At 47.5% G+C, this 144,179-nt stretch overlaps 3 protein-coding genes and 1 long non-coding RNA gene across 4 annotated transcripts; 1 reads left to right on the forward strand and 3 right to left on the reverse strand.

Annotated features, from left to right (window-relative positions):
* Positions 1-20,507: 20,507 nt before the first annotated feature.
* On the reverse strand, positions 20,508-27,493 carry LOC139256075 (interferon-induced protein with tetratricopeptide repeats 5-like). Its single transcript, XM_070874120.1, has 4 exons — positions 27,313-27,493; positions 26,300-26,352; positions 25,399-25,454; positions 20,508-22,381 (listed from the first exon to the last, which is right to left on the reverse strand). Exons 1-4 carry the CDS (start codon positions 27,491-27,493, stop codon positions 20,932-20,934), a joined length of 1,740 nt encoding a protein of 579 aa, XP_070730221.1. The 3' UTR covers positions 20,508-20,931.
* Positions 27,494-40,125: 12,632 nt separating this feature from the next.
* Positions 40,126-45,315, reverse strand: LOC139259581 (interferon-induced protein with tetratricopeptide repeats 5-like). The gene is made up of 2 exons (XM_070875074.1): positions 45,160-45,315; positions 40,126-42,864 (listed from the first exon to the last, which is right to left on the reverse strand). The coding sequence occupies exons 1-2, from the start codon at positions 45,162-45,164 to the stop codon at positions 41,412-41,414; spliced, it is 1,458 nt and encodes a 485-aa protein (XP_070731175.1). The 5' UTR covers positions 45,165-45,315; the 3' UTR covers positions 40,126-41,411.
* On the forward strand, positions 42,305-115,473 carry LOC139259582 (uncharacterized). The gene is made up of 4 exons (XR_011592603.1): positions 42,305-42,524; positions 56,367-56,537; positions 111,812-111,968; positions 115,058-115,473. It is a non-coding gene; the product is annotated as an uncharacterized lncRNA (long non-coding RNA).
* On the reverse strand, positions 65,372-69,256 carry LOC139260431 (interferon-induced protein with tetratricopeptide repeats 5-like). Its single transcript, XM_070876994.1, has 2 exons — positions 69,252-69,256; positions 65,372-66,887 (listed from the first exon to the last, which is right to left on the reverse strand). Exons 1-2 carry the CDS (start codon positions 69,254-69,256, stop codon positions 65,372-65,374), a joined length of 1,521 nt encoding a protein of 506 aa, XP_070733095.1.
* Positions 115,474-144,179: the final 28,706 nt, after the last annotated feature.

The raw sequence follows: 144,179 nt of genomic DNA on the forward strand, positions 1-144,179 counted from the left end.
ATCCTCTTTAAGATCTCTGATTGTTCAATTACTGTCTTGTCTACCAATTCTTGATTCCAATCCACCTGGGCCAGATCCCTTTACAACTCACTGAAGTTATCCTTCCTACAATTAAGTATTTTTACGCTGATTGTACCTTGCCCTTTTCCATAAATGTTCCACAAATCCTGAGCTAAAGAGTCGGGCCGTGAGCGCTCTGAGAGACACCTGGGGAGAAAAAAAACCCACACACAATCCAGAAAAATATTCCCAAAACAATGCCTATGCCACCACAACATAAATCTCAAAGAGACAACCCAATAACACTTATAAGATCATAAGAACATAAGAATTTGGAACAGGAGTAGGCCATCTAGCCCCTCGAGCCTGCTCCGCCATTCAACAAGCCCATGGCTGATCTGGCCGTGGACTCAGCTCCACTTACCCGCCCGCTCCTCATAACCCTTAATTCCCTTATTGGTTAAAAATCTATCCATCTGTGATTTGAATACATTCAATGAGCTAGCCTCAACTGCTTCCCTGGGCAGAGAATGCCACAGATTCACAACCCTCTGGGAGAAGAAATTCCTTCTCAACTCGGTTTTACATTGGCTCCCCCGTATTTTGAGGCTGTGCCCCCTAGTTCTAGTCTCCCCAACCAGTGGAAACAACCTCTCTGCCTCTATCTTGTCTATCCCTTTCATTATTTTAAATGTTTCTATAAGATCACCCCTCATCCTTCTGAACTCCAACGAGTAAAGACCCAGTCTACTCAATCTATCATCATAAGGTAACCCCCTCATCTCCGGAATCAGCCTAGTGAATCGTAACCCCCTCATCTCTGGAATCTTAGGACTCAGCCTAGTGAACCTTATTGAATGTATTCAAATCACAGATAGATAGATTTTTAACCAATAAGGGAATTAAGGGTTATGGGGAGCATGCGGGTAAGTGGAGCTGAGTCTATGGCCAGATCAGCCATGATCTTGTTAAATGGCAGAGCAGGCTCGAGGGGCTAGATGGCCTACTCCTGTTCCTAATGCTTATGTTCTTATGTATACTTTATAAAAGACTTTTATGTTCCCTTTTATGTTGGCCGCTAATCCAATCTTATACTCTCTTCCCCTCTTACTCCCTTATTTAGATCTCCTCTGAACTTTCTATATCCAGTTTGGTTTTCTACTGTATTACGGACCTTACAATTATCATAAACCTCCATTTTCTGTCTCATTTTAATTTCCATGGGCTGGATTTTCGGCTTTGCTCATTTCGGGGCGGTAACGTTAGCGCCCGGGAACAGTTTGCGCCTTAGTCAGCAATATTGGGCTGTTGGGCTCTGAGTGTGGGGCACAGCGCTAAGAGAGGCGCTAGCAGCTAGCATTGGAAAAATCCGAGCTAAAGAGCGGGGCCAGGAGCACACTGAGAAATGCCCGGGGAGAAAAAAAACCTAAAAAAAACATTCCCAAAACATTTGCCTTTGCCACCACAACATAAATCGCAAAATAACCCAATGACACTTGCCTTGGGATGATATTACTAACCTCTCTGCGGTCGGTATAGTTGGACTGCCCAATTTCCCAGGCGTTCACTGCGGGGCGTATGGGTCGGGTGGGAGTCAGAACTCACATTAGTGTCCCAACCAGGGGCGTTGCACACTGGCGCAGCTCTTCAGGGTGATGCTGCTCTGCACCGCCACAAAACTGGACCCGAAAACCCCTGCGGGGATCCCCAAATGTTGCCCCGTTGAAACTTGTTCCACTTTCCCCCTTTTATTCCCCAGACAAAGTTCCAGCACTGCTTCCTTCCTGTTGGGCTGGAAACACGCTGATCAAGAAAGTTCTCTTACGCACATTTCAGGAATTCTTTCTCCGCTTTCCCCGCTAATTGGTGGCCTATGCCATACAGTATGCAGCATTCTCCTATTTTTCTTTCGGAAAGAAAGAATGTGGATTTATACAACATTTTATCACCTCTTTCCACATCACAAAGTGTGTTTCACGATTACATTGAAGTGCAGTTGAATTATGTAGAAAATAATCAGTTAATCTGTTTTGATGGAATAAAAACCGAAAATGCTCGAAATGCACACCGTTAGTCAGCGTCTATAAAAAGAAAGGACAAGTTGTGAGGTTTCAGGTGTGTACTCACCATCAGACTGAGTGAAGGGTACACTCCAAACGCCCGAACCTTTCTTTTCTTTTTGCAAGTGCTGATTACCTGCTGTATAATTCCAGCATTTCCTTTTTTTGCTTTCAGATTTGCAACCTTTTGTTTTGATGGTGTTGTCGGAGGGTGGAATTTCGATGTTCTCTTGCTTGGTCAATTGGCCCTCAAAACATTAATCTGCCTTTACTCTCCACAGATGTTGGCAGACTTGCTGTGAATTTTCTGTTTTAATTTGATATTTTGCTTTGTTTATATAACCATATAATCCTGTGGATACACCTTTGCAAGCCACACCTAAGACCACCACCCAGTGTCATACCTACTGGTTAACTAATAACTGTTTGAAAGTAAACTTTGTTACTACGAGAGGATCCTGTATCACCAAGTTGCTCCCTTGTAACCGATACCCCTTTCATCAGGAATTACTTTGGGGAAATATGATTAAAGAGTAGGCAAGCAGAGAACCACTCTCTCGGAGAAGTGTTTGGCTGGCTGATAAATAAGGATGGGAATGGTGACGCACTGTTTTAGTCTTCCATAATATTGGTGTCAAAGACGCACTCTTCATACACCATTCCCACCCTACTGTCCATCGGGACACTCTTCATATTCGGGATTAACAGTGCTGTGCGAAAGCTGATCACTTTGAATATGAGGATACGTTTTGCGGGACCCCCCCACCCCGACAGTGGGGTCTCACGCAGCCAGTGTGGATCTCAGAATCACAGGCAACACGCCCGTGACTCTGCAACCCGCGCTAGCTGAGTGCAAAGCCCCTGCTGGCAGCACGGGGTGTGGTAAAATGTACCTTGTGGTGCGAGTCACATGTCAGTAGCAGGGCCACATTAATGTCAAGAGAAAATGTCTTAAACATGGGAGTGCACCATGCAGCTTGTTGCAGTGCAAACAGCCAGTCTGCAGGTAAACTGTGGTCTGTGGGAGGAGAGTCTTTGAAGAAAACAGAAGTGACACTTCCTGTCACAAGATGCATCTTTACTGTTGCTTTAATTACTGTTTGATACTGTATTCCAAAGAATTATTTCCTGTAAAATGTCTTATGTTTCAGAACTGGTGTAACACCACTGAATTAAAACGATTTTATTTTGTTCCAATCATGCATGTAATACAATATTATGCATATGAGAATTTTGCAGTTTCTAAGTTGCCAAATCTTGTGACACAAACTTACAAAACAGTAAGGTTTAACTTCCTCGGTATGTAAAGTTGAAGAAGAATTCTTTGCACTGTTATGAGCCAAATAAAGTTTTCAGTACAAGAAACTTTCTTTAAGTTGTGCAGAGAGGAACATATTCTGCCTGGTGGGCACTATCAATGCTGCTCTCAGTCTAACTAGCCTACATTGGTCTCCATTGGAAGAAAAGCTTGAAATTCTGATCTAAAATAGTTGCTTGCAGAAGTCGGAGGAGACCTATTTTTAAGATCCAGATGTGCAGTGTTCGATAACATGACCTTACTGGACCTTTCTTTACATTTCCTCGGATATGGTGATGCCGCTGGATGCTTGTATGTGGAATGCCACAAGCAAACCGGCATGTCGTGCCGTACATTAATGGACCAATGTGCTGTGACTGGGTTGTGCCTCCTCACCCTGTTATCAAGTTCAGGCACTGTATGACGTTTTAAACTTAGAATGCCTCAAAAGATATTTGTGTAATGTTCGTGCCCATAATGATTTAACTCGTATAGTTCTGTTTATAGATGAACAGAAGTCATGACGTGTCCCTTTTTTATTTTGAAATTAGAAGCGCTTGGCTCCAATTTCCTGATGCGCGCCGCAGGCAACCAAGGCTCGGCGCTTGATGGTGCAAACTCAACAAATGATCCCCAATGGCCCTGAAAATTCGCTGGGATTCTACCGGTCTTCCGCCGTAACTCTAGCGAGTGACCGGCAGAACTTACCGCAACACCGCTGGGGCCTAGTTGTTTCAGCTCGGACAGGGCGGGGAGAAAGTCAAGCACATCAAGAAAATATGTAATTCATGACTTACACCCCAAAATGATACCAACCCTTTGAGCATAACCATAGTATTGCTGCATAAATACTCAAAAATGCAGCTTGACCATAGTTTTATGCACAAAGTACAGTGCAAAGGTCAGCGTCTCCATGACTGTAGCTCAACGAAGATATCTTAAAGCTCTTTTGAAGAAATATTTCCAATAAACTATAGGCTACTCAATGGACAATTTCCCCCCCACCAAAACTGGCCCATTTACAGATACTAATTTCTGGCTTGCATGCCAGAACCCCATAATGGTGGTCATTTCTCCAGTAATGTGTATCTGAATCTGTACATTTTTAAACTCTACAATACTGCATATTCAGAATGAAATTACTGTATACATTGAGTTGCCATGTTTTTAAAGGATTGAAAGTTGAAAAACAATATGAGGAATGTTGAATACGTGTTAAAGGATGTTCACTGCTGTTTTGGGAACCCGACAGTGGGCTTCCCTTCTATATCTTGCTTGTATGGATCTGATCTTTTGGTGGCAGGGATGTTGGTGGTGATCCAGCATGAATCTACAATGCAAGGGTAACTTTTCCAGTCTTTATCGCCGATGGTATCAGAGTGGTGGCTGGGGAGAAAGGGGGGGGGGTGAAAAACTAGACTGGGATTGATCTCACCAGGTCTGCAGTCAAAAACTGGCAAGCAATTCATTCAATGGCATGGATATTAACATGCACTCTGCTGTACTTGTCACCGTGAATGTGCATGTTTTGGGAGCTCCTCTTTAAGCAGCTGGGTGCTGGATATTGGTGGGAGCTTCTTGGCAATGAGGTGGGCCTTTCTCCCTGTGCTCTACTACGGTTCGATGAGGTAGTGCCTGCTTCCTGTCATATCTTTTTGATTTAGTGTTTTGAGGGAGGCTGGGCTAAGGGGCTGGTGATTTGGTGTCACCTGTCGAGACAACAGCTTCATTCCTGTGCACTGCAGCCATGGTCCTGCTGCTGGGAACATTCTTAGCATGAACAGTGATCTGCAGGAGTGCAACTATCTGGGCAACAGAGTGAAGCACTGCATAATAATTTTTTGTTCTAATAGAATTCCCAGTATGTTGCAATCGAACAAAGCAGTCTTTTGGAGATTGGAACCCAAGGCTCCTATAGCAACAATGGAAGAATTCATGAGCGATATTGCGACTGGCCTGGAGCTCTGCTGTAAATAGTCCTGAAGTTGTCACATTCTGCCGGCTGGACTGCAGACGTGTTGAATGATCATATATGACTGAAGTGGGAAGTGGACTTGCTCCACAGTTAGCATCATATCCCCTAGAGTGCTTGGCTCATCATCTATTAACTGGAGAAAATGTTAGTGTTCAGGTAGGTAACACATTTATTTTCAATGCAGGCCTCACAAGACCCTCTGCAGCTTGTTACGTGTCCAGCAGGCTCTTGTTCCTTCTCTACCATGCTCCTGTTTGTGATGAACCCAGTGTACCCACCTCAAACTGACTACCTAAATCTTCCAGGCTGGGTACACTTGGGCTGGCATTTGCTATGGATGGAGTGAATGCTGTGAGGTGGTGGGATTATGAGCCCCTCTGCTGAGGCCTGCAGTTTCTTCGGGGGCAACTATAGAAAGATGTGTTCGAATAATGGTTGAATAGCAGCCCCTCAAACAGCTTGCATAGCTACAATATGCCATGGGGGTTTGCTGCAGTGCATGCATGTGAGTGAGGGGAGGAAGAACACAATAGGACGGTTCTATCCCTTGGCTTTGGGGAAGACCTCCAACATTACCATAGTCCACTCCCTGTATGTTCTCAGCCTCCAGCATGGCCTATTCATACAGTCTCACGGGTCAAAAATGAAGGAACCTCTTCTGATTCTGGTCTGCTCCTTTTATGCACTGCTTTGACTTGCAAGAACAGAAGTAACGCTGTGACGTTGGAAATTTGAGGAGCACATAGATACCAATTGATCACTCATTGAGTAGACCAAAATGCATTATCCCGACTCGTGGTGCGGTAAGCTTTGCTTCATGGGTTTGCCGTTCCAGTTTGAAGTGGCAGCAATGAAATGTGCTCCACAACAATGCAGGCGTTTTGGGAAACTTTGAGAAAAGTGTTTTGTGAAGGCTTAGCATGCAGCCTCAGTCAGGTTATAACCGTGTGAGAGAAGACTGTGCTTGACACGCCCCTGTGATGAAACACAGTGCTAGCTTGCCTTACCTTGGTGAACTTCCTGATCGGCTCCATACCTCTGGATGTTTGAGGCTGCAATGCCTCTGATAGTCACTTCCTTCTAAACAGTCTATATATTTCTTTGAGGACGGTGCTTTGGGATGCAAGTTCCCAATAGGCGGCCCTGTTTAGAAGGGGCAAGTTCAATGATGAATAGCTAATGTGGACCTCAGGGATTCCTTCCAGATCACACTAGTTCAGTTTCAGCAAGTGTCGTGCAGTGAGGTCACATTGCCCTACTGCCCAAGGCTGGGATATTTGCCCGGCAGTTTTTGTGGAATGAAGTTAATCTTTAGAGTTCTAAATAGTTTAAATTGGTCTTTTTTGGTGTGTGGATATGCAGTGGTGCTGTGAATGATGTCATGATATTCCAAATAATGATCAAGTTACAAGACATGTGACATGAGATCGTGTTACATCATTGACATCACACACAGTATTTGCATCACGTGACATCATTCATATCACACGTGATATTTGACTTTAGTGCAACATCATGCACATCATGTGACATTGGCATTTCACATGACATCATTGACATCACACGTGACATAATTCACATTACACGTATACCAATGCTGCTGTGAGGAATTGGCCAACACTTCAGTGGCAACAGTGTGACTTAATATTACTGAAGCAGTTTTTAATGCTAAGTTATACAGTACTTACACAAAGGGTACACACTACAAATTTCTTTTAACATTTATGAAATAATTTTAACCTAAAATGATCTATTAAGTATATACATTTCTAAAGTTGCTTTTAAGAATTATTAAGAAAAGTTGTAATGTAATGGATTTATTGGTTTTGAAGTCTTGTTTGTACCTTTTTTGTTTGTACATCTGAAGCTTTATGAAGGAATAAATTCTCTCTCAAATGATTGATTGACATCCATCCTAAATGTGCTTTTTATTAGCTGAAACCTGTCCTATTGGGTAAAAATTAGTTAGCGCCTCAATTGGGGAGTTAAATTTTGAAAATTTGAAAAAATAGCGGCAGGCGCCAATCATTCTCTCCTCTAACGATATTTAGTCTCAGCGCTCTCCAAGAGGGAAGTGGACTGCTGCATCAAACGCTAACTACTTCTCTTAGGGTGTAAAGTTCGAGAGCAGGGCAGTAGCGGCAGTGCGTTAAACAATTTCGAGCACATTGGTAACGGCATGAGAAGCTGCTTCTGTCGCTTGAAGGGCCTGTGATGCTGCACAAACAGGTTGTCGGCAGTTCTGTTTTGCAAGGCGGCCTGCGTGACTGCCATTACAGCCCCAAACACCTAATAGAGGTCTTTAAAATTATGAAAGGTTTTGATAGAGTGGATACAGAGAGAATGTTTCACATGTGGTGAAGAGCATAACCAGAGGCCATCGATATAAGACAATCACCAAGAAATCCAATAGGGAATTCAGAAGAAACTTCCTTACCCAGAGAGTGGTGAAAATGTGGAACTCGCTACCACAGGGAGTGGTTGAAGCGAATAGTATAGATGCATTTAAGCAGAAGCTGGACAAGATTCCCTTTAATTACCACTCCCCAAGTGGCCAGCTGAGTGCACAACGCCTCCTCTTGCTGGCATTGTTAGCGCGAACCGATATAGCAGGGAGAACATAAGAAATTGGATCAGGAGTAGGCCATTTGGCCCCTCGAGCCTGCTCCGGCATTTAATAAGATCATATCTGATCTTGGATCTGAGAGTCAATTTTATGTTCGGAGCAATAACGGGGCACTGTGCACTTTATGACATCACGACCTGCGGTGCACTAGAGGCCCAGGCTCTATGAATTAGCACCAGCGCTCAACCGCCGCTGACATTTACAGGCATCGCTGCATTTGCCGCACTCAGTCACCAACCACTTAGTGGCCCGTCAGCGACCCTCAGCCGGGAACACGAGACGCAAAACTACCAAATTGCTGCCCCCTTGTCTTACTTTTGCAACTTAGGTGAAAATCGTTTTCCAGACTTGTACATCACTCAACTTCGGCTGGGAAAGATATTTGGAGGACTACATTTCCCATTATTGACTATGAATAGGTGGAAATTCAGCCCCTGTATAATGTCGGTGAGGGAGAGGGTAAAAATCGGAAAGATACAATCTGCTAATTCGCTCTTGTGCATACTCTTGAGGCCACAGCAACACGAGCAGAGTTTTGGGGGGTGGATTTCCGGGATTTGTGTGGCTCTTTCACCAAAGTTAGGGAAATTCATCTCCTGTGTCATTAATGGATAGAAAACCTGAGGCCTCTGAATGAGGCAAACGTGGCCAAACTGTCTGCTCTGGGAATGCTGAAGATGAAAACTTGCCCCACAGATCACCTTTAGCCTCTATTTTAGTTGCCGGAAATGCATTGACCAGAAAAACAGTAGGGAAAAGTAGAAGATAACAACAACACAATCACCCGAACCACCTTCCCAAAAAATCTGTGTTTCACATTTATTCTTACAGTCCTTCTAGTTTTTAACATTTTAAACTGAACTTTTATATTTGTTTCCACATTTGTTTGAAAATCCAGCCCATTTGTTTTTCCATGAGGGGTTGTAAGAAAACAATGGAAGTCCCTTTGGAGTCAAATTAATTTGTTTTGTCTTCTAACACTCCTGTGATGTGCCTTGGAATATTTTACTACATTAAAGGCGCTATATAAATAAAATTTGTTGTCGAAACAATGGTTCAAAGCTGACTCCAAATTGGTAACATGTCATGATTTTATTCCAGCATAAGTGAGATTAATATGCTCAATATTTGAGCAGAAGTTTACAAAGTACAAATGAGAATTATAATATCCATTATGGTCATTTGGGTGGTAGGCGTGGCCCATTCCTTGTTCCTTCGACTCGCATATGCATCGGTGCTCTTCCTAACCCTTCTACACTGACAATAACCCAAACCCACAAGGATATACTCCAAGAACCAGAACTACAGAAAGATCCATTCAATCATGTATCTTCCTTATTCCTCATTCTACAGGATCATGGGCCCGGTAAGTTCTGTCGCCGTGCGAAGGCCCTGGGCCAACTTACCTGAAACCTTAGCACAAGCTTTTCCTGTTCTTTGTTTCTGTTTCCATGGTGGTGACACAACCCAGGACCTTTATTTTGTCCCTCCCACTCCACTCCCTCCATGAACTTTGACACTTATGCCGGCCTGCGTTTACCTGCACATTTTGGGTCCAAGAAATCATTTGTCTTCACTAATTTGTGATCAACAGAACATTACCCCTTCTCTCACACAGCCTGTCTCCACTCTGCCATTTTAAACTTAATTATAAAGCAAAACTATCCAGGCCAAAATAAGGCGGCTGACTTATCATCGTTTTGAACCCTTGCTTGCTAGAGAACAGGTGGCATCCGCAATGGTGAGGAACATAGAAACATAGAAACATGGAAAATAGGTGCAGGAGTAGGCCATTCGGCCCTTCGAGCCTGCACCACCATTCAATGGGTTCATGGCTGAACATGCAACTTCAGTACCCCATTCCTGCTTTCTCGCCATACCCCTTGATCCCCCGAGTAGTAAGGACTACATCTAATTCCTTTTTGAATATATTTAGTGAATTGGCCTCAACAACTTTCTGTGGTAGAGAATTCCACAGGTTCACCACTCTCTGGGTGAAGAAGTTTCTCCTCATCTTGGTCCTAAATGGCTTACCCCTTATAACATCATTCACCGACAATCTGTGACTGCATTGGCACTACCCTGCTGACCACGCTAAGCACACAACCAGAATATCCCATCAGTTGACCGTTTGGATCTTCAACAGCATTCTTTGCCTCTTTGCAACTCAATTGATGGTGGATTGTAAAGATAAAAGCAAAGTCTCAGACATCAACAACAGGTAAGAGTAATAGAGAAAGCGAGGGATATTTCCAGTTACTTGGATGTACAATATGGCGGATCAGAATGAGTTGCAGGCAATGCTCGACCCCACTGTATGACTGTGTAACTCCTTCCTCCAGTGGTGATGTTGCCACAAGGGGATCACACTGCCCCGTCAACCATACATAACCAACCGACTGAAGAAGTCAACAATTGTATCATAAGAACATAAGAAATAGAAGCAGGAGTAGGCCATTTGGCCCATCCATTTAATAATATCATGGCTGATCTGATCTTGGGCTCAGCTCCACTTCCCTGCCCACTCCCTTATCGCTCAAAACTCAGTCTATCTCCACATTAATTATATTCAGTGACCCAGCCTCCACAGCTCTCTGGGGCAGAGAATTCCACAGATTTACCATCCTTTAAGAGAAGAAATTCCTCCTCATCTCAGTTCTAAATGGGTGACCCCTTATTCTGAAACTATGCCACCCCCCGCCCACTAGTTTTAGTTTCCCCGATGAGTGGAAATATCCTCTCTGCATCCAATTTGTCGAGCTCCCTCATTATCTTATGTTTCGATAAGATCACCTCTCATTCTTCTGAACTCCAATGTGTATAGTCCCAACCTACTCAACCTATCTTCATAGGTCAACCCCCTCATCTCCAGAATCAACCTAGTGAACCTTCTCTGAACAGCCTCCAATGCAAGTATATCCTTCCTTAAATACAGATACCAAAACTGTACGCAGTACTCCAGGTGTGGCCTCACCAGTACCCTGTACAGTTGTAGCAGGACTTCTCTGCTTTTATACTCCGTCCCCCTTGCAATAAAGGCCAACATTCCATTTGCCTTCCTGATTTCTTGCTGTACCTTCATATTAACTTTTTATGTTTCGTGCACAAGGACGCCCGGGTCCCTCTGTACTGCAGTATTTTGTAATTTCTCTTCATTTAAATAATATTTTGCTTTTTTATTTTGCCTGCTGAAGTGAATAACCTCACACTTTTCCACATTATACTCAATCTGCCAAATGTTTGCTCACTCATTTGGCCTGTCTGTATGGCTGCGAGCACCATCGGGAGCAGGCCGGGGAGCGGAAGGAGCAGTGTGGCGGCCTAGCCCAGCAGGCTCAGCAGCCTCCGGCCTGCGAGCACCATCGGGAGCAGGCCGGGGAGCGGAAGGAGCAGTGTGGCGGCCTAGCCCAGCAGGCTCAGCAGCCTCCGGCCTGCGAGCACCATCGGAGCAGGCCGGGGAGTGAAAGGAGCAGGAGAGCAACGGCAGTGAAAAGGGACATCACCAAGATCCAGGTCGATGATTGGAGCGTGGGCAGATACAGCAGGAACGGCGAGATCAGGGCGAAGGAGAGGCGAGAGATTGTAGAGGGACGTGATCGGGAGAGACATGAGTTTGGGACCCAGAAGAGGCGAGGGCCCAGGGGCAGCACGGGCCAGCTCACACTGCGATATGTGGGCGCACTAGATCTGTGCAGCAGAGCTGGTCTCCAGTCGTCTTGGTTACTCCTTGCCACTGGAGCAAGGCCTAGCTCTGTCAAGCCCGTGTGGTGGCTGGTGTGCAGCGGTCACCACACGTTAAAAAAATCCACACGCAGGCATCTTCCACCCTTCAAAATTTAGTTCGGGACCTGGAATTTTAGGTCCTTCATTGAAACACCGGTGAATTTTTTGACATGGAAGCAAGTCATCCTCGATTCGAGGGACTTCCTATGGTGATGACTATATCTCTGCAGAATTTTTGTGTTCTCCTCACAACTTGCTTTCCCACTCATCTTTGTATCATCAACAAACTTGACTACATTGCACTCGGTCCCTTCATCCAAGTCATTAATATAGATTGTAAATAGTTGCGGCCCCAGCACCAATACATGTGGCACCCCAGTAATTACCATTTGCCAACCGGAAAATGACTTATTTATCCCAACCCTCTGTTTTCTGTTATTTAGCCAATCTGTTATCCATGCTAATATATTACCCCAACCCCATGAGCTCTAATCTTGTGCAATCACCTTTTTTGTGGCACCTTATGGAATGTCTTTTGGAAATCCAAAGATACCACATCCACTGGTTCCCCCTTATCCATCCTGCTCATTACATCCTCAAAGAACTCCAGCAAATTTGTCAAACATGATTTACCTTTCATAAAACCATGCTGACTCTGCTTGATTGAATCATGCTTTTCCAAATGTCCTGCTAATGCTTCCTTAATAATGGACTCCAGCATTTTCCCAACGACAGATGTTAGGCTAACTAATCTATAGTTTCCTGCTGTCTGTCTCCCTCCTTTTTAAAATAGGGGCGTTACATTTGCAGTTTTCCAATCTGCTGGGACCTACATAAGAACATAAGAAAAGGAGCAGGAGTTGGCCATTTGGCCCCTCGAGCCTGCTCCGCCATTTAATAAGAACATGGCTAATCTGATCATGGACTCAGCTCCACTTCTCTGCCCGTTCCCCATAATCCTTTATTCCCTTATTACTCAAAAATCAGTCTATCTCCGCCTTAAATATATTCAACAACCCAGCCACCACAGCTCTCTGGGGCAGAGAATTCCACAGATTTACAATCTTCTGAGAGAAGAAATTCCTCCTCATCTCAGTTTTAAAAGGGCAGCCCCTTATTCTGAGTGTAAGCCCCCTCGTTTTAGTTTCCCCTATGAGTGGTGTTAGTGTTAGTGTTTATCAGAAGAATCACTCAACACTCAGAGTCGGTTCCAATGCCAGTGCGGCCTTTATTGACACCAGCGTGCTCTGCTGTCCGTCGGTGTTGTCCAGGGTACGTGCATGTCGCAGGGCTATCCATATTACGAGTTGCGCCGTTCGTATTCCCATTCTGGTAAGTATTATCTGTAATTTTAAACAGACGGCCTGGTCATCACCAGGAGTTAAGTTTTTTTTGTTCTACGAATGTCCCTGTCACCCTGCAAAATCAGAAGCAGAGGTTACAATCGAACCATTTCGAGCTGAATCTGTAGGGCGTACGCCCGTGTCTTTACCCACTTAAATATTACCCAAACTCCTATTATCACCAAGGCCAAAGCTATTCCTCCGAACACCCCTTCCAAAAGGGTGTCCAACCACTCCTGGTATTTTACAGAATACCATTCCGTCTCGTCTAGGCGTATCACCCTTGGTTCAGCCATTATCCTTCTGAGTTATACCTTTTTAATTGCGACCAGTGCTTCCACCGGCCTTTTCCTCTCATGTCGACACATGCACACGTGTCGCTAGTCAAAATGATGTCATACGGTCCGGTCCACCTTGGGGCAAACCCCGTCCTGTCGGGGGTGACTTGTACCAACACTTTGTCGCCTACCTGTGGGAGGGGTGCGTCGGCCTTTCCTTTGTTTTGGATCTCCAAGTCCCGTATGGTCTGTTGCTCCAGCACCTCTTTCCTTAGTTCCTTTAGCTGTGAATCTAATTGTTTTACATATTGTTTAATCCGATCTCGTAAAGGCCCCATGTCCTCTCCCCCCGTTATGATGCCTTCGGGGAGTCTCATGGCCCTCCCCGTCATCAATTCAAAGGGGGTCAGGCCTGTGGTCCGGTTAGGGGTAGCCCTAAGTCTCATTAATATGCAGGGTAAAACATCCACCCATCCCTTCCCGGTCTCAGTTATGGCTTTGGCAATTGCTGTCTTGAGGGTACGGTTCATTCGCTCGACCATTGCCGAGCTCTGGGGGTGGTACGGGATGTGGAACCCTTGTCGGATTCCAAGCAGACCACATGCCCGCTTCATGACCTGTCCCGTAAAGTGTGTCCCCTGTTCTGAGTCAGTTTGAAGGGGCACTCCCCACCGTGGGATCATGTCGAATGCGAGAATCTGCGCTACCGTGTGTGCTCCGCAATCCCGGGTGGGAAAAACCTCAACCCACCTGGTAAACTGATCGATAATGACCAGGCAGTATTTCTTTCCCCGACTGGTGGGTAGGGGCCCTGTGAAATCAATCTGTAGATTCTCCCACGGGCCCCTGGGATGTGTCTGATGTGCCATTTTAACCTTTATGGGTCTGCCTGGATTATGCTGTGCACATACTATGCAGCGCTGGCAATGTTTGGCTACGTCTCGCCCTACCCCGGCCCACCACCAGTCTTTGAGCAGACGGCTCAGCATTCCATCTCGCCCAGTGTGGTCTGGCTCGTGGTGTAGCCGGAGTAGTTCGGTCTGGATTGAGGACGGGGTGACTACTTGTAATCCCTTTCTCCATACCCCGTCCTCCCCAATGCTAGCCCCCTTGCTCTCCCATAGCGACCGTTCCTCCGAGCTACTTTCTTCCTGTACCTTACGGATATTCAGCTCTCCTGGTCCTATCACGGCCACTTTAATTATCTGGGGCTCATCTTCTTCCGCTGCGCTCCTAGCTGCTTGATCTGCCAGCATGTTTCCCCGTTGTTCCCTGGTCTCTACCCTTTGATGCGCCTTGATCTTTATTACTGCTGCCGTCGCAGGTCTTTTAACGGCTTTTACCGATTCCCGAACTATATTCTCGTGTTTAATGTGTCCCCCTGAAGTGATGTATCCACGTCTGCTCCAGGCTATCACGTATTCGTGTACTACCCCGAATGCGTACCGGCTGTCAGTATAAACATTTACACGCTTCCCCTTTGCCCATTTGAGGGCTTCGGTCAACGCTACCAGCTCCGCCACTTGGACGGACACTGTGCCTTCCAGTGCCCCTCACAGGAGGGTGGCACCATCCTGGTCTACCACGCCCCACCCGGTGCGGAATTGCCTGTCAATAGATCGTCGGGACCCATCAATGTAAAGGGTTAAATTGGGGTCGCTCAGAGGTTCATCGGCTATTCCCCCTTCCGTTCCTTGGTCTATCTCAGTTTTGCAGCTATGGGGTTCACCTTCGGTCACTATTCCCTCTGCGGGATTAAAACCTATATCCCTGATTACTTGTATGGACTGGTCTTTGGGTAATAGTACTGCCTCCCAGGTAGCTCGTCGCGTATCTGACACTGTTTTTAACCTCCCGGTGTTTAGCAATTCCACTATGTCGGTGGCCGCGCAGACCTCCGCTGTACTGGGTCAGCTGCTGTATAATGTCCAGCAGCTGCTGATTTCCGAGGGTACTAACGTCCGGGGCTCTTTCATTGGGGTTTTGTCCCGTTTTAGGTCCCCGTTGCGGTCCCTTCCCTTCCTTGCCACCTCCCTTTGCCTAATCGGTCACAGTTCCTACACTTGTTGCGTCCGTCGCGTTTTGGGGCTCTACACTCGGCGCGGCGATGTCCCGTTTTGTTGCAGTTGGAGCATGTCTCAGCCGCCTTTTTGTCGGTGGCCGCGCAGACCTCCGCTGTACTGGCGGCTATCTTGGACCTTTGTTGATTGTCTACTATGAAGTATAATGTGGATAAATGTGAGGTTATCCACTTTGGTGGTAAAAACAGAGAGACAGACTATTATCTGAATGGTGACAGATTAGGAAAAGGGAAGGTGCAACGAGACCTGGGTGTCATGGTACATCAGTCATTGAAGGTTGGCATGCAGGTACAGCAGGCGGTTAAGAAAGCAAATGGCATGTTGGCCTTCATAGCGAGGGGATTTGAGTACAGGGGCAGGGAGGTGTTGCTACAGTTGTACAGGGCCTTGGTGAGGCCACACCTGGAGTATTGTGTACAGTTTTGGTCTCCTAACTTGAGGAAGGACATACTTGCTGTTGAGGGAGTGCAGCGAAGATTCACCAGACTGATTCCCGGGATGGTGGGACTGACCTATCAAGAAAGACTGAATCAACTGGGCTTGTATTCACTGGAGTTCAGAAGAGTGAGAGGGGACCTCATAGAAACGTTTAAAATTCTGACGGGTTTGGACAGGTTGGATGCAGGAAGAATGTTCCCAATGTTGGGGAAGTCCAGAACCAGGGGTCACAGTCTAAGGATAAGGGGTAAGCCATTTAGGACCGAGATAAGGAGAAACTTCTTCACCCAGAGAGTGGTGAACCTGTGGAATTCTCTACCACAGGAAGTAGTTGAGGCCAATTCACTAAATATATTCAAAAGGGAGTTAGATGAAGTCCTTACTACTCGGGGGATCAAGGGGTATGGCGAGAAAGCAGGAAGTGGGTACTGAAGTTTCATGTTCAGCCATGAACTCGTTGAATGGCGGTGCAGGCTAGAAGGGCTGAATGGCCTACTCCTGCACCTATTTTCTATGTTTCTATGTTTCTATGTTTCTACCGAGGTCGCCCAACTTTCCAGATCATCAAAATTATTATGTACCACTAAGCCTGTTTTTAGGATGGCTTGGTGGGCGGAGCTGAGTCCGTCCTTATACAACTGTATGAAGGCCGGGTTCTGCCAGTCTGCGTCCGGTACTCCGCGATGTGCCAAGAACGCCTCAAATTCCCTAACCCCGTACTCTGGTGCCCGTTCGTACTTCTTCTGCACTACTCCCACCAGAGAGTTCCAGTTTACGGGAACCTGGCCTAGAACGAGTGTCACATTCGTCTCCTGCTGTTACCTAGTAGCAGACAGGTCGGTACACCAGGTATCGCTTCGGTAATCATTAGGTAGTCTGTCCCAGTAGTTTTCTGGCATTTTAATCCTAACTATACCAGCGATATCTTGATTGTGGAGCTGGTGGCAACTTGTCATTTCCTTGAGCTTCTGCCAGAAGGTTGCATTGTTATGGCAGGGTATGAGGGGTGGCAGTTTGTCTAACAACTGCATCGTGTCCCCGGGGGACAGCGATGTGTATGTTATTCGTGTTTGTGCGGGTATGGTGGGACTGCCATTGCGTCTTGCTCCTGCTGGGATCTCGGGTATGCGTTCCACCTTTAGCGGCGCGATCGGGGCCGGGTTTATTGTGGCATATGGGGGTGGCAAGACGTCCCCTTTAACCGAGTCGCAACTATCCGTTTCATTCCCAATCTTCCTCACTAGGTGGTGCACTTGGGCTATTTATGGTCAGGACCGGCAAAACTGTCTGTCCGTTTGCAACAGTTACTTGCTTTCTTTTTGTTTGCACATGCTGGTTAACTTTCTCTGTTAACTTTACATGGGCTCGCAGTATCAAAACTACTGCCCTTCCCTCTTTGTCTTTCTTTTCCTTCTCCCACCATTCCCTTTGCTTCGCTGGCAGGTCCTGAGGATCCCATCTTGCTCTAATCATTTTTTTCGATGAGCTTCTTTTGTTTTTCCGCCAGGTGGCGGGTAAGGGACCTTCTGGTCCCCACTCGAGGTTACTTGTTTTCATGGCCATCCCTGGGTAGGACTAGTACCGTTAGGAATCTACTCTCAGAGGTCCGCTTTCTTCCGAGCGCAACTTGTAGTAGACCGTCTCCTGGCTACTGTCAGGTCACAAGTTTTGCTGTTACACAAACTTATACAATTCTTAAAACGAGTTTAAGCAATTCCCGCAGTACTCTACGTATCCTTATCGACTACCTACCACCGCTCTGCCCGTTGGTCCGACCCTGTTCACAGGTTTGGATTCCGTTAGCCGCTGTACACCGCTTGGTTCGACCCCGGGGTATATTTCAAATTACACTGCTGGGTCCGGAAGATGCCTTTCAGTATCACGATCCCACGGTCCAAGTGTGTTCCCGGCACCTACTTAATTCCTGGCCGTCACGTGGGACTAAAGTCCTCTTAATTCAGACTCAGGCTAGGTGTTTGAGATATTGGACCGTCTCCTCGTGTCGATCAATCAGCATCCACCTTCCACACCCTTTATTTTGTTTAAGATATACTCACCCGGTTTCTCCAAGAGCGTTCAGCAACCCTGAAATCCTGCTCATGATGCCACTGTTAGTGTTAGTGTTTATCAGAAGAATCACTCAACACTCAGAGTCAGTTCCAATGCCAGTGCGGTCTTTATTGACACCAACGGGGAGAGAAGCCTGGATCCAGTCCTGTGACTTCCTCCCCGCTGGCATCAATAAAGGCCGCACTGGCATTGGAACCGACTCTGAGTGTTGAGTGATTCTTCGGATAAACACTAACACTAACAAGTGGAAATATCCTCTCTGCATCCAACTTGTCGAACTCTCTCATTATCATATGTTTCGATAAGATCACCTCTCATTCTTCTGAACTCCAATAAGTATAGTCCCAACCTACTCAACCTATCTTCATAAGTCAACCCCTTCATCTCCGGAATCAACCTCGTGAAACTTCTCTCAACAGCCTCCAATGCATCTATTCAATTCCTTAAATACGGAGACCAAAACTGCACGCAATACCCTTTACAGTTGTAGCAGGACTTCTCTGCTTTTATAATTTATCCCCCTTGCAATAAAGGCCAACATTCCATTTGCCTTCCTGATTATTTGCTGTACCTGCATACTAACTTTTTGTGTTTCATGCACAAGGAACCCCAGGTCCCTCTGCACTGAAGCACTTTGCAATTTTTCTACATTTAAATTATAATTTGCTTTTATATTTTGTCTGCCAAAGTGGATAACCTCACATTTTCTGACATTATATTCCATCTGCCAAATGTTTGCCCACTCACTTAACCTGTCTATATACCTTTGCAGATTTTTTGTGTCCTCTCAATTTGCTTTCCCACCCATCTTTGCATCAGCAAACTTGGCTACATTACATTCGGTCCCTTCATCCAAGTCATTAATATAGATAGGTCCCAGCACCGATCCCTGCGGCACCCCACTCATTGTTGTATGCCAACCGGAAAATGACCTCTCCAGAATGCAGGAAATGTTGGTACATTACAACCAATGCATCCACTATCTCTGCAGCTACTTCTTTTAAGACCCGAGGATGCAAGCCATCAGGTCCAGGGGACTTGTCCACCTTTAGTCCCATTATTTTACCGAGTACTCTTTCTTTAGTGATAGTGATTGTATTAAGTTCCTCCCCGCCATAGCCCCTTGATTTTGAGAGTCAGGCATTTTGGGCCTAAATAAAACATAGCCAAGGTTGTACCTTGCTCAGTTAAACAGTACTCAGTTTGAACCTTTATTGCATACATAACAACAACACAAACTAAGTCTTTGCCACAGATTAATTTTATTGGTTATTTTAATGTTCAATCTCTGATATTACAATTACAATTGAAATCTCGGGAAAATCAGTGTTTGCAGCCGTTGTGTTTTGATATTTTATTCCCATTTTAACCTATTTCTAGATCCTTTAGCTTTCCTCCCTCGACTGCGTTTCTTTTCAGAGATGGTGACAGTCTCTGGAAAAGGGACTTTCCCGGGTATTGTCCAAGCTGCTCTGTGTTGGCCAACGAGGGACACAGAAGGTTTGATGAAGAGCAGGTGCAGCTGACCAGTTACAGGGCAGGGAGACTCCCAGTGACAGAGGCTGAGATCTGAATGAACGCTCTGGATGGGAGCCCAATCATCTGTCAGCAAAGCTTCAGAGCAACAGAATCAAGCTGATGATTTATTTGAAGGGCCTGCAGTGGTCGTTGGTCCTCTCTCAACTGGTACACATGGAAAGCCTTTCACCCGATGGTGGACTTTATTGTGAAGAGGCAGCAAGTGAAAGATAGGTCGACAGAGTGGTTTTATTGCACCCTCTCTGGGCTGGATTGGAGATTTTTTTACACCATCATTACCATAAAAAGATTATAAATCACATGCTCAGAGTGCACTGAAGCTTATGCACCTCCAGCTATAATGCTTTGCCTGCATTGCATTTAAAACACCCGAAACAGATGATGATCATAATAAATCACATTTTTCGTATATATTTGGACATCAGTGTCCCTCTATCTCGCCAGTTTTCTAGATTATTTAAGAACTTCATTGGGGGCGATTTTAAACCTGCCCACTTGGCAGAGATTGGACTAAGCCACTCGTCCAAAGTGGGCGGGGTCATCATTGACAATAACGGACTGGGGTCTGCTGACATCACACACGGACCTGGGTCTGGTGACATCACACACGGACCGGGGTCTGGTGACACCACACACGGACCGGGGTCTGGTGACATCACATACGGACCGGGGTGTGGTGACATCACACACGGGGTGTGGTGACATCATCGGGCCCTGACTGCGCTGTTAACTCTGGCCTGGGCAGGGGAAGCCGGTGCAGCTTTTCCAACAGGCCGAAGCAGCTCTGAGGAGAATCAGGATGTCAAGGTGTAAGTGTTTGACTTTCCTTTGTGCAGGAATGCCCCGCCAGGCCCCAAAATGAAAGTTTAGGGCTCCCCTGCCCCGGACTCCCCACATCCCCCATTCCATCCCCGAGACCCTCCCAGAACCACCTTCACCGCACCTGCCTGCACGCCCTGTGGCCGGGAAGTGGAATGGCCGCACGATAATGAAGTTCAGGTTTTAAAATACCCCAGGCCCGATATCTGCAGCAACAGGTGAGTTTCCCATTCCCCTCGCCACTCACCCACCCAAAACCCATCTGGAGTTAAAATCGGGCCCATGTAATGTGTATTATTGTCTAAAAAACTGTTCCTATAATTCATAAAAAACAACTATTGTGGCTCTGTCCCATTGGCTCAATTAACTCTAATTCCCCCCAAACCCACGTTATTTTGTATCGTTTCACACATAGCAAAAGGTCGAAGGATACAGGAACAAATCCTATTGGTTAGTTCACCAGTGGTGTCAATATTCTTGAATGAAGCACAGGAATTTTGAATAACTACAGAAAGATCATTGTTTGAAAATTAGACACACGAGTAAAATAATAATTCAAAAGAAAGTACCAGCAGAATATAATAAGTGAAGCGAGTACCCTACCAAGCCTGCTCATAAATCAGCGAGTATTAATGCATCTTTCAAAAATATGTTTAGTTTTAGCTGGGAACGAGAGAGTTGTCTAGATAGAAAGGCGTAATTCAGCGAGAGCACTTAGATATTCTTCATTGTGACAATCAAACTCCAGGGCCTTTTCAAAGCATTCAATAGCTTTACAATTCTTCCCATCCAGCTGGTGCAGTAACACAAGAACACCAAGGGCTTTGCTGTCTCTTGAATTTATGCAAAGTTGTGTTTCTGCTATCTTCTCCAAGTTTTCGTGACACCTTCTCCGTTCTATTGAGTCATATTTGACTTTCACTCCTTCCAGAAAATGGGTGACGGCATTTGATTCAGATCTTTTCTGGTGCAGTTCAAATAATCCGACCGCTAAACATATTTGCTGCTTATTTTCTTGGCGAATATTTTCTAATTTCAGTAGATTGCTGTAGATCGCCTCTGCTTCGAAAAATTCTTCATTTAATGAACAGATTTCTGCAAAATCCAGTTGTGGCTTAATAGATGTTAATGGGCGGGGCTCAAATGCCTTTTCAAAATGGTACTTGCATTTATTGATTAAGTCAGCTTTCTGTTGAAAAGCAGCATTGCGAGGGTCTTTGCTGCCTGGATATTTGATCAGTTGAAATAGTTTTTTTCTGTAACACAGACCTATTTGGTGGTGTATGAAGGTAGAGTTTGGGCTAATTTCGAATGCTTTCTTCAATAGCTCCACAGCTTTTTCCACATCTCCTTCTCTTCTGTAAAATTTTGCTGCATAACGAGTTACATATGGAAGATCAGGGGACTTCTGCAATGCTTGTTCAACTAATTTCAGTGCTTCCGCCTTTTGTTTGAATTGTAGTTTTAGAGCCAACAGCACCATGGCTACAGAGTCATCTGGATCAAGTTCCAGCACACGTCGCAACTGCTTCACTGATTGGCTGCGGTCACCACTCTCTGGGGTACGAGAAAACCCTTCCAGACGGAACAGAGCAGTCGCATAGCCAACGTTCCATTCAGTGTCATCAGGATCTTCCTCCAGAGCCTTCTCAAAACATTCCTTTGCCTCTTCATAGTATTGAGCAGCAGAAGTCAACAGTGACCAACCCTTCTCCCCGTATACTTCAGGTATCAGTGCTGTATACTGAGAGCCATCAGTAAATTGTTTACAGATCATCTCCAGCTTGTCGAGGTAGGACTGGGCCTCTGTCAGTTGGCCCATGTGATAATATACCCAGGCATAGTTTCCATAGGTGATGATGCTTCTTCTTTCAAATTCATGTTCATGGTTCTCCCTCAGAATCTTTTCAGCTTCCTTTAAGTTTTGAATTGCCTCTTCACAGTTGCCTTGCAGACAGTTTACAAAAGCGAGGTGGTTGTAAGACCTGGTCTGATATTTCACACCCGCCTGTATTGAATCTTGTAATCTATACTTCATGTCGTCCAAGTCAATGTTTTCTTTCTGTGGGCCCCATGTGAAGTGACATTGAAGCTGATCGAGCTTCACTTTCAACAAATCCTTCTGTGTGTTGCTGCAAGAGAACAAAATTCATCAAAACCCATCTCAGACTGGCTGTGTCACCCCCTCCCCTCTCTCCGGTTTCTTTAACTAAAGCCTTCTCCCGACTCCTGGACCCACTGACCATGAAATCTCTGGTCACACAAAGGTGACCTCTGCAAAAACCACTGCAAAAGGAAAAGGGATGACTGCAAATCTCAGCTGTACTTACACTGGTCTCCTTCATGCCCGCTGATGTACCAGCTCCTGGACATTTAGTCTTCACACGCAATGTGCAGCATCGCCTCAAACACCTCCACTCCCTATGATATGAACAGGAACATTGGTTGAAGTACTCAGTCTGCCTGTTGGTTCACCCATTACATCACCTTCTCATTCCATGCATTCCATTCTGAAATGGGAGCATCTCACTAAAAAGGTCAGAGCTAATTCTAAAACACTCTCCCTCTCACATTGGCAGTCCAGGTAACTCTCCACTAGACAGATCATCAACCTGGTCCTCCACAGGGACCCTGCTGTCTGTGAGCAGGTCATTCCCCACCCCAACATGCGGAAGGAGAACCTAGAGGTCTTTAACATTATGAAAGGTTATGATAGAGTAGACACAGAGAGAGTGTTTCCACTGTGAGGAGGAGCAAAACTAGAGGCCTTCAGTGTAAGATAGACACCAAGAAATCAAATAGGGAATTCAAAAGAAGCTTCTTTACCCAGAGAGCAGTGAGAATGTGGAACTCGCGATCATAGGGAGTGGTTGAAGTAAATAGTATAGATGCATTTAAGGGGAGACCCGATAAGCAAATGAGGGAGAAGGGATTAGAGGGTTATGCAGATAGAATTAGCTGAGGAAAGACAGGAGGAGGCTCGAGTGGAGCATAAACCAGCATGGACTGGCTGGGCTGAATGGCCGGTTTCTGTGCTGTGTATCCTATGTAACCCTCTCCAATCCTATCCTTAAAGCAGAAAAGAAGGCCCAACACAAAGATATCAGCATTCTGAAAGACCATGTTTCATGAACTGACTCTTACCCTGCTGAAAATCTTCCACCATGCCATTCTCCAGGTGTGATGTTAAACCAAGGCAGCCTCTGCCTATTCCAGTGGATCAGGTGGACCTCATAGATTCTATGGCATTATCCGTGAATTCTGTGTTCCTCTAACTCGGGCTCGTGTCCATCCCCCACTTCACCCACTGATGGTGGCCGAGCCATCAGCCCAGACAGGCCCGATACTCTGGAATTCCCTCGCTGAACCTCTCCACCTCACTCTCCTCCTTTACAATCTCCTATCTCTTTGACTAAGCTTTTGTCATCCCTCTAACCATCCCCTTCTTTGCCTCGGTGTCCATTGTTGTCTGATTACGTTGCTGTGGAGCACTGTGGGATGTTTTCCTAGGTTAAAGGCGCTATATAAATGCCAGTTGTTGTTGTTGTGCAAACTGAGCTGTCATATTTCCCGACAAAACAACAGTGACTGCACTGCTACATAATTCACTGAATGTGAAGCACTTTGGGACATTTCTGAGAGGTGTGATAAGGTGTTACATCAATACAAATTCTTTCTTCCTTGCTGTTAAACTCACGTCGATACACTTCATCCCCCAGCCATCCCAGCTTCTCCTTGCACTCTACTCCGCCGGCCTCTTGTTCCTGTTGGCTCTCGTCTCCCTCCCCCCACAATCCAAGCTGTCATTCTTACCCCTGCCCCAGTTCATGGTGGCTTTCCTCCCTTTGCTGCTCCGTTCAAACTGCTGCACCTGTCCTTTCCCCCAGTTCATGTCAGCACTCTTCTCCCCCGCTCCCATTCTCAATGTAAGTCAGCACTTTTCCTTCTCCTACACACTTTAAGCTGGCACTCTCCTCCTGCATTTCATGCTGTGTCCATCCCCCCATCCCAGTCCATGCTGTACTCTCCCTTTGCTTTATAGTTCAGGTTGCTTTAGTTTGGATATATGAAAGTGCTGGAAATCACTATTTTACATTAGTAGATCCCTTCTAGATTCCCATGGAACACAAAGTGAAACTTTCTTTCTTCAAACTCTGCATATGACCTGAGGGCACTTACAGAATGCGCCTTTCCACGACAGTATAATATTCAAGTTTAACTTTGTACTTTCAACAGAGCCCAGTCCAAAATAATTTAAATTGTTGTTTGAGTTATAATCCTATGAACAGGTCTGCCTTTTGCCTCATGTTTACTGACTATCACCAGTCTTGGTGCAGCAGTGTTCCCTTATCTGTGTGTCTCACTGTGAGCCACTAATCCCAGCTCTCTGCATTTCAACTGCTTTGTAATGTAAGCTACTTTATTTCTGAAAACTAGTTCCTTGATCGATAGTCTACATGTAAAATTAAATACAGAAGTTATTATAATGATCTTTACCTCATAATGCTGATCGATGGACAATGTGTTGAATTTTTTGGTCAGCTCCAACTGTCCTTCCAATGGTGAGTTGACCGAATGTTTGGAGTGTTGTTTTTCAGCTCATTTATACCGTTCAGTCATTGATCGCTATGAATCATTTCCTGAAAGTGAATAGAATCTAAACCGAGAAATGGAAACTCAGAAGCAACATTCCTGTTCAGGAAATTGTGGTGTCACACAGTAACATTGTGTGCTGACACAGAACCCCATGGAGCCGATTATAAACATAGGCTGGTTCAGCAACTGAAAAAGACCACTTGGCCCAAAAGGTCGAACCTGTTTGATTCCAGGATACATTTCAATACCGATCACCAATCACGTTACATGTAGCACTATGCAGAAAAAACAGTACATGGAACGGATGGGGATACATTTACATTTTTTTACAAGTTACTAAACAGTGCAGAGACTTTCATTATACATGGCACAACACAGGTGTTTTTCAGCACATGGTGCTCTATGTATACAAGCAGATTAACAAGTACAGCCCGAGGGGGGTCTGATTTCATACCCTGGGTTTACCATGGCGGAAGGGCCTTAAACTGTGGCTCTTCTCCATCATGTCTTTGCGGCAACTGCACCAATCTTTAGTGTGACCCTCAGTACGTACTCCTGGATCTTGGATTGGGCCAGTCTGTAACACTTGGCCGTGGACATCTCCTTGCTCTGGAAGACCAGCAAGTTTTGGGAAGACCAAAGTGCGTCTTTCACCGAGTTAATGGCTCTCCAGCAGCAGATGATGTCTGTCTCGGTGTGTGTCCCGGGGAACAGTCCGTAGAGCACAGAGTCCTGTGTTACGGAGCTGCTTGCGATGAACCTCGACAGCTACCACTGCATCTCCTTCCAGACCTGCCTTGCAAAGGGGCAATTCCGAAAGAGATGGATGTCAGTCTCGTCCGCCCCGCAGCCGACTCAGGGCTAGAGTGCCGTGTCTCTGAAACCCCGGCTGTGTATGAAGGATCTGACGGGTAGGGCCCTTCTCACAGTCAACCAAGCTACATCTTGGTGCTTGTATGAAAGCTCTGGCGATGAGACATTCTGCCAAACGAGTTCGACAGCCTGCTCGGGGAACCGTCCGACAGGATCCATCATCTCCTTCTTTTGTAGGGCGTCCAGGACCTTGCGTGCTGACCACTGCTTTATGGCCTTGTGGTCAAAGGTGTTTTTCTTGAAAACCTTTCCACGAAGGACAGGTGCTGAGGCATGGTCCAACTGGTCGGAGCATTCCGCGGCAGCCTGGCCAGACCCATCCTTCGCAACACCGGGGACAGATAGAATCTCAGCACGTAGTGACACTTGGTGTTTGCGTACGAAGGGTCGATGCACAGCTTAATGCAGCCGCACACAAAGGTGGCCGTCAGGATGAGGGCCACGTTTGGAACGTCCTTTCCCCCCTTGTCCAGAGATTTGTACATCATGTCTCTGCGGACACGGTCCATTTCTGATCTCCAGATGAAATGGAAGATGACTCGGGTGACTGCCACGGCACAGGAGTGGGGTATGGGCCAGACCTGCACCACGTACAACACCGAGAGCACCTCACTCCTCGTGACCAGGTTCTTTCCTGCAATGGAAAGTGAGCACAACTTTCACCATCCCAGTTTATGTTTGGCTTTAGCGATATGCTCCTTCCAGTTTTTCACGCACGCCCCGTCTGCTCCGAACTATATTCCCAACACTTTCAGGTAATCTGACTTCACAGTGAAGGGAATAAAGGATCGGTCAGACCAGCTTCCAAAGAACATGGCCTCGCTTTTGCTGCGATTGACCTTCGCCCCCGAGGCCAGTTCAAACTGGTCACAGATTGTGAGCAATCCGCGGACCGACTGCGGATCCGAGCAAAAGATGGTGACGTCGTCCATGTACAGGGAGGTTTTGACCTGAACGCCTCCGCTGCCTGGGATTGTCACCCCCTAATGCCCGCATCCTTCCTGATGGACTCGGCAAAGGGTTCGATACAACACACAAACAAGACAGAGGAGAGGGGACAGCCTTGCCTGACTCCAGACCTGATCGGAAAGCTTCCAGTTTCCCGCCCATTGATTAGAACTGTGCTACTGATGTCTGTGTAGAACAGTTGGATCCAATTGCGGATACCCTCCCCAAACCCCATTTGGAGAGCACGTCCATCAGGTACGTGTGCGATATCCTGTCAAAGGCAAGCTGATTAAACAGGTGTCCACCCTCCTGTCCCGCACGTAGGCGATCGTATCCCTGAGTAGCGCGAGGCTATCAGAGATCTTCCTGCCGGATCACCAGCTCCCGAGCAGACTTGACCCTGTTTGCGATGACCTTTGACAGGATCTTGTCGACCACATTGAGCAGCGAAATGGCCGCCAGTTTTTGATTTCCTTCCTTTCCCCCTTCTGCTTGTAGATGAGGGTGATGATGCCTTTCCTCATTGATTCTGACATGCTGCCGGCCAGAAGCATACCCCCGTACACTTCCAGCAGGCCTGGGCCTATCCAGTCCCACAGAGCCGAATACAACTAGACCGGTAAGTCGTCGCTTCCGGGAGTTTTACTCATCATGAGGGACGGGACGGCCTTTGTCAGCTCGTCCAGAGTTAGCAGGTGATCTAGACTCTCCCGCTCGCTGTGGTCTAAGACCTCTGAGATAGACGACAGGAAAGACTGTGAGGCCGCGCGGTCTGTGGGCTTGACGTTGTACAGTCCGGCAGAGAAGGATTTGCTGATCCTCAGCATGTCAGGCTGCGAAGACGTCGCTGGTGATCACAGAGCTCCCGCTGTGTACCTTTTGGAAGAAAAAACGCGAACACGTCTCATCCTGCTCGACGGAGCGAACTCTGTGCAAAAACACTTAAGAAGCTTGACACCATCCAGGACAAAGCAGCCTGCTTCATTGGCAGCCCTTCCACCACCTTAAACATTCACTCCCACCACCACTAGCTCACCGTGGCTGCAGTGTGTACCATCTACAAGATGCACTGCAGCAACTCGCCAAGGCTTCTTTGGCAGCACCTCCCAAACACGCGCCCCCATCCATCTAGAAGGACAAGGGCAGCAGGTACATGGGAACACCATCACCTCCAAGTTACACGCCATCCTGACTTGGAAATATATCGCCGTTCCTTCATCATTGCTGGGTCAAAATCCTGGAACTCACGCCCTAACCACTGTGGGAGCACCTTCATCATAGGGTCTGCGGTGGTTCACAATGGCGGCTCACAATAACCTGCTCAAGAGCAAGTAGTGATGGGCAATAAATGCTGGCCTTGCCATCAACGCCCACATCCCATGAACGAATAAAAAAAATATATATATACCCTGACAGGGATACGAACCAAAGGCACCAGACAAATCCTCGACTCTTCACATTAACTCCTGTCATTTACCACCCAGTCTATGCCTGAATTCATTGAACCATAGAATGGTTACAGCATGGAAGAAGGCCATTCAGCCCGTCGAGCCTGTGGCGACTCTCAGGTAGTCCCACTCCCCTGCCCTTTCCCGGTATAACCGTCAATTTGTTTTTCCTTCAGATACTTATCCAATTCCCTTTTGAAAGATAAGATTGAGTCTGCCTCCACCACCCTTTCAGGCAGTGCATTCAGAACCCAACCACTCGCTGCGTACAAACATTTTTTCTTACATCACCTTTGGTTCTTTTGCCAATCACGTTGAATCTGATTCCTCTGGTTCTTGACTCTTCTGCCTATGGGAACAGTTTCTCTCTCTAGCTACTTTGTCCAGACCCCTCATTATTTTGAACACCTCTATCAAAGCTCCATCTCCATCTTCTCTGCTCCAAGGAGAAAGCCCCAGCTTCTCCAGTTGACCAACATAACTGAAGTTCCTCATTCCTGGAATCATTCTTGTTCATTTTTTCTGCAGCTTCTCTAAGGCCTTCACATCCTTCGTAATGTGTGGTGCCCAAAATTGGACACAATGCCCCAGTTGGGGCCACACCAGTGTTTTATACACGTTCATCATAATTTACACACTTTTGTACTCTCTACCTTTATTTATGAAGCCCAGGATCCCGTAAGCCTTTGTAACTGCTTTCTCATCCTGCCCTGCCACCTTCAACAATTTGTGCACACATACCCGCTATTCATTCACCCTGTTTCGGATTGTACCATTTAGTTTATATGTCCTTTCCTCATTCTTGCGACCAAAATGTATCACTTCACACTTTTCTGCATTAAATTTCATCTGCATCGTGTCCGCCCATTTCACCAGCCCGTCTATGACTTGCTGAAATCGATCACTCTCCTGCTCACTGTTCACTATACTTCCAAATTTTGTCTCATCTGCAAATTTTGAAATTGTGCCCTGTGCATTCATGTCCAAGTAATTATTATATATCAAGAAAAGCAGTGGTCGCAGAAGTGATCCCCGGGGAACAGCACTGTGTACCTTCCACCAGTCCTAAAAACAACCGTTAACCACTAATCTCTGAGGGCCAAATTGACCATTTTTATAGCTCCATTCGCGCTAATGGACACTAATGGGACGCAACGAGGTTATCGCCCGGGGGAAGAGGACGATAGTGCCCCCGTGGAAATTGCCCCGGAGGTTTTGAGGGTGTTGTACCGTTAACGCCGCACCCCACGATTTGTGCCCCGGGCTGGCGCATTCACGACGATGATACCATCGGCGTGCACACGGACCCGTCACCACCCCGCGCTGACCCCTTTGCGCCCGGCGGAGGAAAATACTCAGCGGGCGGCGAGGATGGCGTCGGCCGATATCACCGCCAGCTTCACGAGTCGCGAACCCGCGGACATCCACCGCCGACACTACACCCGAATGGGGAGGCCGTTTGCGCCGTGGGCCGCTTTATTTTTCTGTTACCCGACTCCCTGTCAGCCCGACAATGGTGGTCCTCGCCTCGACAGAACCGCAATCCTGCAGCCCGGCGCTCTGTTATGAGAGCCGCACTGTTGGCCCAGTCGAGGGTGTCCCTGTTGGCCCAGTGGCAGCCACCAACGGGACTGCAGAGCACACAGCAGCCCTCCCCTTTAATTGAACCTGAGGGACATTCTGCCACATCAGTGCTAACGGAGCAGACACGAGACGCTGATGCTGCCAGCAGGGCGCTGGGCTCCGAAGTCAGGGCCATCCTACTGCCCCGGGAGCGCCCCTCCACGGACACGAACAATCTCCAATGGCGCTCCACCTTGTTGAGGGGCGGAAGGGCCAAATTCCACACCCCGGGTGGGACTCCCGAGCCGGGCACAAGGAGTCCCAGCCCCAGAAGGTTACCGCCCCCAATCAGGACGAGTGGCAATTTTGTGGAATCTGTTCCCTGTCCCTTCGCGAATTTTGTAACCATGCTGCCACTGCCCCTTTTATTCCATGGGCTTCAACGTTCCTGGCAAGTCTATTTTGTGCCAGTTTGTCGAACGCCTTTTGGAAATCGCATTACCCTCATCAACGCTCTCTGTCACCTCATCAAAAAACTTAATCAAGTTAATGAAACACTATTTGCCTTTAACAAATCCATGCTGGCTATCTTTAATTAATCCACACTTATCCAAGTGACTGTTCATTTTGTCCCTGATCACTGTTTCTCAAAGCTTCACACTACCGGGGTTAAACTCACTGGCCTGTAATTGCTGGGTTTATCATTTACCAATATGGACCATGACCTCTGGCTGTTCACCCTTGTAGGCTCCGTTCCTCCCCCAACGCTAAAAATTGGACTATTAAATATAAAAACTCAGAACTGCATTACAGCCCACAAAAAGAGTTGGGCAGCAAAGGGTTAATTCTAACATTGCAGCAAAACCATGAGACACCATCAGAGACAATGATGCAGGCTAACTGCCATTTCATCTAATCAACACAGACAATAGCACCAGAAGAGAGACATTCACACCTTCAATGGTTTCTGTCTGAAAAGATACAGGAACATTCACATATTCATTTACCTTAAGGGGTTACATTGTTAAAGAGGCGTACCTTAGACCATGGTCCCAGAAAGGCTGGTATCAGTGCAGGCCGAGACTGGGCCCTGAACCATTTGAATAAGAATGCGACTGGAAACCAACAATGAAGTCACCTAGGGAAGGTTATATTGTCAGAAAGGACTTCACACGACAGACAGGCGGTGGCCAGAGTAATCATGGACAATGACCCTAAATGAGGGACAATTAGCCACCAAGAATTCCCTGCGAGAGACATTCACACATTTGATGCTGCCATTGTCTTCACAGGAGGGAAAGGAAATCTGTTTTGAGGTTGCAAATTGGTCTTTGGTATAAAGAAGAGCCATTTCCGAGGGGAAAGCCAGTACAGGAACAGTATCGAAACAGCAACAGACAGCAGTGTGTCTTCGGGACGCAAGCTGCAACTAAGATCTGGGCCTACAGTCAACCTCAGCAGACAGCCGGGGAATTGGTGATTGTACGTTTCCAGTCAAATCATAGAAGGGTTTTGTGATTTAATCTGGGTAAGTTTACAGGTAACAGTCAAACCGCGGACGGGTTTAACCATGTCATATTGTGCTGATGCAAATGACCCTTTCATAGGGGTTTGTATTTTGGGGTTAATCCGTCCAATAAAAATCGTAGGGATTTATACTGGGCAGTAATTGTGTGTATGTTCAATACATGAACAAATCTTCGTTGATCCAAAACCCTGAGCCGTGTGTATTTTGTTCTTTATAAATCCTGAAGTCAAAGAACTGTGTATAATGGGGAACTAGATTTAGAAATACTTACACCTTCCCCCCTCAGAATGTTCTGCAGTCGCTCAGAGACATCCTTAACCCTGACTACAGGGAGGCAACACTTTATCCTGGAGTCCCGCCTGCAGCCGCAGAAATGCCTCTCTGCTCCTGTAATGATCGAATCCTCTACTACTATTGCTCTCCCTCTCTCCTTTCTCCCCCCTGTACAGCTGAGCCACCCGTGGTGCTGTGTACTTTGCTCTGGAACCCAGAGGAGCCATCGCCCTCACCAGTACTCAGAACAGAACCCAGATTGGAAAGCGAGATGCACACAGGAGAGTCCTGCACTACATGCCTGGTCCTCCTCTTCTGTCTGGCAGTCACCCATTTCCTCCCTGGCTGCTCACTCCTAGGGTGCTGAGTGACCATCTCCTGAAACATGCTATTCCCGAAGTTCTCAGCCTAACGGATGCACCGCAGTGATGCCCGTTGCTACTCAAGCTCCAAAACCCGGAGCTCGAGCTCCTCCAGCTGACGACACTTCCTACACATGTGTTTGTCCAGGACACGGGAAGTGTCCTGGAGTTCCCACATGGCAGAGTGTGCATACCACGGGACTGAGCTGCCCTGTCATGCCTCTATTGAGAAAATAGGAGCAATAGTAGGCCATTCGGCCCTTCGAGCCTGCACCACCATTCAATATGATCATGGCTGATCCTCTATCTCAACACCATATTCTCGCTTTCTCCCCATGCCCCTTGATGCCTTTTGTGTCAAGTGAAGAAATTTCTCCACATCTCAGTCCGAAATTTCCTACCCTGTATCCTGAGACTGTGACCTCTTGTTCCAGACTTCCCAGCCACCGGAAAGATCCTCCCCGCATCCAGTCTGCCCAACCCCATCAGAATTTTATACATTTCAATGAAGACAGGCCGAGTTGACCCAATCTCTCCTCATACGACAGTCCTGCCATCCCAGGAATCAGTCTGGTGAACCTTCGTTGCACTCCCTCTATGGCAAGTATATCCTTTTTTAGGTAAGGAGACCAAAACTGCACACAATATTCCAGGTATGGTCTCACCAAGGCTCTGTATAACTGTAGTAAGACATCCTTGCTCCTGTACTCAAATCCTCTTGCAATGAAGGTCAACATACCATCTTCCTTACTAACTGCTGACTGCACCGGCATGTTTGCTTTCAATGACTGATGTACAAGGACACCCAGGTCCCTTTATACATCGACATTTCCCAAGCTATCACCATTTAAATAATACTTTGTCTTTATGTTTTTTCTGCCAAAGTGGATAACTTCACATTTATCCACATTATTCTGCATCTGCCATGTGTTTGCCCACTCACTCAACCTATCTAAATCACCTTGCAGAGTCTTTGCATCCTCCTCACAACTCACAATCCCACCTAGTTTTGTGTCGTCAGCAAACTTGGAAATTTTGCAATAGGTTCCCTCATCCAAATCATTTATATATATATTTTGAATAGCTGAGGCCTAAGCACGGATCCTTGTGGTACCCCACTAGTCACTGCCCGCCACCCCAAAAAAGACCCGTTTATTCCTACTCTCTGTTTCCTGTCAGTTAACCAATTTTCAATCCCATGTCAGTATATTGCCCCCAATCCTATGTGCTTTAATTTTGCACACTAATGTCTTATGTGGGATTTTATCAAAGGCCTTCTGAAAATCCAAATACACTACATCCACTGGTTCTCCCTTATCTATTCTATCAGTTACATCCTCAAAAAACTCCAGTAGGTTTGTCAAACTCAATTTTCCTTTCACAAATCCATGTTGATTTTGTCTAATCCTTTTGATAGTTTCTAAGTGTGCCGTTATCACATCCTACATAATAGACTCTAGCATTTTTTTCCTACTATTGTTGTTAGGCTAACCGGTGTGTAGTTCCCTGTTTTCTCTCTCCCTCCTTTTTTAAATAGTGGGGTTACATTTGCCACCCTCCAATCTGCAGGAACTGTTCCATAATCTATAGAATTTTGGAAAATGACAACCAATGCAGCCACTATTTCCATGGCTACCTCTTTTAGTTCTCTGGGATGCAGATTATCAGGCCCTGGGGATTTATCGGCCCTCAGTCCTATTAGTTTCTCCAGCACTATTTTCTTACCAATAATCATTTCCTTTAATTCCTCTTGCTCACTAGACCCTTGGTTCCCTAGCATTTCTGGGATGTTATTTGTGTCGTCTTGCGTGAAGACAGAACCAAAGTATTTATTTAATTGTTCTGCCATTTCCTTGTTTCCCATTATAAATTCTCCCGTTTCTGACTGTAAAGGATCTAAATTTGTCTTCACTAATCTTTTTCTTTTTACATACTTGTAGAAACTTTTGCAGTCGGTTTTTATGTTCCTTGCAAATTTACTCTCATACTCTATTTTTCCTTTCTTAATCAATCTCTTGGTCCTTTTTTGCTGAATTCTGAACTGCTCCCAATAATCCTCAGGCTTCCTACTTTTTCTGGCAACTTTGTATGACCCCTCTGTGGATAGAAACATAGAAACATAGAAAGTAGGTGCAGGAGAAGGCCATTCGGCCCTTCGAGCCTGCACCACCATTCAATATGATCATGGTTGATCATGCAACTTCAGTACCCCATTCCTGCTTTCTCTCCATACCCCTTGATCCCTTTAGCCATAAGGGCCACATCTCACTCTCTTTTGAATATATCTAACAAACTGGCCTCAACAACTTTCTGTGGTAGAGAATTCCACAGGTTCACCACTCTCTGGGTGAAGAGGTTTCTCCTCATCTCGGTCCTAAATGGCTTAATCCTTATCCTTAGACTGTGACCCCTGGTTCTGGACTTCCTCAACATCGGGAACATTCTTCCTGCATCTAACCTGTCCAATCCCGTCAGAATTTTATATGTTTCTATGAGATCCCCCCTCATACTTCTAAATTCCAGTGAATATAAGCGTAGTCGATATAGTCTTTCTTCATATGTCAGTTTTGCCATCCCGGGAATCAATCTGGTGAACCTTCGCTGCACTCCCTCAATAGCAAGAATGTCCTTCCTCAGATTAGGAGACCAAAACTGCACACAATACTCAAGGTGTGGTCTCACCAAGGCCCTGTACAACTGTAGTAAGACCTCCCTGCTCCTATACTCAAATCCCCTTGCTATGAAGGCCAGCATGCCATTTGCCTTCTTTACTGCCTGCTGTACCTGCATGCCGACCTTCAATGACTGATGTACCATGATACCCAGGTCTCGTTGCACCTACCCTTTTCTTAATCTGTCACCATTCAGATAATAATCTGCCTTCCTGTTTTTGCAAGCAAAGTGGATAACCTCACTTATTACTATCCTTAATTTCTTTTGCTAGCCATGGTCGGGCCACTTTTCCTTTTGTGTTTTTGCACCAGAAAGGAATGTATAACTGTTGCATTTCATGCATTCGTTCCTTAAATGTTAGCCATTGCCTATCCACCATCATGCCTTTTAATGAATCTTCCCAATCTATCATAGCCAATTCATTCCTCATACCTTCATAGTTTCCTGTGTTTGGATTGGACTACTTCACTTTCTATCTTAATAAAGAATTCTATCATGTTATGGTCACTCTTCCCTGAAGGACCGCACACAACAAGACTATTAATTAATGTCATCTCATTGCAGAATATTCAATCTAGGATAGCCTGTTCCCTCATAGACTGCTCAACATACTGGTCTAAAAAATCATCTTGTACAGACATATTTAATAGACTATGAACTAACCTGGGAGAAATAAACTTTAAATTTAAAAAAAACACTCACCAGCTACTCACCAATCAGCTGCTTCCTTTGTGCCGACGTCATTTTGGCTTTTTTACTCTGACGTCACGATTTCAAATTCAGCCTGTGTTGAGTTGCTCAGCACTCGCTCTCGCTCTCGCTCTGGTCCGCCTCAGCTCCAATCATTTACCAGCTGTCCTGTGATGTCACTGCTGGATCTTTCTCCTCTCTGCTCCTCCAATGCTGCTGCTGATTAGGTCTACACTGGTCTCTCCTCTGCTGTTTAAATCTTGCCCCTCCTCCAATGCTGCTGCTGATTAGGTCTACACTGGTCTCTCCTCTGCTGTTCAAATCTTGTCCCTCCTCCAATGCTGCTGCTGATTAGGTCTACACTGGTCTCTCCTCTGCTGTTTAAATCTTGCCCCTCCCCCAATACTGCTGCTGATTAGAATTTAACTCACAAAACTAACATTAACCAGTTCAGGATGAATTAGCATTTACACTATCAACCTCCAATGAGGATCTGCATGAGCTATTGAGTGAATGAATTAATTCTTGACAATTATGAAAGAGGAAGTCAGACAATAAAGTCTACATAATAGGATCCCAATTAACATTCGTTTAGGAGGCTATCACCTGAGACGGGGTGCGGGGGGAGTATAGTCAGGATGTTCTGGGGTCTTTGTGGGCCCGATCAGAGGCCGGTTAGTTGGCTGCAGAGTTCAGAGGATGGGTGGCTGCTTGTGCTGCAATGGAAGTGGTGACACTGGCCATCAGATGCTGCATCATGGTTGGGTCCACAAGTGTGCGAACAGAGTTTGCCACCACTTCCATGCCCTGTGCCAAGCTGGTGAAGACTCCTCCATGCTCCGTGACATTGACTGCAGGCTTTCTGGCAGGCCTGCCAATGCACCAAGCCTTCATTGTGCAAACCCATCAGCGTTCCTCTGTAGGCTGCCCCATCGAATTCCGTATCTGAGTCCTCGGCAATGAAACCTGTCTGTGCCCTCGCCCTCCGGTGAGCTGGCACCTGTGCTATCCTTGCCACCTGCCCTGGCTGCAACCCACTCGTGCTCGGTGTCTCACCACGTGCAGATCCCGCCTCTAATCTATCCTCTAACATAGCAGTGTCAGTATCTGAGCCGGTGGCTGTGAGTGTGAAATCAAGTGACGGTCACTCTCTTCTTGCTGTTCCTCCACTGCCTGGGCAGATTGCAACTCTTGTGTATCTGAAAGGAAAAAGGCACAAGAATAAGTTGTGGTGCAAGGAAGTGAGGGGAAAGTAAGAGGTACGTGCTTACACCATCTGCAGCTTGTAAATCAGCTTGTGGGATGAGAGTAAAATGGGATGGTTTTAGCCCTGTCGCTGGCCACTTGTTCAACTTTGGGCATCTCAATAAAGGCCAGCACCATCTCCTCCACGGGTGTGAGGACATGCAGACGCGCCTGTCCCCTCCAGTTAGCACCTGCTGCATTTGGTTGTATGCCACCTTGTCCAGTGAGAGAGAGGGAAGCGTGTCAGTGACTTTCGTGCAAACTGTTTGGCTGATGTGGCTGTCATGGTTGAATAGCTGGCTGAGTGTGCAAGCTGTGAGATGTCGGAGTTCAGTGTGTGAGGGCGAAGTGAAGCTACGGATGTGAGGTATGAGGCCTGTTGGTTGTTGGAGAGATTGTTGGTAGGTGAGTGATGGGGATGTGGTGAATTGAGCAGTGGGTGTGGCTCGTGTTGCAGTTGGGAAGACATGGCATTTGAAGATGCATTCACTGACCTTGACCACTCATGTGAGGTCATTGAACTTCTTGCAGCACTGTATCCAGGTCCTCGGGGCTTGACTCCGGGCACTGACTGCCACGACTATCTGCTTCCACTTCCTTTTGACCGTGTGTCTGGAGGGCCTCCGGCCCCACTGTGGATACAGAACATCTCGCCTCCTTTCCACCTCCTCCAACAAGACCTCCAGTTCTCCATCCGACAAACTTGGTGCCCGCTAGCTCCCCTGTTGTGTGGTTAGCACTAGTTGGATACACAGATCATTCAAATGAGCAGGCAGCACAAAGTTGACTTGCTGCCTGCATTGCAATCAACAGCCACAGGTTAATCGCACTTCATGATCCCTGCATCCATCTTTTATGAATGGGAAATCGTGTTTGACAAATCTGTTTTGAGTTTTTTGAAGATGTAACTTGCAGGATGGATAAGGGGGAAACCAGTGGGTGTAGTGTATTTGGATTTTCAAAAAACATTCGATAAGGTGTCACACCAGAGGTTATTACACAAAATTACGTCTCATGGTATTGGGGGTAATATATTAGCATGGATTGAAACTGGTTAATGGACAGAAAACAGAGAGTAGGAATAACCAAGAATGTTTAAGTTTGGCAGGCTGTGACTAGAGGGATACCTCAAGGTTCAGTGCTTGGGCCTCAGCTACTTACAATCTATATTAATGACTTCGATGAAGGGACGCTGTAAAACGTATCCAACTTTGCTGATGATACAAAGTTAGGTGGGAAAGCAAGCTGAGAGGAGCACACAAAGAGGCTGCAGAGAGATAAAGGCCCCTATTTTCTATTTGCTGGATTTTTGATGCCCACACATGTTAATGTATGATTTTTTTCTGTGCGTTTGCGGCAGAGAAAAAAAATTGGGACTTTCGTCAAAGAAATATTTGAATTTGGTGCAACGCTCTCCGAAGTTAGTTTGGGGCGGAGCTACAAGTCTACGGTAAAAACTCTCTGGGCATGCGCAAAAAGCTGAAGTTGCCAGGACAACCAGAGACGCTGATGCAAGCTGAAACCCACTCCCCTGAAAGGACTGCTCCCCACCGGCGGGACCCGCTGCAATCTCCGGCCGAATGGCCCTCCGGCTCCTGAACTTCAACTCGCAGGGTGACCGGGGGGGGCCATTCAGTCCGGGATTGTAGTGGGTCCAGCCGGTGGGGAACAGTCCTTTCAGGGGATTGTAGTGGGTCCAGCCGGTGAGGAACAGTCCTTTCAGGGGATTGTAGTGGGTCCAGCCGGTGGGGAACAGTCCTTTCAGGGGATTGTAGTGGGTCCAGCCGGTGAGGAACAGTCCTTTCAGGGGATTGTAGTGGGTCCAGCCGGTGGGGAACAGTCCTTTCGGGGAGATTGTAGTGGGTCCAGCCGGTGAGGAACAGTCCTTTCGGGGGGATTGTACTGGGTCCAGCCAGTGGGGAACAGTCCTTTCGGGGGGATTGTAGTGGGTCCAGCCGGTGAGGAACAGTCCTTTCGGGGGGATTGTACTGGGTCCAGCCGGTGAGGAACAGTCCTTTCGGGGGGATTGTACTGGGTCCAGCCGGTGAGGAACAGTCCTTTCGGGGGGATTGTAGTGGGTCCAGCCGGTGGGGAACAGTTCTTTCGGGGGGATTGTACTGGGTCCAGCCGGTGAGGAACAGTCCTTTCGGGGGGATTGTAGTGGGTCCAGCCGGTGGGGAACAGTCCTTTCGGAGGGATTGTACTGGGTCCAGCCGGTGAGGAACAGTCCTTTCAGGGGGGATTGTAGTGGGTCCAGCCGGTGGGGAACAGTCCTTTCGGGGGATTGTAGTGGGTCCAGCCGGTGGGGAACAGTCCTTTCGGGGGGATTGTAGTGGGTCCAGCCGGTGGGGAACAGTCCTTTCGGGGGATTGTAGTGGGTCCAGCCGGTGAGGAACAGTCCTTTCGGGGGATTGTAGTGGGTCCAGCCGGTGGGGAACAGTCCTTTCGGGGGATTGTAGTGGGTCCAGCCGGTGGGGAACAGTCCTTTCGGAGGATTGTAGTGGGTCCAGCCGGTGGGGAACAGTCCTTTCGGGGGATTGTAGTGGGTCCAGCCGGTGGGGAACAGTCCTTTCGGGGGGATTGTAGTGGGTCCAGCCGGTGAGGAACAGTCCTTTCGGGGGGATTGTAGTGGGTCCAGCCGGTGAGGAACAGTCCTTTCGGGAGATTGTAGTGGGTCCAGCCAGTGGGGAACAGTCCTTTCGGACGGGGATTGTAGCGGGAGGAGCAGTCCTTTTGACCGGAAATGTTCTTCCCTTGCTCCAAAAAGAGTTCCCCGTGAAAAAAAGATAATTTGTTTTCACACAATTGAAAAATTGAAAGATATAAAATTCTTACGGGGCTTGACAGGGTTAATGCTGGGGGGTTAATGCTGGGTAAATGTTTTCCCTGTCTGGGGAATTTAGAACACAGGGTCACAGTCACAGAATAAGGGATAGGCAATTTAGGACTGAGATGAGGAGAAATGTCTTCACTCAAAGGGGTGTGAACCTTGGCAATTCTCTACCCCAGAGAGCTGTGGATGCTCAGTCGTTGAGTATATTCAAGACAGAGGCCGATAAAATTTTGGGAATAAAGGGAATTAAAGGATATGGGGATAGTGCGGGAAGGTGGAATTGAGGTACATCAGTCATGATCTCATTGAATGGCGGAGCAGGCTCGAAGGGCCAAATGGCCTCCTCCTGCTCTGATTTTGAATGTTCTTATGTCTTCGGGGCTGTCCAATTTACCCCCCCCCACCTCCGCCCTCCCACACACAGGTGTCTGTGCAGCCCCTCCAATACCTCAAAACTAGTTTCCAGCATTGCACAGACCTGGGACAATACCTCCACAGAAAAGCTGAACCCTTCCAGGGGCTGCTTTTCCAATAGGACTAAATATGATGTGAGGCGTCTGCAGCCTCTCCCAATGTTAGATTCTTCCATTGTCCCATTCCTCTGGATCTTCCCAACCATTCCTCCCTCACCTTTCTCTAATAGCACTGTGGCTACAGCTAGCAGTGTAAGGGCCATGTGTCACTCCACAATCAACAGCTGTTCAGTTTACTGCCTGTGTTAAAGGCTGGTCTGAATGTTCCTTACAGAGCTGGTACAGTTCACCATCACAAAGTGTGGATTATGAGTGACACTTACTGTCAGCATTAGCACAGATCAATGACACAAATAAAATTGTAGTTGTAGTATCTTTTTATTGGTTATTTTAACACTCAATCTCTGATATTACAGCAAATTAACATTTCTCATTGGGAAATCTGTATCTGCAACTATAAAGCTTTATTATTTTTCATCATTTTAACTTATTTTTATATCCCTTAGCCGTGGTGGAAATTAACCGCTTCCATTGAAGAGGCAGGAAATCAGGGAGCTGCGGGCGGCTCGTTACAGGGAGAGAGAGAACATAATCTTTCTTCAGGCGTGATACCGACCATCCCGTTTTAACAATGTCAATGACTGAGGCTCCTTGTCAGCAGTGGGATGAATAAAATTAAGCCCACATTATTCTGAAGGAGCACTGGCACTCATCCTGTCCCCCACCAAACAATAATTCATCTCTTATTCGGGACTCTGATGCTGTCCCGCCAGGTTTTATTGAGCAAAGGGCCCGCGGTTGTTGCTTCACCCGACAGGCTGTTGTTCCCCATCCATTGAAGAGGCTGCAAATCAGGGAGCTGCGGGCGGCTCGTTACACAGAGAGAGAGAGAAATTAATCTTTCTTCAGGCATGATACCGGCCATCCCGTGTAGCAGGGAAATTGCACAATCCGGGTGAAATCGGCCGAACCAGTGTAAAAGATCGCAGAAACTCGAGCATAAGTTCTGTCAAGCTTCAACCGAGATTTCCGGGATCTTTAACCCTGGTTTAAAAAGCTTTCTGTCCGAAGCTGGCGCCGCCCACAAAACTGGTCACACCCCCAGATAGAAATAACAAGGATGGTGAGTTTCCGCCCATTGCGTCCATTTGCAACCTTTCGAGGAGCGTTTTCAAATTGAGCTGGTTTTCTGAGGTGCCCAGGCACTAGTAGGCACAATTTAATAGGTTTTACATCTTAAAAATATTTAAATTATTAAAAGTCTGACTAGTGTACAACAATAAAACTTATAACTGGTTCAGTGTAGATTTTAAAGCCATTTTCATCATCTTAAATCAGGTAAAGCACAGCTGAAAGACTGACTAAAAATATTTAATTTTGCAGGTTACATCCATTTTCAGCTGTATCAATAAAGCTGCACCAATTGCCACTCTTAAATATATCAATGAATATTTTTAATGCAAAAAATAACTGATTACATTCTGTTACACTGACTGACTGCACTGGTTCTTGGAAGATTTTACGTTTGTAATTAAGCAAATGCATTTAGTGGAAACTTAAACTGTAATCTAACCAGCGTAACTTCAAGTGCAATTTGCACCCAAAGCAGAAACTCTACCCGCTGTGTTTAGTTTTAGCTGGGAGAGTCGTCGTTGATTTAGATAGAAAGGCGTAATTCACAAAGAGCACTTAGATATTCTTCATTGTCACAATCAAACTCCAAGGCCTTTTCAAAGCACTCAATAGCTTCACACTTCTCCCCATCCAGCTGGTGCAGTAACCCAAGAACACCAAAGGCCTTGCTGTCTCTGGGATTCCTGTCAATTTGTTTTGTTGCAATCTTTCTCAAGTTTTCGCGACACAATTGCCATTCCACTGTGTCACGTTGGATTTTAAGTCCTTCCAGAAAATAGCTGATGGCATTTGATTCAGATCTTTTGTGATGCAGTTCATATAACCCAAACTGCGCATATACTGCCTGCTTATTATCAGGATGAAAATCCTCTAATTTCAGTAGATTACTGTAAATCTCCTCTGCTTTGAGATATTCTCCATTTAATGAACAGATTCCTGCAAAATCCAGTTGTGCAAAAATAAATGTTAATGGGCGGGGCTCAAATGCCTTTTCAAAATGGTACTTGCATAGTTTGATCAACTCAGTTTTCTGTTGAAAAGCAGCATTGCGAGGGTCTTTGCTGCCTGGATATTTGATTAGTTGATATAGTTTTTTTCTGTAACACAGACCTATTTGGTGGTGTATGAAGGTAGAGTTTGGGCTAATTTCTAATGCTTTCTTCAATAGCTCCACAGCTTTTTCCACATCTCCTTCTCTTCTGTAAAATTTTGCTGCGTAACGAGTTACATATGGAAGATCAGGTGACTTCTGCAATGCTTGTTCAACTAATTTCAGTGCTTCCTCCTTTTGATTGAACTCTTGTAGTTTTAGAGCCAACAGCACCATGGCTACAGAGTCATCTGGATCAAGTTCCAGCACACGTCGCAACTGCTTCACTGATTGGCTGCGGTCACCACTCTCTGGGGTACCAGAAATCCCTTCCAGACGGAACAGAGCAGTCGCATAGCCAACGTTCCATTCAGTGTCATCAGGATCTTCCTCCAGAGCCTTCTCAAAACATTCCTTTGCCTCTTCATAGTATTGACTAGGAGAATTCAACAGTGACCAACCCTTCTCCCCGTATACTTCAGGTATCAGTGCTGTATACCGAGAGCCATCAGTAAATTGTTTACAGATCATCTCCAGCTTGTCGAGGTAGGACTGGGCCTCTGTCAGTTGGCCCATGTGATAATATACCCAGGCATAGTTTCCATAGGTGATGATGCTTCTTCTTTCAAATTCATGTTCATGGTTCTCCCTCAGAATCTTTTCAGCTTCCTTTAAGTTTTGAATTGCCTCTTCACAGTTGCCTTGCAGACAGTTTACAAAAGTGAGGTGGTTGTAAGACCTGGCCTGATATTTCACACCAGCCTGTATTGAATCTTGCAATCTATACTTCATGTCGTCCAAGTCAATGTTTTCTTTCTGTGGGCCCCACGTGAAGTGACATTGAAGCTGATCGAGCTTCACTTTCAACAAATCCTTCTGTGTGTTGCTGCAAGAGAACAAAATTCATCAAAACCCGTCTCAGACTGGCTGAGTCACCCCCTCCCCTCTCTCCGGTTTCTTTAACTAAAGCCTTCTCCCGACTCCTGGATCCACTAACCATGAAATCTCTGGTCACACAAAGGTGACCTCTGCAAAAACGACTGCAAAAGGAAAAGGTATGACTGCAAATCTCAGCTGTACTCACACTGGTCTCCTTCATGCTCGCTGATGTACCAGCTCCTGGACATTTAGTCTTCTCGCTCAATGTGCAGCATCGCCTCAAACACCTCCACTCCTTTTCATTCATGCATTCCATTCTGAAATGGGAGTTCCTCACTAAAAAGGTCAGAGCTAATTCTAAAACACTCTCCCTCTCACATTGGCAGTCCAGGTAACTCTCCACTAAACAGATCATCAACCTGGTCCTCCACAGGGACCCTGCTGTCTGTGAGCAGGTCATTCCCCACCCCAACATGCGGAAGGAGAACCGAGAGGTCTTTCACATTATGAAAGTTTATGATAGAGTCGACACAGAGAGAGTGTTTCCACTGTGAGGAGGAGCAAAACTAGAGGCCATCAGGTGTAAAATAGACACCAAGAAATCAAATAGGGAATACAAAAGAAACTTCTTTACCCAGAGAGCGGTGAGAATGTGGAACTCGCGACCATAGGGAGTGGTTGAAGTAAATAGTATCGATGCATTTAAGGGGAGACTAGATAAGCAAATGAGGGAGAAGGGATTAGAGGGTTATGCAGATAGAATTAGCTGAGGAAAGACAGGAGGAGGCTCGAGTGGAGCATAAACCAACATGGACTGGTTGAGCTGAATGGCCGGTTTCTGTGCTGTCTATCCTATGTAACACTCTCCAATCCCATCCTTAAAGCAGAAAAGGCCCAACACAAAGATATCAGCATTCTGAAAGACCATGTTTCATGAACTGACTCTTACCCTGCTGAAAATCTTCCACCATGCCATCCTCCAGGTGTGATGTTAAACCAAGGCAGCCTCTGCCTATTCCAGTGGATCAAGTGGACCTCATAGATTCTATGGCATTATCCGTGAATTCTGTGTTACTCTAACTCGGGCTCGTGTCCTTCTCCCACTTCACCCACTGATGGTGGCCGAGCCATCAGACCAGACAGGCCCGATACTCTGGAATTCCCTCGCTGAACCTCTCCACCTCACTCTCCTCCTTTACAATCTCCTATCTCTTTGACTAAGCTTTTGTCATCCCTCTAACCATCCCCTTCTTTGCCTCGGTGTCCATTGTTGTCTGATTACGTTGCTGTGAAGCACTGTGGGATGTTTTACTCGGTGAAAAGTGCTATATAATTGCCAGTTATTGTTGTTCTGCAAACTGAATTGTCGCATTTCCCGACAAAACAACAGTGACTGCACTGCAAAATAATTCACTGAATGTGAAGCACTTTGGGGCATTTCTAAGAGGTGTGATAATGTGTTACATCAATACAAATTCTTTCTTCCTTGCTGTTAAATTCACGTCGATACACTTCATCCCCCAGTCATCCCAGCTTCTCCTTGCACTCTACTCCGTCGGCCTCTTGTTCCTGTTGGCTCTCGTCTCCCTCCCCCCACAATCCAAGCTGTCATTCTTACCCCTGCCCCAGTTCATGGTGGCTTTCCTCCCTTTGCTGCTCTGTTCAAACTGCTGCACCTGTCCTTTCCCCCAGTTCATGTCAGCACTCTTCTCCCCCGCCCCCATTCTCAATGTAAGTCAGCACTTTTCCTTCTCCTACACACTTTAAGCTGGCACTCTCCTCCTGCATTTCATGCTGTGTCCATCCCCCCATCACAGTCCATGCTGTACTCTCCCTTTGCTTTATAGTTCAGGTTGCTTTAGTATGGATATATGAAAGTGCTGGAAATCACTATTTTACATTAGTAGATCCCTTCTAGATTCCCATGGAACACAAAGTGAAACTTTCTTTCTTCAAACTCTGGATATGACCTGAGGGCACTTACAGAATACACCTTTCCACCACAGTGTAATATTCAAGTTTAACTTTGTACTTTCAACAAAGCCGAGTCAAAAATAATTTAAATTGTTGTTTGAGTTATAATCCTATGAACAGGTCTGCCTTTTGCCTCATGTTTACTGACTATCACCAGTCTTGGTGCAGCAGTGTTCCCTTATCTGTGTGTCTCACTGTGAGCCACTAATCCCAGCTCTCTGCATTTCAACTGCTTTGTAATGTAAGCTACTTTATTTCTGAAAACTAGTTCCTTGTTCAATAGTCTACACGTAAATTTAAATAAAGGAGGAATTCCAATGACCGTTACCTCATAGTGCTGATCGATGGACAATGCGTTGAATTCCCTTTTCAGCTCCAACTGTACTTCCAATGGAGAGTTGATCGAGAAGTGTGTTGATGTGTTGTTTTCCAGCTCGTTTATCCTGTTCAGTCAGTTATTGCTTAAATCATTGTCTGAATGTGAATAGAAACTAAACCTATAAAATGTAACAAAGAACCAAATGGTTGAAAACAGGTGCGAAATGGAGCAGTGCTAATAAGACCCGCCTGTTTGAAAGTCTGGATTTAGCATACAATTTTAGTCCTAATTGGTGATTACCACAATTTGAACGCCTGGAGGTACTAAACAGACACCTGGGACTAAAAATTCGATTGCATAGTACCTGTTGTTTGGGCGCTACAGGTGCCTTTTTGGGTCAAAACAGCATCCGCGCCGTGCTCGCACAATTCTGGTGCAGGCCGTGCTGGACACCATCTTTCTGAGGACGTTAGTGTCGGCGCTTGGAGCGTGCGCCAGATTATGTAGATTGGGAACATCGTGACCTCAGTCAGCGTGCAATGATAGTTTGACACCAGAACTGCTATTTTCATCCTCAATGGTGCAGGAAACGCCCTGTGTTACCCTCGCACAGCTGAACAGGGTTCAGCAGCTGAAAGGACACCCGACCAGTGATATTTAAAGGGATCATCAACCACTCTCAGGTCAGTTGCTGATTAATTTCCACTGGCTCCGTGTAAGTTTGTGGAACCGTTTGGAGCTTTTTCGAGTTGTTTAAAGTTGGTGGGTGACAGGGAGTGGTGCGGCAAGTGGAGAGGGCCTTGTTTCTGATTTCAAGTTTTCTGGTCAGCCCACTTGCTCCCAGACATGGGTGTTCTAGTTGTATTTCCCCTTGGCCTGCAGCATGACAGGGAGATGGAGCAGAGGCAGCGAAGAAGAGAACAAGCTGCTCACAGAGGGAGGAGGAGGAGGGGAATAAGGTCTCTCAGCAGGAGGCATTAACCACTTAGGGTCTTCCGAGAGCAATTCTCTTACCTCAGCCTGAGCCAGGAGCAGTGAGTGAGGTGCGTGCACTTTACTTGGTGATGCTCACAAACTCTGCTACCTCCCACAACATGACCTGCAGCCTCACTCTAGGGCAATGGCTGATAAGGTCACCGTGGTCCCAATTTTTTTGCATCTGGATCCTTCCCAGCTGGAGCAGGCAACATCTGTAATATCTCCCAATTCGCTGCCCATTACTATATAAGAGATGTGACAGATGCTCTTTATGCCAGGAGAGGTGACTTCATTGTTTTCTCTCTGACCAGAGAGATCCAGGCAGAGTGCGCACCTGCTTTACCAGGGTAACGGGATTCCCCATGGTGCAGGGTGCCATTGACTGCACGCATGTAGCTTTGTGGGTGCCACACCAAGTGCTGAGATGTACCACAACCGCAAAGGTTACCACTTGCTGAATGTGCAGTTGGTGTGCGACCATGCTCAGCACATCATGATGCTGAATGCCCGGTTTCCTTGCAGCAGTTATGATGCTTTCGTCTGTGCCAGTCCGCTGTTCACTCAGCCTTTGAGCCACCAACACAAAGCAGAGGTGGCTGCTGGGTGACAAGGGCTATCCGCTGAACATCTGGCTCATGGCTCCGCTCCGCAACCCAACAACACATGGGTAGCATGTGTACAATTAGAGACGTGCTGCCATACAGAATCTGATAAAGCAGACCATTTGTGTCCTTAAACAAGGCTTCTGCTGCCCTGCAGTACTCACTAGATCACGTCTCAAGATTCGTCGTGTTCTGCTACAGGTTCCCGAACCTTGCTATCATGAGAGCACAGCCGTTGCCACCAGCAATACAGTGACCAGCTGAGGAGAGGGAGGGGGAGGAATCAGAGGAGGAGGAGGAGGAAGAGGAGAAGGAAGTGGAAGATGGGGAAGTGGAAAAGGAGGAAGTGGAAGGGAGGAGGCAATCCAGACAGCCCTTCCTTCCCGGGCTTTCCGTGAGCGAATAATCCGACTAGGGTACGAGAGAACACAACCCCGATTCCCGATTGAACAATAATCCCACACCTTACCTTCCCTCTGTTACTGACCATTGCAGCATTCGCTTGGCCACAATGTGGAATTAAAAGCCATCACAAAGGAGACATTCCAATCCAACTTTATCCATCAATCCATCCGATATAACCAAACAAAGTCAACTAATCACCCTTGTGCATTACCTTAGTGCCTGTCTTCCATGTGCTCCTACAAAGTGCTACCCTAGTATATCCGGGAGGGCGCTGAGCACCTCATGTCTCATCGTCGAGAGCATGCAGAGAACAAGTGCAACACCGCCTCCAGTGCACCAGTGCAGCCTTCGGCCGTCTGAGGAAAGGAGTGTTTGAAGACCAGACCATCAAAACTGCCACCAAGCTCATGGTCTGCAGGGCTGTAGTAATACTTGTCCTCCTGTATGGCTCAGAGACATGGACCATGTGCAGCAGACACCTCAAGTCGCTGGAGAGATACCACCAACAAAGTCTCCGCAAGATCCTACAAATCCTCTGGGAGGACAGACGCACCAACATTAGCGTCCTTGACCAGGCCAACCTCCCCAGCATTGAAGCACTGACCACACTTGATCAGCTCTGCTGGGCAGGCCACATTGTTCGCATGCCTGACACAAGACTCCCAAAGCAAGCACTCTACTCAGCAAACAAGCCAAAGCTGGGCAGAGGAAACGTTATAAGGACACCCTCAAAGCCTCGCTGATAAAGTGCAATATTCCCACTGACACCTGGGAGTCCCTGACCAAAGACCGCCCTAAGTGGAGGAAGTGCATCTGGGAGGGCACTGAGCGCCTCAAATCTCATCGCCGAGAGCATGCAGAAAACAAGCGCAGGCAGCAGAAAGAGTGTGCGGAAAACTAGTTCTTCCCACCCCTTCTCTCAATGACTATCTGCCCCACCTGTGACAGAGTCTGCGGTTCTCATATTGGACTGTTCAACCACCCACAAACTCATTTTAAGAGTGGAAGCAAGTCCTCCTCGATTCCGAGGGACTGCCTCTGATGTTGATGACTCCCTTTGAGGTCCTACCCTTTAATTTTTCTCCTAGCGGCCTAAATTCTGCCTGCAGGACCTCATCCCTCGTTCTACCTATGTCATTGGTCCCAATATGGACCACAACCTCTAGCTATTGACTCTCTCCCCCCAGAATGCCCTGCGTCTGCTCTGTGACATCCTTGATCATGGCACCAGGGAGGCACCATACCATCCTGGAGTCAAGCCTACGGCCGCAGAAAGGCCTCTATTCCCCTAACTATTGAATCCCCTATCACGACAGCTCTTTTATTCTTTGTCCCTCCCCGCTGTGCAGCTGAACCACCCATGGTGCCTTGGACTTGGCTCTGGCTGCACTCCCCAGAGGCACCATCGCTCTCACCGATGCTCAGAAGAGAATATCGGTTGGAAAGTGAGGTGGACTCGGGGGGAATCCTGTACAACCTGTTTAGCATTCTTCCTCCGTCTGGTGTTCACCCACTTCACCGTTACCTGCAGACTTTTAAGCTGCATGGTGACCACCTCCTGTAACGTGCTATCCACGTAGCTCTCAGCCTCGCGGATGCACCGTATTGACTCCAGCCGCCACTCAAGCTCGAAACGCGGAGCTGGAGTAGTTGAAGCTGGAGACACCTCCTGCGCACGTGGCCGTCTAGGCCGTACGAAGCATCCAGGACTTCCCACATGCTGCAGGATGTAAAGTCCATGGGACTGAGCTGCCCTGTCATCCCTCTAATTAGACTTATCTGATTATAAAAGAGAAAGAGAAAGAGAAAAAGAAAGATACTTACCAAATCAAACAGCCAATCATTTACCTGCCCGGACGAGGACTGTGAGGTCATCGCCAGAAGTTAACTCCTCGCCGACCTCCGGGCTTTCTGCTCCTCGGACTCCTGACTCGGGACCTCCCAAACTCTTGGATCCCCAGAACTCTCAGACCTCCCGAACTCTCGGACCTCTGGATCTCTCAGACCTCCCGAACACTCAGGCCTCCATAACTCTCAGACCTCCCGAATTCTCAGACCTCCCGAACACTCAGACCTCCCGAACTCTCGGACCTCCGGATCTCTCAGACCTCCCGAACTCTCAGACCTCCCGAACTCTCAGACCTCCCGAACTCTCAGACCTCCTGAACACTCAGGCCTCCATAACTCTCAGACCTCCCGAACTCTCAGACCTCCCGAACTCTCAGACCTCCTGAACACTCAGGCCTCCATAACTCTCAGACCTCCCGAATTCTCAGGCCTCCCGAACACTCAGACCTCCTGAACACTCAGGCCTCCTGAACTCTCAGATCTCCCGAACTCTCAGACCTCCTGAACACTCAGACCTCCCGAATTCTCAGGCCTCCTGAACTCTCAGACCTCCCGAACTCTCAGGCCTCCCGAACTCTCGGAACCCAGGGCCTCCCAAATGAATAATGGATCTGTCACACCTTCCATGCTGGAAAGGATGGGCTCCAAGCTCTGCCCAAAGCCCTGTGCAAGTTTGGTGCTCCTCCATGCTCCTCGACATTGCACTCAGACTTTCTGGCAGGCCTGCCAATGTACCAAGCCTTTTGTTATACAGACACCCATCAATGTTTCTCTGTAGGCTGCCCATCGAAGGCCTCATCTGAGTCCACTGCAGCAGAACTCATATGTGCTCTCACCCTCCAAGGAGCTGGCACCTGCACTACCTTGTCCTCTGCCTCACTGCAGACCACTCACGCCCGGTGACTCACCATGTGAAGATCCCGCCTCTAATCTACCCTCTAAACTCTGCGGAGTGTTAGTTCGGGATGTGGGATGAGGGGGCAAGTGTGATGTGCTCTTTCCACCCCTCCGCTATCCACGGGCTCAGCCATGCCCCTCCAAAAAATGGCCTGTACCATCTCCTCCAAGTGGGTGAGGTGCTGCAGGCAAGCCTGTATCCCACTGGTTAGGTTCTGTTGGCGCTGGTTATGCGCCACCTTTTCCTACAAGGAAGTGTAAAGTCCTGACCCTGCAGTACAGACTTAAACAAGGCACATGCTGAAGTCAAGGTCACTCTGGACCTGCACCTTTATTTCACAGCTCTCGAGTGCCACACTTGCCACACCCTCCCCCAAGGTCTTATTGGCTTTATAGATTTAGTCTCTCAGGTGGTCTGCGCTCTCGCATGGAGCGTCTTAGTTGTGGGTCAGTTGTTTGCCTTGGTGCCTGTTTTTCTTTCGGTGTGACTGCTGGTATCTCGCCTGGGCTGTCTGTTGAGACTGCCCTTTTCTCAGGTTGTTCCCTCTGTCTGTCCACCAGGTATGGTGTGAGTTCCACATTGTAGTCTGCCTCTGGTTCTGCAGTGTTGTTGGTGAATCTACTTTTTACTTGGTCGACATGCCCCCAGCAGGTTTGGCCATTGTCCATTTGTACAACCAGTAGCCTGTTTCCTTCCTTGCCTGTTTCTGTCCCTGCAAGCAATTTGGGACCCCTGCCATAGATTAGCACAAACACTTTGTCCCCTATCTCATTCCACCTCCCCCTCAAATTTCGTTCATGGTACTCAGTTAGCTTCCGGCACTTTGCCTCAACAATTTCATGTATGTCTGGGAGGATTAACGAGAGCCTAGTCTTTAAGGTCCAGTTCATCAACAGTTGCGCGGGGGGAACCCCAGTCAACGAATGCGGACGAGATCTGTATGCCAGTAGCAGTCGCGACAGGCAGCTCTGCAGCATGGGACCTTGGATTTTTAACATGCCTTGTTTAACGATTTGTACTGCTTGCTCCACCTGGCCATTGGAGGCCAGCTTGAACAGTGCCACCTTAACATGATTTATGCCGTGGTCAACTATAAAATCTTGAAATTCTGCGCTGGTGAAGCACGGACCATTATCACTGACCAATATGTCAGGAATTACGGGCATTGCAAACATGGTTCTAAGGCTCTCCACAGTGGTGGAGGTGGTACTCGAGTTTAAAATGGTGCACTCGATCCACTTTGAAAATGCATCGACGACTACGAGGAACATTTTGCCCATGAATGGGCCCGCATAGTCTACATGCACCCGCGACCACGGTTTGGTGGGCCAGGGCCAGGGGCTTAGGGGGGCCTCCCTGGGTGCATTACTGAGTTGGGCACAAATGGTGCACTGCCGGACGCAGAGCTCCAAGTCCGCGTCAATGCCAGGCCACCAGACGTGGGATCTGGCTATGGCCTTCATAAGGACGATCCCCGGGTGCTCGCGGTGGAGCTCCCGGACAAACACCTCTCTGCCTCGCAAGGGCATAACTACTCGGCTGCCCCACATCAGGCAGTCTGCCTGGAGTGATAGTTCATGCGTGCGCCTATGGAAAGGTTTGATCTCCTCGGGGCAGGCATCACGAGCCTCTGCCCAGTCACCAGTTAAAACACATCTTTTGACTAAGGATAACGTGGGGTTGCTGGTCATCCAGGCTCTGATTTGACGAGCCGTCATGGGCGAACCTGTGGATTCAAAGGCATTGATTGCCATGACCATCTCACAGTCCTGTTCATCAGACCCTTCCGTGGTCACCAGGAGTAGCCTGCTAAGCGCGTCGGCACAGTTGTCTGTGCCTGGTCTGTGCCTTATGGTATAGTCGTAGGACGCCAGCATGAGTGCCCACCGCTGAATACACGCCGAGGCGTTGGCATTTATTGCTTTGCACTCGGATAGCAGGGACGTTAGGGGTTTGTGGTCAGTTTCTAATGCGAACTTGGCCCCGAAAAGGTATTGGTGCATCTTTTTGACACCGTACACGCACGCGAGCGCCTCCTTCTCAACCATACTATACCCGCGCTCCGCCCGCGAAAGTGACCTGGAGGCATAAGCAATGGGTTGTAATTTACTCGCATCATTGACATGCTGTAAAACGCACCTGACCCCATATGCTGACGCATGCCTTATTGAAGGCACATTCTTGGGCGTTTCCCCAAAACCAATCGCACCCCTTTCTGAGTAGCACGTGGAGAGGCTCCAGCAGCGAACTCAAGTTCTGCATAAAGCTCCCAAAGTAATTGAGTCGCCCGAGAAAGGCGCGCAGTTCCGGGGCCTGGGTGCCAGACGAATTGCTTCGGTTTTGGATTCTGTTGGGCGGAGTCCTTCTGCCCAAAAATTCAACCTCGGGCGCGAGAAACAGAAACTTGGATTTCTTAACTCTTGGGCCTACCCGGTCCAATCGACTTGGTACTTGCTCCAAATTGCAGAGATGGGAGTCGGTGTCCCTGCCCGTGATGAGTATGTCATCTTGAAACACAACCGTCCCCGGGATGGACTTGGGCAGACTCTCCATGTTGCGCTGGAATATAGCAGCTGCCAACCTGATGCCGAATGGGCATTGATTGTACACAAAAAGGCCTCGATGTGTGTTGATGGTGGTGAGTAGCTTAGACTCTTCGGTCAGTTCTTGTGTCATATACGCAGATGTGAGATCTAGTTTCGAGAAAAGTTTTCCTCCAGCCAATGTGGCAAATAGGTCCTCTACTCTGGGCAGCGGGTATTGGTCCTGTAGGGAGACTCTGTTTATGGTAGACTTGTAATCCCCACAGATTCGTATGGATCCATCAGGCTTCATGACGGGAATGATGTGACTTGCCCAGTCGCTAAATTCCACGGGTTAGATAATGCCTTCCCGCAGAAGCCGGTCCAGTTCGTGTTCAGTCTTTTCCCTCATCACAGAAGGCACAGCTCTAGCCTTGTGATGGACCAGTCTGGCATCCTGTGTGTTGTAGATTTTAACTTTAGCCCCTTTGAAGGTGCCCACACCTGGCTGAAAGAGATGTTCAAAACGACTTAAAACTGTTGAGCAGGAGGTCCGTTCCTCTGACGACATGGCGTGAACATCATCCCATTTTCAATTTAGTTTTGCCAGCCAGCTTCTCCCCAACAGTGCTGGGAGATCTCCGGGCACAATCCGCAGGGGAAGTCGGTTCACCGTCCCTTTGTGTGTGACTGAGAGCATGGTGCTGCCAAGGATTGGGACGATTTCTTTGGTATAGGTCCTTAGTTTGGTGTCGATCCTTGTGAGTTTTGGTCTGTTGCTTTTGTGCGGCCACAGCTGTTCAAATTGTTGGACGCTCATGAGAGATTAACTAGCTCCCGTGTCCAGTTCCATGTTGATGGGTATCCCGTTGAGAAGGACCCTCATCATTATTGGAGGCGTCTTGTTGTAAGAACAGTGGACATTGATCGTGTTGACCCGCTGTACCCCAGCATCCCGGGCACTGTCCCCACCGTCTTCTGGTCCGCTTTCCGACCCATCCGATTCGTATATCAGCCGAGCTGTTGTTTTTCTGCACATGCGAGCCAGATGCCCTGTATAGTTGCAGTTTCTGCAAACAGCATGCTGAAATCGACACCCCCTGTTGAGTGCCTTCCCCCACATCTCCAGCACAGACCGCTTCCATTGTTTCCGAAGGATGAGCTGCGTCTGGCTGATCTCTCTTGAGCTTCTCTCAGTCTGTAGTTGATTGCTCGCATTGTGGGTTGATGAGGTGTGAACGGCCGTTCATGTGGACCTTGATGGCTTCTGGCGCCACTGCCTGCTGTTGAAGACCTGCTCTCCTGTCTTTGTCTGTGTGTGGGGGTAGTGGCTTGATTCACGCTTTGAACCCCTTGTTCTGATGTTTCGTTAGTTGTCGTACCCGCAGTATAGATCAACCTCGTTTCTTCTTCTCCTGCCAAGAATGTCTGTGCGACCAGTGCTGCTGCCTCTAAGGTCAAGTTCTTGGTCTCTATAAGATTTCGGATTATGCCTGCATGGCCTATTCCTTCAATAAAAAAGTATCTCAGTACTTCTCTCCTTAGTTCATCGGAGAACTCACATAAACTAGCCAGCCTCCGAAGTTCCGCCACAAAGTCGGGTATGCTCTGTACACAGCGTCTGTAGTTGTAGAACCTGTGTCTGGCCATGTGTAGGCTGCTCGCTGGCTTCAGGTGGTCTCTCACCAGTGTGCTCAACTCCTCAAACGACTTGCTTGCTGGTTTCTCGGGTGCCAGCAGGTCCTTCATTAAGGCGTATGTTTTCGAGCCACAGCTGGTCAAGAGATGGGCTCTTCTCTTGTCTGCCTCATCGTCTTTGGTTACAAAGCTTTGCTGGAGTCTTTCTATAAAGTCCTCCCAATTGTCTCCGGCATTGTATTTCTCATCTGAGCCGTTGGTAGCCATTCTGTGGATTCTGTGATCCCGTAACTCGTCCCCACTGTAAAGTCCTGACCCTGCGGTACAGACTTACACAAGGCAATGCTGAAGTCAAGGTCACTCTGGACCTGCACCTTTATTTCACAGCTCTCGAGTGCCACACTTGCCTGAGACCTGCCTTTATATACCTGTGTGGAACAGGTATGCAGTGTCTCCTGCAAGTGCACCCCTGGTGGTAAGGTATGCTTGTGGTTACAGGTCATATCTAGTTACAGTCATGTATAGCATGGTAAGATACAGTTATGTACAGTAGTGTGAGATACATGACAGGAAAGGTGTCAGGTGCAATGTGTTTGGGTGATATGTCTGTCATAGTTGAATAGCTGTCAGTGTGTGTAAGTTGTGAGATTTGGGTTTGAGACTTGCAGCAGTGGTAATGTGTGAGGGTAAGGTAAAGTTATGAATGTGAGATCTGAGTTGTGATTGATAGAAATGCTTTGTAGGTGATTGATGGGGTTTTGGTGAATTAATAATGTTGAAGGCTACTGGACCAGTTGGTGGGATATAGAATTTGAAGATAATTTTACTGACCTTGAATACTCATATGAGGTCATTAAACTTCTTCCTGCACTGTGTCCATGTCCTAGGTGCTACACTGCTGGTATTCATCACATTGTCTAGCTGTTCCCACTGCACTTTGGTCTGCTGCCTGGAGGACCTCCTGGGCCCCCTGTGGGAGCAGCACCTCTCTCCTCGAGTTGACCTCCTGCACAAAGGCCTCCAGTGCTGCATCAGAGAACCTTTGTGCATGCTCTCTCACCTGTTGTGCCATTATTATATGATTTTTTGGACTGTCTTCCTCAGCCAGTTGAATGATCTGCTGCAGGCAGAATGCACCTTCCCTTTAAGAGGTGCAGACAACCTTTAAGTAGAGCAGGCTAGCTTTTCTTGCAGCAGTATGTATGGGCTCCTCGCGCTCACTTCCACTGGAGCAGTGCTCTGGCTGGCACGCAGTGGCACGTTGCAGGATGACTCAGGGACTGAGTGAGAGGATGCACATGTTCTTGGATGCAGCAATGGAGGTCCTGGTGGAGATGATCTAGAGGCAGATGGATGTCCTGTGCCCACAGGAGGAAGGATGCTACCTCACCCTCTTCACCCTCCTGTCCCTCTCTCCTTTTTATAATTTTTATTTTACAGGAGCTTGACCCAGCAATGATGAAGGAAAGACGATATGCTTCCAAGTCATGCTAGTGTGTGACTTGCAGGGGAACTTGTTGGTGGTGGCCTGCTGCCCATGTCCTTCTAGGTGGTAGAGGTCGCGGGTTTGGGAGGTGCTGTCGAAGAAGCCTTGGCGAGTTGCTGCAGTCCATCTTATCGATGATACACACGGCAGCCACGATGCGCTGGTGGTGGAGAGAGTCAATGTTCAAGGTGGTGGATGGGATACCAATCAAGCGGGCTGTCCTGGGTGGCATCGTGCTTATTGAGTGTTGTTAGACCTGCTCGTGGCAAGCTCTTCCACACTTCTCATTGAACCAGGGTTGGTCCCCGGTTTGATGATGTTGGCCTGGAAATCCCGACCTCCCCGGGTCTGTACGGAGTGTGTACGGACCGGGGAAGGCATCGCAAAAGCCGGTTTTCAGCGCACAATGCGCACGCGCTGAAAAGCAGCTTTTCCGATCTGTACAGCTGGAGCTCGACAGATCGCACACATCTCAGGAGGGAGGACATTTGTACGGGCAAGATTGCAGGATTTACCCAAATCTTGCCCAGCAAATGTCCTCAAAACTCTTGCGCCTGATAAAAGCAGGCACATAGCCGACTTTTACAGGTGTAAGAGTTTTAAAATACTCAAAAATATAATAACATTAAATTAAAAAAGCACATTTTATTGTTAAAAACCCTGCCCACAAAGGTAAGTTTATTTTTAACCTTCATTACAAAACTTTAAAAAAAATGGGAACAATATATATTTTTTCTAAGGCATTTATTAACTTTAATTTCAATTAATTTTAATTATGTTCGGTGTGTTTTTTATTTTTTATTGTGGTGTTTAGTGTGTTTTGTTTCCCTCATTAATAGCGATAGAACTGGTCGATACGGAGCTCCCATTGCTAATACTGGACCTGATTGGCTGAGCAGTCACACGTGATTGCACCGTCTCCGTGGGAACCCGGAGGAGTGGAGCACACTTCGCAGCACGGGAAGAGAAGGCCTCCCCACCGGAATCCCACGCTCCTCCGGAACCACCAGGTAATTACGTTAAAATTCTCCGGTCAGAGGCGTTTGTCCGGAAGAAACCTCCGGCCGAATTTCAGGGCCAATACTGGAGTGAGTGATATGCTGGGAAAATGGAGAAACAGCCATTCTCGGCTGAGGAACCTAGGAACCCAGATCTTAGTGGCCCCACAAATAAATGTTAGCTGACGAATATAAAACCAACCGAGTGATCTTAAAATGAGGCCATTTAAGGAAGTTTCCAAGAGAACGTAATTCTGAAACGTAAGAGAAAATGCATTCAATTTTGAAATCCACCACAAAATTACCACAGTGGTCCACTAGGTGGAGCAGTAGTCCACTAGGTGGAGCTATATTCCACTCATCGTAGGTAGTCTCACCTTTATATGTTTTCTCAAAGCACTTCAATCACCTAACACTCAGCAATTACTACTTCAAGGGGGAATGTCACCATGCGTGTAAGGGTAACAGAGTTGTGGCTCATGTGATTCTGATGGACCAATCAGATCTCTTGCAATGAGCACAGAAAAGGGCCCAAAAGTCGACGATTTTAATACAATGATAGATAAAAGTTGGAATGAAGTAGAAAAGCTTGCACCGTGCTGTTGATTCTATCTGAACCAGTAGATTACACAGATCAAGCATGTTATTTGAGCTAAAAATACAAAGGGATTCATTATTCCCCTTGTTTGGCTCAGGTCGATGAGGTGAGTCGTTCCATTCAATTCAGACATCCTGAGTAATCGATATTCTGGAGGATATTTCTGAAGTAATAGGCTCGATTGACAGCCAGGTTTGTGTGGAAGACTTGAGCCAGGTGTGTGAGAGGGTCACGACCATGGATCTTTGTAGACCATTGATGGACAGCTCTGTATCTCTGCTGACTTCAGGCTGACTGTTGAACTGAGTGCAGGTGGCCAAGTATAAGCCCCGTGTCGCAATCTGCAGGGTTTGTGAGCGAAGGCTTGTGTTTGGCCGTCTGCCCAGTCTGAAACCAGTAGAAATACAGGGCTATTGAGAGAACCCTGTGGTATGTGAGAAATAGAGCAAGTGTGTGTCAAGGGCTAATTTAATGTCAAGGTCGCGGGAGAAGCTTCCATCTTGTATTGATTCCCAGAGGAAGAATAAAGTCTACATTTACTATAAATCTATTATTTATGTTCAGTACTGGTCACAGATTTGTTTGAATGTGTCCTGTGCTTTATAGACTGAGCTGTGATCTGATAATATTAATCTTCCACTTACCGATGAGAGCACATGGTATATCCAGTCAGCCAGAATACTGTGTTTCACATTTATTCTTATAGCCCTTCGAGATTTTACATTTTAAAATGAACTTTTATATTTATTTCCAGATTTGTTTGAAAATCCAGCCCATTTGTTGCTCCACGAAGGGTTTCTCTGAGAGAGTAAATCCATTGGAATTTTGTTTCAATTTTCTGATGGTGCATCTGCAATTCTATCCTGCTCCCCAACTTTTTACTTAAACTGCAAATTAAAACCCTTAATTTGTGCACATTTATAGCAATATTTTCACTGAACGAGTCACACAGATACCATATTGAGGTAGTTTCACACAATAACGGATCAGAGCTTACATTTATTTAGTGCCTTTAATGTTACAGTAAATGTCCCAAGATGATCCATAGAGGGGGAATGGATACCCAGCAATAGTAAAGGAAAGGTGAAAGGTTAGACAGGTAGATTTTTAGCAGGTTTTGTTGGTGGGGCGAGAAGGAGCAAGGTACAGGGGTTTAAGGGGAAGTGTCCCAGACAGCAAGGCCAATGAGGCGATTTACCAGCTCTCAGAATTTCCTGCTTAAGGCTGCTCTTAAACAAAGTGTGTGAGCCACAAGTTACTTTAAAATATTTAAACAGGCCAAAGGTGAAATTTCCCAGCCTTTTCAGTTGGATCTCCCCATGATCCTGTTATTTGCTTTGTGAGCCTATTTGGAGTGGTCCTAAGGAAAGGAACTTTCCTTTAAAAGTCACTGTTCCTTTAAGGGCTCCATGACAGAACCTTAAAGGGGCAGCAACTTTTTTGGCATTTTTTTGTTTGTATTTTTACTGGGAAAGTTTGAACTGTAACAGATTATTAAGGAAGTACAGGGACACTGAACGGGGGAGTGGAGGAAGAACAAAAGGGACGTTCTGTGATCGGCTGGAAGACAGGAGGGATTTAACAGACAAAAATGAGATGGTAATGGTACAAATTAGGAAACAAAAGATGAGTCTCGATGGAATGTGAATGGTGGAATCATCACCAATTGCCGTGGGAAAGAGAGAAAAAAAAATAAAAAGGTGGTGGGCATTGTAATAAAAAGGGAGGAAAGTGAACAAAAGACGGGCAGAGGTTCTGGTCTGAAATTGTGGAACTGGATGTTGAGTTGAGAAGGCTGTAAAGTGCCGAAACGAAAGATGAGCTTCTGCTCCTTGAGTTTGCGTCGAGCTTCATTCGAACAGTGTCGGAGGCCGAGGTCGGGGAGGTCAGAGTCGGAATGAAGTGGAGAAATAAAGTGAGGCAACCGGAAGCTCAGGGTCACGCTTACGGACTGAACAAAGAGATTCTGCAAAGTGGTCACCCCATCTGCATTTGCTCTGCCCGTTGTCGAGGGGACCACATCGTGAGCAGCGAATACGGTGAATACTAAATTGAAAGAGTTACAAGTAAATTGCTGTTTCACGGGGAAGGAGTGTTTGGGGCCCTGGATAGTGGGAAGGGAGGAGGCAAAAGGACAGGTGTTGCATCTCCTGTGCTGGCATGTGAAGGTACCGTGGGAAGGGAGGGGTTGCTGGGGGTAAATGCGGAATGACCAGGGTGTCGCGGAGGGAGTGGTGGGAGGGGGAGTCGAGGATGGGGGATCGGGTAATGAGCAGACTATTCAACTATAGTCATCACTACAGATGGAGCCAAAAAATTCAGGTCTGTTTTCATTAATTGGAGAATTATGGGCTGATTTGATAGAGGTATTTAACATTATGAAAGGATGGGACAGTGTAGATTGAAACTGACTGTGTCTAGCAGTTGTGGTATCTAGAACAAGGGAACATAGACCTAGGCCTAGAAATTGGCTCCTTAGCGCCTCCTGTTATTGCCTCCAGGGGCTGATCAGGATGCATTAACCACTTACTGACCGGGCGTGGTGAGATGATCGATACCCACATTGTACCGCGATTCGCCCAGAGACCATGACATCATTGCCGTGTGCATCGCCCCGAACCCGAACTTCTATTCCGTCCCCTGCAGCTTCGCCGGCCGAAGACACCGACAGTTGCAGGACATGTTCATCGGGAGGCCGGGTGCTTCGGGGGCGATGCTTAATGGCGAGGTGGCCGAGATAATTTAAAACATTTGTGCAATGCTGCAAATTGATTATTTTCAATCCCCTTCCGTCATGATCAATCGTCCTGGCACTCAGCTGCAGTGCATTGGGCTGATCGGGCCGTGTCGTGTCTGCCGTCGGGGACCAGGTAAGTATTTCCCTTGCAGAGCCTGGGAGGGAAGGAGCCTTCCAACGCAGCACTGCTGCATGGCCCATTGTACAGCACTGCACAAGTACCGCCCAGCCTGCCTCCTGTTACTCTCTCGGATTTAGTGCTCAACTTCCTTCCTGGAACACAAAACACACATTGTTAAAAAGTTGAAAAACATTAACACCACTCCCGAATGTCTCCACCTCAATGTTTAATGTAAGAGATTTAGGACAGGGAGCAGGAGAAACTTTTTTCACAGAGGACTGTGAGGCTGCAAAATACTCTATCAGGATAGGTTAGATAGGTGATTGACGGAACCTAAAGGTTTTGTCTATGATGTGTAAACAAGGTGGAATAGAGTTACCTGTTTGTTTGTGCCGTGCGGAGAGACTGTTCCCATAGGGGATTCCTTGTTTCAGTGTTTTCCTCTGTGCAGCTGATGGTTGCTGTGCAGTTTGGAGGCCGGGGAACATCTGAGGCCGGTGCAATTGTCCCTCGAGCAAAGTCAGCAGCCAGCAGGAGTCCAATATCGCAGGAGAGGAGCAGGCACAAGAAGGGCACAGCAAAGATCGTCAAAGGCTCAAGCCGCTGATACTGGAGAACTTGCAGCTAGCAGGAATCCAGACTTGGATCCTGCGATCTTTCTGCTTATATGGCTGAGCTATTCACAGCTTTAACCAGATGAGCCACCGGGAAAACCAAACTCAGTCAATTGAACAAGTGCCTGTGTCAGCTTTGGCTCAGTGGTAGCTCTCTCGTCTCTGAGTCAGAAACTTGATTTCTTCTGGATGTTGCTACGAGTCTACAAGTGTTTGGTACTTTCTACAGTTGTTTCAAGTTGCAAAAGACTACAGAGAGCGGTGTGGCAGATGCTGAAGGACTGCCTTCGAGGCTTCTACACAAACCAGTTGCTCCCAGACATGCGTGCACTAGTAGGCATTCCCCTTGGAATGCAGCAAGACTTGGAGAATGAACAGAGGGCACACAGAGCAGGACAATCTACTGGAAGAGGGGGGAGGAGGATGGGGAGAAGGGCTTTCAGCAGCAGGCCATATCCAGGGTGTTTAGGGAGCAATTCTTCCATATGAACCTCAATGAGAAACAATGTGTGAGACGCCTTCGCTTCAGTAAGGACGACCTCACTGAAATCTGCCACCTCCTGCAACCACAACTGTAACCTCAGAGCAGGGCACGGACCACATTACCAGTGGCTGGGAAGGTGACCATGGCGATGAACATTTATGGGTCTGGCTCCTTCCAGGCTGGAGCTGGAGATATTTGCAACATCTCGCAGTTGTCCATCCATTGTTGGTTAAAGGAGGTCACGGAGTCTCTCTATTCAAAGATCTCTGACTACATTTCATTCTCTCTCGCCAGAGACAAGCAGGGGAAGCGAGCACGAGGCTTCGCTAGGATTGCAGGCCTCCCCATGGTGTGGGGTGCCATTGGCTGCACGTACATTACTTTGTGGGCCCCATGCCAGAACCAAAAGGGATTCCACTCCCTCAAGGTCCAGCTGGTGTATGACTGTAGGCAGCACAACATGCAGGTCAATGCCCGGTATCCTGGCAACAGTCATGACACCTTCATTCTACAGCAGTCTGCTGTGCCAGCTGCACTTGAGCCAAAATGGAAAGCCAAAGGGTGGCTACTGGGCGACAAGGTCCATCTGCTGACCATATGGCTGATGACTCTGGTGCACAAGCCAATGAAAGCCGTGCTACCACACAAAATGTGCTGGAGCAGGCCACTGGGATGCTGAAATAATAGTTCCGCTGCCTGGACCATTCTGGAGGGGCCCTGTAGTACTCACCAGAGCGGGTGTCAAGATTCGTGGTGGTCTGCTGCATGTTGCACAACCTCGCCATCATGAGGGCACAGCGCTTGCCACCTGCTATACAGCAAGCAGCTGAGGGTCAGGAGCATGAGCAGGAGGAGGAGGAGGAAGAGGAAAAGGAGGAAGAGAAAGGGAGGAGACAACCTAGACAGTCCCTTTCTGCCCAGGCTGCCCGTGAGGAACTCATCTGTGTGTGATCCCAGTAACCGCAATCCAGGAGTACGTGGACCACAACAATTGGATCTACCCCCTCCCACTCCAAGTTCCTCTGCAGCCCTGAGGAGATGTCCTTAACCCTGGCACCGGGCAGGCAGCACCACCTTCGGGACTCACGCTCTCAGCTACAGAGAACAGTATCTATCCCCCGACTGATACTGTCCCCGACCACTACAACATTTCTTTTTACTCCCCCCATTTAAATGGTCCCCTGTATCACATTGCTGTGGTCAGTTTGCTCATCCTCCCTGCAGTCCCTGTTTTGGTCCACACAGGGAGTAAGAGCGTTGAACCTGTTGGACAAGAGCAAGGGCTGAGGCTCCTCCATCACTACATCCTGGGTCCCCATACCTGCCTCACTCGTAGTCACACCCTCCTGTCCCTGACCACGGACCAAGTTTGAATTAATTAATCTAAGGGGTGTGACTGCCTCCTGAAACACAGTGTCCAGGTAAGCGTGATGTGTCCCTGATGTGTTGCAGTGTTTGAAGCTTGGACTGATCAACACGGAGCCAAAGTTCCTCGAGCTGCCAACACTTACTGTCAATGTGGTCACCATGGGCCTCAATGGTCTCCACCTGCTCCCACATGTTGCAGCAGTAACATGTTGCCTGCCCTGCCATCTCTAATGTATTTAATTAATTATGTTTTCAAGTTTTGAACGTTTTAGTTTTTAATTCTGGCTCTTAATATAAACCAATGCCCAAGAAAAGAGAGATAAACTGACCAACCAATCACTTCCCTGCTTTCCTGTGATGTCACACCTTTGATCCTTTTGACTTCTTGCCCTCCCAGGTCAGTTGGTGCTGGTTGGGCTGACACTTTAGTAGTTCGCCGCTCCTCACGATCTCGCTGTGGCTGTCACTGCAACTGTTGCTCTGCACTTGTGTGTGAATGTGTAAGTTTTCCCAGAACATCCCAGCAGTCACCTCTGGGTTAGAGGTGGAGAGGACGCCTGTGCAGTGCCAGAAAATACATCCTGGGGCCTGGGAACACCCAGTAACCAGAAAGGTTTTTGTTTCTTACCCGTTTTCTCTGCTATCTGTTGCCCTTCCCTCCGCTCCTTAAGGTGTTGACTCCTTCGTGGGACACAGTCCCATGGGCACTGGTCACCCTCCAGCACCTCACCCAGGGGCCCATTATTGCTGTGGAGAGCTGACCACAAGTTTCAAAAAAGCCTGACACAGGAAGGAAAATTTGCTCAATTTTATTGCAAATTATGCCCTATTTCCCGTTTGGGAATTGAATATTTTTATCAAATGCTGGCAAGTGGCCATAAACATTACCGACTGCCAGAAAATATCGTGCAAGTTTTTCCCATCATGTCCTGTACCACACTAACTGTCCGCATTCACACAGACCAACAATTGTCATGTATTAATTTCACATTCTCTTTGTAGCCACCAGATGGCGACATTGTTGGAGGCCACTGAGCAGCATGCACATGGTGCTGCTCAGGTATAAAAGGCCAGCCATTTTGAGAGTCAGGCATTTTGGGCCTAAATAAAACATAGCCAAGGTTGTACCTTGCTCAGTTAAACAGTACTCAGTTTGAACCTTTATTGCATACATAACAACAACACAAACTAAGTCTTTGCCACAGATTAATTTTATTGGTTATTTTAATGTTCAATCTCTGATATTACAATTACAATTGAAATCTCGGGAAAATCAGTGTTTGCAGCCATTGTGTTTTGATATTTTATCCCATTTTAACCTATTTCTAGATCCTTTAGCTTTCCTCCCTCGACTGCGTTTCTTCACAGAGATGGTGACAGTCTCTGGAAAAGGGACTTTCCCGGGTATTGTCCAAGCTGCTCTGTGTTGGCCAACGAGGGACACAGAAGGTTTGATGAAGAGCAGGTGCAGCTGACCAGTTACAGGGCAGGGAGACTCCCAGTGACAGAGGCTGAGATCTGAATGAACGCTCTGGATGGGAGTCCAATCGTCTGTCAGCAAAGCTTCAGAGCAACAGAATCAAGCTGATGATTTATTTGAAGGGCCTGCAGTGGTCGTTGGTCCTCTCTCAGCTGGTACACATGGAAAGCCTTTCACCCGATGGTGGACTTTATTGTGAAGAAGCAGCAAGTGAAAGATATGTCGACAGAGTGGTTTTATTGCACCCTCTATGGGCTGGATTGGAGATATTTTTACACCATCATTACCATAAAAAGAGTATAAGTCACATGCTCAGAGTGCACTGAAGCTTATGCACTTCTAGCTATAATGCTTTGCCTGCATTGCTGTTAAAACACCTAAACAGATGATGATCATAATAAATCACATTTTTCGTATATATTTGTACATCAGTGTTCCTCTATCTACCCAGTTTTCTAGATTATTTAAGAACTTCATTGGGGGCGATTTTAAACCTGCCCACTTGGCAGAGATTGGACTAAGCCACTCGTCAAAAGTGGCAGGGTCATCATTGACAATAACGGACCGGGGTCTGGTGACATCACACACGGACCGGGGTGTGGTGACATCACACACGGACCGGGGTCTGGTGACATCACACACGGACCGGGGTCTGGTGACATCACACACGGACCGGGGTGTGGTGACATCACACACGGGGTGTGGTGACATCATCGGGCCCTGACTGCGCTGTTAACTCTGGCCTGGGCAGGGGAAGCCGGTGCAGCTTTTCCAACAGGCCGAAGCAGCTCTGAGGAGAATCAGGATGTCAAGGTGTAAGTGTTTGACTTTCCTTTGTGCAGGAATGCCCCGCCAGGCCCCAAAATGAAAGTTTGGGGCTCCCCTGCCCCGGACTCCCCACATCCCCCATTCCATCCCTGAGACCCTCCCAGAACCACCTTCACCGCACCTGCCTGCACGCCCTGTGGCCGGGAAGTGGAATGGCCGCACGATAATGAAGTTCGGGATTTAAAATACCCCAGGCCCGATATCTGCAGCAACAGGTGAGTTTCCCATTCCCCTCGCCACTCACCCACCCAAAACCCATCTGGAGTTAAAATCGGGCCCATGTAATGTGTATTATTGTCTAAAAAACTGTTCCTATAATTCATAAAATACAACTATTGTGGCTCTGACCCATTGGCTCATTTAACTCTAATTCCCCCAAAACCCACGTTATTTTTTATCGTTTCACACATAGCAAAAGGTCGAAGGATACAGGAACAAATCCTATTGGTTAGTTCACCAGTGGTGTCAATATTCTTGAATGAAGCACAGGAATTTTGAATAACTGCAGAAAGATCATTGTTTGAAAATTAGACACACGAGTAAAATAATAATTCAAAAGAAAGTACCAGCAGAATATAATAAGTGAAGCAAGTATCCTACCAAACCTGCTCATAAATCAGAGAGTATTAATGCATCTTTCAAAAATATGTTTAGTTTTAGCTGGGAACGAGAGAGTTGTCTGGATAGAAAGGCGTAATTCAGCGAGAGCACTTAGATATTCTTCATTGTGACAATCAAACTCCAGGGCCTTTTCAAAGCATTCAATAGCTTTACAATTCTTCCCATCCAGCTGGTGCAGTAACCCAAGAACACCAAGGGCTTTGCTGTCTCTTGAATTTATACAAAGTCGCCTGTCTGCTATCTTCTCCAAGTTTTCGTGACACCTTCTCCATTCTATTGAGTCATATTTGACTTTCACTCCTTCCAGAAAATGGGTGACGGCATTTGATTCAGATCTTTTCTGGTGCAGTTCAAATAATCCGACCGCTAAACATATTTGCTGCTTATTTTCTTGGCGAATATTTTCTAATTTCAGTAGATTGCTGTAGATCGCCTCTGTTTCGAAAAATTCTTTATTTAATGAACAGATTTTTGCAAAATCCAGTTGTGCCTTAATAGATGTTAATGGGCGGGGCTCAAATGCCTTTTCAAAATGGTACTTGCATTTATTGATTAAGTCAGCTTTCTGTTGAAAAGCAGGATTGCGAGGGTCTTTGCTGCCTGGATATTTGATCAGTCGATATAGTTTTTTTTTGTAACACTGACCTATTTGGTGGTGTAAAAAGGTAGAGTTTGGGGTAATTTCGAATGCTTTCTTCAACAGCTCCACAGCTTTTTCCACATCTCCTTTTGCTCTGTAAAATTTTGCTGCATAACGAGTTACATATGGAAGATCAGGGGACTTCTGCAATGCTTGTTCAACTAATTTCAGTGCTTCCTCCTTTTGATTGAACTCTTGTAGTTTTAGAGCCAACAGCACCATGGCTACAGAGTCATCTGGATCAAGTTCCAGCACACGTCGCAACTGCTTCACTGATTGGCTGCGGTCACCACTCTCTGGGGTACGAGAAAACCCTTCCAGACGGAACAGAGCAGTCGCATAGCCAACGTTCCATTCAGTGTCATCAGGATCTTCCTCCAGAGCCTTCTCAAAACATTCCTTTGCCTCTTCATAGTATTGAGCAGCAGAAGTCAACAGTGACCAACCCTTCTCCCCGTATACTTCAGGTATCAGTGCTGTATACCAAGAGCCATCAGTAAATTGTTTACAGATCATCTCCAGCTTGTCGAGGTAGGACTGGGCCTCTGTCAGTTGGCCCATGTGATAATATACCCAGGCATAGTTTCCATAGGTGATGATGCTTCTTCTTTCAAATTCATGTTCATGGTTCTCCCTCAGAATCTTTTCAGCTTCCTTTAAGTTTTGAATTGCCTCTTCACAGTTGCCTTGCAGACAGTTTACAAAAGCGAGGTGGTTGTAAGACCTGGCCTGATATTTCACACCAGCCTGTATTGAATCTTGCAATCTAGACTTCATGTTGTCCAAGTCAATGTTTTCCTTCTGTGGGCCCCATGTGAAGTGACATTGAAGCCAATCGAGCTTCACTTTCAACAAATCCTTCTGTGTGTTGCTGCAAGAGAACAAAATTCATCAAAACCCGTCTCAGACTGGCTGTGTCACCCCCTCCCCTCTCTCCGGTTTCTTTAACTAAAGCCTTCTCCCGACACCTGGACCCACTGACCATGAAATCTCTGGTCACACAAAGGTGACCTCTGCAAAAACCACTGCAAAAGGAAAAGGTATGACTGCAAATCTCAGCTGTACTTACACTGGTCTCCTTCATGCTGGCTGATGTACCAGCTCATGGACATTTAATCTTCTCACGCAATGTACAGCATCACCTCAAACACCTCCACTCCCAATGATATGAACAGGAACATTGGTTGAAGTACTCAGTCTGCCTGTTGGTTCACCCATTACATCTCCTTCTCATTCATGCATTCCATTCTGAAATGGGAGTTCCTCACTAAAATGGTCAGAGCTAATTCTAAAACACTCTCCCTCTCACATTGGCAGTCCAGGTAACTCTCCACTAAACAGATCATCAACCTGGTCCTCCACAGGGACCCTGCTGTCTGTGAGCAGGTCATTCTCCACCCCAACATGCGGAAGGAGAACCTAGAAGTCTTTAAAATTATGAAAGGTTATGATAGAGTCGACACAGAGAGAGTGTTTCCAGTCTGAGGAGGAGCAAAACTAGAGGCCATCAGTGTAAGATAGACACCAAGAAATCAAATAGGGAATTCAAAAGAAGCTTCTTTACCCAGAGAGCGGTGAGAATGTGGAACTCACTACCATATGGAGTGGTTGAAGCAAATAGTATAGATGCATTTCAGGGGAGACTAGATAAGCATATGAGGGAGAAGGGATTAGAGGGTTATGCAGATAGAATTAGCTGAGGAAAGACAGGAGGAGGCTCGAGTGGAGCATAAACCAGCATGGACTGGCTGGGCTGAATGGCCGGTTTCTGTGCTGTGTATCCTATGTAACCCTCTCTAATCCCATCCTTAAAGCAGAAAAGAAGGCCCAACACAAAGATATCAGCATTCTGAAAGACCATGTTTCATGAACTGACTCTTACCCTGCTGAAAATCTTCCACCATGCCATCCTCCAGGTGTGATGTTAAACCAAGGCAGCCTCTGCCTATTCCAGTGGATCAAGTGGACCTCATAGATTCTATGGCATTATCCGTGAATTCTGTGTTCCTCTAACTCGGGCTCGTGTCCTTCTCCCACTTCACCCACTGATGGTGGCCGAGCCATCAGCCCAGACAGGCCCGATACTCTGGAATTCCCTCGCTGAACCTCTCCACCTCACTCTCCTCCTTTACAATCTCCTATCTCTTTGACTAAGCTTTTGTCATCCCTCTAACCATCCCCTTCTTTGCCTCAGTGTCCATTGTTGTCTGATTACGTTGCTGTGAAGCACCTTGGGATGTTTTCCTAGGTTAAAGGTGCTATATAAATGCCAGTTGTTGTTGTTGTGCAAACTGAGTTGTCACATTTCCTGACAAAACAACAGTGACTGCACTGCAACATAATTCACTGAATGTGAAGCACTTTGGGACATTTCTGAGAGGTGTGATAAGGTGTTACATCAACACAAATTCTTTCTTCCTTGCTGTTAAACTCACGTCGATACACTTCATCCCCCAGCCATCCCAGCTTCTCCTTGCACTCTACTCCGCCGGCCTCTTGTTCCTGTTGGCTCTCGTCTCCCTCCCCCCACAATCCAAGCTGTCATTCTTACCCCTGCCCCAGTTCATGGTGGCTTTCCTCCCTTTGCTGCTCCGTTCAAACTGCTGCACCTGTCCTTTCCCCCAGTTCATGTCAGCACTCTTCTCCCCCGCCCCCATTCTCAATGTAAGTCAGCACTTTTCCTTCTCCTACACACTTTAAGCTGGCACTCTCCTCCTGCATTTCATGCTGTGTCCATCCCCCCATCCCAGTCCATGCTGTACTCTCCCTTTGCTTTATAGTTCAGGTTGCTTTAGTTTGGATATATGAAAGTGCTGGAAATCACTATTTTACATTAGTAGATCCCTTCTAGATTCCCATGGAACACAAAGTGAAACTTTCTTTCTTCAAACTCTGGATATGACCTGAGGGCACTTACAGAATACGCCTTTCCACGACAGTATAATATTCAAGTTTAACTTTGTACTTTCAACAGAGCCCAGTCCAAAATAATGTAAATTGTTGTTTGAGTTATAATCCTATGAACAGGTCTGCCTTTTGCCTCATGTTTACTGACTATCACCAGTCTTGGTGCAGCAGTGTTCCCTTATCTGTGTGTCTCACTGTGAGCCACTAATCCCAGCTCTCTGCATTTCAACTGCTTTGTAATGTAAACTACTTTATTTCTGAAAACTAGTTCCTTGTTCAATAGTCTACACGTAAATTTAAATAAAGGAGGAATTCCAATGACCGTTACCTCATCGTGCTGATCGATGGACAATGCGTTGTTAAAATTTCTTTTTCAGCTTCAACAATCGTTCCAATGGTGAATTGATCGAGAAGAGTGTTTAGTGTGTTGTTTTCCAGCTTATTTATACTATCCAGTTATTGTACGCAATTAATCATTTCCTGAATGTGAATCGAAGCTAAACCTATAAAATGAGACAAAGAACCAAAGGGCGAGAATTTCATTATCGCCCAGGAATGGGCGGTGTCATTAGAAAGGTTGGAGATTGAGCAATATGCACCAATGTTTTACACTGCATGCAAAATACGTGCTCACTGCTCAAAGAAATGATTGGAGTCCTCGGGGAAGAAATTTCCCAGTGCCCTGATTGGGGGTGCTAACCGGCTGGGGGCGGGACTTCCTGCGCCCGGCACAGAAGTCCCGCCCCGGCCGCGGAATTGCGGTTACCGCCCCTCACAGGAAGTGGAGCGCAATCTCGCCGAGTTCCACTTCCTGATGGGGCAGGTACCAGGGCGATACCTTTTTTCTATTTGTTCCTGGGATGTGGGCATTGCTGACAAGGCCAGTATTTGTTGCCCATCTTAGGACACGATTGGCAGCACTGGCGCACTTTGCTGGGCCTCTGATGGCCTCCACTGGGTCACCAGGGCGGCCTGGTGCCAAGGCTGCAGCCTGGCACACAAGACAGAATGCCAAGCTGCACAATGGCAGCTCGGGCCATGCCAGGGAAGTAAAGAACGAGCCGATCGGTGAGTCGGTGAAACAGGTAATATGGCTGCACAGGGCGCTCCCGACCTCCCCTGTAACTTTCACCTTGTGAGCGGAGTTCGGCCTGGTTCGCGATCCACGAGGCTGGCACTGACACCGCTCATGGAATACTTACGGGGCACTGGCCAATGTAAATGGCCGCGGGGTCATTGTGTGGCACTAAGGGGTCATCGGCGGTTGTGCCCCGGCCCGGGGTGCTATTGGTGGGGCACGGGGCTATCGTGGCAGCGCCTCGGCTAACTCCAGCACAATTTTGCAAGAGGCGCCCAACCCCCTCTTGTTGAGAGCACTTATGGCCCTCCTCCTTCCTCTGGCCACATGTTCCAATCTTTCTCCCTGCCTCCGCTCCCTCTGCCGTAGATCCTGGAGGGGGAGGTCGACTACCAGCACAGCCCCAATTAATGTTGTCAATTGTAGTGGTATGATTTTTTAAAGAATAAATGCAGCACTTTTTAGTTGCTACAACACTCCTGATATTCAATAACCTTGAAATCACGGATTGAGACTGTTGCATTATATGAAACTGAGAAGAAAGCACTGAAGCTCCACGAACCTACGGCTGCAACTCACTGCTGATGATCCCTTAAATAAACATCACTGGAGTAGACTTCCTGGTGCTCCATGCCAGCTCTACCGTTGGCTGTTTCTTCTGGCACTAAGGTAAGTGGCGACAATCAGTTTTGCAGATCGGGCGGTCAGTGAGCATTGCACACTCACTGACATCACGATCCACCTGGTGTTGAGGCTCCCAGCAATAACTGTTAGCACCGACGCTGCGGTGGAGGGGATTTGATGTGTGGAGCGGGGTTCCCCTCGCCCCACATTCATGTTGTCACATCCCATTAACACCAATTACTGAACTAATGGGAGGTGCTAAGGTGCTGAATTTTACCCCATAATGTGATATGGCAGAATCAACACAGTTTTATGAAAGAGAAATTGTGTTGGACAAATCTATTAGAATTTTTTGAGGGTGCAATTAGCAGAGTAGATAAGGGGAAACCACTGGATGTAGTATATTTGTATTTTATAAAGGCATTCAATAAAGTGCCACACAAGATGTTACATGAGATAAGGGCTCATGGGAATAGGACAATATATTAGCTTGGATTCTACTAACGGAGAGAAAACAGAAAGTAGGAATAAACGCGTCATTTTCGGCTTGGCAACTTGTAAATAGAGGGTTGCTGCAAGGACTTCAGCTATTTACATTCTATATCAATTACTTAGATGAGGGGACTAGGTGTGGTATATCCAAGTTTGCTGACAATACAAAGCTAGGTGGGAAAGTAAGCTGTAAGATCAATTCAAAGAAACTGTGAAGGTTTATAGACAGGTTTAGTGAATGGGCAAGAAGGTGGCAGATGGAGTATAATGTGGGGAAATGTGAAATTGTCCACTCTGGTAGGAAGAATAGAAATAGTAAGGAAGGACATTAGTTTGGAGGATATGGAATCTGTATGGGTGGAGCTGCAGAATACCAAAGGGCAGAAAACATGAGTGGGAGTTGTGTACAGACTACCAAACAGTAGTAGTGAGGTTGGACACAGCATCAAACAAGAAATTAGGGATTCATGCAATAAAGGTACAGCAGTTATCATGGGCGACTTTAATCTACATATAAATTGGTTTAACCAAACTGGTTGCAGTACGATGGAGGAGGATTTCCTGGAGTGTATTAGGGATGGATTTCTAGACCAATATGTCGAGGAACCAACTAGAGGGCTGGCCATCCAAGATTGGCTGATGTGTACCAAGAAAGGACTAATTAGCAATCTTGTTGTGCGAGGCCTCTTGGGGAAGAGTGACCATAATATGATAGAATTCTTTATTAAGATGCAGAGTGACACAGTTAATTCAGAGACTAGGGTCCTGAACTTAAGGAAAGGTAACTTCGATGGTATAAGACGTGAATTGTCTAGAATAGACTGGCGAAAGATACTTAAAGGGTTGACGGTGGATAGGCAATGGCAAACATTTAAATATCACATGGATGAACTTCAACAATTGTACATCACAGGAGTAAAAATAAAACAGGGAAGGTGGCTCAACAAGGGAAATTAGGGATAGTGTTAAATCCAAGGAAGAGGCATATCAATTGGCCAGAAAAAGCAGCAAACCTGAGGACTGGGAGAAATTTAGAATTCAGCAGAGGAGGACAAAGTGTTTAATCAGGGTGGGGAAAATAGAGTATGAGAGGAGGCTTGCTGGAAACATAAAACATGACTGCAAAAGCTTCTATAGATATGTGAGGAGGAAAAAGATTAGTGAAGACAAACGTAGGTCGCTTGCGGTCAGAATCAGGTGAATTTATAATGGGGAACAAAGAAATGGCAGACCAATTGAACAAATACTTTGGTTCTGTCTTCACTAAGGAAGACACAAAAAACATTCTGGAAATACTAGGCTGACCGAGGGTCTAGCGAGAAGGAGGAACTGAAGGAAATCCTTATTATTCAGGAAATTGTGTTTGGGAAATTGATGAGATTGAAGGCCGATAAATCCCCAGGGCCTGATAGTTTTCAACCCAGAGTACTTAAGGAAGTGGCCCTAGAAATAGTGGATACATTGGTGATCATTTTCAAATAGTCTATCGACTCTGGATTAGTTCCTATGGACTGGAGGGTAGCTAATGTAACACCACTTTTTAAAAAAGGAGGGAGAGAGAAAATGGAGAATTATAGACCAGTTAGCCTGACATCAGTAGTGGGGAAAATGTTGGAATCAAAGATGAAATAGCAGTGCATTTGGAAAGCAGTGACAGGATCTGTCCAAGGTTCACCAGACTGGTGCCCGGAATGGCAGGACTGACATATGAGGAGACACTGCATCGACTGGGCCTGTATTCCCTGGAGTTTAGAAGAATGAGAGGGGATCTCAGAGAAACATATAAAATTCTGCAGGGACTGGACAGGTTAGATGGAAGAAGAATGTTCCCGATGTTGGGGAAGTCCAGAACCAGGGGTCACAGTCTAAGGTTAAGGTGTAAGCCATTTAGGACTGAGATGAGGAGAAACTTCTTCACTCAGAGAGTTGTGAACCTGTGGAATTCCCTACCGCAGAGAGTTGTTGATGCCAGTTCATTGGGTATATTCAAGAGGGAGTTAGATATGGCCCTTACGGCTAAAGGGATCAAGGGGTATGGAGAGAAAGCAGGAAAGGGGTACTGAGATGAATGATCAGCCATGATCTTATTGAATGGTGGTGCAGGCTCGAAGGGCCGAATGGCCTACTCCTGCACCTATTTTCTATGTTTCTAAAAGTAGAATAGTTTTTAAAAGTTGAGAAACCAGTAAATGTTGGTGTGCAGAGGGACTTGGGAGTCCTTGTACACAAATCAGAGAATGTTATTATGCAGGCAATTAGGAAAGCAAATGATCTGTTCATCTTTATGGCAGGTGATTGGAGCATAAGTAAGTCTTCCTGCAATTATGTAGGGCTTTGGTGAGACCACACCTGGAGTACTGTGCACAGTATTGGTCTCCTCACCGATGGAAGGATATAAAAGCAAAATACTGCGGATGCTGGAAATCTGATATAAAAATAGAAACCACTGCCAGCCAGGGAATGGTGGCATCGCACAGCAACACCAGAGAGAGAAAGATCCGCCATTAACCGGGGCAGAAACACCCCAAAGATTAGCAGCACAATTTTACTTACCGCTGCTGAATGAGCCGGCGTTTGTATAAACTTAGTGACTGGGGACAGAAGAGAGGGAGAGTGCCCGTACTGGGCCATCGCTGTACAAAAGGGCGTTCTGCTACTTCCCCAGCTTGTACTGCCACCCCTCCCCTGTTGGTTGGTGATGTATCAGATGGGAGGCTGGGAACTCGGCCTGTTTCCCACTCCCTGTCCCACTCATCCCACCAACACATTACATGATGGAGGGCGGACAAATTGCTGGGTCGGAGATGTGGGGCTGGACTTTCTGGAGGTTCTCTGAGGAGTGAGAATCTGACAGTATGATTCCGCACCCCATTTTCATCCTCCTTCCATTCTTAGGTGGTCTCGCAGAAGTAAATCCAGATCCTTGTTTCTCACTCAGTGGTGGATGTGTGAGTTGATTGGTATTTCAGCATGCACAAGACTGACTTCTATTCTTTAATTAGTGTAATATAAAGGATAGGATCTTTTATAGAAAGAAAGAGTTGCATTTCTATAGCACCTTTCACGACCCTCAGTACGTCCCAAAGCCCTTTCTGCTAATAATATACTTTTAAAGTGTAGTCACTATTGTAATATAGGAAATGTGGCAGCCAATTTGCACACAGTAAGGTCCGACAAACTGCAATGTGTTAATGACCAGATCGTCTGTTTTAGTGGTGTTGGTTAAGAGATAAATATTGGTCAATACACCAGGGAGAACTTACCTGCATTTCTTAAATATAGTGCCATGGGATCTTTTACGTCCAACTCAGGAGGCAGATGTGGTCTCTGTTTCACATCCCATTTGAAAGTCAGCGCCTCTAACAGTGTAGCACTCCCTCAGCACTGCACTGAAGTGTCAGCCTGTATTATGTGCTCATATCTCTAGAATGGGACTGACTCAGAGGTGAGAGTGCTATCACTGAACCACAGCTGACACAGGTAGGAAGAGGGATGAGGTCCAGCAGGCAGAGTTTAAGGAGCCAGGAGAGAGATTAAAAAGCAGGACCTCAAAGGCAGTAATCTCCGGATTACTCCCAGTGCCACGAGCTAGTGAGTACAGAAATAGGAGGATAGAGCAGATGAATACGTGGCTGGAGAGATGGTGCAGGCAGGAGGGCTTTAGTTTCCTGAGGCATTGTGACAGCTTCTGGGGGAGGTGGGACCTGTACAAGCCGGACGGGTTGCACATGAACAGAGCCGGGACCAATATCCTCGTGGGAGGGGTTGCTAGTGCTGTTGGGGAGGGTTTAAACTAGCTTGGCAGGGGGATGGGAATCTGAAAATAGATTCAGTAGGGAGGGGAGAAAAGCTGGAATTAGAAAGCAAAAATAAAGAAAGTGAGTTTGAAGGAGAGAGGAAATAAGCAGGAAAAAAGGGTAATAAAGCAAACGTAAATGCACTATGTCCAAATGCACATAGCATTTGTAACAAAATAGATGGGTTGACGGCAAAAATTGAGAAAAATGGGTATGATCTGATCGCCATTACAGAGACGTGGTTGCTATTAAGTATGGAAGAACTCCACAAGATAGAGTACTTTGAGCTAAAACTGATGTGACCTTAGTCTCTTTAATACAACCCCAGAGTGCCTAAGCAGTATGGCAGACAACCTTTTATACTCCCTTGCACGAGGTGTGCAGGTGACCCTTGGGCCTCCAACAGTTGCGCCCTATGGTGGCAAGTCTTACACAGTTACAATGTTTACATACGTAACAGTTGCAAGGTGACCAGGACTGGGAATTAAACTTTCAGGTGTATTTGACAATCTGGAAGGACAGACAAAAAGGAAAAGGGGGTGGGGTAGCTCTATTGATAAAAAATGAAATCACTGCAATAGTGAGAAACGCGATTGGCTCAAATGATAAGGGTTTTGAAACAGTTTGGGTGGAGATAAGGAATAATAAGGAGAAAAAGTTACTGCTGGGTGTAGTCTATAGGCCCCCTAACAGTAGCAACTCTGTTGGTCGGAGTATAAACCAGGAAATAGTGGGGGCTTGTAAAAAGGGAACAGCAATAATCATGGGTGATTTTAACCTCCATATTGATTGGACAAATCAAATTGGTCAGGGTAGCCATGAGGAAGAGTTCATAGAGTGCATAAGGGACGGGTTCCTTGAGCCGTATGTAACAGAACCAACCAGGGGGCAGGCTATCTTAGATCTGGTCCTGTGTAATGAGACAGGATTAGTAAACAATCTCCTGGTAAAGGATCCCCTTGGAATGAGTGATCATAGCATGGTTGAATTTCAAATTCCGATGGAGGGTGAGAAAGTTGGATCTCTAACCAGAGAACCAGTTGATGTGGTGTATTTGGACTTTCAGAGGGCTTTTGACAAGGTGCCACACAAGAGCTTAATGTGCAAAGTTAAAGCACATGGGATTGGGGGTATTGTGCTGACATGGATTGAGAACTGGTTGGCAGACAGGAAGCAAAGAGTAGGAGTAAGTGGGTACTTTTCAGAATGGCAGGCAGTGACTAGTGGGGTTCCGCAAGGTTCTGTGCTGGGGCCCCAGCAGTTTACATTGTACGTTAATGATTTAGATGAGGGGATTAAATGTAGTATCTCCAAATTTGCGAATGACACTAAGTTGGGTGGCAGTGTGAGCTGCGAGGAGGATGCTATGAGGCTGCAGAGCGACTTGGACAGGTTAGGTGAGTGGGCAAATGCATGGCAGATGAAGTATAATGTGGATAAATGTGAGGTTATCCACTTTGGTGGTAAAAACAGAGAGACAGACTATTATCTGAATGGTGACAGATTAGGAAAAGGGGAGGTGCAACGAGACCTGGGTGTCATGGTACATCAGTCATTGAAGGTTGGCATGCAGGTACAGCAGGCGGTTAAGAAAACAAATGGCATGTTGGCCTTCATTGCGAGGGGATTTGAGTACAGGGGCAGGGAGATGTTACTACAGTTGTACAGGGCCTTGGTGAGGCCACACCTGGAGTATTGTGTACAGTTTTGGTCTCCTAACTTGAGGAAGGACATTCTTGCTATTGAGGGAGTGCAGCGAAGGTTCACCAGACTGATTCCCGGGATGGCGGGACTGACATATCAAGAAAGACTGGGCTTGTATTCACTGGAGTTGAGAAGAATGAGAGGGGACCTCATAGAAACATTTAAAATTCTGACGGGTTCAGACAGGTTAGATGCAAGAAGAATGTTCCCAATGTTGGGGAAGTCCAGAACCAGGGGTCACAGTCTAAGGATAAGGGGTAAGCCATTTAGGACCGAGATGAGGAGAAACTTCTTCACCCAGAGAGTGGTGAACCTGTGGAATTCTCTCCCACAGAAAGTTGTTGCGGCCAATTCACTAAATATATTCAAAAAGGAGTTAGATGTAGTCCTTACTACTAGGGGGATCAAGGGGTATGGCGAGAAAGCAGGAATGGGGTACTGAAGTTGCATGTTCAGCCATGAACTCATTGAATGGCGGTGCAGGCTCGAAGGGCCGAATGGCCGACTCCTGCACCTATTTTCTATGTTTCTATGTAATAAGCTTAAATAAAGGAGACTATGAAGGTATAAGGGCAGAGCTGGCTAAAGTGGACTGGGAAAACAGATTGAAGTGTCGGAAGGTTGATGAACAGTGGTGTACATTAAGGGAGATATTTCACAACACTCAAGAAAAATATATTCCAGTGAGGAGGAAAGGCCGTAAGAGAAAAGATAACCATCCGTGGTTAACTAAAGAAATAAAGGACGCCATCCAATTAAAAACAAGGCTATACAATGTGGCCAAAACAAGTGGGAGGACAGAACATAAAAACATAAGAATTAGGAACAGGAGTAGGCCATCTAGCCCCTCGAGCCTGCTCCGCCATTCAATAAGATCATGGCTGATGTGGTCGTGGACTCGGCTCCACTTACCCGCCCTCTCCCCGTAACCCTTAATTCCTTTATTGGTTAAAAATCTATCTATCTGTGATTTGAAAACATTCAATGAGCCAGTCTCAACTGCTTCCTTGGGCAGAGAATTCCACAGATTCACAACCCTCTGGGAGAAGAAATTCCTTCTCAACTCGGTTTTAAATTGGCTCCTCCATATCTTGAGGCTGTGCCCCCTAGTTCTAGTCTCCCCCACCAATGGAAACAACCTCTCTGCCTCTATCTTGTCTATCCCTTTCATGATTTTAAATGTTTCTATAAGATCACCCCTCATCCTTCTGAACTCCAAGGAGTAAAGACCCATACTACTCAATCTATCATCATAATGTAACCCCCTCATTTCTCGAATCAGCCTAGTGAATCGTCTCTGTACCCCTTCCAAAGCTAGTATATCCTTCCTTATGTAAGGTGACCAAAACTGCACGCAGTACTCCAGGTGCGGCCTTACCAATACCTTATACAGTTGCAGCAACACCTCCCTGCTTTTGTACTCCATCCCTTTCGCAATGAACGCCAACATTCCATTTGCCTTCCTGATTACCTGCTGCACCTGCAAACTAACCTTTTGGGATTCATGCACAAGGACCCCCAGGTCCCTCTGCACCACAGCATGTTGTAATTTCTCCCCATTCAAATAATATTCCCTTTTACTGTTTTTTTTCCCAAGGTGGATGACCTCACACTTCATTCCATCTGCCAAACCTTAGCCCATTCGCTTAACCTATCCAAATCTCCTTGCAGTCTCTCTGAGTCCTCTACACAACCCGCTTTCCCACTAATCTTAGTGTCATCTGCAAATTTTGTTGCATTATACTCTGTCCCCTCTTCTAGGTCATCTATGTATATTGTAAACAGTTGTGGTCCCAGTACTGATCCCTGTGGCACACCACTAACCACTGATTGCCAACCGGAAAAGGACCCGTTTATCCGACTCTCTGCTTTCTGTTCGCCAGCCAATTCTCTATCCATGCTAATACATTTCCTCTGACTCCGCGTACCTTTATCTTCTGCAGTAACCTTTTGTGTGGCACCTTATCGAATGCCTTTTGGAAATCTAAATACACCACATCCATCGGTACACCTCTATCCACCATGCTCGTTATATCCTCAAAGAATTCCAGTAAATTAGTTAAACATGATTTCCCTTTCATGAATCCATGCTGCGTCTGCTTGATTGCACTAGTCCTATCCAGATGTCCCGCTATTTCTTCCTTAATGATAGTTTCAAGCATTTTGGGAACCTTTTAAAAGCCAGCAAAGAATGACTAAAAAAACAATTAAGAAAGGGAAGGTAAACTATGAAAGTAAACTAGCACGAAATATAAAAACAGCCAGCAAGAGTTTCTATAGGTATATAAAAAGGAAAAGGTGGCTAAAGTAAATGTTGTTCCTTTGGAGGATGAGACAGGGTAATTAGTAATGGGGAACATGGAGATGGCAGAAACTCTGAACAAATATTTTATATGTCTTTACGGTAGAGGACATTAATAAAATTCCAACAGTGGATAGTCAAGGGGCTCTCGGGGGGGAGGAACTTAACACAATCACAATCACTAAGGCGGTGGTGCTCAGTAAGATAATGGGACTAAAGGCGGATAAATCCCCTGGATGTGATGGCTTGCATCCGAGGGTCTGAAGAGAAGAAGCGGCAGGGATAGTGGATGCAATGGTTGTAATTTACCAAAATTCCCTGGATTCTGGGGCGGTCCCAGCAGATTGGAAAACTGCAAATGTAACACCCCTATTTAAAAAAGGAGGCAGACAAAAAGCAGGAAACTATAAACCAGTTAGTCTAAAATCTATGGTTGGGAAGATGTTGGATTCCATTATTAAAGAAGCAGTAGCTGGACATTTGGAAAAGCAAAATTCGGTCAGGCAGAGACAGCATGGATTTATGAAGGGGAAGTCATGTTTGACAAATTTGCTGAAATTCTTTGAGGATGTAACGAACAGGGTGGATAAGGGGGAACCATTGGATGCGGTGTATTTGGATTTCCAGAAGGCATTTGACAAGGTGCCACATAAACGTTACTGCACAAGATAAAAGTTCATGAGCTTGGGGGTAATATATTAGCATGGATAGAGGATTTGCTAACGAACAGAAAACAGAGAGTAGGTATAAATGGTTCATTCTTGGTTTGGCAATCAGTAACCAGTGGGGTGCTGCAGGGATCAGTGCTGCGACCCCAACTATTTACAATCTATATTAACGACTTGGAGGAAGGGACTGAGTGTAATGTATCCAAGTTTGCCAACGACAAAAAGATGGGAGGAAAAGCAATGTGTGAGGAAGACAGAAAAAATATGCAAAAGGACATAGACAGGCTAAGTGAGTGGGAAAAGATTTGGCAGATGGAGTATAATGTTGGAAAATGTGAGGTCATGCACTTTGGCAGAAAAAAATCAAAGAGCAAGTTATTATTTAAATGGAGAAGGATTGCAGTACAGCGGGACCTGGGTGTATTTGTGCATGAAACATAAAAGGTTAGTATGCACGTACAGCAAGTGATCAGGAAGGCCAATGGAATCTTGGCCTTTATTGCAAAGGGGATGGAGTATAAAAGCAGGGAAGTCGTGCTACAGTTGTGCAGGGTATTGGTGAGGCCACACCTGGAATACTGCGTGCAGTTTTGGTTTCCATATTTACGAAAGGATATACTTGCTTTGGAGGCAGTTCATAGAAGGTTCACAAGGTTGATTCCAGTGATGAGGGGTTTGACTTATGAGGAAGGTTGAGTCGTTTGGGCCTCTACTCATTGGAATTCAGAAGAATGAGAGGTGATCTTATCGAAACGTATAAGATTATGAGGGGGCTTGACAAAGTGGATACAGAGAGGATGTTTCCATTGATAGGGGAGATTAGAACTAGAAGGCATGATCTTAGAATAAGGGGCTGCCCAATTAAAACTGAGATGAGGAGAAATTTCTTCTCTCAGAGGGTTGTGGATCAGTAGAATTTGCTGCCTCAGAGACCTGTGGAAGCTGGGACATTGAATAAATTTAAGACAGAAATAGACAGTTTCTTCAACGATAAGGAAATAAGCGGTTATGTAGAGTGGGCAGGGAAGTGGAGCTGAGTCCATGATCAGATCAGTCATGATCGTATTAAATGGTGGAGCAGGCTCGAGGGGCCGTATGGCCTTCTCCTGCTCCTATTTCTTATGTTCTTATGTTCTTACAACATCTTTACTATATATGTTAATTGCAGATGAAAATCTCTCTTACCTCATGACAGAACAGTGGCAAATGGAATTTAATCAGGAGAAGTGTGAGGTAATGCATTTGGGAAGGGCTAACAAGGAAAGGGAATACACATTAAATGAGAAGTGTAGAGGAACAAAGGGACCTGGGAGTGCATGTCCACAGATCCCTAAAGAATCAAAGCCTTCTTGATAAAATGCAACATCCCCACTGACACCTGGGAGTCCCTGGCCAAAGACCGCCCTAAGTGGAGGAAGAGCATCCAGGAGGGCGCAGAGCACCTTGAGTCCCATCTCTGAGAGCATGCAGAAATCAAGCGCAGGCAGAGGAAGGAGCATGTGGCAAAACAGACTCCCCACCCACCCTTTCCTCCAACATCTGTCTGTCCCACCTGTGACACAGACTGTAATTCCTGTATTGAACTGTTTAGTCACCTAAGAACTCACTTTTAGAGTGAAAGCAAGTCTTCCTCGATTTCGAAGAACTGCCTATGATGAAGATGAAGGTAGCAGGCCAGATAGATCACGTGGTTTCGAAGGCATACGGAATGCTTGCCTTTATTAGCCGAGGCATAGAATGCAAGAGCAGAGAGGTTAGTTTGAACTGTATAAAACACTGGTTAGGCCACAGCTGGAGTACTGCGTGCAGTTCCGTTCACTGCATTACAGGAAGGACGTGATTGCACTGGAGAGGGTACAGAGGAGATTTACGAGGATGTTGCTGGGAGTGGAGAATCTTAGCTATGAGGACAGATTGGATAGGCTGGGTTTGTTTTCCTTGGAACAGAAGAGGCTGAGAGGAGACCTCATTGAGGTGTATAAAATTATGAGGGTTCAACAACCAGGGGGGCATAAATTTAAAGTAAATGGTAGAAGGTTTAGAGGGGATTTGAGGGGAAATTTCTTCATGCAGAGGATTGTGGGGGTCTGGAACTCACTGCCTGAAAGGGTGGTAGAGGCAGAAACCCTCACCACATTTAAACAGTACTTGGATGTGCACTTCAAGTGCTGTAACCTGCAGGGTTACGGACCTAGAACGGGAAAGTGGGATTAGGCCAGCGCGGACACGATGGGCTGAAATGGCCTCCTTCCGTGCTGTAAATTTCTATGATTCTATGATTCTATGACGATCAGAATGAATAGGCCGGTTTCTTGTTTGCATTTATTTCTGTTGTCTGATCAGCTGCAAAATCAGAACTAAGTGCGTTCAGCTTTTCCAAGATACGTATATACCATCCACACCCTTTTGAGTCAGATGATTTTGCAGAATTATACTTGAGACAGGAAATTGAAATCAACAGGTACATTAGCATCTGCAGAAAATATGTTAATCAATGTCACCAAAACAAAAGAATACCTCTGGATTATTTGTTTTTTCTTGCATTGTTTGGAACTTGCTGTGCGTATATTGGTTGCTCTGTTGATGTTATATTTTGCTGCATAGCAACAATGGCTGGATTTCATAAAATAATTCAACGTCTCTTACAAAAACAAAACATGCTGCTGGAAATCTGAAATTAAAATCAGAAAATGCTGGAACTACTCAGCAGATCAGGCAGATTCTGTGGAGAGAAACAGAGTTATTGTTACAGGTTGACGACCTTTCGCCGATATCCTTGCATCTTAAGTGCTTTGGAATAACAATGATAGGGAGGCGATGAGGCAGTTTCTATAAACTGTTCCTCAGGTTTACAGAAGTAATATATAGTTCCACCTTGTGAACTACTGCTCCACCTAAAGGACTACTGTGGTAATGCAGCCACTGCTATAAATACAATAAAGGCATCACGTGACAGGTCACTTGACAAGTTCCTGTGTTAAGAGCCATCTTGTAAGGGTTCATTTGTGATGTCATCGAGAATATATCAAATTTGGCGATGAAGGATGGGATAATTGGATTCCCTAGCTGAAATTTTTGTTGGTGGATGATTCAGCCAACCGACAGAGATACTTTGAGGGCTTCTGTGTTTTGATTAACAGTTAAAAATCCAAAGAAAATTTCAAGCACACTTGGTTGAACTGAAGAGTTCAGATGGCTGGGCCTATGGCAATAATAGGGCGCATGGTGAGTTTCAACATGACCGAGAGACTTTCAGAGCACATGTGGAGTGGCTAGAAATGTTTTTCTCAGCAAATAGTATCATCGAAGTCCACGATGATGAAAGTAATAATCAGGTGGTTTTAGAAAGAAAATGGGCTAATTTCCTGACAGAAGCAGGCCCCGAGGTGTATGAAATCCTGAAAAATGTGCTTGTTCCTGTCAAGCCAAAGGACATGCCACTAATGAGAATAAGAACAGCACTACAGTCCTGAGCCCCTGGAAATTGCTGAAAGGTAGCGTTTGGAATACGGAATCAATTACCCGACTAGCGTATCAGTGCATACATTATAGCCTTAAAGAAGCTACCTATTCACTGTCATTTCAGAAACTTTCAGGACCGAGTATTGCGTGACCGCTTTATTTGTGGAATAAAAAATGAAGCAATTAGAAAAAAGTTATTGACAACTCCTATCTTGACTTTTCATTCAGCTTGTCAGACAGCTATGTCAATGGATATGGCCCACAAATACTCCCGAGAATTTCGAGCCATTTCCAGTCATCAGACAACCGAGGTGAATCACCCACAGGTTAAAAGAAAAAGGCAGTTGAACCCCAAGGCCTCAGCAACTGGCCATGGTAACAGAGCATTGTAGTCATGCTATCGGTGCCTGTGACAACACATTGCTCAAAGTTGTCCATATGTGAAGGCAGAGTGTTTTTTCTGCAGGAAAACTGGGCATCTTGTGAAAGCATGCCGACTGAAGAGTAAACCAACTTTCAAGGCTATAAGTAGAAATCCTCAGAGACTACATAACAAGGAAGAAAAGCAACAGGACGAAGACATACAATTGATCAGGAGCACAAGGGTATCTAACAGTGATTCGAAAAGTATCACCATCCCAGTCGATGTTGCAGGAACCAGAATACCCATGGAAATCGACACTGACGCATCCGTGAGCGTAGTACCGGAATCGCTATTTCTCGACAAATTGAGTGATTTCCCATTTGAGAAATTCAAGTTCGAGCTTCGAGGCTACTCAGGAGAGCAAATTCCTTTGAACATAAGAACATAAGAAATAGGAGTGGGTGTAGGCCATATGGTCCCTCGAGCCTGCTCCGCCATTTAATCCGATCATGGCTGATCCGATCATGGACTCAGGCCCACTTCCCTGCCCGCTCCCCATAACCCCTTATTCCTTCATCGGTTAAGAAATAGTCTATCTCTGTCTTAAATTTATTCAATGACCCAGCTTCCACAGTTCTCTGAGGCAGCGAATTCCACAGATTTACAACACTCTGAGAGAAGAAATTCCTCCTCATCTGAGTTTTAAATAGGCGGCTCCTTATTCTAAGATTATACCCCCTAGTTCTAGTCTCCCCTATCAGTGGAAACATCCTCTCTGCATCCACCTTAGCAAGCCCCCTAATAATCTTATACGTTTCGATAAGATTATCTCTCATTCTTCTGAATTCCAACAAGTAAAGGCCCAATCTACTCAACCTTTCCTCATAAGTCAACCCCCTCATCTCCGGAATCAACCGAGTAAACCTTCTCTGATCTGCTTCCAAAGTATGTCTTGAATAAAGAGTCTGACCAGATACTGTAAGCTCAAAGTAAGGTGTGACCGTAGGCCTTTATTACAGGTCTCCAGAGTGCCACTCCGGCCTGTGAGACCTCCTTAATTACAGGTGCTCCCAAGCGATTGTGGGATCCCCTGGGACTCCAGGGGATGATCCCTCTGGTGGTTAAACAAGGTAGTTACAGGTTTACATGTATAACAATACTCCCCCGCCAAAGTCAATAGTGTAACTATTTACAATGTGAGTCGATCTGGGGCCTTCCTTTCCCTGGTTGATCGTTTCGGTGCAAATGCTGGTTTTGGTGAGTCGTTTCTTGGACCATCGCTTGGCTGCTGTGCAGCTGGCCTTGCTGGGCTGCTGGGTGTGCTGAGTCCTGCTGGGCTGCTGCAGGTGATGGGTTCTGCTTCGTGGTCAACCGCTGGGTCGGTTGCCACTTGTGTGTGTGTTGGAGGGTCGAAAAAGGTAGAGTCTATTGTGGGTTGTTCTGGATAGTCCATAAATCTGAGTTTGGTTTGGTCCAAGTACTTTCTGCAGGTGAGTCCATTTGAAAGTTTGACCAGAAACACCCTACTCCCCTCTTTGGCCACGACAGTGCCGGGAAGCCACTTGGGACCTTGTCCATAGTTCAACACAAGTACAGGATCATTAATCTTGATTTCGCGTGACACATTTGCATGATCATGATATGTATACTGTTGAAGCCGCCTGCTCTCTACCTGTTTGTGTGGATCAGGGTGGACTAGCGAGAGCCTTGTCTTAAGTGCCCTCTTCATGAGCAGTTCAGTGGGGGGATCCCCAGTGAGCGAGTGGTGTCTTGTGCGGTAACTAAGCAGGACTCGGGATAGGCGAGTCTGCAGTGAGCCTTCACTTACCCTCTTCAAGCTCTGCTTGATTGTTTGCACTGCTCGCTCTGCCTCACCATTGGACGCTGGTTTAAACGGATAAGATATGACATGTTTGATCCCATTGCGGGTCATGAACACTTTGAACTCGGCACTGGTGAAGCACGACCCATTGTCACTCACAAGGACATCAGGCAGGCCGTGCGTGGCAAACATGGCCCACAGGCTTTCAATGATGGCAGCGGATGTGCTTGCCGACATTATCTCACATTCAATCCATTTGAGTATGCATCTACAACCACAAGGAACATTTTTCCCAAGAATGGGCCTGCAGAGTTGACATGGACCCTGGACCACGGTTTGGAGGGCTAGGACCATAAACTTAGTGGCACCTCCCTGAGTGCATTGCTTAACTGTGAACATGTGTTACATTTGTGCACGCAGGACACTAAGTCTGCATCTCTACCGGGCCACCACATGTGGCATCTGGCTATCGCTTTCATCATTACAATACCTGGGTGGGTACTGTGGAGGTCACTAATTAAAGTGTCCCTGCCCGTTTTGTCACCGCGACCCGATTACACCATAGGAGGCAGTCTGCCTGTAAGGACATTTCATCTCTGCGCTGCTGGTACGGCTTTATTTCTTCCTGCATCTCTAACGGGACACTAGACCAGCTCCCGTGGAGCACACAGTTTTTTACTAAGGACACTAAGGGGTGCTGGGTCATCCAGGTTCTAATCTGTCGGGCGGTAATAGGCATTGCTCACTCTCGAATGCTTCCATTACCATAACTAAATCTGCGGGCTGTGTCATCTCTGCCCCCGTGGTGGGAAATGGCAGCCTACTGAGAGCATCGGCACAGTTTTCTGTGCCTGGCCTGTGGCGGATGGCGTAGTTGTATGTGGACAATGTGAGCGCCCATCTCTGGATGCGGGCCGATGCATTCGTATTTAACCCCTTACTTTCAGAATAGAGGGATATCAGTGGCTTACGGTCGGTTTCCAATTCAAATTTGAGTCCAAACAGGTATTGATGCATTTTCTTTACCCCATAAACACACGCTAACGCTTCTTTTACAATCATGCTGTAGGCCCTCTCAGCCTTAGACAGACTTCTGGATGCATAAACAACCGGTTGCAATTTCCCAGATTCATCAGCTTGTTGCAATATACACCCGACACCGTATGACGACGCACCACATGCTAGTAACAAACGCTTAATTGGATCATACAACACAAGCAATTTGTTTGAGCATAACAGTTTCCTATCTTTCTCAAAAGCATTTTCTTGGTATTTACCCCATACCCATTCATCTCCTTTACATAGTAAAGAGTGCAGTGGTTCTAAAAGTGTGCTAAGACCTGGTAAGAAGTTACCAAAGTAGTTCAGGAGTCCTAGAAACGACCGCAGCTCCGTCACGTTCTATGGTCTCAGTGCATTCTTGATTGCCTCCGTCTTCGAATCGGTGGGCCTGATGCCGTCCGTCGCGATTCTTCTCCCCAGGAACTCCACTTCAGGCGCCATGAAAAGGCACCGAGAATTTTAACCTGAGCCCCACACAATTAAGCCGACTAAGAACCTCCTCCAGGTTCTGCAGGTGTTCGACAGTGTCCCGACCTGTAACCAAGATGTGGTCCTGGAAGGCCACGGTGCGCGGGACCGACTTCAGCAAGCATTCCATGTTCCTTTAGAATATCACCGCAGCTGATCAATCCCAAATGGGCATCTGTTATAAATGAAGAGACCTTTGTGCGTGTTGATGCAGGTGAGGCCCTTCGATGGTTCCTCCAGCTCCTGCGTCATGTAGGCCGAGGTCAAGTCCAGCTTCGCAAATGTTTTTCCTCCCGCCAGCATCACAAATAGGTCGTCTGCCTTTGGTAGCGGGTATTGATCCTGCAGGGAGAAACGATTGATAGTTACTTTGTAATCACCACAGATTCTGACGTTGCCGTCTCCCTTGAGAACTGGAACAATCGGACTGGCCCACTCATTGAATTCGATCGGCGAAATGATGCCCTCTCGGTGCAGCCTGTCCAGCTCAATCTCCACCCTCTCTCTCACCGTGTACGGTGCCCCTCTCGCCTTGTGGTGGGTGGGTCGCACCCCCGGAATCAGGTGGATCTGCACTTTTGCTCCTTGGAACTTCCTGATGCCCGGTTCGAACAGTGAGGGGAACTTGTTTAGGACCTGGGCACATGAAGTGTCGTCAGCGGACGAGAGCGCTCGGACGCTGTCCCAGTTCCAGCATATCTTTCCCAGCCAGCTCCTGCCGAACAGCGTGGGGCCATCGCCCAGTACCACCCAGAGTGGTAAATTGTGCATCGCCCCATCATTGGAGACCTTTACGGTATCACTGCCGATTACGGGAATCAGTTCCTTTGTGTACATTCTCAGTTTAGTACAAATGGGAGTCAGGACTGGCCTTGAGGCCTTGCTGCACCACAATTTATCGAAAGTCTTTTTGCTCATTATGGGCTGGCTCGCGCCCGTGTCCAGCTCCATTGACAGCGGGAGTCCATTTAATTCAACCTTCAGCATTATTGGGGGACACTTTGTGGTAAATGTGTGCACCCCATATACCTCTGCCTCCTCAGTCAGAGGCTCTGGTTCGTCATGATCCACCGTGGATCTGTCCTCCTCTGCATCATGGTGCTTTGCAGGATTAGCAGGGTTTGTAGCTCGCCTGCACATACATTGGAGGTGTCCCACTGTTCCACAGCCCTTGCAAACGTATCCTTTGAAGCAACATGAACGGAAATAATGATCACCTCCGCAGCGCCAACAAGGTGTTAATGGCCTTGCATTCACCACCCTTGATGGTGGACTCTGAGATATCTGCGGACATGCAGCTGCAGGCATGTGAGGCCTGACCTGTACATTATGATTCGAAAACAACGTTACTTTGTTCACAGTATTTGCAGCAGCATTCACGTGCTGAGAGATTTGTTTGGTATTATCACTGGTGGCGATGAACGCCTGGGCTATCGCTATGGCTTTACTCAAGGTTGGGTCTCTACAGTCAAAATTTTGCGAAGTATTACTTGGCCTTGCCAAGTACAAAGAAGTCCCTGAGCATGTGTTCCAAGTGTCCTTCAAATTCGCAATGTCCTGCAAGGTGTCTTAGCTCGGCGACGTAGCTCGCCACTTCCTGGCCTTCAAACCTCTTATACGTGTAGAACCGGTACCTCGCCATCAGAACGCTTTCCTTTGGGTTTAGATGCTCCCGGACCAGTGTGCACAAATCATCGTACGACTTCTCTGTGGGTTTTGCTGGAGCGAGCAGATTTTTCATGAGGCCATACGGTGGTGCCCCGCAAACGGTGAGGAGGATCGCCCTTCGTTTGGCAGCATTCGCTTCTCCTTCCAGCTGGTTGGCCACGAAGTATTGGTTGAGTCGCTCCACGAAGGTTTCCCAATCATCTCCCTCCGAAAATATCTCCAGGATGTCCACGGTTCTCTGCATTGTTGCGGTGGGGTTCGTTGTCTGTATCTCGCCGCCAGTTGTTATGTCTTGAATCAAGAATTTAACCAGATACTGTAAGCTGAAAGTAACAGGTCTCCCGAGTGCTTCTCCAGCCTGTGAGGCCTCCTGATGTACAAGGGCTCCCAAGGGATTGTGGGATCCCTTGGGACTCCAGGGCATGAGCCCTCTGGTGGTTAAACAAAGTATTTACAGATTTACATATATAATAAAAACTGGACGCAGTATTCCATGTGTGGCCTCACCAATACCCCGTATAACTGTAGCAAGACTTCCTTGCTTTTATTCTTCATCCCCTTTGCAATAAAGGCCAAGATTCCATTGGCCTTCCTGATCACTTGCTGTACCTGCACACTAACCTTTTGTGTTTCATGTACCAGTACCCCCAGGTTGCACTGTACTGCAGCACTTTGCAATTTTTCTCCATTTAAATAATAACTGTCTCTTTGATTCTTTCTGCCAAAGTTTATAACCATACACTTTCCAACATTATACTCCATCTGCCAAATATTTGCCCACTCACTTAGCCTGTCTATGTCCTTTTGCAGATTTTTTCTGTCTTCCTCACACATTGCTTTTCCTCCCATCTTTGTATCATCAGCAAACTTGGCTACGTTACACTCGGTCCCTTCTTCCAAGTCATTAATATTGATTGTAAATAGTTGGGATCCCAGCACTGATTCCTGTGGCACCCCACTAGTTACTGATTGTCAACCCAAGAATGAAGCATTTATCCCGACTCTCTGCTTTCTGTTAGTTAGCCAATCCTCTATCCATGCTAATATATTACCCCTAATCCCGTGAGCTTTTATCTTGTGCAGTAACCTTTTATTGGGCACCTTGTCAAATGCCTTCTGGAAATCCAAATACACCACATCCATTGGTTCCCCTTTATCCACCCTGCTCGTTAAATCCTCAAAGAATTCCAGCAAATTTGTCAAACATGACTTCCCCTTCATAAATCCATGCTGACTCTGCCTGATCGAATTATGCTTTTCCAAATTTCCTGCTACTGCTTCTTTAATAATGGACTCCAACATTTTCCCAACCACAGATGTTAGGCTAACTGGTCTATAGTTACCTGCTTTTTTTCTGCCTCCTTTTTTAAATAGGGGCGTTACATTTGCAGTGTTCCAATCTGCTGGGACCGCCCCAGAATCCAGGGAATTATCCACGTAGCTCTCAGTCTCGTGGATGCACCGCAGTGTCCCCAGCTGGTCTCCTCCCGACTGTTGGTGCTCCAAGCTGTCGCTGCCCTTTGTAGTCCCACCATGCCCGCTCCGCTCTCGCGATGCTGGTCTCCTCCCGACTGTCGCTGCTCCAAGCTGTCGCTGCCCTTTGTAGTCCCACCATGCCCGCTCCGCTCTCGCGATGCTGGTCTCCTCCCGACTGTTGCTGCTCCAAGCTGTCGCTGCCCTTTGTAGTCCCTGCTGACCGCCTTCTGACTTTGATGAGGGCCGTTTCAGTTCAGTGGCAGGGGTGGAAAACTGATTGCAGGGATTCAAACATGGAGTTTTGGGAAAAATCGGCATGGGAGGCGATAACACATTCAAAGACTTTGGAGAGGAAAGGAATTTGGAGATGGGTCTGTGATGCACAAGGACAGAGGAGTTGGAGATGAATTGTTGAGAAGGGTGGTGACAGCAGATTTGAAGGGGAGGGGGACAGTGCCTGAGGAGATTTAACAATATGTGCTAATATAGGGGCCAGGAAGGGAAGTAGGGTGGTCATCAATTTGGTGAAAATAGGGTTTGAGTGACAAGGAGGTGGGTCCGATGGACAAGGTGAGCTTGGAGTGGCCATGAGGGGAGATTGGAGAGAAACTAGAGAAAGATACAAGTTCAGAGCTAGGGCAGAGGGAAACTATCGGTGGAGTTTGTCCTGGTGGGCTTGGTCAAAGGACGGAAGTGGTAGAATGGATGGTCTCAGTGTTCATGACCAAGATGTCCGTGACCTCCTCGCACTTGTTATTGGAGATGAGGGTGGAAGAGGCAGGTGGAGAGGGATTGAAGATTGCTGTTTGTCGTGGAGAATAGAAGCCAGGGGTTTTCATTGTGTTTCAGGATGATCGTGGAACAGTGATCAGTTTTGACAGAGGAGAGCGGGGCCCGATAACGCTTCATGTGGTCCAGTAAGATCTGGCGATGAATAGCAAAACCATTTATCCGCTATAAACGATCATGTCTGTGTCTCTTGGAGTTGAGGGAGCAGCGATGAGGTCTGTACCAGGGAGAACAACCAGGGTGAAAGAGAGTAATGGATTAAATGGGGACAAGGGCATCAAAGCTGGAGGTGAGGGTGTGATTGAGCAGGTCAGTAACTGCAGAAATGCTGTGGTGAATGAAGGGTTAAAGGCTAGACAGTTAAGGTTTTGAAAGTGAAGTTGTAAGTGACTCGGGGCTAGATTCTCCATTATATTTGCAGGCATACCGCCCACTTAACGTCCATTTTAACGCTAAAATGTGGTGTAACGCCCATATATCGTCCAGTTAGCCACAAAATGGAAAGTAACGCCCATTTCTAGGTCACTTATCGGCGAGCGTTACTTTCGGCATGTACGTAACGCTGATAAAAATTAATACTGCCCATCCACTTTTTTTGAGCGGAAAGATCAGAATGGGCGAAACCAATGGCCATAATATCACCCAGCGTGACTTTCAGCACCTCGTACGCATATCGCCCACAATCTCGCTCGCCGAAAAAAACGCCGTGAAAAAGTTGAACTGACCTGAAGTACTCTCAGCGGTGTGGACGTCATTTCGTAAATCGCACGTCACTTCATTTAAAAGGCTGCTCTGCTTCAACTTCAGGGGAGTTCGGATGTACTCTGGAGTTCTTTTAAGGTGATGTGAACATCTGAACAGACATCTTATCATACTGTGGATGATTGGATTTTACTTTAGGTGTCTTAGTGGGGACATTTATTGCTTGTGAACAATCGGCATTATACTTATAGTTATTGGAATGGGGCCAGCCATTTCTCAGCCTGCCTTAATGACAACGCAGATGCTGCAGAGTAGAAATGGCACAGGGTGTAATCGACAGCATTATGTGCCCAATCTAAGACGTGCCAGACTGATGAGGAGGACCAGACCAGACACCCGCCGCACTTACAGGTAGAAGCGGTCTTAGCTCGACTTGTCCGAGAACACCTGCCTTCGGAGACTGCGCTTCCACAAGGACGTTATTAGTGAGATATGCCAGCTCATCAGAGCAGATCTGCAGCCTGCCAGCACCTTCAGGACCGCACTGTTCATCGAGGGCAACGTCACTGCGGCACTTTCGTTCTACGCATCCGGTTCCTTTCAGGCTCAATTCGTGGTCGTGTGTTGCATGCTGCACAACTTGGCTTTCAGGAGGGGGCAAGAATTGCCAGAAGGGATTGACGGTCCACCTCAGGAGAGAGAGGAAGAGGAGGACGAGGAGGTGGATGCTGACCTCGGGCCAGACAATCAGGCTGGCTATGCAACCATGTCCACGCTCCCCTCTAGACTGCAGGAAAGGGCCCGTGGTGGCTACATAGCTGCTAGACTCTTACGTCAGCATCTCATAATTGAGCGCTTTGCCTGTAAGAACGTTGCTGTTATTGACAAAGCTGACACACTGCTGTGTGTGTAGCTCAGACATCAATGGTGCGCATCACCTTGGTGCCAGTTAAAGTTTAAGTTGATTCAAGTTAAATTTAGTTATACCCATTCATGTTAAGGAATCACCAGTGTGTAATGGTGCAGCTATCTGAGATAATGCGCAACAAGGTTATGTTAAATAAAAAATATTTAATCTGACCATTTGTCTGAAATCATAAGTACAACTGCCACAAACACCCCACCCCCACCCCACCCCACAACACATTTTATAACACTGATATCAATCAAATGGTCAACATTTCCAGCAACACAGAACACAAATGCAAACCAACAAGGTGGCCCCCTCCCCCCATACCCCAGACTTTACAACAAATTTGATACACCAAGATGGAGATATTACAAGACATCACCTGCGGAAATGCACCTCACTTTCCTTCCCACCCCCCCTTCTTCTCCCCACCTCTACCCCTTCCCCTCCTGACTCCACGCCGCCTCTCCTCAGGAGCTGCGTCATTGTGGGGGATGAAGGCAGAGCCGGTGGTTGCACGGATACGAGAGGAGGGTCCCGAGGTGGGAACCTTCTCTGAGCCAGAAGCAAGATGTTCCTCCTGGCTTGCATGTGTCGTCGGCATTGGGGGTCCTGCACCTAGGGGTGCAGTGCTGCACTCCGGGACCACTGGGAGGCCTCTGCCACCAGTGTTCCTGGCTATCGCCTCCAGGGCCTCTGCCATCCACAGAACATACTCCACCATGGTGCCGGACATGCTGGCCAGCTGTCGGGGTATGCCCCACAATGTCTGGAGGACCTGCTGACCTATGTCAACAGTCCTCCTGGACAAGACTACCATGTCGCCGCCCTGACCTGCCGCTCGTGGAGCAGACCTGCCGCGTCTAAGAAAGCTCTGCAGGGTCGGCGCTGTCCTGGGGCAACTGAGGTGCCCTGTGGCGAGGAGCTTGGGCCCGGTACCACCAGAGTGGTGGTGTGAATAGCCGCAGGAGCACGAGATGGCGTTGGGGTTGAATGCATTCTGGAGCCTGGCGATGCAGGCTCCTCAAAGTCCGCGCCATCACCCGTAGAGAACGGACCCAGCAGGTTGACGGGCGAGAATCGGTGCTCCTCAGCACCAGATGTAGGATCGTCCCCCGAGTCCAGCCCCTCGCCCCCACCTTCTGGGCTCGGTGGTCTCACCTGGGGCCGCGCTGCTGGCTGAGCTGCAACTCACAAATGAGGAGAAGGGGGTGCTACGCTCACAAGGTGATTGCAGCGCTACACACAGCATATGTACGAAAAAGCACCACCGCTAGCAAAATCATCACAGACACCACATTTGATGACCACCAACACATTGTGCATTGCAATGATTCTCATGAGGCCAGCATTATTTAGAGGACACTTTTAGCAATCATCGATCATATATTATTGGTCGGATATGAGTGGGTGTGGCATCTATTGACTTTACATCATGCAATGGTGTATACTTTACTCACGTGGCATCACTTTAGGTTCTGCAGCTGCTCGCATGGCTGACTGGGGGTGGCTCCCCACGAGTGTGAACACCCGCTCCTCTATATCGGTGAAGTCGATGATGACTGGTGGCCCCCCACCCGTTCGCCTCTGCTCGGGCCTATTCTTTGAAACTTTCTTCTGTAAAAGGTAATAACAGGACGACATGGCATGAGATCATTGCGTGATATCATTGCTAGGTACTGTCACAGAGACTGATACAACACATAACCGACAGATGTAATCATGATTATTATGATAATTATCATTCTTTACCTAAAGACGTACACCTTGAACGCAGGTTTGGAGTACAACATTCCCGGTAAAAGTGAAAGACCTCATATTTGATTTTGATCACTCATTACACTTACAAATCAAATTATATAAATATATAAGTACATGTAAACGAATGTCATACTTACTCTGGCGGATCCGACAAGTTCATTCCATCGCTTTCAGCACTGGTTGCCCTCATGTACCTCGTTGGTCACCGACGAGACCACCTCGGCTATCTCAGCACATATCTTCTGGTAGGCCTTTGGGGTGGGCTTCCCACGCCCTCCCTGGGTCAAATCACCCCAGCGTGACTCGACCTCCTGCAGGAAGGAGGCATTTGCCTCATCCGAGAACCTCCTGTCTCTCTTTCATCCTCCCAATTGTTCCTCTCCCAGCTCACTGCTCCCGCCAGCGTTAGTCTCCACAGTGTGCTGTGTCATCTCCTCCACTCCTTCCATTGTAGGCATCAAATTAGAGAAAATATCTGGCTGGTAACAGCTAAAATTTTTCTCACAATTGTGTATTAATGTCAAAACTCTCCCTACCTCCCAAAGTAGCCAAACAAGCACCCACACCACACCCACACATGCCCTCACTCCCTCTCTGCTCCCTCTCTCTCTGTCTCCTCTTATTCGCATGTAATGATGACCCCTGACCTCCTGAAGCGCAGGAAACGAGCGTTGTCATGCTGTTGCTAAGGACGGCGACACTTTATGGCAGAAGGTCAAAGATTTAACGCTAACACCCATTTCAGATCGCTCAAGGTAACGGCCATTTTATAAAATGGAAACGCGGGTGTTTGAAAATGGGCGATAATCCGGCGATCTGAAAACGCATATTTACCGCCCACGCCGGAAATAACGCCCACTTTTGGGCGATCTGCACAAAGGTGGAAAGTCTAGCCCTTGGAGTTAAAATCGGGATCACAAAGTCAGTAGAAATGTTTAACAGAGCTGGCAACTGAATTGCTGTGTATGTTATTCTATTTCTGGAAACAAACTCCATGTACAATATTCTAAATAAAAGTGGAGGGCAGGAAAAAGAGTGGGAGAGCGATAGTGATAGGGGATTCAATTGTAAGGGGAATAGATAGGCGTTTCTGCGGCCACAACCGAGACTCCAGGATGGTATGTTGCCTTCCTGGTGCAAGGGACAAGGATATCTCTGAGCGGGTGCAGGACATTCTAAAAAGGGAGGGAGAACAGCCAGTTGTCGTGGTGCACATTGGTACCAACGACATAGGTAAAAAAAGGGATGAGGTCCTATGAAACGAATGTAAGGAGCTAGGAGCTAAATTAAAAAGTAGGACCTCAAAAGTAGTAATCTCAGGATTGCTACCAGTGCCACGTGCTAGTCAGAGTAGGAATCGCAGGAGAGCGCAGATGAATACGTGGCTTGAGCAATGGTGCAGCAGGGAGGGATTCAAATTCCTGGGGCATGGAACCGGTTCTGGGGGAGGTGGGACCAGTACAAACCGAACGGTCTGCACCTGAGCAGGACCAGAACCAATGTCCTCGGGGGAGTGTTTGCGAGTGCTGTTGGGGAGGAGTTAAACTAATATGGCAGAGGGATGGGAACCAATGCAGGGAGACAGAGGAAAACAAGAAGGAGACAAAAGCAAAAGACAGAAAGGAGATGAGGAAAAGTGGAGGGCAGAGAAACCTAAGGCAAAGAACAAAAAGGGCCACTGTACAGCAAAATTCTAAAAGGGCAAAGGGTGTTAAAAAAACAAGCCTGAAGGCTTTGTGTCTTAATGCAAGGAGTATCCGTAATAAGGTGGATGAATTAACTGTGCAAATAGATGTTAACAAATATGATGTGATTGGGATTACAGAGACGTGGCTCCAGGATGATCAGGGCTGGGAACTCAACATCCAGGGGTACTCAACATTCAGGAATGATAGAATAAAAGGAAAAGGAGGTGGGGTAGCATTGCTGGTTAAGGAGGAGATTAATGCAACAGTTAGGAAGGACATTAGCTTGGATGATGTGGAATCTATATGGGTAGAGCTGCAGAACACCAAAGGGCAAAAAACGTTAGTGGGAGTTGTGCACAGACCTCCAAACAGTAGTAGTGATGTTGGGGAGGGCATCAAACAGGAAATTAGGGGTGCATGCAATAAAGGTGCAGCAATTATAATGGGTGACTTTAATATGCACATAGATTGGGCTAATCAAACTGGAAGCAATACGGTGGAGGAGGATTGCCTGGAGTGCATAAGGGATGGTTTTCGAGACCAATATGTTGAAGAACCAACTAGGGGGAGGCCATCTTAGACTGGGTGTTGTGTAATGAGAGAGGATTAATTAGCAATCTCGTTGTGCGAGGCCCCTTGGGGAAGAGTGACCATAATATGGTGGAATTCTGCATTAGGGTGGAGAATGAAACAGTTAATTCAGAGACCATGGTCCAGAATTTAAAGAAGGGTAACTTTGAAGGTATGAGGCGTGAATTGGCTAGGATAGATTGACGAATGATACTTAAGGGGTTGACTGTGGCTGGGCAATGGCAGACATTTAGAGACCGCATGGATGAACTACAACAATTGTACATTCCTGTCTGGCATAAAAATAAAAAAGGGAAGGTGGCTCAACCGTGGCTATCAAGGGAAATCAGGGATATTATTAAAGCCAAGGAAGTGGCATACAAATTGGCCAGAAATAGCAGCGAACCCGGGGACTGGGAGAAATTTAGAACTCAGCAGAGGAGGACAAAGGGTTTGATTAGGGCAGGGAAAATGGAGTACGAGAAGAAGCTTGCAGGGAACATTAAGACGGATTGCAAAAGTTTCTATAGATATGTAAAGAGAAAAAGATTAGTAAAGACAAATGTAGGTCCCCTGCAGTCAGAATCAGGGGAAGTCATAACGGGGAACAAAGAAATGGCAGACCAATTGAACAAGTACTTTGGTTCGGTATTCACTAAAGAGGACACAAACAACCTTCCGGTTATAAAAGGGGTCGGGGGGTCTAGTAAGGAGGAGGAACTGAGGGAAATCCTTATTAGACGGGAAATTGTGTTGGGGAAATTGATGGGATTGAAGGCCGATAAATCCCCAGGGCCTGATGGACTGCATCCCAGAGTACTTAAGGAGGTGGCCTTGGAAATAGCGGATGCATTGACAGTCATTTTCCAACATTCCATTGACTCTGGATCAGTTCCTATCGAGTGGAGGGTAGCCAATGTAACCCCACTTTTTAAAAAAGGAGGGAGAGAGAGAGAACATGGAATTATAGACCGGTCAGCCTGACCTCAGTAGTGGGTAAAATGATGGAATCAATTATTAAGGATTTCATAGCAGCGCATTTGGAAAGAGGTGACATGATAGGTCCAAGTCAGCATAGATTTGTGAAAGGGAAATCATGCTTGACAAATCTTCTGGAATTTTTTGAGGATGTTTCCAGTAGAGTGGACATGGGAGAACCAGTTGATGTGGTATATTTGGACTTTCAGAAGGCTTTCGACAAGGTCCCACACAAGCGATTAATGTGCAAAGTTAAAGCACATGGGATTAGGGGTAGTGTGCTGACATGGATTGAGAACTGGTTGTCAGACAGGAAGCAAAGAGTAGGAGTAAATGGGTACTTTTCAGAATGGCAGGCAGTGGCTCGTGGGGTACCGCAAGGGTCTGTGCTGGGGCCCCAGCTGTTTACATTGTACATTAATGATTTAGACGAGGGGATTAAATGTAGCATCTCCAAATTTGCGGATGACACTAAGTTGGGTGGCAGTGTGAGCTGCAAGGAGGATGCTATTAGGCTGCAGAGTGACTTGGATAGGTTAGGTGAGTGGGCAAATGCTTGGCAGATGAAGTATAATGTGGATAAATGTGAGGTTATCCACTTTGGTGGTAAAAGCAGAGAGACAGATTATTATCTGAATGGTGACAGATTAGGAAAAGGGGAGGTGCAACGAGACCTGGGTGTCATGGTACATCAGTCATTGAAGGTTGGCATGCAGGTACAGCAGGCGGTTAAGAAAGCAAATGGCATGTTGGCCTTCATAGCGAGGGGATTTGAGTGCAGGGGCAGGGAGGTGCTGCTACAGTTGTACAGGGCCTTGCTGAGGCCACACCTGGAGTAATGTGTACAGTTTTGGTCTCCTAACTTGAGGAAGGACATTCTTGCTATTGAGGGAGTGCAGCGAAGGTTCACCAGACTGATTCCCGGGATGGCGGGACTGACATATCAAGAAAGACTGGATCAACTGGGCTTGCATTCACTGGAGTTCAGAAGAATGAGAGGGGATCTCATAGAAACGTTTAAAATTCTGACGGGTTTAGACAGGTTCGTTGCAGGAAGAATGTTCCCAATGTTGGGGAAGTCCAGAACCAGGGGTCACAGTCTAAAGATAAGGGGTAAACCATTTAGGACCGAGATGAGGAGAAACATCTTCACCCAGAGAGTGGTGAACCTGTGGAATTCTTTACCACAGAAAGTTGTTGAGGCCAATTCACTAAATATATTCAAAAAGGAGTTAGATGAAGTCCTTACTACTAGGGGGATCAAGGGGTATGGCGAGAAAGCAGGAAGGGGGTACTGAAGTTGCAAGTTCAGCCATGAACTCATTGAATGGTGGTGCAGACTAGAAGGGCCGAATGGCCTACTCCTGCACCTATTTTCTATGTTTCTATGTTTCTATGTAAATGTAAATTTAAATCCAGAAGGAATTCCAATGATCTAAGTGAGCAAAATTGCCCGGCGCCCCGTTTGGTGGCGGTAACCTTCCGGGGCCGGGACATTTATTCGTCACTTCGAGGGGCGGAGCAGTATCGGAGGTGCTCTGTGTCCGTGGAGGGGTGCTCCCAGGCAGTAGTGTGATGCCGAGTCCACGGCCATGCTCCGGAGCTCAGTGCCTCGCTGGCAACATCAGTGCTTCGCAGATCTCCCCTTAGCGCTGACGCGGCAGAAACCCCGCCCCTTCAATTAAAGGGGAAGGCCGCTGCGCGCTCTGCCGTCCCTTTGGCAGCCCCCACTGGTCCACCAGGGATGCCCTCGACCGGGTCAACAGCCGGGCACCCATAACAGAGCTGTGGGCTGCAGGATGGCAGCCCGGTCAATGCGCGGGCCACCATTGTTGGACCGACAGAAGAATATGGCGGCCCATGGCGTAAATGGCCTCCCTTTTAAAGGGTGCTCCAGTGGCGGATGTCTGCCAGGTTCGCGTCCCGCAAAGCTGGCGGTGGCACCGGCCTCACCATCCTCGGTGCCCGCGGGCTAAGTTACCCTATGGGGTGCTCAGGGGTTGGTGTGGGGCGGTGACATCGGCCTCGCCATCCTCGGTGCCCGCGGGCTAAGTTACCCTACGGGGTGCTCAGGGGTTGGTGTGGGGCGGTGAGGGGTCCCCTCACATGCTGATGAGGTTATTGCTGGGCGTGCGCCAGCCGGGGCTCAACGACACGCAGCCCCCAAATCTCCAGGGGCAATTTCCCCGCTGGCGCTATCGACCCCTTCCCCCGGGCGATAATCTTGATGCGCCCCATTAGCACCCCGCAGAGGCGCTAATGGAGTTATAAAAAAGGGGAATTTCACTCCCTAAATCTCATAATTCTGTTTGTATGGAAATGATAACACACCGAGTACTGTGCTCACTCAACTCACCATCGGAGGTAAAGTTGAGTAAGGAATTCCTTCGTCAACTTTACCTCCGATGGTGAGTTGAGTGATCACAGTACTCGGTGTGTTGTCATTTCCAGATTATTCGTTTCCTGAATGTGAAACTATAAACTGAATCTGGTAAACAAAACTTACTCCCACTGTTTTCTCTCCGCCTTCTCACCATATTACTGAAAACCTCCTCTGGAATGCAATTATACAACATGCTTCAGTGACATCTCCATGGTAAATTGATCTCAATGTCGGTAACTCCTGGAACTGGAAAGTCTAGTCAGGCTGCTGAGCCACTGGAACTGTGCTGGAGCAGCACGTCCTGCCCAGCAGTCTGCCCTCGCACTGACACCATCCCCAATCCCAGGGTCAGGGCCATGAGTGTAAAGGGGATGGTCACTTCCAGGAAATTCCCCCAGCCTAAGGCCACAGAGCTGAGTTCCTGATCCTTTGCAGCCCGCTCAGTGCAGCTGTATTCATACATTTTAAATGTACAAAGGCATCTTCACACAGTAAGAAGAGCGGGGAACATGAGACTAACAGCCTGAAGCCCTCGAGGGGGACACTTCTGGCCCTGACTGGTGAGGCCGAGGTGGGAGCAGGGCCTGTTTAAACAAGGAATCAGAGTGTCTTTCATTATTGAAAGAAAACAGACCAATTAGTCCCCTCCCGCGGGTTACATGTTCCCACAGACCAATCAGATCACTAGAGCAATATTAATGATATGGGTCACATGATCCCATGGGCCATATACATTGACAGGAGAATAAGAGAGTTGTGGGTTATGCAATTCCGATAGAACAATCGGATTTCAAGGAATCAACACAAACTGAAATGGATCCAATTAGAAAAGTCACCCTGTCCAGACGGGATGAATCCAATGTTGCTGAAGGAAGTAAGAGAGGAAATTGCGGAAGCTCTGACCACAATCTTCCAATCCTTCTCAGACCTGTGAGTGGTGCCAGAGGACTGGAGGATTGCAAATGTTATACCCCTGTTCAAACATGGGGAGAGGGATAAACCCGACAAATACAGGCCAGTCACCTAACATCGATGGTATGGAAAACTTCAGAAACAAGAATCCGGGACAAAATTAATTGGCATTTGTCAAAGTATACGCTACTAAATGAAAGCAAGCACAGATTTGTTAAAGGCAAATCAAGTTTGTCGAACTTGATTGAGTTCTTTGATAAAGTAACGGAGAGGCTTGAAGAGAGTAATGCAGTTGATATTGTGCATATGGAGTTTAAAAGGAGTTTGATGAAGTGCCACATATTAGACTTGTTAGCAAAATTGAAGCCCATGGGATAAAAGGGCCAGTGGCTGTGTCCATATAAAATTAGCTAAGGGACAGAAAGCAGGCAGTAGTAGTGAACGCTTGTTTTTCAGACTGTAGGGAAATGTGTTTGGACCACTGGTCTTGTTATATACATATTAATGAGCTGCTCGTAGGTGTATGGGGCATAGTTTCAATGTTTGCAGATGAGATGAAACTCAGAAATATATTAAACAGTGAGGAGGATAGTAACAGGTTTCAGGAGAACGTAAAAAAACTGGTGCAATGGACAGACACCTGGCAGATGAAATCTAATGCAGAGACATGTGAAGTGATTCATTTTGGTACGAAAAATGAGGAGAGGCAATATAAGGTAAATGGCCCAATTTTGAAGGGTGCAGAAAAAGAGCGCATGTAAGTACGCAAGTCTTTGAAGGTGGAAGACAAGTTGAGAAGACTGTTAAAAAGGCATACAGGATCCTTGGCTTTTTATATAGAGGCATAGAGTACAAAAGACAGGAATCGTCGGACTAGATTTTGCACTTTTGTACAGATCGCCCAAAAATGTGCGTTATTTCCAGTGTGGGTGGTCAAAATGGGTTTTCAGATCGCCGGCTTGTCGCCCATTCTCAAAGCCCCTAGTCTCCATTTTTGAAATTGGGCGTTACCACGAGCGATATGAAATGGGCGGTAGCGTTAAATCTCTCTGACCTTCTGCCGTAAAGTGTGGCCGTCCTTAGCAACGGCATGGCAACGCTCGATTCCCGTGATTCAGGAGGTCAAGAGTCACCATGACATGCGCAGAAGAGGAGACAGAGAGAGAGGGAGCTGAGAGGGAATGAAGGTGTGTGTGGGTGTGGTGTGGCTGCTTTGGGAGGAAGGAGGGAGAGTTTAGAGCTTTGGAGCAAATAGGGAAACAAAACTTAGCTGTTACCAAACAGGTATTTGCCCAAATTTGGCCTAAAATGGAGGGAGAGGAGGAGGCATCACAACATACTGTGGAGACTAACACTGGAGAGAGCAGTGAGCTGGGAGACGAACACATTGGAGGCTGCAAAAGAGCCAGGAGGTTCTCGGATGAGGCAAATGCCTCCCTCCTGCAGGAGGTCGAGTCACGCTGGGGTGATGTGACCCAAGGAGGGCGTGGGAAGCCCACCCCAAAGGCCTACCAGAAGATATGGACCGAGATAACAGAGGTGGTCTCGTCGGCGACCAACGTGGTGCGTGAGGGCAACCAGTGCCGCAAACGATGGAACGACCTTGTGGGATCCACAAGAGTAAGTATTACATTGATATACATGTACTTATGTAGTTATATAATTTGATTTGTAAGTACCATGAGTGACTATCAGCAGATGGGAGGTCTTTCACTTTTACCGGGAACGTTGAAGTCAAGACCTGCGGTCACGGTGTACGTCTTTAGGTAAAGAATGATAATTATCATAATAATCATGATTACATCTGTCGGTTATGTGTTGTCTCAGTCTCTGTGACAGAACCAAGCAAAGATCTCACACAATGATCTCATGCCATGTCGTCTTGTCACCTTTTACAGAAGAAGCTATCGGCGATGAGGTCTGTGCAGAGGTGAACGGGTGAGGGGTCACCAGTCCCCAGTGACATCACTGAGACAGAGGAGCGGGTGCTTGCACTCATGGGGAAGCAGCCACTGGATGGCCACGCAAGGAGCTGCAGACCCTGAAGTGATGCAATGTGAGTAAAGTATACACCATTGCGTGATGTAAAGTCAATACATGCCACACCCACTCATATCTGAACAATCATATAAATTTGTCCTAGAAATAATGCTGGCCTAATGAAATCATTGCAATGCACAATGTGTTGATGGTCATGAAATGTGATGTCTGTGATGATTTTGAGAGCGGTGGTGCTTTTATCGTGCATATGCTGTGTGTAGCGCTGGACTCACCTTGTCACCCTAGCACCCCCTTCTCCTCTAATAACCTCATTTGTGTTTTGCAGATCAGCCAGCAGCACAACCCCAGGCAAGACCACAGAGGCCAAAAGGTGGGGGCGCGGGGCCAGACTCACCAGACGATCCTACATCTGCTGAGGAGGTCCGATTCTCGCCCGGCAATCCGCTGGGTCTCTTCTCTACAGATGAGAGCGCGGACTTCGAGGAACCTGCATCACCACGCTCCAGAAGCCATTCCACCCCAAGGCCATCTCGTGCTACTCCGGTCATTCCCGCCTCCACTCTGGAGGTACCGGCTCCAAGCACCTGGCCACAGGGCACCCCATTTGTCCTCAGGACGGCGCCCACCCCGCGGAGGTTTCGTGGACACGGCAGGTCTGGTCCACGAGTGCGACATGAGAGCGGAGAGATGGTAGACTTCTCCAGGAGGACTGTAAACATTGATGACCAGCTCCTCGATGCATTGGGGGGCATATCCCGACAGCTGGCCAACATGACTGAGTACGTTCCATGGATGGCAGAGGCCCTGGAGGAGATAGCCAGGAACACTGCTGGCACAGGCCTCCCAGTGGTCCCCGAGAGTGGCACTCCATCCCTCGGTTCCGCACCACCACTGTGAATGACAGATGAGAGGCAGGACCAAGATCCTGCTTCTGGATCAGAGAATCTTCCCCCCTCGGCACCCCCCGCTCCCGTACCCATGCAACCACCGTCTCTGCCTTCATACCCCCCGCAATGAGGCACTGCCTGAGGAGCTCTTCGGCCAGGCGGCGTGGAGCGAGGAGGGGAAGGGGTAGAGGTGGGGAGAAGAAGGGGAGGGGGGAAGGAAAGTGAGGTGCATGTCCGCAGGTGATGACTGTGTTATATCTCCATCTGGGTGTATGCAATTTGTTGTAATGTATGGGGGAGGGGACCACCCTCCTGCTTTGCCTTTGTATTCTGTGTTGCTGGACATGTTTAATATTTGATTGATGTCAATGGTGAAAAAAGTGGGGTGTGGGCGGGGATGGGGTGTTTTTGCCCAAGATACTTAAGATTTCAGGCCAATGTTGGAAAAACATTTTTTTATTGAACATAACCTTGTTGCGCATTGTCTCAGATAGCTGGACCATTACAGACTGGTGATTCCTTAACATGAAAGGGTTAAATAAAACTTAATTCAATCAAAGTAAACTTTAACTGGCACCAAGGTAATGGCCACCATTGATGTTTGAGCTGCACACACACAGCAGTGTGTCAGCGTTGTCACTTACAGCAACGTTCTCTCAGGCAAATCGTCCAGATATCAGCTCCTCACATAAGAGTCTTGCAGCTATGTAGCCACCATGGGCACTTTCCTGAGGTCTGGAGGGGTTCGTGGGCATGGTTGCATAGTCAGCCTGATTGTCTGGCCCTAGGCCATCGTCCAGCCCCTTGTTCGTCCTCTTCCTCTCTCTCCTGAGGTGGAGCATCAGTCCCTTCTGGCAATTCTTGTCCCCTCCTAATAGCCAGGTTGTGCAGCATGGAGCACACGACCACGAATTTACCTACTTGCTCAGTGTTGTATTGTAGCTCCCCTCCTGAGTGGTCCAGGCATCTGAAGCGCTGTTTAAGCACAGTTATTGTTTTCTGGACCACATTGCGTGTGTCTCTGTGGGTCTGGTTGTATCACTTCTCGGCCTCGGTGTGGGTGTCACCAGGGGGATCATCAGCCAGGTGATGAGGCCATATCAGTTATCACCAAGCGTCCAACATTATCCTTGTGGCTGACTCTTAAAGATGTCAGAGACAGCACTCTCACGCAGGGTGTGAGCCTGATCGAAGCTGCCCGGACATTTGGCATTCACTGCCATTATGATCTGGTTGTGGTCGACAACTAGTTGGACCTTCAGGGAGTGAAATCCTTTTCTGTTCTGAAAAATCTCTGGGTCCTGAGAAGGTGGCCGCATGGAAATGTGAGTGCACTGTATTGCTCCCTGCACCCTGGGGAAGTTAGCAATGAGGTAGAATGCTCCAGCCCTGTCAGTCCGAGCCTCCATGGTCATGAAGAAGCTGATAAAGTCCATCCTTCATGCGTACAGGGCCTCTGTGACCTATCTAATGCAGCGATTGTTGGCATGGTGAGATAGAAGGGAAATCTCGACCGCGAAGTCCCAAAAGGAACCGGACACGTAGAAAGATAGTGTCGCGGTGACCTTGACCTCGACCGACACTGATGTCCTGATGGCAGGCTACATATGTGGCCTGATGAGCTCACATATTTCATTGATCACCACCTTGTGGAAGTGCATTCTCCGAAGGCAGGTGTGCTCGGACATGTCGAGGTAAAACCTCTTTTACCTGTAAGTGTGGGGTGTGTATGGTATGGACCTCCTCCTCATTCTTGCATGTGTTAAATTGGGGACATAATGATGTGCATCACACATTGAGCCATCTGCACTCTGCAGCAGCTGCATATTAATCGATGCAGGCTGAAAAATGGCTGGCCCCATTGCAATGAAAGTATAATAGTGATTGATCAGAAACAATAATTTCCTCACTAAAATACACCTACACTAAACCCGCAATAGTCCAGAGTCTGAAAATATATCTGTTGAGATGGTCACTTCACCTGAGAAGAACTCCAGAGTCAATGCAAACTCCCCCGAAGTTGAAGCAGCCTTTTGAATGAAACGATCTGCGATTTAAAAAATGGCGTCCACACCGCTGTCATTCGGTCAGAAGAGTTGCACTTTTTCTGAGCGGTGTTTTGGGTGAACGATATTGTGGCCGAGATGTGTGCGAGGTGGTGAAAGTCACGCTGGGTGATCTCCTGCCCGTTATTTTTGGCAAATGTGATCTTTACGACAAAAAAAGATGGGCGGGCGGTATTATTGAATCTCGGCGTTAATTACATGCGGAAACTACCGCTGGCCGATATTGTGGCCGTTGATTTCGCCCATTCTGATGATTCCGCCCAAAAAAAGTTGGGCGGGCGGTATTATTTTTTCCCGGTGTTACGCACATGGGGAAAGTAATGCTCGGCGACAAGTGTCCGAAAATGCCCGTCAGTTTCCACTTTGTGGCTAAGTGGGCGATATATGGGCGTTATACGTCATTTCAGCAGTGAAATGGGCATTAAGTGGGCGTTATGCATGCAAAAACAGTGGAAAATCTGGCCCATCGAATCTTACAGCACAGAAGGAGGTCCTTCGGCCCGTCGTGCCTGGGCCGGCCCTTTGGAAGAGTTGTTTAATTTAGTCCCACACCCCAGCTTTTTCCCCATAACCCTGAAAATTAGTTATCTTCAAATATGTGAGACAAAATATACTAAGCCTTTATAAAACATGGTTAGGCCCCATCAAGAGTCCTGTGGCTAACTCTGGGCACCACACTTTAGGAAGGATGGCAAGGCCTGAGAGTGGGTGCAGAGGAGATTTACTAGAACGGGTCCAGGGTGGGAAGATTTCAGTTGTGTTGAGAGATGGAGAAATTGAGGTTGTTCTCCTTAGAGCAGTGAAGATTAAGGGGAGATTTGATCAAGGTGTTCATAGAAACATAGAAAATAGGTGCAGGAGTAGGCCATTCAGCCCTTCTAGCCTGCACCTCCATTCAATGAGTTCATGGCTGAACATGAAACTTCAGTACCCCCTTCCTGCTTTCTCGCCATACCCCTTGATTCCCCGAGTAGTAAGGACTTCATCTAACTCCCTTTTGAATATATTTAGTGAATTGGCCTCAACTACTTTCTGTGGTAGAGAATTACACAGGTTCACCACTCTCTGGGTGAAGAAGTTTCTCCTCATCTCGGTCCTAAATGGCTTACCCCTTATCCTTAGACTGTGACCCCTGGTTCTGGACTTCCCCAACATTGGGAACATTCTTCCTGCATCTAACCTGTCCAGTCCCGTCAGAATTTTATATGTTTCTATGAGATCCCCTCTCATCCTTCTAAACTCCAGTGAATACAGGCCCAGTCGATCCACTCTCTTCTCATATGACAGTCCTGCCATCCCGGGAATCAGTCTGGTGAACCTCCGCTGCATTCCCTCAATAGCAAGAATGTCCTTCCTCAGATTAGCAGACCAAAACTGAACACAATATTCCAGTTGGGGCCTCACCAAGGCCCTGTACAACTGCAATAAGACTTCCCTGCTCCTATATTCAAATCCCCTTGCTATGAAGGCCAACATACCATTTTCTGCCTTCACCGCCTGCTGTACCTGCATGCCAATCTTCAATGATTGATGTACATGACACCCAGGTCTCGCTGCACCTCCCCTTTTCCTAATCTGCCGCCATTCAGATAATATTCTGCCTTCGTGATTTTGCCCCCAAAGTGGATAACCTCACATTTATCCACATTATACCGCATCTTCCATGTATTTGCCCACTCACCTAACCTGTCCAAGTCACCCTGCAGCCTCTTAGCATCCTCCTCACAGCTCACACCGCCACCCAGTTTCGTGTCATCTGCAAACTTGGAGATATTACACTCAATTCCATCATCCAAATCATTAATGTATATTGTAAAGAGTTGGGGTCCCAGCACTGAGCCCTGCGGCACTCCACTAGTCACTGCCTGCCATTCTGAAAAGGACCCGTTAATCCCGACTCTCTGCTTCCTGTCTGCCAACCAGTTCTCTATCCACGTCAGTACATTACTCCCAATATCATGTGCTTTAATTTTGCACACCAATCTCTTGTGTGGGACCTTGTCAAAAGCCTTTTGAAAGTCCAAATACACCACATCCACTGGTTCTCCCTTGTCCACTCTACTGGTTACATCCTCAAAAAATTCCAGAAGATTCGTCAAGCATGATTTCCCCTTCATAAATCCATGCTGACTTGGACCAATCCTATCACTGCTTTCCAAATGTGCTGCTATTTCATCCTTAATGATTGATTCCAAAACTTTCCCCACGACTGATGTCAGGCTAACCCGTCTATAATTACCCGTTTTCTCTCTCCCTCCTTTTTTAAAAAGTGGTGTTACATTAGCAACCCTCCAGTCCATAGGAACCGATCCAGAGTCCATAGACTGTTGGAAAATTATCACCAAAGCATCCACTATTTCAAGGGCCACTTCCTTAAGTACTCTGGGATGTAGACTATCAGGTCCTGGGGATTTATCGGCCTTCAATCCCGTCAATTTCTCGAACACAATTTCCCGCCTAATAAGGATATCCTTCAGTTCCTCCTTCTCACAAGACCTTCGGTTCCCTAGTACATCGGGAAGGTTATTTGTGTCTTCCTTTGTGAAGACAGAACCAAAGTACTTGTTCAATTGGTCTGCCATTTCTCTGTTCCCCATTATAAATTCACCCGAATCCGATTGCAAGGGACCAACGTTTGTCTTCACTAATCTTTTTCTCTTCACATATCTATAGAAGCTTTTGCAGTCATTTTTTATGTATCCGGCAAGCTTACTCTCGTACTCTATTTTCCCCCTCTTAATTAAACCCTTTGTCCACCTCTGCTGTATTTTAAATTTCTCCCAGTCCTCCGGCTTGCTACTTTTTCTGGCTAATTTGTATGCCTCTTCCTTGGATTTAACACTATCCTTAATTTCCCTTGTTAGCCACGGTTGAGCCACCTTCACCGTTTTATTTTTACTCCAGAGAGGGATTTACAAATGTTGAAGTTCATCCATGTGATCTTTAAAGGTTTGCAATTGCCTATCCACCGTCAACCCTTTAAGCATCATTTGCCAGACTAATCTAGGCAATTCGCGCCTCATACCATCAAAGTTACCTTTCCTTAAGTTCAGGACCCTAGTTTCTGAATTAACTTTGTCACTCACCATCTTAATAAAGAATTCTACCATATTATGGTCACTCTTCCCCAAGGGGCCTCGCACAACAAGATTGCTGATTAGTCCCTTCTCATTACACATCACCCAGTCTTGGATGGCCAGCTCTCTGGTTGGTTCCTCAACATATTGGTCTAGAAAACCATCCCTAATACACTCCAGGAAATCCTCCTCCACCGCATTGCTACCAGTTAGGTTAGCCCAATCAATATATAGATTAAAGTCGCCCATGATTACTGCTGTACCTTTATTGCACACATCCCTTGTTTCTTGTTTGATGCTGTCCCCAACTTCAGTACTACTATTTGGTGGCCTGTACACAACTCCCACTCGCGTTTTCTGCCCTTTGCTATTCCATAGCTTCACCCATACCAATTCCACATGATCCAAGCTAATGTCCTTCCTTACAATTGCATTAATTTCCTCTTTAACCAGCAATGCCACCCCGCCTCCTTTTCCTTTCTGTCTATATATCCTAAATGCTGAATACCCCTGCATGTTGAGTTCTCAGCCTTGGTCACCCATGTCTCCGTGATGCCAATCACATCATACCAGTTAACTGCTATCTGCGCAGTTAATTTGTCCACCTTATTCCGAATACTCCTCGCATTGAGGCACAGAGCTTTCAGGCTTGTCTTTTGAACATACTTTGACCCTTCCGAATTCTGCTATAAAGTGGCCCTTTTCGTTTTTTGCCTTGGGTTTCTCTGCCCTCCACTTTTACTATTCTCCTTTCTATCTTTTGCTTCTGTCTCCATTTTATTTCCCTCTGTCTCCCTGCATAGGTTCCCATCCCCCTGCCATATTAGTTTTAGCTCCTCCCAAACAGCACTAGCAAACACTCCCCCTAGGACATTGGTTCCGGTCCTGTCCAGGTGCAGACCGTCCGGTTTGTACTGGTCCCACCGCCCCCAGAACCAGTTCCAATGTCCCAGGAATTTGAATCCCTCCTTTCTGCACCACTGCTCAAGCCATGTATTCATTTGAGCTATCCTGCGATACCTACTCTGACTGGCACGTGGCACTGGTAGCAATCCTGAGATTACTACTTTTGAGGTCCTACTTTTTAATTTAACTCCTAGCTCCCTAAATTTGTCTCGTAGGACCTCATCCCATTTTTTACCTATATCATTGGTACCTATATGCACCACAACAACTGACTGTTCACCCTCCCTTTTCAGAATGTCCTGCACCCGCTCCGAGACATCCTTGATCCTTGCACCAGGGAGGCAACATACCATCCTGGAGTCTTGGTTGCGGCCGCAGAAATGCCTATTTATTCACCTTACAATCGAATCCCCTATCACTATTGCTCTCCCACTCTTTTTTCTGCCCTCCTGTGCAGCAGAGCCAGCCACGCTGCCATGAACCTGGCTGCTGCTGCTCTCCCCTGATTAGTCATCCCCCTCAACCTAACCCAAAGCGGTGTATCTGTTTTGCAGGTGGATGACCGCAGGGGACCCCTGCACTATCTTCCTTGCACTGCTCTTCCTGTTGGTCTTCCATTCCCTATCTGGCTGTGAACCCTTAACCTGCGGTAAGACTAACTCATGAAATGTGCTATTCACATCTTTCTTAGCATTGTGCATGCTCCAAAGTGAATCCACCCGCAGCTCCAGTTCCGCAACACGGTTCGTCAGGAGCTGGAGGCGGATACACTTCCCGCACACGGAGTTGTCAGGGACACCGGAGGCGTCCCTGATTTCCCACATGGTACAGAAAGAGCATAACACGTGTCCGAGCTCTCCTGTCATGACTTAACCCCTAGATGAACTTAATTTGGCAGCAACAATGCTAAAGGTTACTTACTGAAATAGAAAAGAGAATGAAAAGCTTCACCAGTGTTGAATTCAAGGAATTCATGACCAGCAATGGGATCAAGCATGTCACATCTGTCCACTTCAAGCCCGCATCCAACGGCCAGGCAGACGGGCAGTTCATTCATCAAGCAAAGTTAGAAACGCATGTCGGAAGGCTCCCTACAGACCCGCCTGCCCCGAGTCATGCTCAGCTACCGCACTAGATCCCACTCGCTCACCGGGGTTCCCCCAGCCAAGCTGCTCATGAAAAGTGTGCTCAAAACAAGACTCTGTCTTGTCCACCCTGATCTCCATGATCACGTCGAGGATAGGCAGCATCAACAAAGCATGTACCATGATCGCGCAAATTTGTGATGCGATATTGAAGTCAATGACCCTGTATTTGTACTCAACTATGGACATGGTCCCAAATAGCTTGCTGACACTTTCATAGCCAAAGAAGGGAGTAGGGTGTTTCAGGTCAAACTCGCAAATGGACTAACTTGCAGAACGCATTTAGACCAAACCAAACTGCGATTCACAGACAGCCACGAGCAACCTGAAGAAGACACCACCAACTTTGATCCTCCGGCACATACAAGTGGCAACCAACATCACGGTTGACCATGAAGCCCAGCAAGGCCAGCTGCGCTGCAGCCCAGCGAAGAATCAACCGCCTCACCTGCACCTGCATTTGTACCGAGAAGATCGTCTAGGGAGCGGAAAGCCCCAGATCGTCTCACCCTGTAAATAAGTATACTATTGACTTTGGGAGGGAGTGATGTTATGTATGCAACCCGATATAACCAGCATTCTACTGCCACCAGAGAGTGTATCTGTTGGAGTTCCAAGGGATCCCAGCATCCCTTGGCAGTAATGTTTATAAGCAGGCCTCCCATGCTGTACCAGCACTCTGGAGTTAGAATAAAGAGACTAAGGTCACACTTACTCACGTCTACAGTACTCAGTCACATTGCTTTGTTCAAGATATAACACGAATGGAGGGAGGCCCAGAGCTCCCTGGTTTAGTGAGGAGGTGCTGGAAGAACTTGTATGTGAATTGGAGTGCCATTATAAAGACCTTACCCGGGATGGTCGTGGCAAGCCTGCACCACCCGAATACAGACACATTTGGCGGGAGATGGGGGAGGCTGTGTCCTCAGTAAGCAATGTTGTGTGGGATGGAGACCAGTGTAGGAAACGATGGAACCATATGGTTGCATCATCAAGAATAAATAAACATGTATTGTTGCACTCCCATACTATTCCAAAAGGTTCTCTGTCCATTGTGTCTGTGTGGTTGTGTGTGCGGGTGTTACATGAGCAAAACAGGTAAAGGCTGCAACTTTTATTTCTGCAGAAGAAAAGAGCATCCAACACATCAAAGCAGAGTGGCATGGGAGGGGGCTCACCAGATTTCATCGAGGTGACTAGCTTAGAGGAGCGTGCTTTGGCTGTGGTGGGTGACCACCCCCGTGCCACCACACAGGGTGGTGCAGATCCCGTGCTAGAGCAGGGTAAGCATTACTGAATCTCCGGTCTGTGTCACGCTCATGTCATGCAAGGTCATGTAATGTTATGTCAACTGTTTTTTATCGCACTGTGTGTCGCCCATTAATGCTGTGCTCATGTAGCGATGGAAGTCCTTGAAGTAAGAATGAGAAATGTGACGGAAACATGTCACATGACCAACCCCCCCCCCCCCCCCCACACCTGCTACACACCTAAATGTTGTCCTCTACGTCCAGATGTTGATTGGGACAGCACCGATCAATGCACCCCATCCACCTCTGATACACAAAGGCAGTGTCAAACAACCCGCCTTCCACCTCGACACCATCAGCAGCTCAACACACCAGCTCCTTCCCCCACCCACCAGATCACACACATCCCCCACATCAACCTCCGCCACCCAGAGACAGAGACACGAAGACCAGGAGGGAGAGGAGGGAGAAGTGCCAGTGTTCGAACTACTTGAGGTCGAGGAGCTGCAAGAGGAGGACTCCAGCCTCCTGACATGTGTGTCACCTGTTCGGCCAACATCGCTTTCGGGGTCGGATTTTTTGGGATTCGAATTGGACGACGTGGGAACAAGTGTTGGGAGGTACAGAAGCCGTGCCGGAAAAGCCACCAAGCCACAATCATCCATGATGATGCAACAAGCCGATGAGGATGCAGGACGGGGGGGAGGCATTCCAGGAAATGGTGCAGTTGTCGAGGACGAGTGTCGAGATAGGTCGAGATCTGCTGCAGGCCAGGGCTGGGATAGGTGCCAGCATTGCCACCTTTGCAGAGGAGCATTCTGCCAGTATGTCGCGGCTCATCAGTGCGGTGGAGCGAAACACCGACTCTGTAGAGGCCATGTGCCAATCGATGCTTTCGGGCCATGTCATGCAACCCCCCGATGCCTCACCAACGAGGCCGACAGATCCCAAGGAGCTGGAGTTACCAGTGGATTTCATCTCACCCCCTACATTCTCTCCAAGACGAACATGGCAGCAGGGCTCCACTGCCCTCCTGCACAAAGTCATGGAGCAGAGGCGGTGAGGGGCAGTATGTCATAGAAACATAGAAACATAGAAAATAGGTGCAGGAGTAGGCCATTCAGCCCTTCGAGCCTGCACCACCATTCAATAAGATCATGGCTGATCATTCCCTCGGTACCCCTTTCCTGCTTTCTCTCCATACCTCTTGATCCCTTTAGCCGTAAGGGCTATATCTAACTCCCTCTTGAATATATCCAATGAACTGCCATCAACAACTCTCTGCAGCAGGGAATTTCATAGGTTAATAACTCTCTGAGTGAAGAAGTTCCTCCTCATCTCAGTCCTAAATGGCCTACCTCTTATCCTAAGACTGTGTCCCATGGTTCTGGACTTCCCCAACATCGGGAACATTCTTCCTGCATCTAACCTGTCCAGTCTCGTCAGAATCTCATATATTTCTATGAGATCCCCTCTCATCCTTCTAAACTCCAGTGTATAAAGGCCCAGTCGATCCAGTCTCTCCTCAAATGTCAGTCCAGCCATCCCTGGACTCAGTCTGGTGAACCTTCGCTGCACTCCCTCAATGGCAAGAACGTCCTTCCTCAGATTAGGAGACCAAAACTGAACTCACCAAGGCCCTGTACAACTGCAGTAAGACCTCCCTGCTCCTATACTCAAATCACCTAGCTCTGAAGGCCAACATGCCATTTGCCTTCTTCACCGCCTACTGTACTTGCATGCCAACTTTCAATAACTGATAAACCATGACACCTAGGTCTCATTGCACCTCCCCTTTTCCTAATCTGCTGCCATTCAGATAATATTCTGCCTTCGTGTTTTTGCCCCCAAAGTGGATAACCTCACATTTATCCACATTATACTGCATCTGCCATGCATTTGCCCACTCACCTAACTTGTCCAAATCACCCTGCAGCCTCTTAGTGTCCTCCTCACAGCTCACACCGCCACCCAGTTTAGTGCCATCTGCAAACCTGGAGATGTTACACTCAATTCCTTCATCCCAATCATTAATATATATTGTAAAGAGCTAGGGTCCCAGGACTGAGCCCTGCAGCATTCCACTAGTCACTGCCTCCCATTCCGAAAAGGAACCGTTTATCCCGACTCTCTGCTTCCTGTCTGCCAACCAATTCTCTATCCACGCCAGTACATTATCCCCAATACCATGTGCTTTAATTTTTCACACCAATCTCTTGTCAAAGGCCTTTTGAAAGTCGAAATACACCACATCCACTGGTTCTCCCTTGCCCACTCTGCTAGTTACATCCTCAAAAAATTCCAGAAGATTCGTCAAGCATGATTTCCCTTTCATAAATCCATGCTGACTTGGACCGATCCTGTCACTGCTTTCCAAATGCGCTGCTATTTCATCCTTAATAATTGATTCCAATATTTTTCCCAATACTGATGTCAGGCTACCCAGTCTATAATTACCCGTTTTCTCTCTTCCTCCCTTTTTAAAAAGTAGTGTTACATTAGCTACCCTCCAGTCCATAGGAACTGATCCAGAATCGATAGACTGTTGGAAAATGATCACCAATGCATCCACTATTTCTAGGGCCACTTCCTTAAGTACTCTGGGATGCTAACCTTCAGGCCCTGGGGATTTATTGGCCTTCAATCCCATCAATTTCCCTAACACAATTTACCACCTAATAAGGATATCCTTCAGTTCCTCCTTTCACTAGACCCTCAGTCCCCTCGTACTTTCAGAAGGTTATTTGTGTCTTCCTTTGTGAAGACAGAACCAAAGTATTTGTTCAATTGGTCTGCTATTTCGTTGTTCCCCATTATAAATTCACCTGAGTCCGACTGCAAGGGACCTACGTTTGTCTTCACTAATCTTTTTCTCTTCACATATCGAAAGAAGCTTTTGCAGTCATTTTTTTATGTTTCCGGCAAGCTCCCTCTCGTACTCTATTTTCCCCCTCCTAATTAAACCCTTTGTCCTCCTCTGCTGTATTCTAAATTTCTCCCAGTCCTCAGGTATGCTGCCTTTTCTGGCCAATTTGTATGCCTCTTCCTTGGATTTAACACTATCCCTAATTTCCCTTGTTAGCCACGGTTGAGCCACCTTCGCTGTTTGATTTTTACTCCAGACAGGGATATACAATGTACAAGGATGTCGCGGCTCATCAGTGCGGTGGAGCGAAACACCGACTCTGTAGAGGTCATGTGCCAATCGATGGTTTCGGGCCATGTCATGCAAACCCCTGAAACCTCACCAACGAGGCCGACAGATCCCGAGGAGTTGCCAGCGGATTCCATCTCGCCCCCTACATTCTCTCCAAGACGAACACGGCAGCAAGGCTCCACAATGTCATGGAGCAGAGGCGGTGAGGGGCAGGGGTGCGTGTTGCCATGGTGAAAGCGGAACCATGAAGAAGGCAATAGGCCTCACATCGAGGGGGGGAAAGAGAGGTGGTGGTAGTGGATGGAGGGTTGGGTGTTGGTGCTGGTGATGTTGGTAACTCTTCATTAAGCTATTGCTGTTGCTTCACATGGTTCGTTTGGATTCTCACTTGACTGGTTTTGGAAATAATGTACAATTTTTGGATTCACTTGTTTGCATGTCCTGTCATTTGCCATGCTGCACTATTCAATACAGACACATTGTTCACCAACTCTTGGCCAGTGTTTCATTTTTATATCATCTGGGGTACGTACTGAGAAACAGACAGACCTCCTTCAGGTGTACTGGTCTCTGAGCAATATCTTGGCGTCCACATATAATGTGACTCTTTATTGGGTCCTGTCATCAGGCGATCTCGCAACGACAAGGGTGACCAATGCAGGAAGGCTGTCATTGAATGAGAGATATTTGCACAACTTGGAGGGCACACATTAAGACTTACACTTCAGTCCACATTGCCGAGCCCCACCCCTGATATGACATGTTACTCGTTATATCTATTGTCCTGTATTCTATACTTGAGTTCCTGTTGTTCGCAGGTTCACATCCTCCTACCTAACAGAACCTTACATGATCTCATTTTTGCCTAAATAATTTGACATAAGCTCATACCATCTGAACATTCACATGGACTCAATAAATCTGGTCCGCCTGCAATGTTCTAAACACCCTTATAGTACACCTCCATCGAGTCTTCACTGTATCCCGTAGCACATTTCCACTTCCTATACCACACCTGCCCTTCAACAGAGTACTTTTTATTTACATCTGTGAAGTCTTTGTGCAGTTAATTTGCATCTGTGAACTCATTCTGAGGGTGTGATAATGGTGCAGTGTGTGTCTGTTACCCGGGATGTACATTCTGGACCACTCTGAGGGTGTGATAATGGTGCAGTGTGTGTCTGTTACCCGGGATGTGTAGCTCTGGATCACTCTGAGGGTGTGATAATGGTGCAGTGTGTGTCTGTTACCCGGGATGTACATTCTGGACCACTCTGAGGGTGTGATAATGGTGCAGTGTGTGTCTGTTCCCCGGGATGTGTAGCTCTGGATCACTCTGAGGGTGTGATAATGGTGCAGTGTGTGTCTATTACCCGGGATGTGCAGCTCTAGGCCACTCTGAGGGTGTGATAATGGTGCAGTGTGTGTCTGTTCCCCGGGATGTGTAGCTCTAGACCACTCTGAGGGTGTGATAATGGTGCAGTGTGTGTATGTTACCCGGGATGTACACTCTGGACCACTCTGAGAGTGTGATAATGGTGCAGTGTGTGTCTGTTACCTGGGATGTGTAGCTCTGGATCAACTCTGAGGGTGTGATAATGGTGCAGTGTGTCTGTTACCCGGGATGTACACTCTGGATCACTCTGAGGGTGTGATAATGGTGCAGTGTGTGTATGTTACTCGGGATGTGCTCTCTGGACCACTCTGAGGGTGTGATAATGGTTCAGTGTGTGTCTGTTACCCGGGATGTACACTCTGGACCACTCTGAGGGTGTGATAATGGTGCAGTGTGTATCTGTTCCCCAGGATGTATAGCTCTAGACCACTCTGAGGGTGTGATAATGGTGCAGTGTGTGTATGTTACTCGGGATGTGCTCTCTGGACCACTCTGAGGGTGTGATAATGGTGCAGTATGTGTCTGTTACCCGGGATGTGCAGCTCTGGACCACTCTGAGGGTGTGATAATGGTGCAGTGTGTGTCTGTTCCCCAGGATGTACAGCTCTAGACCACTCTGAGGGTGTGATAATGGTGCAGTGTGTGTCTGTTCCCCGGGATGTGTACTCTGGACCACTCTGAGGGTGTGATAATGGTGCAGTGTGTGTCTGTTCCCCAGGATGTACAGCTCTAGACCACTCTGAGGGTGTGATAATGGTGCAGTGTGTGTCTGTTCCCCGGGATGTGTACTCTGGACCACTCTGAGGGTGTGATAATGGTGCAGTGTGTGTCTGTTACCCGGGATGTACACTCTGGACCACTCTGAGGGTGTGATAATGGTGCAGTGTGTGTATGTTCCCCGGGATGTGCACTCTGGACCACTCTGAGGGTGTGATAATGGTGCAGTGTGTATATGTTACCCAGGATGTACACTCTGGACCACTCTGAGGGTGTGATAATGGTGCAGTGTGTGTCTGTTCCCCGGGATGTACATTCTGGACTATTCTGTGCGATTGTCCCTGCCGCCCGAATCACAACCCGCTCAGAGCACCTTTTTCCCAGCGGTCAGTCTGGTTGGCGGGAGCAGCATGTTAGAGGATCCTAGACCACCACAATCCCATTTTTGGAGCCTCCAGCCTGGGCGGGCAGTAGGAAGTTGCACCGGTGGTACTTCCCTGAAGAAACTCCCGCCCCGCGGGATCTGGGCGGCAGATGGGCTGTACATGAGGAATCACAACAAAATATTTAAGGCAGCACTACCTTGGCGGCTGTGGGTGGTATTGGGCAGCTCATTGATCAAGTTCAGGCCCGATAACTTGCTAATACAGGATTAAATTAATAATTTAAACTATGGGGCTGAATTTGGTCAAGGTCTCCGCTCGCCCAAGTGCCGCCCAAAGTGCCGCCGATGGCCGCCGAGGATCGGACGGTACTTTCGGCGGGGTTTTCATCGCCGAGGTCCCTCGATGTCGGAGGGTGACAAACCAATGACGTACGCCACCAATCTGGGCGGCAGCGGGCGGGAGTCTCATTCTCAGCGGCAGAGGCACTTGCCTCCCAAGTGCCGCCGAGGATGGAGTTGGGCCCACGGAGGGTCGAAGAGGTCAAAATAAAAATCGTCACCAACAAAAAAACCACATCTGAGGACCTCCAGGTAAGTCCCTGCAAATAAATAATTTATCAACATTCCACTTACCTTTGTTACAGGATCTTGACACTTACCGTTGAGGACAGAGCAGCCTCCACCCAGCGGTCCCCCGCCGTCCTGCCGCCGACTCCCGCCCACACCAATCGGGCATCTCGGCGGGCGGGAGTCGACTTACGTGCATCAGCCATCCGCTGACATTGACGGGCACTTCCCGGCGGCTCTCCCTTCCCACCCGCTCCAGGCCACATCGAAAGTGGCACTGGGCAGTTCGAGCAGAGGAATGTTGGCAGCAGTGGGCGGCAGTGGGAGGCAGTGGATGGCAGTGGATGGCAGTGGGCGGCAGTGGATGGCAGCGGGTGGCAGTGGGAGGCAGTGGGTGGCAGTGGGCAGCAATGGATGGCAGTGGGTGGCAGTGGGCAGCAGTGGATGGCAGTGGGTGGCAGTGGGAGGCAGTGGATGGCAGTGGGTGGCAGTGGGCGGCAGTGGGAGGCAGTGGATGGCAGTGGGTGGCAGTGGGAGGCAGTGGATGGCAGTGGGCAGCAGTGGATGGCAGTGGCTGGCAGTGGGCAGCAGTGGATGGCAGTGGGTTGCAGTGGGCAGCAGTGGATTGCAGTGGATGGCAGTGGATGGCAGTGGGTGGCAATGGATGGGAGTGGATGGCAGTGAGTGGCAGTGGGCGGCAGTGGATGGCAGTGGGTGGCAGTGGATGGGAGTGGATGGCAGTGGGTGGCAGTGGGCGGCAGTGGATGACAGCGGATGGCAGTGGGCGGCAGCAGATGGCAGTGGGCCGCAGTGGGCAGCAGTGGGTGGCAGTGGATGGCAATGGGTGGCAGTGGATGGCAGTGGGCGGCAGTGGATGGCAGTGGATGGGAGTGGGTGGCAGTGGGTGGCAGTGGGCAGCAGTGGGTGGCAGTGGATGGCAGTGAGCGGCAGTGGGCGGCAGTGAATGGCAATGGGTGGCAGTGAATGGCAGTGGGCGGCAGTGGGCGGCAGTGGATGGCAGTGGATGGCAGTGAGTGGCAGTCATTAAAATTGGCCCCCAGATCAATTAATTCTTCTTTAATATGCACATAGATTGGGTTAGCCAAACTGGAAGCAATACGGTGGAGGAGGATTTCCTGGAGTGCATAAGGGATGGTTTTCTAGACCAATATGTCGAGGAACCAACTAGGGGGGAGGCCATCTTAGACTGGGTGTTGTGTAATGAGAGAGGATTAATTAGCAATCTCATTGTGCGAGGCCCCTTGGGGAAGAGTGACCATAATATGGTCGAATTCTGCATTAGGATGGAGAATGAAACAATTAATTCAGAGACCATGGTCCAGAACTTAAAGAAGGGTAACTTTGAAGGTATGAGGCATGAATTGGCTAAGATAGATTGGCTAATGATACTTAAGGGGTTGACTGTGGATGGGCAATGGCAGACATTTAGAGACCGCATGGATAAATTGCAACAATTGTACATTCCTGTCTGGCGTAAAAATAAAAAAGGGAAGGTGGCTCAACCGTGGCTATCTAGGGAAATCAGGGATAGTATTAAAGCCAAGGAAATGGCATACAAATTGGCCAGAAATAGCAGCGAACCCGGGGACTGGGAGAAATTTAAAACTCAGCAGAGGAGGACAAAGGGTTTGATTAGGGCAGGGAAAATGGAGTACGAGAAGAAGCTTGCAGGGAACATGAAGGCGGATTGCAAAAGTTTCTATAGGTATGTAAAGAGAAAAAGGTTAGTAAAGACAAACGTAGGTACCCTGCAGTGAGAATCAGGGGAAGTCATAACGGGGAACAAAGAAATGGCAGACCAATTGAACAAGTACTTTGGTTCAGTATTCACTAAGGAGGACACAAACAACCTTCCGGATATAAAAGGGGTCAGAGGGTCTAGTAAGGAGGAGGAACTGAGGGAAATCTTTATTAGTCGGGAAATTGTGTTGGGGAAATTGATGGGATTGAAGGCCGATAAATCCCCAGGGCCTGATGGACTGCATCCCAGAGTACTTAAGGAGGTGGCCTTGGAAATAGCGGATGCATTGACAGTCATTTTCCAACATTCCATTGACTCTGGATCAGTTCCTATCGAGTGGAGGGTAGCCAATGTAACCCCATTTTTTAAAAAAGGAGGGAGAGAGAAAGCAGGGAATTATAGACCGGTCAGCCTGACCTCAGTAGTGGGTAAAATGATGGAATCAATTATTAAGGATGTCATAGCAGTGCATTTGGAAAATGGTGACATGATAGGTCCAAGTCAGCATGGATTTGTGAAAGGGAGATCATGCTTGACAAATCTTCTGGAATTTTTTGAGGATGTTTCCAGTAAAGTGGACAAAGGAGTACCAGTTGATGTGGTATATTTGGACTTTCAGAAGGCTTTCGACAAGGTCCCACACAGGAGATTAATGTGCAAAGTTAAAGCACATGGGATTGGGGGAAGTGTGCTGATGTGGATTGAGAACTGGTTGTCAGACAGGAAGCAAAGAGTAGGAGTAAATGGGTACTTTTCAGAATGGCAGGCAGTGACTAGTGGGGTACCGCAGGGTTCTGTGCTGGGGCCCCAGCTGTTTACATTGTACATTAATGATTTAGACGAGGGGATTAAATGTAGTATCTCCAAATTTGCGGATTACACTAAGTTGGGTGGCAGTGTGAGCTTCGAGGAGGATGCTATGAGGCTGCAGAGTGACTTGGATAGGTTAGGTGAGTGGGCAAATGCGTGGCAGATGAAGTATAATGTGGATAAATGTGAGGTTATCCACTTTGGTGGTAAAAACAGAGAGACAGACTATTATCTGAATGGTGACAGATTAGGAAAAGGGAAGGTGCAACGAGACCTGGGTGTCATGGTACATCAGTCATTGAAGGTTGGCATGCAGGTACAGCAGGCGGTTAAGAAAGCAAATGGCATGTTGGCCTTCATAGCGAGGGGATTTGAGTACAGGGAGGTGTTGCTACAGTTGTACAGGGCCTTGGTGAGGCCACACCTGGAGTATTGTGTACAGTTTTGGTCTCCTAACTTGAGGAAGGACATTCTTGCTATTGAGGGAGTGCAGCGAAGATTCACCAGACTGATTCCCAGGATGGTGGGACTGACCTATCAAGAAAGACTGGATCAACTGGGCTTGTATTCACTGGAGTTCAGAAGAGTGAGAGGGGACCTCATAGAAACGTTTAAAATTCTGACGGGTTTGGACAGGTTGGATGCAGGAAGAATGTTCCCAATGTTGGGGAAGTCCAGAACCAGGGGTCACAGTCTAAGGAGAAGGGGTAAGCCATTTAGGACCGAGATGAGGAGAAACATCTTCACCCAGAGAGTGGTGAACCTGTGGAATTCTCTACCACAGAAAGTAGTTGAGGCCAATTCACTAAATATATTCAAAAGGGAGTTAGATGAAGTCCTTACTACTCGGGGGATCAAGGGGTATGGCGTGAAAGCAGGAAGGTGGTACTGAAGTTTCATGTTCAGCCATGAACTCGCTGAATGGCGGTGCAGGCTAGAAGGGCTGAATGGCCTGCTCCTGCACCTATTTTCTATGTTTCTATGTTTCTAAATAACAAAAAAAAGCAAGAGAATTTATTATATAAAACCTCTTATTCATTAAATAAAGTAAGAAAGGGTTGGATAGAGATGGCAGTGGAGGAGGTGTGCAATATCTGCAGCATGTGGGAGTTTGAGGCGAGCAACATGATCCCAGGCAACCACATCTGCGGTAAATGTTGAGGAATTTTGGCTCAGAGTTGTTGAGCTGGAGTCTGAGGTGCAGACATTGCGATGTATCAAGGAGAGGGAGAGATACCTGGACACTTTGACCAAGGAGGCAGTCACACCCATTATGTCAGGTAGTGATTGAGATTTAGCTATTGGTCAGGTACAGGAGGATGTGCCTGCGAGTCAGGCAGGTAAAGGGACCTCATATGCAGTGGTGCAGGAACTTCAGCCTTTGTCCTTGTCCAACAGGTATGAGGTACGTGCTACCTGTGTGGATGAGAACAAAAACTGCAGTGAGAATGGGCAAATTGACCATGGCACTGTGTTACAGGAGGCCATTGATGTGGGGAGATAGGATGAACTAGGAATGAGGTTCTGCTGAGAGATTAAAAAGCATAACCTCAAAGGAAATAATCTCTGGATTACTACCTGAGTCACGTACAAATTGTCACAGGGACAAAAAGATTAGAAGGTGAAATGCGTGGCTGAAAGAGTGGTGCAGGAGTCAGGGGTTTCGTTTCATGGGGCACTGGCACCAGTACTGGGCTAAAAGGGAGCTATTCCATTGGGATGGACTCCACATTATCCAGGCTGGGACCAGTGTCCTGGAGAATTGAATAACTAGGGTGCTAGATAGAGCTTTAAAGTAATAAGACAGCATGGGGAGAAGGTTCAGGTAAGGGCAAATTTATAATTCTAAAGACAAAAGTCAAGGCTGTAGAGCAGAGTAGTGATTTGGGTAAAATCAAGCAGCGTGTCAGGAAGGAACAGAGGGGGGAGCATTCAGTTGGTTAGTGCCTCCTGTTAGCGCCTGCAGAGGGTGGTAATGGGGCACTGACGCAGGAGCGCTGGGGTGAGGCGAATCCCGCGGTGCACAGCAAATCCGGAGCCTCCGTTGCGCTGCCGATACAAGGTACCGCCGGGGACTTCAACGCCAGGCAGATCGTGACATCAGTGAGCGCCCAATCTGCCAAATTCATTATGGACGTTTAACTTTGCACCTGGACCAGACAGCGACAGGGAGAGGAGGCACACAGCTTCAGGATGCTGGCATCCGCATTAATCACTCGCACCTATCAGCAGGTTAGTTTCTGAGGTCTCTGGTCAGTTTCAACCAGGGGATCAGTTTGTATGAGTCATTTCAAGGTTCATTTTTATCAGCATTGTTTCGCAAAGTGGCTACATTTATTGTTCACAGATTTACACTGCCACATTTGCCACACTGCTACACATGTCACCTCGCCCTCCAGGGTCTACGGCAGAGAGAGCGTAGGCAGCCAGAAATGTGGGAACATGTGCGCACAGGGATGAGGAGGGGCATCAGGGCTCTCACCAGGATGACTTAAACCCCAGAAACCTTTTGCTCATCACATGTCCATCATACCATCACCGTGTCCTGCCCTATGACAGCGTCCTCCTGGGCACAAGGGTGAAATAAGAGAGACCACAACATATTGCAAACTCCATTAATAAATTTGTGCGTAAACATATCACACATATCACATTCATTCAAATAACTAATGACCCTTGTGCCTGCCATAGTTAAATAGCTGTCATTGTCTGCAAGGCGTGAGCTGTGGGTGTGAGTGTTAGTAGGTGGAGATTGTTGGTTGGTAAGTGCTAGGAGTCTGGTCCTTTTGGCAGTGTGTGAAGCTTGTGGTACAGATGGTGGTATGTAGCATGTGTTGAAGCATTCAATCACCCTGACCACCTGACTGAGGTGGATCTGCCATCAGCACACCTGCTCCAGACCTCCAACTCCCTCTCCTTGTTGTGCTTCTCCTTGTGAGGCAGCTACACAGCCAGCAATGCTGAGAATGTGCTGCTGTGGTCAGAGACAAATGAAGGGGAGGCAAATGGGGCAGTCGCCTAGGGCTCAAGCCTAGAATGGTGCCCAAGCCTAGAGTGGGGCCCAAGCCTAGAGTGGGGCCCAAGTCTAGAGTGGGGCTCAAGCCTAGAGTGGGGCCCAAGCCTAGAGTGGGGCCCAAGCCTAGAGTGGGGCCCAAGCCTAGAGTGGGGCCCAAGCCTAGAGTGGGGACCAAGCCTAGAGTGGGGCCCAAGCCTAGAGTGGTGCCCAAGCCTAGAGTGGGGCCCAAGCCTAGAGTGGGGCCCAAGCCTAGAGTGGGGCTCAAGCCTAGAGTGGGGCCCAAGCCTAGAGTGGGGCCCAAGCCTAGAGTGGGGCCCAAGCCGAGAGTGGGGCCCAAGCCTAGAGTGGGGCCCAAGCCTAGAGTGGGGCCCAAGCCAAGAGTGGGGCCCAAGCCGAGAGTGGGGCCCAAGCCTAGAGTGGGGCCCAAGCCTAGAGTGGGGCCCAAGCCTAGAGTGGTGCCCAAGCCTAGAGTAGGGCCCAAGCCTAGAGTGGGGCCCAAGCCGAGAGTGGGGCCCATACAGGGTGGGATTAAGTGTAAGAGTAAACAGTATTGAGGTAAGTGACGTAGCAGGAGTGGAGCGAAGCCACGAGGGCTCAGGCGCATGTTATTGTCGACTTGATGTAAACAGACTCGAGATGCCCTTTTTCTAGAGATGCATTCTACACACAAATCCGGGTTAAAAAAAGGAACGAACACGAGCTACGCAAGGAGCAAAAGAGACGAGAAGTAGCTAAACTGCTTAAACTAGAACATTTTTTCCAGCTAATAACGCAAGATCATGAAGATGAAGACCAAGATGACGTTGTGCAGTTAAGTTCAACAATGAAACCACTCGTGGCACCAGACTCAGAGTTGGGCGAGTTGGAGCTCCAAGTCTAAAAAGTTGAAGAAGATGACAACCAACTGGCACATACTGAGCTGAAAGAGATGCAATTTATGAGCGACATTGGGCTGTGGGGAGACAATATCTCAGAAGACATGTAAAGCCATTGGATTGCAAAAGGTAGTGAGGACTACCGAAACTGTGATAAAGACTTCCAAAACTCCGGTGTGATTCATGCCAAGGAAGGATGTCGCTGATACTGCTCGAAGTCCTTCTTCACACGTGTGCACCAACTGACAGCGGAACGTGTGGAGTGAATGTGGCTCTGTTAGTCACCATCAAACGGTAGTGTATACTGCTTTGTTTGCAAGGTCACAGCACAAATAAGAAGCTACTTTACTCATGGGTTTAATGACTGGAAGCATGGAGATGAGACGATTTCATCTCACGAAAACAGCCACCAGCACAGAGAAGCCATGGTAGTAATGTGCACTAGACAAGCAGGCACTGGTTTTGTGGATGGTCATATTGTCTTCCAGTTTGAAAATGAATTGCAGTGCTGTCGCAAGGTGCTAGAGCGGGCTGTCTGTGTCATAACATTTTTCTGTGAACGAGGTCTTTCATTGCGAGGTGGAGACAAAATCGTTGGGTCTCCAAGAAATGGTAATTATCTGGGTGTGTTGGAGGATCTCGCAAACTACGATGCATTTCTTGCTGAACACATCAAGCAGTTTGCCAACAAAGGCAAGGGGCATACTTCATACTTGTCTTCCACCACTTGTGAAGAACTGATTAGTCTGATGGGTGGCAAAGTACTTGAGACAATTATCCAGGAATTGAAATCAGTGAAGTTCTATTCAGTATCTGTTGATTCAACACCAGATGCCACACACTCAGATCAGCTGACATTTGTTGTCCGCTATGTTCTACCGACTGGTCCTGAGGAAAGATTCCTCATGTTGTTGCCGATAATCGGTCATACTGGACAAGAAATAATAGAAATAATAGAAATAACACTGGCCTTTCTGGATGAGAATGGGATTGATGTACAAAATTGCCACAGACAATCTTATGATAATGCTTCAAATGCGAGTGGTAAATACATTGGTGTCCAAATTATCATCAAAGAGCAATGCCCATATGCGACGTTTATACCATGCACAGCACACTCACTCAACCTTGTGGGGAAAAACAATGCCGAACGCAGCCCAGTGATCATCAGATTTTTGACATTGTACAAAAGTTGTACACTTTTCTCTCTGCATCAACGTATCGCTGGTGACTGCTTTATGAAAAACTAAAGTTTTTAGGGCTGTCTGTCGTCAAACAGCTTTCTGCTACTCGATGGTCAGCAAGGTATGAAGCAGTGTCAGCCCTGCTCAAAGATTACACTCCCATATGTGAAGTGTTGGAATCTCTGGCAACTGAGGTGAAACAGAAAGTTGAATGCTGAAATGAAGCTCAGTTGATCCTTGACAAACTGGGCACCTGGATTCAGCGATTCTCATTGTTATTTGGAACACAGTCTTGAAGCGCTTTCACCTGACCAATCTCTCGCTTCAAGAGATCGGCTTGAATCTAAATGTCATGATGTCCTTACTCGGGTCCCTTGTCGATTTTGTCAAGACACGGTGAACAGAGTTTGAGGACTTCGAAGCCCGAGGGATTAAACTGTGGCCAGAATGAGTACAATTCAGCTCCGAGGCACATTCAGGTATGCAGTCGCCGTTATGACGATGGAGACGCTGAAAACATTGTGCTGTCACCCAAGGAGAAATTCAAAACTGAAGTGTTCCTTGTCATCATTGATCAACTAATCAATACCTTGAAACATCACCTTGAAGCACACAAGGAAATCAACTGTAAGTTTGGATTCCTGTCCAAGCTAGCCGCTCTCTCGACTCATGAGATCAAGCAAGCCACAGCAAATATTGCCTGTTCCTATCCCAACAATCTGGAACCCAGGATTGAAAATTAATTCATCCAGTTTTCTAACTTGGTGGCATCCTCAACAGAGCTTCAACCCTCAAGTTGTGTCAAACAAACGAAGCCATCAGAGCTGAGAATGTACCAATTGCTCAATAGACACGCCCTCACCCAAACCTTTTCTAACACTGAAATAGCTCTTCGGATATACCTGTCGAGGATGGTATCAAATTGCAGTGGTGACCAATCCTTCTCGAAACTAAAACGCATCAAGGATGAGGTCTGGAACCGAATGGGACAAGATTGACTTAATAGTCTTTCAATCGTGAGAATTAAGAGCGAAGTACTGCGAGGACTTGACTTCTCAAAAATCATTGACGAGTTTAGCCGACAAAAATCTAGGAAAAGACCAATGTAATGGTAGTTGCCTCTGTGGAGAAAATAGAATACAAATGACAAATGATGGTCTTCCAATAAAATTGCACAGTCTTATTCGAAATTGTTGTCATTGTCGATTTAGTTTCAAAATGTAAGGATTTTTTTTTATTAAAGCGTTGTTGTTTACTGTTTATACAGGGTTTCATCAAGGTATCGGTTTGATTATTCGGAAACATAAAATATTAAATGGGAGTCGTTATAGTAGCAATGAGAACATAACCTGAGGCGTAGACCTGACCTGACCGTGACCGGATACATACTCAGTGTAGTGTCCTGTGACTTAGCTCACTAATGTCATTTACTGCAGGATGTGAATGGGAGTAGGGGGCCCATGATCAGGATACTAGCCGGGCCCCAAGGCACTCTTAATCCGTCCCTGGCTGCAGTATCAAAGAACCTTCCCTTTAAGTACTGGCAAAAACCTGCGGCAATAATGAGTTGTGATTAGACTGCACCCGATATCCGTCCACCCTGTGAGTGTGACACCACTGAACTAGGCCTTTAAGACTTGATTTAGCGCCCAAATCATTTCTTTGAGCAGTGAGAATGAATTTTGCATGCAATCTAAAGCATTAGCGCCTGGCGCAAAATCTCAGGGGTCGAAATTCGGTTGTACCGCCAGCTGATACCACCTGGGAGAGGCGGCAATGGGGCGTAAATGGCTCGGCGGCAGCGTTAGACGGTGGTGCTGCCTGATGGGAAATTCGGTTCTGCTTCTTCAAGGGTGCAAAGATTTTCCGCCTCGCCGACTACCGCCATGGAAATCCTGACATCAGTACGCGTGCAATGCCTCCTTGGTGCCGGTCTCGCCAAATTCATTTTTCTGCCTCACTTACCGGCTGGCGGGGAACACGCCAAAAAAAGTTACCATTCACAAATCAAGGTAAATCAAGGGGCAGTAATTAAAGGGAGTAGCAGCCGGCCACAGAGGTCGCGGTCAGTGTTGCGTTCTCTCCTCGCAGAGTGTGTAGGTGTTGGCGTGCTGCGACTACTCAGCTTCACAATGAGCATTTCGCAAACATTGGTGGGTTTCAGGTTGGATCCATTTGCAACTACCATATCGCGGCTAACTTCTGCAAATTAATGGGGGCAGTGATGGCACACAACTTCGTCCTGCAGTGAATATTTCCAAGGCACCGGCTACAGAGACAGCTTCAGGCCAATGTGGGTCCATGCCAGAGGAGAGGCCCCAGATGTCAGGGCAAGAGACCATAGAGACGCAGGGGTTACCGTGTGCATTATTCTTACCTGGATATGTCCGAGGAGCTGTACATAAAAAGACTGCGGTTCCGGAAGGAGGTCGTTACTGAGCTCTACCACCTCCTGCAGACATAACTCGAAGCTGACATTGGCACCAGGACCTCGCTGTCAATAGCAGAGAAAATGACAGTTGCCCTCCAATTCTATGCTACCGGCTCCTTCCAGTCTCCTGTCGGTGATATCTGCAACATCTCGCAGTTTGCAGTACATTGCCGCATTCGCCAGGTGTCTGCACTCTCTGCAGCCGATGAATGGTCTACATAAAGTTCAGTATGTCCAGGGAGAGCCAGGATGAGCGGCCCCATGGCTTTGCCAGGATAGCGGGCTTCCCCGTGATTCAGGGGGCCATTGACAGTATGCATGTGGCATTGAGGGCCCCGCCTCACAATGGAGAGGTGTTCCGCTATCGAAAGGGCTACCACTCCCTCAACGTTCAGCTGGTCTGCGATCACAGGCAGATGATCCTCGCTGTATCAATGCACGCTATCCTGGCAGCTGCCACGATGCCTTCATCCTTCAGGAGCGCAGTGTGTCCTGACTGTTCCAGCTATCGCATGAATGGTGTGGTTGGCTCATCGGCGACAAAGGATATGGTCTCGCCACCTGGCTGATGACACCAGATGCTGAGGCTCTGCCCCGGGTGAGTAGCAGCGGGTCGGGCCTTTTGGAACGTGTTTTTGCCCACAATCCCACCACACCTGCCGAGCAGCGCTCCAACAGCAGTCATATCACAACCAGGACCATTAGAGAGCAAAGTATCAGGTTTCTGTAGCAACGTTTTCACTGCCTTGAGCATTCTGGAGGGGCATTTCAGTACTCACCTGACAGAATGTCCATCTTCACTGTTGTGTGCTGCATACTGCACAACCTGGCCATCATGTTGGGCTAGCCATTACCAAAAGAGATGGCAGCTCCACCTCAGGAGGACAATGACGATAAGGAGGACGACAAAGTGCTGAGGAGGCAGCCTGACACTGTTGTGGCTGCAAAGACTGCTCGTCAGAGATTCATCGTGCATCGATTCCAGTGAATGACACAAGATGTGCCGAATGGCCAGTCTACTTCACCTGCCGATCTGCTGAAGACATCGCGCCCCACCCGCCCAGCATCTGTGTATATAAATGGCAAGTCAAGAGTGTGACAACAAAAACCACAGTGTGCTGTAAAGAAGCACAAAAGGATGCCATCATCCACAGCAAAGAATAATTGAAATCAGACCACTTGAAACTTTCTCACCCACATCCACGTGCAACTATTTAGATTAATTCATATTCAAACAAGGACAGCATCTCTGGCCACGATCACATAATTCTTTAGTGGCTCATCCAAGTGCAACTATTTACATGAGTTCATATTTGAGCAAGGTCACCATCTCTGGCCATTAGCACACACATTTTTAGTAGATCTTTCTTCGTGTTTTTCCACTCATTCGCTTCTCCCCCTCCGACGCCTACTGCTCCTCCTCAATAGGGTCTCAGTGCCCGCAGTAAGGCTTGTAGAAGGACGCTCAATTGACACCGCTGCCACAGCTGATGGCCTAGCAGGACGTGCTGCACCAGTTCGGGCCCATGCAGACTACATCACCGCAGCATGGACAGCAGCACACTGTGGTGGATGGGTTGCAGAGAGCGGCAGGGGCAAGTGCAGAATTATGTCGTCCTGTGAGAGGACATCAAATTGCAAAAGGCCCAACACGCTGCTACTCCCTCAGCATCTGGAGCAACCTGGGTGAGAACAGATTGCTGCCCTGCTTCGGCAACGTGAGGTCCCTGTTGAACTGATGGGGCCGCAGACACGATGGCAGCAGTCAGTGGCTACGTGGCATCAAGTTGGCTCTGCATCAGCATCTGCAGCACATTACAGAGCTGATTGATGCCACCACATACTGACGGCATATAGTATGCAGGTCTACCATAGCATCGGCCTAGTGCTCAATCGCTACTGCCACCTCAGCCATAGCCCGTCCCACCACGTCTGGGACCCCATGCTCACTGGAAGCATCCAACATCTGTTAATATCGACCAATGATGGACTCCACGGACTCTGAGAGACATGTGTATAAGTTGAGGCAGGCTCCTCCATCTTCACAGCTAGTGCATTGAGACTCTCGGACACCCTTGCCAATACACCCAGCAGATCACTGTGCATCCACAATGACTGTCTTGCAACATCCTCTAATTTGGGCTCATCATCAGAGTGCTGCTGAGTATCACTCAGGTGCACACTCACCCTCCGGGGAGCTGGCCCCCTGTTTTCCCCTCCCCCATGGCACTGCTGTAGGCCACTGGGTCCCGGAGCATCACTCACCTCAATCTCACCGACCACGCCTTCCGTCAAAAAGCTGCTGGCCCTGCTCTCTGAGGACGCTGGATCCTCGGTCACATCCAGAGAGGTGTCCTTCGCCTCCTCCTCCTCTCCACCACCACCAACAGTGGAAGGCTGACGTGCAGGCCCCTGGCCATCTGAGTCGCCATCGGAAACTACAAAGCCAGAGAAGAGTGGTTACCTACAGGTGGGAGAGACGTTCGGAAATGCTCATCTCAGGAACGTGGTGAAGGATTCTGCTGTCAGGGCTGAGTGGCCTGCTGGAGGCTGTAAAGGAACTCAACATACCGTCACTGTACCAAGGGGGATCAGCCTCACCCACCGCCGACGCACTCACTTGTGCATCCATCAGGACCGAGAGGTATTCCTCCACCTGAGTCAGGGGTTGCACCTCAGAGTCCCCCTCGGACCGGAACCAACGTCCGAGGGGGAGTGTCTGCTAGTGCTGTTGGGGAGGAATTAAACTAATATGGCAAGGGGATGGGAACCAATGCAGGGAGACAGAGAGAAACAAAAAGGAGACAAAAGCAAAGGACAGAAAGGAGATGAGTAAAAGTGGAGGGCAGAGAAACCCAAGGCAAAAAACAAAAAGGGCCACTGTACAGCAAAATTCTAAAGGGTCAAAGTGTAATAAAGAGGCAAGCATGAAAGCTCAGTGCCTCAATGCAAGGAGTATTCGGAACACAGGAGAGGGCTCTGAGCTAGTTAGAATGTGTGAGAGCTCAGATGAACAGGATCCCAAGAAAGAATGCAAAAGACAGGAGGCAACAGAGCAGAGTAGCACTGGGGTAAGTGTAAACCACAAGGTGATAGGAAGGGACAATATGTATGAATACAAAGGGGCTGCAGGAGGGGTCAAAACTAAAAATCATGGTTTAAGAACTGGTAGTAAAACACTCTACCTAAACGCACGCAGCATTCGAAATAAAGTAAATGAGTTGACGGCACAAATCATGACAAATGGGTATGATTTGGTGGCCATTGCAGAAACGTGGTTGCAGGGTGGCCAAGAATGGGAATTAAACATACAGGGGTATCTGGCAATTCGGAAAGATAGACAAGAAGGGAAAGGAGGTGGGGTAGTTCTGTTAATAAAGGATGATATCAGGGCAGTTGTGAGAGACGATATTGGCTCCAATGAACAAAATGTTGATTCATTGTGGGTGGACATTAGAGATAGTAAGGGGAAAAAGTCACTGGTGGGCGTAGTTTATAGGCCCCCAAATAATAACTTCATGGTGGGGCAGACAATAATCAAGGGAATAATGGAGGCATGTGAAAAAGGAACGGCAGTAATCATGGGGGATTTTAACCTACATATCGATTGGTCAAATCAAATTGCACGGGGTAGCCTTGAGGAAGAATTCATAGAATGCATACGGGATTGTTTCTTAGAACAGTATATTACAGAACCTACAAGGGAGCAAGCGATCTTAGATCTGGTCCTGTATAATAAACGATCTCCTCGTAAAAGATCCTCTCGGAATGACTGATCACAGTATGGTTGAATTTGTAATACAGATTGAGGGTGAGGAAGTAGTGTCTCAAACGAGCGTACTATGCTTAAACAAAGGGGACTACAGTGGGATGAGGGCAGAGTTGGCTAAAGTAGACTGGAAACACAGACTAAACGGTGGCACAATTGAGGAACAGTGGAGGACTTTTAAGGAGCTCTTTCATAGTGCTCAACAAAAATATATTCCAGTGAAAAAGAAGGGTGGTAAGAGAAGGGATAACCAGCCATGGATAACCAAGGAAATAAAGGAGAGTATTAAATTAAAAACCAATGCGTATAAGGTGGCCAAGGTTAGTGGGAAATTAGAAGATTAGGAAAATTTTAAACGACAGCAAAGAATGACTAAGAAAGCAATAAAGAAAGGAAAGATAGATTACGAAAGTAAACTTGCGCAAAACATAAAAACAGATAGTAAAAGCTTTTACAGATATATAAAATGGAAAAGAGTGACTAAAGTAAATGTTGGTCCCTTAGAAGATGAGAAGGGGGATTTAATAATGGGAAATGTGGAAATGGATGAGACCTTAAACAATTATTTTGTTTCGGTCTTCACAGTGGAAGACACAAAAACCATGCCAAAAATTGCTGGTCACAGGAATGTGGGAAGGGAGGACCTTGAGACAATCACTATCACTAGAGGGGTAGTGCTGGACAGGCTAATGGGACTCAAGGTAGACAAGTCCCCTGGTCCTGATGAAATGCATCCCAGGGTATTAAAAGAGATGGCGGAGGTTATAGCAGATGCATTCGTTATAATCGACCAAAATTCTCTGGACTCTGGTGAGGTACCAGTGGATTGGAAAGCAGCTAATGTAACGCCTCTGTTTAAAAAAGGGGGCAGATGAAAGGCAGGTAACTATAGGCCGGTTAGTTTAACATCTGTAGTGGGGAAAATGCTTGAAACTATCATTGAGGAAGAAATAGCAGGACATCTAGATAGGAATAGTGCAATCAAGCAGACGCAACATGGATTCATGAAGGGGAAATCATGTTTAATTAATTTACTGGAATTCTTTGAGCATATATCGAGCATGGTGGATAGAGGTACACCGATGGATGTGGTATATTTAGATTTCCAAAAGGCATTCGATAAGGTGCCACATAAAAGGTTACTGCAGAAGATAAAGGTACGCGGAGTCAGAGGAAATGTATTAGCATGGATCGAGAATTGACTGGCGAACAGAAAGCAGAGAGTCGGGATAAATGGGTCCTTTTCGGGTTGGAAATCGGTGGTTAGTGGTGTGCCACAGGGATTTGTGCTGGAAGCACAACTGTTTACAATATACATAGATGACCTGGAAGAGGGGATAGAGTGTAGTGTAACAAAATTTGCAGATGACACAAAGATTAGTGGGAAAGCGGGTTGTGTAGAGGACACAGAGAGGCTGCAAAGAGATTTAGATAGGCTAAGCGAATGGGCTAAGGTTTGGCAGATGGAATACAATGTCGGAAAATGTGAGGTCATCCACCTTGGAAAAAAAAACAGTAAAAGGGAATATTATTTGAATGGGGAAAAATTACAACATGCTGTGGTGCAGAGGGACCTGGGGGTCCTTGTGCATGAATCACAAAAAGTTAGTTAGCAGGTGCAGCAGGTAATCAGGAAGGCGAATGGAATGTTGGCCTTCATTGCGAGAGGGATGGATTACAAAAGCAGGGAGGTCCTGCTGCAACTGTACAGGGTATTGGTGAGGCCGCACCTGGAATACTGCGTGCAGTTTTGGTCGTTATAAGGAAGGATATACTAGCTTTGAACGGGGTACAGAGACGATTCACTAGGCTGATTCCAGAGATGAGGGGGTTACCTTATGATGATAGATTGAGTAGACTGGGTCTTTACTCATTGGAGTTCAGAAGGATGAGGGGTGATCTTTTAGAAACATTTAAAATAATGAAAGGATAGACAAGATCGAGGCAGAGAGGTTGGTTCCACTGGTCGGGGAGACTAGAACTAGGGGGCACAGCCTCAAAATACGGGTGGCCAATTTAAAACCGAGTTGAGAAGGAATTTCTTCTCCCAGAGGGTTGTGAATCTGTGGAATTCTCTGCCCAAGGAAGCAGTTGAGGCTAGCTCATTGAATGTATTCAAATCACAGATAGATAGATTTTTAACCAATAAGGGAATTAAGGGTTACGGGGAGCGGGCGGGTAAGTGGAGCTGAGTCCACGGCCAGATCAGCCATGATCTTGTTGAATGGCGGAGCAGGCTCGAGGGGCTAGATGGCCTACTCCTGTTCCTAATTCTTATGTTATGTCCCCTCCTCCATTCCGCATCTGGTCTCTTTCAATCTGTGCAAACTTGGCCTGCAAGATTAAAAAGAACGTCATAATTAGTGCCTTCTATCTGTCTGTCTGAAGTGCCTTACATAGTTCAGAACATGTTAGTGTCTGAGACTCTGTAAAGTTTGATGTAACTTCCATTAGCTCCGAGTACTTGTGGCAATGCTTGAATGAAGGGGAGCCAGGACCTAACAGTTACTGTGAGGATAGCATCTTCCAGATACATCTGAAGACTGAGGAGGTAACAGGATGAGGGGTGGGTGTCCACAAGGGAGTAGGAAGGTTAATTGTGCATGCAGGCCTTGGAGTGGGTGAGGCTGCAAATGGGAACCTTGTATCTGGTCTCACCCACATAGAGCATGGAGTCAGACACATTCTCATTGAGGAGAGACTGCACATTGAGCTCAGAGCGTGGCATGGTCAGGTTAATGTAAAATATACTCACCCTCAGAACCGAGTCATGTCGTTCTTATGACATGGGTCGCTGTCCTGGGCACCGTGTCACTCATTGACACTACTTGTGACATGGGTCGCTGTCCTGGGCACCGTGTCACTCACTGACACTACTTGTGACATGGGTCACTGTCCTGGGCACCGTGTCACTCACTGACACTATTTCAGCGACTTCCCACCAGAGCTTTCGAAATGTTTGGGGTTGTGGCCTGCTGCCAGCCTCTGTCCGAAGTAATTCTCAACCCCTCTCCAGGGTATCAAGCAGTGCATCGATAGCGGTGTCGGAGAAGCGGAGAGCTCGCTGGCGAGCTGCGGCTGCATCTGTAATCTTCACCCTGTGAGTGAGTGCGTAGGAAGCCAGTATACGCACAAGGCGGTGCCACACCTAATCACCGCCTCAATTGAATGCAGGTGGCGGGAGTGTGTCTGTGGCACACTTACAAATGATAATTGCCGTCTGGGTGTTGCTGCCTCACTTTCCACCCCATTTACCGCCGTTTACCACCTCCAGGGGAGCGTACAACACCTGCTTTAACCCTGCAATCCCCTTTTCAGGCAGCAAAACTGAATTTCACGGTTGGTGACGGCAACTGCCGCCTGGTGGTAAAATCTCCATTCAAACGGTGATACCGCCTCAAAAACGGCGCGACCGAATTTCGACCCCTCAAACTTTTCTAATCCTACCGCCCATTCTAGGCTATGATGAATTTCTAACCGAGAGAGGTTAACAAAGGTCATAGGGCTCTAGTGATTAAGGTCACATCAGGGAAAAATAGTAAAAAGTTAAAATTAAAGGCGAGTTAGAAATTCCCCTCGGGTCCCGTTTGACACGCTAAATCAGGAAAGCTGGAAAGGTTAGAGCCAGGAGCTATCTTCTTCCAGCTTCTCTGAAATTCCCACTTTTTGCTCCAAGGGCAATGGAGCACTAAATCGGTCCACTTCCTTCTTGGAGCGCAAAATGGGGGGAAGATTGTGAGCGAGGCGCACGGCTCAGCAGCACTATGCACTATGACACATGGCACTGCTGCATTGTAGGGGCTCTTCCCTGAATTAACAGCAAGGGCCCAGGCTGCAAACTCTGAATTAATGTTTTAACTTACCTGGACCAATGGAGCGTGCGGGTGTCATGCAATCAGCCCAGCACTCAAGCAGAGTGCAAGACTGACCGATCGCGGTACGCACCCCACGTCCGCAGGCACAGTAAGAAGGGCGGGGAACATGAGACTAACAGCCTGAAGCCCTCGAGGGAGACACTTCTGGCCCTGATTGGTGAGGCCGAGGTGGGAGCAGGGCCTGTTTAAACAGGAATCAGAGTGTCTGTCATTATTGAAAGAAAACAGACCAGTTAGTACCCCGGCCATGGGTTTCATGTTCCCACAGACCAATCAGAACACTAGAGCAGTATGAATGATATGGGTCACTACCGGGGCGATGCATCCAGAGATGACGTCATGAAACAAGATAGATGAACTAATGGCACACATAGAGATAAATGTGTGTGATTTAGTCGCCAGTACTGAGGCGTGGTTACAGGGTGACCAAGACTGGAAACTAAATGTTCCAGGGTACTTGCCTTTTAAGAAAGATAGTTGAAATAGAAAAGGACGGAGGTAGCCCTGATAATAAAGGATGAGATAAGGACAGCAGTGAATAAGGATCTTAGCCCAGAAAATCAGGATGTAGAATCAGTTTGGTTGAAGCGAAGAAATAGCAATGGACAGAAATATTGGTGTGAGTAGTTTATAGGCCCCATAACAGTGTTGGACAGAGTATAAATCAGTAAATTAGAGGAGCATGTAACGAGAGTAATGCAATAATCGTGGGGACTTTAATCTTCATATATACTGGGCAACCCAAAATGGCAAAAGTAGTTTTGAGGACAATTCATGAAATGCGTTTGAGACAGTTTTCTGGAACAATGGGGTAGAAATTCCCCTGGGGTCCAGTTTGGGGAGCTCAGTGAAAAATGTTTGAAAAGTTAGAGCCAGGCGTTAGCCTTTTCAATCATTTGAGAAATTCCCAAATTTACTCCAAGAGGGAAGTAGAGCAATAAATCAAGCACTCCACTTCCCTCGGAGTGCAAGAGAGGGGGCAGGGGTTGGGGGGAATGTGGGGAGCCGGAGAGTCTAGAACTAGGGGTCATAGTCTCAGGAAAAAGATTGGGACATTTGGGACTGAGATGAAAAGAACGTTCTTCACTCAGAGGGTTGTGAATCTTTCGAGTTATCGAGCCCAGAGGGCTGCGGATGCTCAGCAGTTGTGTATATTCAAAACTGAAATCAATAGTTTTTGGACATTAAAGGAATCAAGGGGTATGGGGACAGAGTGGGACAATGGGGTTGAGGTAGAAGATCAGCCATGATCTTATTGAATGGCGGAGCAGGTTCGAGGCATCCTATGGCCTACTCCTGCTCCTAATTCTTATGTTCTTATGTTCCCACTGTGAGCAAATTATCCCAGCTCTGTGCATTTCAACTGCTTCGTTGTATACTATTGTGTATGCTATTTTATTCCTGGAAGAAAACTCCTCATTCAATCGTCTGAATGTAAATTTAAATACAGAAGGAATTCCAATGATCGATACCTCGTAATGCGAATCGAATGGAAAATGCGGCAAATTCCTTCTTCAGCTTTCCCTCCAATGGTGAGCTGATTGAGATCAGTACTCAGTGTGTTATAATTTCCAGCTATTTGTTTTCTCAATGTGAAACTATTTACTGAAACTGTTAAATATAACTAACCACCACGGCTTTTCTCTCTGCCTTCTGACCATATCACTCATCAACTCCTCTGGAATGCAGTTACACAACATGCTTCAGTGACATCTCCATGGTAAATTGATCTCAGTGTCGGTAACGCCGAGAACTGGAGAGTCTAGTCAGACTGCTGAGCCACTGGAACTGTGCTGGAGCAGCACGTCCTGACCAGCAGTCTGCCCTCGCACTGACACCATCCCCAATCCCAGGATCAGGGCCGTGAGTGTAAAGGGGGTGGTCACTTCCAGGACATTCCCCCACCCTCAGGCCACAGAGCTAAGTTCCTGATCCTTTGCAGCCCACTCAGTGCAGCTGTATTCATACATTTTAAATGTACAAAGGCATCTTCACACAGTAAGAAGGGCGGGGAACATGAGCCTGAAGCCCTCGAGGGGGACACTTCTGGCCCTGACTGGTGAGGCCGAGGTGGGAGCAGGGCCTGTTTAAACAAGGAATCAGAGTGTCTTTCATTATTGAAAGAAAACAGACCAATTAGTCCCCTCCCGCAGGTTACATGTTCCCACAGACCTATCAGATCACTAGAGCAGTATTAATGATATGGGTCACATGATCCCATCAACCAAAGTATTGGCAGAAGAACAACAGAGTTGTGGGTCATTTGATTCCTAAGGACCAATCAGATCTCTAGGAATCAATCCCAATTGAAAGGGACCAGATGATCAACAGTAACAATAGATAAATATTGGAATGCAGCAGTGAAGCTTGTATTGTGCTATCTGATTGTATCTGAGCCGATAGGTTCAATAAATAAAAACAGAAAATGCTGGAAATACTCAGCAGATCGTGCAACATCTGTGGAGAGAGAAATGTTGCAGGCCGGTGACCTTTCATCAGAACTGGAAAATGTTCGAGATGTAATGGTTTTTCAGGAAGTACAGAGGCAGGAAAAGGAGGGGTGAGGGCCAGAAGGAACAAAAGGGAAGGTTTGTGATAGGTGGAAGGCAGGAGTGATCAAATGGCAAAAGGGATGATAGTGCAAGGCAAAAGGGGGTGGTAATGGAACAAGCAAAGAAACAAAAGATGGTTCTAGAGGAGCTGTAAATGGCAACAGCAGAGCCATGACCTGTTTGAAAAAGTGGGAGCAGTGAAATTGATCAACTCAATGTTGAGACCGGAAGGCTCTGAAGATGGTAATCCAAAGATGAGGTGTTGTTCCCCGAGTTTCTGTTGGGCTTCATTGGAACAATGTAGGAGGCCGAGGACAGAGAGGTCAGAGTGGGAGTGGGAGGGAGATTTATAACTAATTGTGACCGGAAGCTCAGGGTCACGCTTGTGGACTGAACAGAAGGGTTCGTCGGAGGGTTCATCCAATCTGCGTTTGGTGTCCCCAATGTAGATCAAACCGCATCGTAAGCAACAAATACAGTTTGTGAAATTGAAAGAAGGAGAAGTAAATCGCTGATTGGCCTGGAATGAGTGCTTGGGGCCCTGAACGGTGGGAAGGGAGGACATGAAAGGGCTGGTCTTACATCTCCTGCGTTTGCACAGGACGTGCTGTGGGAAGGGGAGCAGTGCTGGGGGTGATTGAGGAGGGAACGGTCACTTCGGAATGCTGAAAGGGGAGGGGAAGATGTGTTTGGTGGTGGAATCACGCTGGAGAGGGCAGGAATGGTGCAGGATGATCCGATGAATGAATAGGCTGGTGAGGTGGATGGTAAAGACAAATTAGGCGTCCAGAACGAGGTGGGGGGGGAGGGGGAGGGAAGGGAAGTCATTAAATTCTATAATAAATCTTTATTTATACTTATACAAATATTAAACAAATAAATCCAACCTGAATAAACATTTATAAGCAAAGAAAAGATTAAATAAACCATCTTCCTACCTGTGTGAAAGTGCTTCAGGCAGGCCTTTCGGGACCGAAGGCTGAACGGGCCGGCCCGAGACTTCAGGCAGGGCCCGTCCCCAGCACCAGATTTACAGGTAGGTGGCGTTGGGTCGGGGAGGTTCGGTTCGGTTCGGGTCGGGTCGGGGGGAGGGAGGGAGGGAGAGAGAGCGGGGGGGGGGAGGGAGGGAGAGAGAGGGGGGGGGTAGGGAGGGAGGGAGAGAGAGGGGGGCAGGGAGAGAGAGAGAGTGGGGAGGGGGGGAGAGAGAGGGGGGAGGGTGAGAGAGAGAGGGGGGGAGGGTGAGAGAGAGAGGGGGGAGGGAGGGAGAGAGAGAGGGGGGGAGGGAGGGAGAGAGAGGGGGGGAGGGAGGGAGAGAGAGGGGGAGGAGGTGGGGAGGGAGGGAGAGAGAGGGGGGAGAGAGAGAGAGGGGGGAGGGAGAGAGAGGGGGGAGGCAGAGAGAGAGAGGGGGGGAGGGAGGGAGAGAGAGGGGGGGAGGAAGGGAGAGGTCAGGTCGGGGAGGGGGAGGTCAGGTCGGATCCAGTCTGGGGGCGGGGGGGGGAGCGGGAGTCGAGTCGTGTCAGATCGGGTCGGGTCGAGTCGGGGTGGGGGGGCGGGGAGCGGGAGCAGGAGCGCGGGTCGGGTCCAGTCGGCGGGGGGCGGAGCGGGAGCGGGAGCGGGAGTCCGGTCGGGTTGGGGGGGGGGGGGGGGTGGGAGTCGAGTCGGGGGGGGTCCAGTCGGAGGGTGGGGGGGGTCAGGTTGGGGGGCGGGAGTCGGGTCGGGTCGGGTCCAGTCGGGGGTGGGGGGGAACAGGAGCGCGGGTCGGATCGGGTCGGGTCCGGTCGGGGGGTGGGGGAAGCAGGAGCTGGCCGGGGGAGGAGCCTTATTCACGCAGACCCAGTGAGGCCATTCGGCCAGGGCTAGGGGATGCTTGCTTCGGGCGCCTGGAGCTACTGCACTTGCGTGCCCACTATAGCGCGCATGTGCAGAGGTCCCGGCACTGTTTTCAGCGCAGGGACCTGGCTCCGCCCCCCCACAGCTCGTGCTGCGCTGCGCGAGGGCCAGAGGACCTGCAGGGAGGTGGAGAATACCGAGGATTTTTTTAGGCGCACTTTGTGGCGCGAAAAACGGGCGTCCAGGTCGGGACTGCGCCGTTCTAGGCGTGTGTGGAAACTTAGGCCCGATGTTTCTTCCAAATAGGATGAATTATTCCCCTTGAATCTTCCTCTCATAAAAGCTTTGCACTGAGAGATTGAACCAGTTTCAAATGAAAAGGTTCAGGTGGTCTCCTTTGGCTTAGAGCCAAAAAAACAAGAATCTGGAAATGAGTCTTGTTATGTTCAGAATAACTCCACAAGACTGTATTGTGAGCTCAAACTGTTGTGACCTTGGTATCTTTATTCAGACTCCAGAGTGAGGAGACAGCATGGTGAATGACCTTTTATACCTGCTTGCTCAGGGTGCACAGGTGACCCTTAGGTCTCCCACAGGTATGCCCCCTAGTGGCAAGTCTTACATATTGGTGAGGTTTACATAGATACATAACATCGCTCCCCCCCCAAAGTCTTATGTACAAGTTATTTGCAAGTTGAGGTGATCTGGCACCCTGCGTTCCCGGGTCGATCGCCTGAGTTGAAGTCCTGGCACGGGTGAGTTGGTCTGATCGTTGCTGCACGGCCACGCGGCTGGTCTGATCGGACTGATGGGCATGATGGGTTCATCCTCGTGGTTGACGGCGAGGTCACTTGTGGTTAGTGTGTTGCTGGGGGCCAGTGGTTCCTGTGGTTCCTGTTTATCTGTAGTTCGCAGTTGGGTCTGGTCCAAATGCTCTGTGCGTTTGCCCAGTACATGGTTTCACAACAAACGTTCCATTTTTATCACAAACACTCCATTCCCCTCGTTGGCTAATACAGTGCTAGCAGCCCATCTGGGGCCTTGAACATGGTCTACATCATTTATTCTGATGTCGCGTGGAGGAGCCATGCGATCGTGGTGCATTCTCTGCTGATAACATAAGGAAAGCACGGTTCTGAGTGATTCTGTCTGGTAACTGCGTAGCACCCGAGATAGCTGGGTCTGTGGAGAGTCTACCGTGACACGTGTGGTGCTTGGCTTTATGATCTGGGCTGCCCGCTCTGGACTATTGTCTCTGACCCTAAGGTCTGGCAAGCCAAGGATGGCTGATATGGACTTGAGACTTTCAGTGGTCGTGGGAGGGTCCCCATCGATCCTGGGCCATGGTATGGAGGCCCGGACCACCAACTATGTATAGCCTCCCTCCCTTTCTTTGCAACGTAGCAGGGTTGCCCCATAGAAGCCAATCTGATGGGATGAGCAATCTGTGTTTGCGACGGATAAGCTGCAACATCCCGTCTAGCGGTTTGCCGTTAGCAGGCGGTAACGTGGGATCCTGGCTGGTCCAGGTCATAAACTGGGGAGCCATTACTGTGGTGTATGCAGGCACCTTTGGTAATGACTCGATGAGGCAGGGTATGGTACTTAAACTGTGTACACTGCAGTCCTTTATTTGCAGCTCCTCGAGTGAGGACACCAAGCTGTGAGCTCCCTTTTAGACTGGGTTACCCGCAGTGTGTAGGTAACCCTTAGGTCTCCAGCAGCAGCACCCTCTGGTGTACAGTAAGGTGTGTACAGTGTAAGGTACATTCAGTGATACAAACATCATATAACAATACAAGCAAGCATACATAACAACACTCCCCCCTAAGCATTTTTCAAGTCCTTATTGTAATGACCTGGGGAAGTGATCGGTAGTGGGTTATGGGAGGTTGTGGTGAGGGTTGTGTGGGTGCTAGGTGTAGTGAGGGTTGTGTGGGTGCCAGGTGTGATCCCTGTTCTTAAGGTTGGCCTCATATATTTCCCCCCCATCCCTCACACAGACCATGTGGGTGTCACTGTTGTGGGATCCCTCAGTGGGGTAGTCATTGCAGCAGTGGGTAGGGTGCATATTCTGAGATGTGGGTAGTTGTGTGGTGGTGGGCAGGACCACAGGACTGTGTGGGCTCCTTGTCCTCCAATTGGGATGAGAGTCTGGTCATCCCAGGGTTTGCCAGGAAAGCTGGAGGGTATTGGCCTCTCGCTCCTGGTGTTGGCCCTCGTGGCCAGGGGGTGTAGGGCTGGTCTGGGGCAGGTTGCCAGTGGTGGTGGCTGTGTTGCCCATTGACCACTGTCCCTGTAGTGGGTCTGCTTCCACTGGGTGTGCTGGGTGTGTGTGTGTCCTTCCTGGGGCATCACACTCGTTCCAAAGATCCAGGCTACATGGTCTGGTAGCCAACTGGACCTGGGGGTCTCCCATGGGGGGATTCCTCTAGCATTTGCATGGTCCCTGTCGAACACTGTGTGCTTTAACAGTGTCCTACCTGTATACATGACACCCTAGCTCTGATCATACATAGTTGAGTCTATATTATTGACTGCCTTTACATTGTTAATAACAGCATTTGCATCACTTTTTGGTATCATGGTCTCACCAGACATGGTTACATTAGGTATTTCAAACTCCCTGCCATAATCATCACACATAACAAGCTTGTTCCTAAACTTACTTACACAAGCATTCATTTTATTTTTCACATTAGTTACACCAGCATCACAATTCATGGTTACATTATCATACGTCCACCCTTTTACTGCATTTTTAGTTTTAAAGTCCCTGTCATCTTTAAGTTGAAACTGCCCCTTTAAATTTTTTTGGTTACCGGTCTCCTTTAAGGGAGCCTTCAAATCCGATTGGCCGCTCGATGTCACGTGTCGCTCCTCCAATGCGGCCCCTCGTGGTCTGGTCCCGGCCATTTTGATTTTAGGTTTTTTTCCTCGTGGTGAGGCAGCTATCTTCTGGCTCTCCTCCAGGTCGGCTGTGGTGATCTTTTCTTCCTCAGGTTTGGCCATGGACGTCGGGAATCCACTTCTTTCGATGATGTTCACCTCTTGGAGTCCTGCCCTGGCCTGGAAGATGAAGGTTGGATTTTCGGTTCCTGAGATCTTGTCACGGTGTTGTGGAGTCGTCACCCCGCAGTCGACTGGTCGCTGGGATCTCTCGATGCAGCGATGGATCCATGTTCGGGGCTGCGTGGGATGTCGATTGCTGGAGCCTGGAGGCCGTCGCCACTTCCCCTGATTTGGACCGGGTTCATCCAATTCCTTCCCAGCAGTGTGGGACCATCTCCAGCAACGATCCACAGGGAGAGTTTGTTCAACACGGCGCCCTGAGAGACCTGGACGTTCACGCTGCCAACGATTTGGATTTTACCTTTGGTGTAGGTGAGCAGCTGCGCCTGGACAGGAGACAGTTTTGGTCGAGTGGTGGGATTCATCCGAATTTTTTCAAAGGTCGTTTGGCTCATCACAGACTGGCTCGGCCCTGTGTCGATCTCCATGGAAACTGGGACCCCACCGATGTCAACTTCCATCGTCCACAGAGAACTTTCAGTGGAGCAGGTATTATCTCCATACTCTTCTTCCAGGGGTTGAGCAGCTTCATCTTCATCTGTGTCGGAGCCCCGGTGATCAGCCTCCTCTTCAGTGACGCAGTGAGTAAAGCTTTTTCTACACATCCTTTGATGGTGCCCTTTCTCTTTGCAGCTTTTGCATGTCTAGTCTTTGTAGCGGCTGGTGGGCCCTGTGGTTTCCTCCACAGCGCCAGCACGGGGCTATCCGGTTTGCCCCATGTGGCGGACCAGGGTTGCGGAACTCGGGGCAGCATTTCTGCCTTTAGAAGTGTCCATGCGGTGCACTGCGCTCGCCGGTTTAGAGTCCAGGGTCAGTATTCACCTGGAGTCGCCGGCCGAAGCCATG

This window comes from Pristiophorus japonicus, chromosome 3 (genome assembly GCF_044704955.1).
Source record: "Pristiophorus japonicus isolate sPriJap1 chromosome 3, sPriJap1.hap1, whole genome shotgun sequence".
Lineage (NCBI taxonomy): Eukaryota > Metazoa > Chordata > Chondrichthyes > Pristiophoridae > Pristiophorus > Pristiophorus japonicus.

What these genes read in the sequence shown, in the direction of transcription:
- LOC139256075 (XM_070874120.1), bottom strand. Translation starts at nt 27,493, where the DNA reads ATGCTGAGGATCAGCAAATCCTTCTCTGCCGGACTGTACAACGTCAAG. An exon ending in CGTCCCGTCCCTCATGATGA is followed by an intron (nt 26,353 to 27,312) that starts GTAAAACTCCCG and finishes TTTCCATTGCAG; the next exon opens with GAAAGAACCTGGTCACGAGG. An exon ending in CGGTGTTGTACGTGGTGCAG is followed by an intron (nt 25,455 to 26,299) that starts GTCTGGCCCATA and finishes CTGGTCTTCCAG; the next exon opens with AGCAAGGAGATGTCCACGGC.